Source organism: Henckelia pumila, chromosome 3, assembly GCF_033568475.1.
Source record: "Henckelia pumila isolate YLH828 chromosome 3, ASM3356847v2, whole genome shotgun sequence".
Classification (NCBI taxonomy): Eukaryota; Viridiplantae; Streptophyta; class Magnoliopsida; order Lamiales; family Gesneriaceae; genus Henckelia; species Henckelia pumila.
In genome coordinates, this window is record NC_133122.1 from 180,963,495 (window position 1) to 181,107,673 (window position 144,179).

Sequence of the window (144,179 nt, forward strand, 5' to 3'; positions counted from 1 at the left end):
TGGCAAGATTCAGTTCATATCCAACAAAGAGGCACTGGAACGGAATTAAACATATATTCCGTTATCTACGGGGAACGACAGATTTGGGACTTTTGTACTCAAAAGACACCAATCAAAGTATCATTGGTTATGCTGATGCTGGATATTTATCTGATCCACATAAGACACGTTCCCAAACCGGATATGTATTTACTCGTGGAGGCACCGCGATTTCTTGGTGTTCACAGAAACAAACACTCGTAACAACTTCATCAAATCACACCGAGATTATTGCGCTACATGAAGCAAGTCGTGAATGTGTTTGGCTAAAATCAATGACACAACATATCCAAACTTCTTGTGGATTATCAGTAGACAAGAATCCTGTGACGCTGTATGAAGATAATGCTGCATGTATTGCTCAAATGAAAGAAGGATACATCAAAAATGACAGAACCAAACATATCCCCCCAAAGTTCTTTGCCTACACTCAAGAGCTTGAGAAGAATAAAAATATTGATATCTGTTACATTCAATCAAGTGAGAACTCATCAGATCTCTTCACAAAGGCGCTTCCTACGGTAATATTCAGAAAGCATATATATAATATTGGGATGAGAAATCTACGGCGTATGTGAAGAATCGATCATATTAACTTGAGGGGGAGTTTACGTGGCTGCATTTTTTTTTTCCTTGCTATGGTTTTTATCCACTGGGTTTTTCCTAGTAAAGTTTTTAACGAGGCAGTATACAAACACGTAATATCACGATCATCATCACAAGAGGGAGTATTGGAAATTATATATTAAAATTAGATTGAAATTATTGTGACGGTGATGTGACGATATTTTAATTTTTTGATTATGTAATGGATGACATATTTATCTTTGGGCATTTTTCAATTGAGGATCTATAAATAGACCTCAACATTTGTGAAGAAATAACAATTGAGTTGAGAGAAAAATATTATAAAGTGTAGAGTTTGATAAATTTTGAGTTTTGAAGTTTTTACTTTTTACCATAAATTTTACTTTTTCACTGTATTTATATATAGTATATTTTTATTAATATTATTTGCTTCCTAGTCCTACAACTAGAAGATGACTAATTAAGAAAAAACCCCACATAATTTGGCTTCCTTAAAAAGTATATAACTTCAACTAACAATATAACATAAACTGAAATTATTCTTAACAAATAATTTACGTTATCTCTACAATATTAATTAAAGTAAATCTTGAGATTTAACGTGTGGTGAAAATTAAATCTTTGTCGTATGCTTATTCAATTTTGTATCCAAAATTAATAGTCACGCGTCTGTCAAATTTATGATTAAGTTTATATACGTAACACAATGTCTTTCGTCGTGGATTAAAAAAAAAAACTTATATGAAACAATTTTACAGTTTAATTTTATAAGAAATATGTCTTACTATTCGCTTTAAATATGTCAATCATTTAATTTAATATTTTTTTGTGACGTGGGAACCGCAGCCGCTACCTTACGGTGCGCTCGAGGTAACTCCGGACTAACGCAATAGCCTGCAAACTATGCAAGTTAGGTAAACCACATTAGACTTGCCTAGTTTGCTGTGTGACAGCTAGTTCAAGAAGATGTTGACAGGTAGAATCGAACTCCTGACCTATAGCCAAGAATTTACATACTTCACCAACTTGAACACCCTTAGGACCATTTAATTTAAAATTTACACTTAATTATCAAAGTTTTAAGCTATGGACGTAATTAAGCAAAAGTAAATATTGTGTTTTTAAATCGAAAAACAAGTCTGGGTCTGGTCTGGGAGCACATTAGAACGGTGGTTGTGAAATGGAAAGAAAATTGCCTAAAAAGACCATCATATCATAACTTCGATCGCCTTTTTGCACTCACCGTAAAACATTTCTGGTTTACTGAGTTCTTGGAAATATACGCCAACTATAACTTCGAAAACCTCTGAAATCAAGACTCTGAGATGATGATTACGGACGGAGTTGAAGATGAAGACAAATGGCTAACTGCTGGGATCGCCGGCATTCAGCAGAATGCTTTCTACATGCATCGCGCTCTTGTACGTATAACAGGGAAACATTTGTCTTCGACATGTATCGGCGTTCGTTTTTGTAGATTTTTTGCGGTTTTGATAAACCCTAATTCTATAATTTCATTTGGGTTTTTTTGAATTGTAGGATTCCAACAATCTGAAGGATGCTCTCAAGTATTCAGCTCAGATGCTGTCCGAGCTTCGCACTTCTAGGCTTTCCCCTCACAAGTACTATGAGCTTTGTATGTGAACGAAGCATAGACTTTCTAAATTCGTTTGGCTTTGCTTTGATTTTTTTTTTTTTTGTGTGTGATCTTAAAGATTTTGTTATTCAAAATTGTATCATGATTAGATATGAGGGCATTTGATGAGTTGAGGAAATTAGAGATCTTCTTCAAGGAGGAGACAAGTCGTGGCTGCTCAATGGTTGAGCTGTATGAGCTCGTCCAGCACGCCGGCAACATTTTGCCTAGACTGTAAGGGTTGTTTCCAGTGTTGTACATCTGCTGGGATCTTCGGTGGTGATGTTATTATTCTGTTCAGAATTTGCTTCTGGATGCGATGCAATTGCTTATTATTAGTTATTAATTAGAAGCTAAAACATGTTCATTGAGGAAGAGGAACAGATTGCATTTATTTTGCAAGTGATGTTCATTACTTTTGTTTCCATTTGTTGGTCTGTGTTTGTTCCTTACCTCTGAAGTTCCAAACAAGAGGCAATATCAATTGGTTTACTGTTGAAGATTTTCTCCTATTTTGTGCATGCGCTATGCATTCTATGTTTATAAATGTCAACCAGTTAATTGGTATATGTTTTTGCGACACATTTGCAAAATTGCTCACCCCATATACGAGTTTCCTGCCTTCTCAGGGCTTGTGAAGTTTGGTGTATGTTTCCTATATTTGAAAGTAGGTAGGATGTTTCTTCTACTTGAACTATTGATCACCTTGTCATAGTGAATCAGCATTTATGTCTCTCCAAGATCTGCCCTATAATGAAAAATATGTTGAGGTGATGCAATTCTTCTTGTACTTATCACCATTTCTGTTTCCTAGGTACTTGCTCTGTACTGTCGGTTCTGTTTACATAAAATCCAAAGAAGCTCCTGCTAAGGATATTCTCAAAGATCTCGTAGAAATGTGTCGCGGCATCCAGAACCCTGTTCGTGGGCTCTTTCTTAGGAGTTATCTCTCTCAAGTCAGTAAAGACAAATTACCTGATATTGGTTCTGAATATGAAGGGTAATAATGTGATGTTATCACTGCGCTTTTGCTTCTTCATGAGCATATGTTCAAGTATTAAAAAGTGTAAGAATCAATAAAGAAATGCATGACCTACACCGTGAACATCTAGATTCTATCCATGGATTTTTCGTCAACTGCTGTTGATTGCATTCTACCCCCACCCTGAGGTTTTCTCTGTTAGAATTTTTCATGTGTGGACATCTGGTCCGCTTTTTGTAGTTATTCTTCTTTTTTAATATAATATCTATTATCGTTTACTGTATAAAAAAAAGAGAAGTTAGAATGTTGGATGAATGTCAGACTAAGTTACTGAGCAAGATGCAAAAGTACTTACGATTGTGTTTGTAATTAAGATTTGCTTTCATCTAGGTTGATATCTTACTTGTTGATATGTGTAATTTTGCTGCAATTTTAGGTGCTAACATTTTCGCCAGTCAGGAAAGCTCAGTACTTTTTTTGTAACTTATTGTCAGTTGGCTTATATGTACAAAGTATTATTTATATCCCGTATACTTCTGAAACATGTGTTAGAACCGTGGTTTATTGGTATACATGCATGTATATAGATGCTATCTATCTCCCAGGTTTTATATTCACACCCATGCATAAGTATATGTGTTTGTATTATTTTCCAATATACATGCCACATGATGTGATCATTCTTATGGATTCCAAAAATGGCTACTGTCTTCGACAGAGATTCCGATACAGTTATTGATGCTGTCGAATTTGTTCTCCAAAATTTCACGGAAATGAACAAACTTTGGGTCCGAATGCAATATCAGGTAAAACAAGAAGTAGCAAACTGTAGTCTGAATCATGTAGCATGCTTTACGTACGTTCATGAGCAATTTTTGTGATGCATTTTCTATAATTTTCTAATTTGTCTTGCCATTGTCCCTTTCGATTTTCAGGGGCCAACTCGGGAAAGGGAGAAGCGGGAAAAAGAAAGGAGTGAGCTTCGTGATCTTGTAAAAACCAGCTGTCATTTGTTACGTTTCTTGAATCATTGTTTGGGTTTTACTTGTAGAATCTTGAATCTGTTTCTCTCATTTTGATTAGGTTGGTAAAAACCTTCATGTTCTCGGGCAGATTGAGGGTGTTGACCTTGAAATGTATAAAGAAACCGTGCTTCCCAGAGTTTTAGAACAAGTAACCTCTGACTTGGATTGAACATTTGTTTCCATTTCTTTGAAATTGATATAATGGATACACCTCTGTTGTGCGTTTAGGTTGTCAACTGTAAAGATGAGCTTGCCCAATACTACTTGATGGATTGCATAATTCAAGTCTTTCCCGACGAATACCATTTGCAGACCCTTGAAACATTATTGAATGCTTGCCCTCAGCTTCAGGTTGACGCATTCTTCTGCACTATCGAATGAACTTTATAATTCTTCAAGTTATGAATCCATGAACTAAGTCTTCTATTTCTGTTTTTTTGTGTAACAAGTCATGCTGAGTTTACGCTCCTTCTTGATTGCTTTTTCTCAGTCCTCTGTTGATGTAAAAACAGTTCTTGCTCGGCTAATGGAAAGACTTTCAAATTATGCTGCTTCCGGTGCTGAAGTAAGTCATTGAGGGCATTGCCATTTAATTCAGTGTAGCGTATGGTTCTCAGAAATTCTTGCTGCAGGTCTTGCCGGAACTTTTTCAAGTAGAAGCTTTTGCCAAGTTGAACAATGCTATAGACAAGGTATCTTGCTTGGCCTCCTTTCGAAATTCGATTTTAAGACCGATTAGAATATTTTTTTGAATATTATAAAAATTCTTAATTTGGTTGTGTTTGTGAGGATACAAGTATTGATCATGACTTAAAAAATTTAACTCACGAGATTTTTTTTGATAAGAAACAATATTATAGTATGGGATACATCTTACAGTTATTATTATGGGATACAGTGAGCTTTACCTCTGTCAGAAAACACATTGGCGAGAATAGCCCTTAATTATTACAGTGATTGATGTAGCTAATCATTTTCATTTGGCTCGATCCATTCTTGTCTTGCTTGCATGTAGTATTTTTATTAATTTAAACATTTAGCAGAAACTTTTCTTCTTGTGCTTGAACTTCTGCCTGGTTCAGCTTGATGCAACAATATAATGTTAAAAAATAGTATGTTGAGTACTTCTAATCTTGATACATCTCTTAGTTCATTATTGTTTTTTTCGTGGTAAGTTTTCTTTATTTCATGTTGCATTTGAACAAGCATTCCACTATTAATTGACTCACTAGGACAAAATTTTTGGCTGATTGTTTCCCTACACAAAAGTTTTTAAGTTGGTTCTCGAATGCAGGTGATAGCAGCGCAAGATAATATGCCTATTGTTGGAGTAGTAACTTTGTATGCCTCTCTATTGACATTTACTCTACAAGTACATCCTGATCGGCTTGATTATGTTGACCAAATTCTTGTAAGTTAATTTTAATCTTGCATTAGCGATCTCTTCTACAATTATTGTTACTGAGTTGTTTCTTTTTCTTTCTTGCCACTTACCTTTCCCTTTTTGTTTTTCCTATTGATGCGCCCCTTGTGATTGGCCTGATCATTTTGTTATCTAATTTAATTTTATTGAGTGATAATAGATAGCATTTGCATAAGCATTGTTTTTTTGTAGTTACATGCAGTGGATTTACAAGGAGTCATGTGCATCATGACATCTCTTATTTTTTATCATGCAATTTACCTATTCTCAGACACTTGCAAGGAAAAAAAATACAGCAGGAAACTGATTCTATCATATACATAGAAAAGAAAAAACATAAAAGAGAGAAACAAAGCAAACAGCTCAATGTGAATGGTGAATTAGGACCTGATATTCTGCTGATGTCCTTCTCCGTGAAAAACAATAATGCTTTTAATTTCTGCCCTACAGAATCCTTCATGAGTTTTCAGATGTTCAAATGTGAGACTTAGACTTACGCAGGAATTAGACATTTTGATTTGTTTGTATTTTAAGATTATGGACTGGATCCTTGCCATCTTCCTGCAGGGAGCATGTGTAAAGAAACTTTCAGGAAAAGAAAGGCTTGATGACAACAAAGCGACAAAACAAATCATTTCTCTTCTAAGTGCTCCACTTGAGAAATATAAAGATATTGATACTGTGTTGAAGCTGTCAAATTATCCTCTTGTCATAGAATTTCTAAATGGTCAAACAAATAAAGAGATGGCCAATGTAATCGTTCAAAACATAATGAAAAACAGGACCTGCATTTCAACTGCTGAGAAGGTTTGTATTTCCCTGATTAACTTTAAGTTAGCTGATGTGTGACTCACTTTTGACTTGGAGATATTGATCTTATAGGTAGATGCATTGTTTGAATTGATAAAGGGGCTCATTAGAGACTTGAATGATCTTCATGATGAGGTGATATGGAGTTCTCTATCATATCATGTGGCTTTTAATTGGATTTATTTTAGGTTTATTTATTTATTTCTACTCATTTTACCCTTGCCCTCACCATTGGTATCTCGAACCTTGGGACTAAGACCTAGGAAACCAATTACCCCACCACTGGTTGCATTATCTATTTTAGGTTGTTGAAACACAGTTTACACTTGGATGTTACCATCCTCTTATGTTCTGAAATTTTTTGTTTACCTTGATGTTCAGCTCGATGAGGAGGATTTCAAAGAGGAGCAGAGTTTTGTTGCGCGACTTATCCAAATGATGTACAGTGATGATCCAGAAGAGATGTTGAAGGTGATTTTAAATTTTATGCTTCAAATTGATGTTTGCTCCGATTTTATCTTTCCAATGGCAGCAAAACTTTGACTCTTTCCATCTACAAACCTTGTGAACCACCCAAGTTAAGGCAAGCCAAAACCCGAACAGTCCAGGTGACTCCCTGGTGGTTATAATGAGTGGAAAAAATTACCTCCACTACACTTGTACACCCGCAAAGTTCTCTACTGTAATCATTTTTGATAAATTAAAATAATTTATATGATGAGCAGATGAGGAAATAAGAATAAATATACATTTTTATTCGACGTGTGGACTATCTAAGCATTTTAATAATATAAACTTGTATGCCAAAGCACATAATAAATTATCATGTGTGGACTATCTAAGAATTTTAATGAATACTTATATACCAAAGCATGTAATAAATTACATGCATTATAAACTTTTTATGGTCATTTTTTTATTATTCATTTTTATTGTCTATTGTTTCACACAAGTCACATTTCATATGCTCCATACTTGTTATTTGGGGATGACCTGGCTACAATGTTGAACAGGTCATGTCCTTTGGATATATGACATTTCTCACCTGATGATTTGGTGTTCCTTCTCTTTGTTGTGTGACAAGAACTAGGGATGTAAATGAGCCGAGTCGAACAGTATCAGACTCGAGCTCAGCTCGTTTAATATATATAAAGGCTCGAGCTCGGTTTGAGCTTTTGTCATGAGTCTTGAGCTCGGCTCGTTTAATACATATAAAGGCTCAAGGTCGGTTAGTTAATAACTCATTTATCATATTTGGTTCGAGTTCGGCTTGTTAAGAGTGCTTGTTAAGCAATCTGGAAAACTCATTAAGTGGGCTCGTTAAACGAGCTCGTTTTCGAGCTCGTCTTGGAGCTCGTCGAGCATACAACTGAGTTCGAGTTTTGAGTTTTATTCTAGTTCGTTAAAGATAGAATTGAATTCGAGCATACAGTAGAATGTATCTCTATAAATTATTTCTAATCTCGGACAAAAAAGAGTAAATTCTTTCATAAATAACCTATACGACAAACCTAACTAACAAGTAAAAAAATATAAACTCAGCACATCACAAAATGCTACTTCCAAGTACCAAATAAAAATAATGCTGTAATAAAATCCGTTACTAAATATATCATAACATAACTACGGGCGAGCTCGCGAGTCACCTAAACGAGCTGAGATCGAGCTCGCGAGCCGAATATCCTTAAGCTCAAGCTCAAGCTCGGCTCGATAAAATTGTCGAGCTTGAAATCAAGCTCGGGCTTGGGTTGATAAGCTTAACGCACGAACTCGAACGAGATTTTTATTGAGCTGAACTCCAAATAGCTTATGTACAGTTCGGTTCGTGTACATTCCTAACAAGAACACTTCATTTGTAGATTACTTGATATGATGTAATTCGATAAGCTATGCGGTATTTTCAATTCTGTTGGATGCTCTACAGTTTTTTTACCACAACTTGAATGATGTCCCTCTTCTTCAAATGCAAAGTTGTTTCTTTTAACAACTTTTGTCGTTTCTGAAATGTTATTACCTTCATGAATTATCCTATCTAAAGGGGCCTACTCTACTGTATTTGCTTGCTTGCATTTGAGTTGCAGTTCAAGTATTTTATAGTTGGGAAAATGGTTTTATGTGTTTATGTAGTTAGGAAAATTGTTTATCTACTGGGTCTGCTTCATTTTGGTGATATTCACATGTTTATTGTTGTTTCCCAGATCATCTGTGCTGTGAAGAAGCATATTTTGACAGGAGGAGCAAAGAGACTGCCATTTACTATCCCTCCACTGATATTTAGTACCTTAAAGGTATAATTAAAGTTTCATGTTATGTAATCACTTCATACTTTACGCATGATCCTTCTAGCACAAATATTATTAGCAATTTGGAGGCTGTTGTGGATTATATGGTCTAGGATTGGTGTGTGCAAAGGTATAGCACACAGATTATGACTGCAGCTGTTTGACTTTCTTTACTCTCTATGTTATAACCAATTGGAGTGAGTGGGTTGGGGTGTGAAAACTCATAATGTTGATTCTTTTCTTTACATATTAAATACACTGTATTTTTGAAATTGTGTGTAGAAATTGGTGCATTCAACCTTGTGGAAGGTTACAATCTGGTGTAGAACAATAACCTCACAAAACTAAACTGCTGAACTAAATTTATATACTCCTGCATAAACAGTCATATTAAATTTTATGAAAAGGAGTGTAATTTAACCTATCGAAAGGCTCTACAAGATGAAGACTCTAAACCTAGGAATAATGATTATTATCAGATAAAAGATTAGCTATATCATGGATCCCCAAACTTTTTGCTGCTCCTGGTGCTTCATTTAGGTAATATATTGACAACATTAATTTATTGGAGTTGTTTATGATTGGAGATGTAGCACAGGAATGAGAAGTTGTAAACCATACTTGGTATATTTTACTTTCATAGGTGTTAGAATATTGGTGTGCATCTACAATGGTTTTTTGTGCAAACCTGAGGCTGCTTCTTTAGGGTAAGTGATGGTGTCCTATTTGTTTTAGTTATCTGATGTCTGCCTGAGTTACACTTGTTCACCTGCAGTTGATAAGGCGATTGGAAAGTCAAGATGATAGTGTATCCAAGGAAGATGACTCAGCTATGCCAAAAAAATTATTTCAGATAGTGACACAGGTATGTTAGTTGAATAAGGCTGTAGATTTAACCGCTGTTGGTTTGTTTAGCTATCAACAAATCTCTGTGCACTGTTTTTACTTTTATAGGCTCGAACATACTTTGTTTCGTGGTTATCGAGTTTTGTAGTTGACGATAACTAGACCTTCTGAGATAATTTACTTCAAAATCTTATAACCCCATGTATTTATTTTTTGTTCTTCTGCTACACTAGTTTGAAGAGATCTTCTTTGCATGCAAAGTGAAAATGTCCCTTCAGTTCTGCAGTTTCTATCCACTCAAAGCATTTCCTTATTCTTGGCAATGACAAACTCTTATTATAATTCTGTTATAGACGATTGAAGCTTTGTGCAGTGTTCCAGTTCCTGAACTGGCTCTAGGGCTGTATCTGCAGTGCGCTGAGGTAGTTCTTCACCTGGAGTCCTCAGTCCTGGATGGAGTTTGTTTAATTTATCTGACCTGTGTATATTATTTTTTTCCTGATTCTCAGGCTGCAAATGACTGTGATTTAGAACCTGTTGCGTATGAATTTTTCACCCAAGCTTATATTTTATATGAAGAAGAAATCACGGTGAACTTTCTATGTTCCTGTCTTATTCCTTTTGTTAGCTAGTAATTTGTTTGTTAGCAAATTGCCAGGTTAAGCATCCACGCTATGCTTATTTTGTTCCATTTGCCGGAATTATTTCCTCCACAGGATTCGAAAGCTCAAGTAACCACCATACACCTAATTATAGGGACACTTCAAAGAATGCACGTCTTTGGCGTTGAGAACAGGGATGCATTAACACACAAGGCGACAGGGGTAAATTATTCTGAGCCTATGCTGTCATATTATTAAGCAGATAAACACGGGATAAGGTTTTGTGTTTTTTTTTTTTTACTCTACGGTGTATATACATATATAGACACACACAACATACAGAGAGAGAGAGAGAGGAGAGAAGAAGAAACACTGCATTATTTGATACCATACGAATGAACTTATTTTTTTTCCCTTTTTGCTATTTCGCTCTAGTATTCTGCCAAGCTGTTGAAGAAGCCTGATCAATGCAGAGCTGTTTATGCATGTTCCCACCTTTTTTGGCTTGATGAAAATGACAGTATCCGGGATGGAGAGAGGTGGGTTAGCACAATCTTGGCATCTTTAGCAAGGAGACAATTTTCTAAATTTTTATTAGTTATTTTCTTAAAATTAATATGTTGCCAGTGCAGAAAAAGAATCTTTTTGTTTCATCACTAATGTTCCATGGCTTGAGACCTGGCCCTACTATTTTCAGTTGGGTCTCCTTTCTTATCATGGCTTCTCAATTTCGTGCAGGGTCTTGCTTTGCTTGAAACGTGCTCAGAGAATTGCCAATGCTGCACAGCAAATGTCCAATGCAACTCGAGGGAGCAGCGGATCAGTTTTACTCTACATAGAAATATTAAACAAGTAACGACTATTACTCATGCTATCCTTCTTTATATGCCGTTGGCCTTTATATTTATCAGAAATATTGATAGTTTTGTGTTTCCTTTTTCAGGTATCTCTACTTCTACGAGAAGGGTGTCCCGCAGATTACTGCTGATTTAATTCAGGGCTTGATCGAATTGATCACAAGTACAACAGGTGGCGAAAACACACCACCTGATCCAGCAGCAGATGCTTTTCTTGCCAGTACGGTAAGGTATATTCAATTTCAGAAGAACAAAGGCGGTGCAGTGGCAGAGAAATACGAGCATATCAAGGTCTAATCATCACATCTGACTTTTACCGATTGAGAATTGGAAGACTCTTGCCTGTTGATTTCGGTTTGTACCATTTCACTCCAAGAGTATGCTGTTTGATTCGGTTTTGGGGCGCCCCTATATGTTCTGATGTAGCTCGATATTGGAAGTGATTCTGCTATCAAATTTGTGGATAGGTGTATAACTCTATTCAGAATAATAAAAAAAATCACATGATGTATCTGTATTTGTATGACGGAAAGCATTGTTTCTTAGATGAAAAGTATTGAAGGACGGATACTGCGGAACGGCTTAAACTCACTGTTGATATTTGAGGGCTTCTTGTATTTATTTGCTTGATGTTTTAGATATTTTCTCTGCATCATCCCCTTCTGGAACTATGAAAAGGATATTATCTCCTTTTGCAAGATTTTATTTATTTAATTAAATCGAGATTGTAAAATATATTAGTGGGATGACACTGGTTATGGATTGTTAACCTCATGCTACTTATACAATACATCGGTTTCGCCCAATTTGAAGACTATAGAGGTTCATTTGGTGGATTATTTTTTTCTCAGTTTACTTACAGGGGTGTTCAAATTTCGGATAAAACCGAAAAAATCGTAAATCCAAACCGAAAAAATCAAACACCGAACCGAAATTTGAAATTTGGATATAAATGTTAAAATCAAATTTATTTGGTTTGATTTCAGATTATGTATCTTAAAATTGAACCGATCAAAAGAACATAAATTTTATTAAATTAATAATTTTATTTATATATTTATTTATATTATATATTTTATGAGATGATATCTAGTAAATAAAAAATTATTTTTAATAATTTTTAGTTGATTGTTGTTTATTTAAGTTGTTTAAACATTGAATTTAAAGGTTCTACAAAAAAATCATTTAAAAAATAACATATTATATTTTAAAATATATTTAAAATATTAATTAAATATTTATATCAAAACCAAAATAACCGAACCGATTTAATAGAAAATCGAACCGAAGGAAAACGGTTCGGATATCGGATTATATAATTTTAAAACCGAAAAATCGGAAAAAAATGAAATAAAAAACCGCAAACCAAACCGAACCGACTGATAAACATCCCTATTTGCGTGTACCTTTATTTGAAAATCTTTTACACGAATTGAATGATTCAATTATTGGAGCATCCTTTGTTCTTATAAATAATGCTCACTATCCGATAATTTGAAAGTGAACGATTGAGTATTATATTATTATTTTTAATTTTTTCTGAATAATTGTTTGAATATAACTTTATACATATTATTTCATGTCTCATTTGACTATTTTGTACAAACTTACTATTTTGAAAATTTATTTCAGCATGCCATAAAATCGAGGTCTAGAAGATCCCAGGGTCCTCTACTTACAAGCGACATATATCTCATCAATAGTTTCTTCTGAAACTGTTGATGATATTAGAGTTAAGCGGTTATACAATTCAATTTGGATGTTATATATTGAAAATTGTGAGAACCCGAATTTCAGTCAAAGAATAAATTCAGTTGAGGTTTGAATTTCAGTTGAAGATTGAAATTCAGTTGAAGTCCGAATTTCAGATGAGGACCAGATTCAGTTGCTGAAGTTCAGTTGAGCACAAATTCAGTTGAGCTAAGTTCAGCAGACATAACTCAGTCAAGCTACATTTGCAGCTTCAGATTTGTAACTGACACATTAACTCGAATTCATGACAAATAATGACATGAAATGAGGAGTCTAACAGTCAGATTTCTCCTTATAAATAACACTAAGATTTCTGATTAAGGGTTACACAATATTCTAAGCAAATACACACAAAAGTTCGAGTGAAATAATTCAGTTGAGCGTCAAGTCGAGCAAGAATAAGACAATGCACAACTGAAATCTATTTTAGCAATCTACTGTAAGTGAGCTTTCAGTTTTAAATCTTATAGTATGTTTTAAATCTGTTCCAGCATGTAGTTCTGTTTTAGAAAGCATTAAATTCCGAATTCTATAATTTTGATGCACTGATGCTTGTAAACTAGTGGTATGAATATATATTTTGAACATCCTGCTCTCTTTCTGCTCTGTTATGATCCATCACCATTTAGAGGATAAACATATAAGAAGCTGATATGATTTAGCCACAAAAATCACGAGTAAATTGGTGCATAAATTGATTATGTAATTCTGTTGAATATGTATGATTTCAGTTCTGCTTTGATTTTGTATGAATATGTATGATTTTTGATAAAATGATTTGAAAGCTGAAATATTTTCCCCATTTACTGATTGGCAACTGACAACCATATTACTCACTCACCCACCCAAAACAATCTCAGATAAGAACGAAGAAGAGCTAGAGGAAGATGAGCAAAATCAGTTCTGGGGCTGGTGAAGATTGAAGTGATGACTGATATTGTAACGCCCGAAAATTTGTTATGTAAACCCGCATGCATAACTAGGGGATTTAATGATTTAAAAATAAGTTGAAAAAGGGTTAAATGATTTTATGTGTGTATTATGTGATTTATTTGCATGTTTTAAATGTTATTATAGCATTTATTATCGAATTTATGAATTTATTCGAGAAAGATATTTTGCGATCACATAGACGGAACCGTGGACGAACAATTAGTGGATTTAAGTATTTTTAACTTAGTTTAATTTATTAGTTAAGCCTAACCCATTAAACATGCAAATATATATCAAATATTAATCCCCATTTTTCTCCATCATCATGTGAACACCTTCTCAGCTGCCTCCATCAGATTTCATAGCCTCCATAGACACACTCACACATACTTTCACGTAAAGTTTGAGAAATCTCGAAGGTTCGATGCCCCGTTCATCCCGGAAGGCGATCTATGCGACGGTAACGTAGTTTTGAGCGTATTTAATGCAAAAGCACGTTAGAATTCCTTATTGGCCACCATTTAAGTCATATTATTCTGATTTTCACATGAAAAGTCTGTTTATGCATTTTGCATGTGGTTTAATCAAAGAACAACCAAGAACACATAAGCAGTCCACGTTTTTTTTATGGCTTATGCATCAAATTTCTCATGTTTTTCTGCCATGACTTGTTCCAGCATGCTACACCACGTCATGGGGTCTGAGTTAAGGTCGAGTTGTATGGTGGCTTGAGTAGGTAAGGGCATGAAGCAAATCTGGTTCAGTAATGGTACCACAGGTCGTGCAGGTCTAGGGTTTCATGAAAGAGGGGCTCGTTCTCTAATCCTACAAACATAGGCCAAGGTTTGAGGTCAGGTTGATCAGGTTAGGACCGCCCAGATTTTGGATAAGTCTGGGTGGCGGGGCTCCGGCCAAGTGTGGCTGGAGCAGGCGGCACGAACATGATTTGGCAGACTGCTCAAAGCTACGCACGAGAAGAGGTTGAGCAGTTCTGGGGCAGAGGCTCGTACATGTTATAGGGCTTGAGTTAGGGGCTGGTTCTAGGTTGGTTAGAACCCCAAGACCTTGGGGAAGGTTGTGCAGGCGAGGCTCCGGTCGGTGGTGGCCGGAGCCAGGCGACCGAAGTCTCCAAAGGGAGGCTGGTCGCGGCAGAAAATCTGCGCAAGCTAGGTTCTGAATTTTTAGTTTTAGGCGGGCCGGGCTCGGGTCTTTGGGTCTGGGTCGGGTCTAAAAATATAGTGGGTCAAGTTAGTTGGGTCCGGGTCCGAGTTATATTAGTTGGGCTTGGGGATTTTTTTAAAGCTAATTAACCAAGAGCTTAAGTTAGGAATTTATGGGCTTAAGTTAGTTAAATTAATTGATTTGGGTTGGTTAATTTTATAACATGGGATTAATTAATTAATTAATTAATTAAGTGAGTCCGTTAGTTTTTATTGGCCCAGTGGTCCATGAGAATTATTGGGCCAAGACTTGTGGAGCTAAGAAAATTAATGGGCCAAACTAGATGTTAATGGGCTTGAATAATTTATTGGGCTAAATTTAAGTTAATGAGCCAGACTAAAAAGATATTGGGCTAATATGTTGGGCTAAGTATTAATGGGCTAAATGGAATTTATGGGCTAGTTAAGTAATGAGCCTAGATTGAGTTTGGGTCAGTCTATGAATGTATGAGCTTAAGTCTCAGGGGTCAGCAGTTTGAACAAGTCCATGAAAAATAAATAGTCCGTAAATATATATTTAATTCATGCATGTATCTTTTTAATGTATGAGTATGTTTTTATGAAAATAATTAAATATATATTTACAGGCAAAGTTTTATGAAATGATGAAATTATGATGATTTTATTTTAAGTTCATGCATCATGAAAGAAATATTTTATGAATGACTATGAGCATGTAAAAATAAGTTTTTAAGAAAGTTGAAGTGAAGGTAGAAAGTGATGTGGTTGGAGGCCGGGATACCGGGCCTGGTGACCTTCTTGTTAAAGTTAAGATGAGCTCATGGATCCAGCATCGAGTGTTGGTGAAGTAACATAAGAGGTGTAGATCCCATCGCCACATATGTTGGTTCTAGATTGATCAATCGAATATGTAACGGTCACACGACATTGATACAACCTATATGAAAGTTTAAGTTTATGACATGCCATATGATGTTATGTATAATGTTCAAGTTCAAGAAATGGTTATGTACTCGATGAAGTTTACTAAACAGTATGGGCCCGTTTGATAGACTTGATAACTCCAGGATTGATTTGCAAGCCCATGTTTGTCTCAATTTTTGAGCTTAGATAAACATATGGATTGATAAAAATATACTGTAGTAGTTGGACAATGGATCTAACACTTCTGTCATGAATTAATTTTGTCCATATGGATTACGCACCATCATTTACCATACTACCCCTTTAATATAATAATAAATAATAAAATCACAGCTTATTCATGAAGGGGTGGATGAGAGAATTGAGGGAAGTAAGGGTATTTTGTTCATGACATAAAATATATATTAATCAATCCCACTAATATATCACACATAAAACATAATATTAACTATCAAATACAAATATAATCTTCATTTATCAACCACTTATCAATCAATTTATTAATCATTTAGTTATCTCATCCTCTTACAAAACGGAGCCTATGATGATAATGATTATGCGAAGATATGATAATGATGATGTTTAAGATGCTGCATTATGAAATGTTTTTAAGATCATGCATGTATAAGTATATTCACGATATTTTATATGATGTGTGCATGCATGTGGTTTCACGTTGATATGTAAGGATAGAACGTATTGAGCCTCTAGGCTCACTAGACTTAAATGGTGTAGGTGAGCAAGAGTCTAATGAGGATGTTGTCCCAACTGGCGGTGAAGGCGTATGAGCGTCTGAGCAGCTAGTACCCATGACCATAGCTTATTTTAAGATATGGATGTTTTGAGTTTAAAACAGTATTTTCGCACATGTTTTAATATTTTCACAGTTTATTGGATGTGAAATTTGAGAGTAATGCATGGATTTTAGATTTAAAAAAAAAATTCAGTAGTAGTTTGAGTCGTTTCAATTGGTATCAGAGCCATGGTCCTTGGAGGGTGACTAGCCTGCTACGTGAACCTCAGAAGCTGCACTGCCAGTTTGTAAGTTTTAAATATTTTAAGTATGTTTTTATATATGTGACACATGATATATGTTTTTCAATGAGTTTATGTTATAAAAACTTATGTTATGAGAATTTAAAGTTATGAAAATTTTAAGATGAAAATACGAAGTTATGCATTGCGGTTACGTGAGGGATTTATGGGATTACAGTATGTCTTCGAAACACGTCACACACGAGGATGTCCAGAATGTTATTTGAGATAAAGATCAAGTTATCGGATCACTTAGAGCTTAATTGGATGTTGAGAAACGTGCGAAAGAGGAACTGATCGATAACATGAAGACGTTGCAGGCGAATAAAAGCGAGATAGAGGAACATATGAATCACCTCAAAGCTGACATAGAAAGATTTTCTTACTATCTTGACAAAGAGGAAGAGGAGCATGGGAAGACAAAAGAAAGCTAGAGTCGTTCCTAACTACCATTACTGAGTATGAGGAACGGGATAGTCTGATAGAGACTAAAATGAAGGAACTTCGAACCGTGGTCCAACAGGCTTCACACAATGAAGCACAGTGGCGCCACGAGTCGGATACATGCATACAAGAATTAGAAGGTCAAGTGCAAGCCCACAATACTCAAAACTTGCATGCACAGAACCAAGTGCAAGAGTTTCAAAACACGGTGCAAGGTCGTGATGAGTTGATTGCGATACTCTTTGCGCAACTTCAACAAGAAATCATGGAATTTAAAGAGGACCCCGAGGAAATCCCAGCGGAAGATGAAGCCTCGGGCGATGGAGAGATTATAGATTAGGTTTTCGTTTAGTATAGTCTATTTATTTTCAGCATTGCTTTGATACTCTTTATTAGGTCCGGTGGCTGAAATTTCAGATCTATTCGGTGCTTACTGCAATTTCGAGGACGAAATTTCGTTTAAAGGAGGGAGAATTGTAACGTCCAAAAATTCGTTACGTAAACCCGCATGCATAATTAGAAGATTTAATATTTAAAAATAAGTTAAAGGGGGTTAAATGATTTTATGTGTTATTATGTGTATTATGTGATTTATTTGCATGTTTTAAATGTTATTATAGCATTTAACCTGCTATTATGGAATTTATGACTTTATTCGAGAAAGATATTTTACAATCGCGTAGACGAGACCGTGGACGAACGATATAGAGATTTTTCATCTAGAATTTTTACTAAGGATTTCAAGAGACAAAATTTATTATTTTAAGATTTTATTTTTAGAAAATAAGAGTTTTAATATATATATATATATATATATGTATGTATAGAAGTTCATTTTTATCTAAAATAAGCCATTTTATGGACTTTTAAAGTATTTTCAAAAGTCCATAATTATATATTACAAAAATTATAAGTTTTTAATCTGATAATTAGTGAGTTTAAGTGATTTTAAATTAGTTTAATTTATTAGTTAAGCCCAACCCATTAAACATGCAAATATATATCAAATATTAATTCCCATTCTTTTCTATCATCACGTGAACACCTTCTCAGCTGCCTCCATCAGATTTCACGGCCTCCATACACACACTCACACATACTTTCACATAAAGTTTGAGAAATCTCGAAGGTTGTCCAGGAGAATTATTGGGCCAAGACTTGTGGAGCTAAGAAAATTAATAGGCCAGACTAGGTGTTAATGAGCTTGAATAATTTATTGGGCTAAATTTAAGTTAATGAGCCAGACTAAAAAGATATTGGGCTAATATGATGGGTTAAGTATTCATGGGCTAAATGGAATTTATGGGCTAGTTAAGTAATGGGCCTAGATTGAGTTTGGGCCAGTATATGAATGTATGAGCTTAAGTCTTAGGGGTCAGCAGCTTGAACAAGTCCATGAAAAATAAATAGTCCATAAATATATATTTAATTCATGCATGCATCTTTTTAATGAATGAGTATGTTTTTATGAAAATAATTAAATATATATTTACGGGCAAAATTTTATGAAATGATGAAATTATGATGATTTCATTTTAAGTTCATGCATCATGAAAGAAATATTTTATGAATGACTATGGAAATGTAAAAATAAGTTTTTAAGGAAGTTGAAGTGAAGGTAAAAAGTGATGTGGTTGGAGGCCGGGATATCGGGCCCGGTGACCTTCCTGTTAAAGTTAACATGAGCTCATGGATCTAACATCGAGTATTGGTGAAGTGACATAAGAGTTGGAGATCCCATCGCCACGTACGTTGGTTCTAAATTGATCAATTGAATATGTCACAGTCACAAGATATTGATACAACCTATATGAAAGTTTAAGTTTATGACATGCCATATGATGTTATGTGTAATTTTCAATTCAAGAAATGGTTATGCACTCGATGAAGTTTATTAAACAGTATGATGATAATGATTATGTGAAGATATGATAACGATGATGTTTAAGATGCTGCATTATGAAATGTATTTAAGATCATGCATGTATAAGTATATTCACGATATTTTATATGATGTGTGCATGCATGTGGTTTCACGTTGATATGCAAGGATAGAACGTGTTGAGCCTATAAGCTCACTAGACTTAAATGGTGCAGTTGAGCAAGAGTCTAATGAGGATGTTGTCCCAACTGGCGGTGAAAACCTATGAGCGTCCGAGCAGCGAGTACCCGTGACCATAGATTATTTTAAGATATGGATGTTTTGAGTTAAAACAGTATTTTCGCACATGTTTTAATATTTTCACAGTTTATTGGTTGTGAAATTTGAGAGTAATGCATGAATTTTAGATTTATGAATTTATGATTAAGTTTGCATGAGATTGATGAAGAAATACTATTTAAGTATTTAATTATGAGATTTTTATGCATGAAATTTTATAATAATTTAGTATTTAATTTTAAGTTATTTAATTACACGAAACACAATTATATGTTTATATAGTGTGTACACTTTATGTAAAATTATTTTAAGTATAGTATATATATGTATGTATGAGCATATATATATGGTATTATTATTTTAAAGTAAAGAAATAGTATGAAGTATATAAAAAAAATTAAGTAGTAATTTGGGCCGTTTCATATGTTTAGTTTCAGTTGTTATTACTTTTTAGCCGTTGCATTTAGACTCTGTAATTTTCGATTTGAACGGTAAAAGTAATTCGATTTCAGTTTATGAAAATACTTTGTAGTTTCAGTTTATGAATGACAAGACTAATTTCTGAAATTTTTGAAATTCGAGGCTTGTTATTTAATGTAAAAATATTAAATAACGTCGATGTCAAATAGACACAATTTTGGGATGCGACAGAAATTATTTACACAATCGTGTTCTTGCATACTTAAATCATATGGGGTTTTACAACGTGACATCGAGTATTTGAAAATCAACTCCAACAAAGTAAAAGATCGTAGTACTCGTATCGGTCTAATATAAGAGATATTATATTCAACCGATCCATTTTGACAACAACATGACCACCAAAATATAAGACACATCAATACTATCCATTTCGAAAAAAAATTTCTCACATAATAATTTGTAACAAAGAGATAGAAGAATTTTGGACTTCAGAAGTCTAAGAAAGAAAGAGATGCACAAGAAAAATTGCATTCGATAGTTGTGAGAAAAAATGAATAGTAGCTTCGAAGTTTTTAAAGATTTGAAAGTTAAAGTTGTGAGAAGAAATGCATCATAGTTGCGAAGTTTTTAAAGATTTTGAAAGTTTACGGAAAAATTTATTTTATGAATACTGAATAGTTGATAAGTACGAATCCTATAGCTTATTTGGCACTCTATTTTGTCGTATTCGTGCTTATCTGACGTTTTTGTTCCTAGTTTTGCGCATAAATCGTCACGCTTTCTTTGTTTGTAGGTTTGACTAAAATTGGAGAAAACTTGAATATTAAAGAAGAAGTCAAACATTACAATGCACGTTAGAGTTTGGCCGGAAGACAAGGAAAAATCATAAGCAAAGAAAATTGAAGAAATTCTAGTGCACGGACCCCAAATGGTCTAGGAGAGGGTCCGTGCATCATTGTATCAAGATCGACAATAGATTTTAATGAACAAACCTAAGCCCGAACCCATGTCCGGACCAGGCACGAACCACCCTCCAGAAGGTGTCCGGGGTCCGTGCATGTCGCAGAAAAAATATTCCAACGCCGTGCAGAATATGGAAATTTTGGATTTTATTTGTTTTGGGAAATCTTGGGCTCTAATTATGAAAGAAAATAGGGCTTTTGAAGGAAAAATATAAAAGAAAATGAGGGCCTAACTTGAAGGAACTTTTGTCAAATACGTGGCAATGATTGATGTTTTGTACCGTTGACGTTCCTGGTCATTTTTTTGAAATTTGAATTCATCTTGAATTTATTTTGCTCTTAAATTTAATTAAAATATTTGTCTTAGAATAATTTATTTATTTCAATTAGTTAAATAATTCATAAAAATCACTCATTTTGATTTGCTTAGATTAAATTGAATAATTTATAATATATTAGTAATTAAACAATAGTCTCTGTGAGATCGACTTGAATTCAATCAAATGTTATTATAATTTAGCTTAGTGCACTTGCTAGAATTCCAAAACAAAATATTCGATTAATAGTCAACGCGGGAATCACGCTGAATATAATGCAGAACCCGAGAATCGGGCTGAAAGTGAAAACTTAGGGAGGCTCAAGAAGGAAACAGCCTAATAGGTCCCCGTAGGTTAGAAGATGACTGACATTGCATGAATACTGAATACTCAACGCATAAATCATGCTGATATAATACAAAACCCGAGAATATGGTTGAAAAGTGAAAGCTTGTCGAGGCTCAAGAAGGTAATAGGTCCGCGTTAGCTTAGGAGATGACTAATGCATGCACGGGACACTCCGTTGCTTTTTTAAGCGGATGCTGCATATTGTTTTTAGCAGAGTTCGCCACTACTGATGACAACCATCATAGTTTTGAAATTAATTTTTTTTTTAAAATTTAAAAATTAAAAAACCCCAAAAACCTATCTAAAGTACCAAACCAAGCAGTCGTTTTGCGTTGATTTTTGCTCAATGATGGCGTGGATCGGATTTAATTTTACTCAATCAAGGCTTGGATCTGTTTTAAAATCAATCAATTCGAAAGAAATTGATTTGATTTGAACGATATACAGAAAAAAAAAATCAAACTTATTGTGAAAAAGTAAAAATTTATGGTAAAAAGTAAAAACTCAAAAACTCAAAATATATCAAACTTTACACTTTATAATATTTTTCTCTCAACTCAATTGTATTTTTCATCACAAATGAAGACCTATTTATAGATCCACATTTGAGATTAGTCCAAAAATTAATATATCATCATCTACATCATCACACACTAATTTTCAACATTTTACAACTCAATATTCAACATTCAATATTCAAAAATAATAAAATAATATATTTTCAAGACTCCCCCTTGTGATGATGATCGTCATATGATGATTGTCTTTATTACGTGTTTTATGCTACCTCGTTAAAAACCTTACTAGAAAAAACCCAGTGGGATAAAGACCATAGCAAGGAAAAAAGAGTGCAGCCACGTAAACTCCCCCTTATGTTAACATGAGTGAATCTTTACATATTCCTTAGATTGCGCATCCCAATGTTGTATATGTGATTTCTGAATATCGTCGTGGGAAGTACCTTTGTGAAGAGTTCTGATGAGTTCTCACTTGATTGAATATAACAGATATCAATATCTTTATTCTTCTCAAGCTCTTGAGTGTAGGCAAAGAACTTTGGGGGTATATGTTTGGTTCTGTCACTTTTGATGCATTTTTCTTTCATTTGAGCAACACATGCAGCATTATCTTCATATAGTGTCACAGGCTTCTTGTCTACTGTCAATCCACACGATGTTTGAATATGTTTGGTCATTGACTTTAACCATACACATTCACGACTTGCTTCTTGTAATGCAATAATCTCGGCGTGATTTGATGAAGTTGTTACGAGTGTTTGTTTCTGTGAACGCCAAGAAATTGCGGTGCCTCCACCAGTAAATATATATCCGGTTTGGGAACGTGCCTTATGTGGATCAGATAAATATCCAGCATCAGCATAACCAATGATACTTTGATTGGTGTCTTTTGAGTATAAAAGTCCCAAATCTGTCATTCCTCGTAGATAACGGAATATATGTTTAATTCCGTTCAAGTGCCTCTTTAATGTGAGACCCCGATTCTAATCTTCTAAACTCGAATAATTAAACAAAATCGAACATAATAAGCCGCGGAAAACGAATCAAAAATTTTTTTTTTAAAAAAAGCCTCGCGCCCGCGCGAGGTCATCACCTCGCGCGCGCGCAGGCTACGCGAACAGAGACTCACGGAGATGCTCGCCCCCGCGCGAGAAGGGAGCTCGTGCACGCGCGGGCAAAATCTCCCGAGCCTCTCAAACTCCTTGCGCGCGCGCGAGGTGTTGCCTCGCCCGCGCGCAGGCAAAATGGGCAGAGGGGTCGAGGAGCCTGCAAAACAACCAACAAGGCAATTCTAAACATTCCAAGTTCAAACATAATACAAATCAATATTTAGAACATGCCAAATCTAGGTTTTTCCCAAAATACAATAACCAATCGAGTTTAATAAATGAGTTCCACCGACTCAACAAACTAATACAATTCCAAATAGACTCGACCCTACGACCCGGAGTCTCACTTCTATCAATCTCACCCCCAAGCTAAATATCAAAACGATCCTCAATCACTAAAAACTCTGATTATCTCGATTAAACTGAATTATAATAAAATCGGGGCATTACAATTCTCCCCCTCTAAGATTCGATTTCGTCCTCGAAATCTGACAGATCACAGACTAAACAAAACGAAACAAACTGAAGACTAACTCACCTCAATCGAACAACTCTGGAAATCGCTGCCTCATATCGGATTCGGTCTCCCAAGTCGCTTCTTCAACTCCGTGACGACTCCACTGAATCTTTACCAATGGAATTGACTTGTTTCTGAGTTGTTTCTCTTTTCTGTCAAGAATCTGAATTGGTCGCTCTAAGTAACTCAGAGTCTCATCAAAGAACGTGAGACGGATCCGGATGATATTTCTGTAGCATCGAAACGTGAAACACATCGTGGATGCCTGAAAGAGACGGAGGAAGAGCAATCTTATAGGCAAGATCGCCTATCTTCTCCAGAATTTCGTACGGACCAAGGAATCTTGGCGACAATTTTCCTCTCTTTCCGAATCTGACAGTGCCCCTGAACGGAGAAATCTTCAGAAACACACGGTCTCCCTGCTCGAAACACAGTGGCCTGCATCTGACATTCGCATACTTGGCCTGTCGGTCTTGGGCTGTCTTCATTCTGAATTGGATTAACTTCACCTGCTCTGCCATATCGCGAATCATATCTGGACCCAACTCAGGTGATTCTGAAATCTCATCCCAAAATAACGGAGATCTGCACTTTTTTCCGTACAAAGCTTCAAAAGGTGTCATTCCAATACTCGCCTGGAAGCTATTATTGTACGAAAACTCCACTAGAGGCAAGGACTCCTGCCAACCTGATCCAAAATCAAGCACTACAGCGCGAAGCATATCCTCCAAAGTCTGGATCGTACGCTCGGACTGACCGTCGGTCTGAGGGTGATATGCTGTGCTCAAGTGCAAACGAGTACCCAAAGCCTCCTGAAGACTGTGCCAAAAGTGAGAAGTGAACCTCGGATCTCTATCTGATACTATCGACTTCGGCACGCCGTGCAATCTCACAACCTCTCTGACATACAACTCGGCCATCTGATCGTGACGGTATGTCATACGGTAAGGAATGAAGCAAGCAGATTTCGTCAACCGATCAATCACTGCCCATATCGCATCACAACCTCTGACTGAACGCGGTAGCTTCGTGACAAAATCCATAGAGATATGATCCCACTTCCATTCCGGAATAGGTAAACTGTGCAATAATCCTCGGGCTTCTTCCTCTCGGCTTTCACCTGTTGAAAATTCAGACAACGGGATACAAACCTCGTGACATCTCCTTTCAACTGTTTCCACCAGAATTGAGTCTTCAAGTCATTATACATCTTCCGGCCTCCAGGATGAACACTGAACCGACTGCAATGCGCCTCTCGTAGAATACGCTGTCTTAACTCAGAAACATCGGGCACAACAATACGTCTATTCACAAACAAAACGTCATCCCTGACCTGAAACTCTGACTGGTGACCTGATCGGACTCTCTCTATCGAACTCTGAATACTCGGATCTGATCTCTGAGCCTCTCTAATCGACTGAAACAACTCTGGCTCGGCCTGAATCGCAAAAACTCTGATGGATCTCCTATCGGTCTCAAACTCCAAACCAGAAGTACAACAGTCTTCAATCAATCGAGAGACACCAATCGTAGAAAGAGACAAAGAACAAAGCTTCCGACTAAGAGCGTCTGCAGCTGCATTCGACTTTCCAGGATAATACTTGATCTCGCAGTCGAAGTCCTTAAGCAAATCCATCCATCTCCTCTGCCTCATATTCAGCTCGGACTGAGAAAACAAGTATTTCAGGCTCTTGTGGTCGGAAAATATCTCAAACGACTCGCCATAAAGGTAATGGCGCCAAGTCTTCAAAGCAAAAACGATTGCAGCTAGCTCGAGATCATGGATCGGATAACGAGTCTCGTGAGGCTTCAGCTGCCTCGAAGCATAAGCTATGACATGCTTTCTCTGCATGAGAATGCATCCAAGACCACGATGAGAAGCATCGCAGTACACAGAAAAACCTCCAGTACCTGATGGAATAGACAAGATTGGAGCGCTGGTCAATCTCTTTTTCAAATCAAAGAAACTGGCCTCACACTGCTCGGACCAAACAAACGGTGCATTCTTCTGGGTTAACTAAGTAATCGGCTTTGCAATGGAAGAGAATCCCTCGATAAATCGGCGATAATACCCCGCTAAACCCATGAAGCTTCGGATTTCTGGCACTGATGTCGGTCTCTGCCAATTCATAACTGCTTCGATCTTACTGGGGTCCACAGATATTCCATCTCCCGATACAATGTGGCCTAAGAAAACCACTCGGTCCAACCAAAACTCGCACTTTGATAGCTTAGCATACAACTGTTCGGCTCACAAAGTCTGCAATACGATTCTCAAATGCTCGGCATGATCAGAACGGTTCTTCGAATAGATCAGAATGTCGTCGATGAAGATGATGACAAACTCATCTAGATACCGCTGAAAGATGCGATTCATCAGGTCCATAAAAACTGCTGGAGCATTGGTCAAACCAAACGGCATGACTATGAATTCGAAATGCCCATATCTGGTTCTAAAAGCTGTCTTAGGCACATCCTCGTTACGAACTCTCAGCTGATGATACCCTGATATCAGATCTATCTTCGAATACACTGAAGAACCTTGCAGTTGATCAAAAAGATCGTCGATTCTTGGTAGAGGATACTTATTCTTGACCGTCGCTTGATTCAACTGACGGTAGTCGATGCAAAGTCGCATAGAACCATCTTTCTTCCTCACAAAAAGCACTGGTGCACCCCAAGGCGATACGCTAGGTCGGATGTATCCCTTGGAAATCAAATCCTCTAACTGTTCCTTCAATTCTTTCAACTCTAACGGAGCCATACGATAAGGTGCTTTCGAAATAGGTTGAGTGTCTGGTGCAAGTTCAATGCTAAATTCGATGTCTCGAATAGGCGGTAAACCAGGAATCTCGTCTGGAAAAACATCTGGAAACTCGCTAACAACCGGTATCTCAGACAACTCAGGACTAGACCTCTGAACATCCATTGCATAAATCAAGAATCCCTCTGCTCCTTTCTGTAGCAAACGAGACATGGATAACACAGAAATCAACGGAATTTTGGATCGAGAACCCTTACCGAAAAACTTCCAATCGTCTGCCATCTCAGGTCTGAATCGAACCACATTCTGAAAGCAATCTACTGTCGCCCTATACTTGGTCAGAGCATCAATCCCGACAATACAGTCAAAATCAGATAATCCAAGTACGATGCAGTCAATCTCAATCGAATTCCCTTCGGATTCTATTACACAATTTCGGACCATTCTCACCGAAATAATTCCTCCACCCAAAGGTGAAGTAATAGAAACAACATCAGATAATGGCTCAGCAAATAAATCATGTATCACAACAAATCTTTCAGAGATGAAACAGTGAGAAGCACCCGTATCAATCAAAACAAACGCAGGATAACCAAAGATCGAACAGTTACCTGCTATCACGTCATTTGGGGCTGCATTGTCTTGATCCTCTGTCAAGGCAAACACCCTCGCTTGTTGTCGTGGAGGTTGGTTCTGGTTCTGATTACCTCCCTGAAGAGTCTGCTGTTGAGGTTGAAAGGAATGAACTGCAGAAGCTGATCTCTCGGGCTGAGCTGGCGGTCGTGAAGAACTGCCGCTCTGAGCTCTATCGGATCCTCCCTGAGGACAGACTCTAGCAAAGTGACCCGGCTGCTGGCAGATATTGCAACTACCAAACACGCCTCGACACTGATCACTGGGATGACGTCCTCCACACTTGCTGCACGAAGCTCCAGAAAACCCTGAACTCTGCCCAGAACTGAACTGTCTAGAGCCACTGGAACTCGATGAACTGTTACCAGACTTCTTGAAATTCTTCCCCTTTGGCCGATACTGATCTCGCCTGTTTCTGCCACTGTTGCCTCCCTCAAACCTCTGAGGCTGATTCTACTGCTGATACGGTTGGTACTGATACTGAGACTGTTGAGGTTGAAACTGAACAGGCTGGTTCTGAAAAGATCTCTGCTGCTGCTGAGGAGCTACCTGATTAACTCGTTGCATCAAGAATCCGGCTTCGGCTCCCTTCGCTTGATCCATAACATCTGCGAAGTTGTTGGGTCTTTCGGTATTGACCAAGGTAAATATCTCAGGGTTCAAGCCATTGACAAAATGGTCGGCCTTGGCTTCCTCGTTATCTGCAACGTGAGGTGCAAACCTCAAGAGACTATCAAATTTACTCACATAGTCCTCAATGCTCAAGTTCCCTTGTTTCAGATTCGCAAATTCGGCACCCTTTTCCTTTCGATACGAGACAGGAAAGAAACGCTTGAAGAACTCGGCCTTGAACAAACTCCAAGTGATAACGGTGCCTCGATTCTCATTGGCCCTCTTGGTCGTGGTCCACCAATTCTTGGCAACACCCTGCAACTGATGACTGACTAACCTGATTCTGCGGTCATCGGTATAGTCGAGGGAATCAAAGAGCTCATCCATTTCATCTAGCCAACTTTCACAAGCAACGGAGTTCTCGGTACCCGTTAAAGTAGGCGATCGGAAAGATCGAAACCTCTTCAGTAGAATCTCCATCGGGGTTGCAGTTGCATCAAACTGATCCATTCCAGTACTACCCTGATCATTCTGAGGAGTTATCACTGGCGGCGGATTCTCAGTAGAAGAAGGAGTCAAAGGTGGTTGATTCCTTCTCAAAGATCGTCGAGGTGCCATCTGATATCAAGGGGTTAGGATACAATATCTCAAACTCAATCTCAATACCTCGGTATCCAAAACTCCGCTCTGAGAACTCATGAATCTCAATGATATACAGTGACAAATATATATCACATAATTCATGCTTTATAAATTAAACCACAACTCATGTAATTCAATTAATCCAAGAATCAATAAAGCATGCTCGCACGTATATATAAAAAAAATATAGTCATTTAATTAAATCGATCACATGCGAGAATTCAATTCATGCGGACTCGATCTACCCCGCTCACTCTAATTCAAATCCAAGAATCTTATCTCTCTGATACCACTTAATGTCAGACCCCGATTCTAATCTTCTAAACTCGAATAATTAAACAAAATCGAACATAATAAGCCGCGGAAAACGAATCAAATTTTTTTTTTTTTAAAAGAAGCCTCGCGCCTGCGCGAGGTCATCACCTTGCGCGCGCGCAGGCTACGCGAACAGAGACTCGCGGAGATGCTCGCGCCCGCGCGAGAAGGGAGCTTGCGTGCGCGCGGGCAAAATCTCCCGAGCCTCTCAAACTCCTTGCGCGCGCGCGAGGTGTTGCCTCGCCCGCGCGCAGGCAAAATGGGCAAAGGAGTCGAGGAGCCTGCAAAACAACCAACAAGGCAATTCTAAACATTTCAAGTTCAAACATAATACAAATCAATATTTAGAACATGCCAAATCTAGGTTCTGCCCAAAATACAATAGCCAGTCGAGTTTAATAAATGAGTTCCACCGACTCAACAAAACTAATACAATTCCAAATAGACTCGACCCTACGACCCGGAGTCTCACTTCTATCAATCTCACCCCCAAGCTAAATATCAAAACGATCCTCAATCACTAAAAACTCTGATTATCTTGATTAAACTCAATTATAATAAAATCGGGGCATTACAATTGGATATGAAATGAATATTGCCAATAAATTTACAGCAAAATATATATCAGGTCTAGTGCAATTTGCAAGATACATAAGGGCACCAATGACACTTAGATATGGTACTTCTGGACCAAGAATAACTTCATCATCTTCACATGGATGGAATGGATCCTTTTCTATGTTTAATGATCTTACAACCATTGGAGTACTTAATGGATTTGATTTATCCATATTAAAACGTTTAAGGATCTTTTCTGTATAATTTTCCTGGTGAACAAAAATTTCACATTCTTTTTGTTCGATTTACAAACCCAAACAATACTTGGTTTTTCCAAGATCCTTCATTTCGAATTCTTCCTTCAAGTACATCATAACTTCTTGAATTTCTTTATTCGTTCCAATGATGTTTAAATCATCAACATATACAACAATAATTACACATCCGAATGTTGTTTTCTTGATGAAAACACAAGGGCATATTGGATCATTTACATATCCCTTTTTCAACAAGTGCTCACTTAGCCGATTATACCACATTCGGCCGGATTGCTTTAACCCATATAATGATCTTTGCAATTTTACAGAATAAAATTCTCTGGGTTTTGAACTTTGTGCTTCAGGCATCTTAAATCCTTCAGGAATTTTCATGTATATATCACTATCAAGTGATCCGTATAAGTAAGTTATAACAACATCCATAAGACACATTTCCAAATTTTCAGATACTGCCAGACTAATCAAATATCTAAACGTAATTGCATCCATAACAGGAGAATACGTTTCTTCATAATCAATTCCAGGCCTTTGAGAAAAACCTTGTGCAACAAGTCTAGCTTTATATCTGACTATTTCATTTTTCTCATTTCGCTTTCGAATAAAAACCATTTGTATCCAACAGGTTTTACACCTTCAGGTGTGAGGACTATAGGTCCAAAAATATTACGTTTATTTAGCGAATCCAATTCAACCTGGATGGCATCTTTCCATTTGGCCCAATCATGACGAGTTTTACATTCACCAAAAGATTTTGGTTCATGATCCTCATTTTCATTTATGATGTCACAAACCACATTATAATAAAATATCTCATCAATATCTTCTATATCTTTTCGGTTCCATATTTTTCCAGTATTAATATAATTGATAGAGATTTCACGATTCTCGTCAGTTTGTGGTTTTGACAGAACATTTTCATCATCAGGTGTTTCTTCTGGAACAACATTTTCTATTTTATGATCATCGTGTTTCTCTATGCCTTTTCTTTTCCGAGGATTTTTATCCTTGGAACCGACTGGCCTTCCACGCTTCAAGCGTTTTATGACATCATGAGTGTCTTCAATTTGTTTCTTTGGAATTTTAATTCGAGCAGGGGCATTTACAGCATGCATATATGATTTTGTTACCCCTTTTGTGTCTGCAAATTCATCTGGAATTTGATTTGCACTTCTTTGCAAGTGCACAATTTGCTGTATATCTTTCTCACATTGTTTGGTCATTGGATCCAAATGTAACAATGATGGTACATACCATGTGATTTATTTTTCGATGTGTTTCTTTTCTCCCTCTAACATTGGGAAGATTTCTTCATTAAAATGACAATCAGCAAAACGTGCTGTAAACACATCGCCTGTTTGAGGCTCAATATATCGAATGATTGATGGGCTATCATAACCGATATAAATACCGATTTTTCTTTGAGTACTTATTTTTGATCGTTGAGGTGGTGCAATAGGCACATACACCATACATCCAAAAATTCTCAGATGAGAAATATTTGGTTCTTTACCAAATGCAAGCTGCAATGGGGAGAATTTATGATGTGCACTTGGTCTGATGTGAATTAATGCCGCAACATGTAAAATTGCATGTCCCCATATAGAAATAGGGAGTTTTGTTCTCATAATAATTGGTCTAGCAATCAGTTGTAGACGTTTAATCAATGATTCAGCTAATCCATTCTGTGTATGAACATTAGTAACATGATGTTCAACAGTAATTCCCATTGACATACAATAGTTATTGAAAGTTTGGGAAGTAAATTCTCCAGCATTATCAAGTCTTATTTTCTTGATTGTATAATCGGAAAATTGATTCCGCAATTTTATTATTTGAGTCATTAATCTTGCAAATGCCACATTCCGAGTTGACAATAAGCATACATGTGACCATCTGCTGGAGGCATCGATCAATACCATAAAATATCGAAATGGTCCACATGATGGATGAATTGGCCCACAAATATCACCCTGAATACGTTCAAAAAATATGGGTGATTTTATTTGGATTTTAGCTGGCGATGGTCTTATGATAAGTTTTCCAAGAGAACATGCTTTACATTAAAATTATTATTTTGAAAGATCTTTTGGTCTTTCAATGGATGACCATGTGTATTTTCAATAATTCTTCGCATCATTATTGAACCAGGATATCCCAATCGATCATGCCAATTGATTAATATTGAAGAACTATTAACCACCATATTTGATTCGATTGGCCTTATATGTGTATAATGCAATCCAGTAGGGAGCATTGATAATTTTTCAACCACATATTTCTTTCCTGATTTATATGTGGTAAGACACATATATTTATGATTTCCATCAGTTATCGTCTCAGTATCATATCCATGAGAATATATGTCATTAAAACTCAACAAATTTCTTTTTGATCCTGGTGAATATAAAACATCATTTATCAAAACTTTTGTACCATTAGGTAACAAAAAATGTGCTTTTTCACAACCTTCAATCAAGTCTACAGGACCTGATATTGTATTCACCATTGTTTTTGTTGGTTTTAATTCCAAAAAATATCTTTTATCTCGGAGAATGGTGTGTGTTGTACCACTATCGGGTATGCAAACTTTCATGGGTTTATCTTTGCTCATAGCATTTTCCATACTTCAAAAAAAATGCAATAAAGAAAATCAAGGATAATATATATATGCAAAGTATAGCATGTTTCATAAGAATGCATGAAAAATATAGCATGTTACATTTCAGTCCCACCCAATATATTAATCAATATTCTCGAAATCATTTGAAAAAATCGGCAGCATTGAAATAAGTTGAACAACTTAAATGGTTACTGTTTTCAACAAAATTGGTCTCTTTTTCTTTCCCCTTTATCGATACTTTAAAGAGCTTACATAAGTGCTCAGGGGTACGTGACCAATGTCTTGGAGTGCCACATTTATAACAAACACTCTCATATCTTTTTGAGTGATTTTTATTTTCACTCATATTTTCATGCTGCCTTTTTGGGTGGTTCGTGACGTTCTTTTGAGATTAGTTATTGAAGTAACTATCTTGATTATTTTCATATCCACGGCCGTAACCACGACCGCGATCATTTCTACGTCCACGTTCATGACCACATCCTCGGCCTCGACCAAAATCTAGTTTATGCCTTTGATTTTGGTTTTCATTTTTACTTACGACATTTGCTTCTGAAAATGCCGTAGATACATTGGGTCGGGATTGATGATTTTTTATTAACAATTATTTGTTCTTTTCTAGTGATATCGAGAGCAACGAATTTAAGCTTTGTCAAATTTGACATGGCGGTACTAGAAAAATAACAATGCATTTTATAAGTTAATTTTCATTAATATGACAATACAAAATAATGGATAAATGACGAGTACAAGTATGTTTAAAAATAGATGAAAAGTGTGTGGTGGATAATCGCCGGTGAGTACAAGACTCGTGAACATGATGATCATAATCGTTATGAAAAATAGCCTTAGAATAGTCATCATCTTCATCTTCAAAAAAACCGAGGAGAAAATATTTTGAGAGAAAGAGTGAATTTTGTTGTGATTGAAAATGAGTTTGAGAGAACATATTTATAGGGCAAAAAATAGCCGTTTATGACCATTTGTGACCGTTGGGGGTAAAAAAAAATGATTGTGTTGAAAAAACAGTTGTGATAATCATGCGATGCATATAATGATAATCATAATTAAATAATTATGTATATCATATCACTTTATTATAAGGTCGGTGCCGTAGACATTTTTTTATATAATATTGTAAAATTATACAAATATAATTAGTATAAAGTCAGGTATAGTATATCATATCACATTATTATAAGATCGGTGTCACAGACAACTTTTTATATAATATTGTGAAATTATACAAATATAGTTAGTATAAAGTCAGGTATAGTATATCATATCACATTATTATAAGATCGGTGTCACAGACAGCCTTTTATATAATATTGTGAAATTATACAAATATGGTTAGTATATAATACACAATAATATATATCATATCACGTTATTATAAGATCAGTGTCATAGACAACCTTTTATATAATAACATGAAATTATATATTAATATAGTTAGTATATATATATATAATAAATATATTTCATATCACGTTATTATAAGATCGGTGTCATAGACAGCCTTTTATATAATAACATGAAATTATATATTAATATATATACATAAAAAAATATATAAACAATAAAATAAATATACTTACTTGTTGAATATTTTTGACTTCTTTTTGTGTTTTGGAGCGTCGGAAATTATAGAGAACTTTCGAGTGATCGTGCTGATAACGTGTTGTAAAAAAGTAAAAATTTATGGTAAAAAGTAAAAACTCCAAAACTCAAAATATATCAAACTCTACACTTTATAATATTTTTCTCTCAACTCAATTGTATTTTTCATCACAAATGAAGACCTATTTATAGATCCACATTTGAGATTAGTCCAAAAATTAATATATCATCATCTACATCATCACACACTAATTTTCAACATTTTACAACTCAATATTCAACAATAATAAAATAATATATTTTCAACAAAACTTTTATTTTATAAATCTTAAAATTACATTACACATTTTTTGTCAATTTATTTTATTTCATTCTTAAATATATTTATTTCTCATTATTATTTTTCAAATATATTTTTTGGTACAGGTGATAGCATGTGATTATGGAGACTTTTGATGTCAAAGTAATTCATTTGGGAAAATAGTTTTTCAATCCGTTAACTTGTCATTTTTTTGTTTTGGTTAATTAATTTTTCAGAGTTTGGTTTTGACACACTTACTTCTAATTTTCGATTATTTTGGTCTAACTATTGACGTGACAAACTGTCACGTCAGCAATTGAACTAAAATAACAGAAAATTAAAAGTTAGTATATCAAAACCAAAATTTAAAAATTTAATGGACCAAAACAAAAAAATGGACAAGATAATAAGAAAAAAATCATTTTCTCATTCATTTTACGGATTTTTATTTATTTTCTATGCTAAATTCGTGACATCATTGTCATACATTACATCATTAATTTCTTTAATTTAAAAAGAGTTGACCCTGAAGGGGACCCCATCTTACATGAGTCAGAGACACATTGGCTCATGCGGGGGTTAAATCGAGGGATGCGCACGAACGACAGAGACCTGAAGGAGGGAGCAACATGACCAACCCCCAGAGTATACCCCACAGTATTTCAGCAGGGAATATGCTCCACACGAAGATCGAACCCGCAACGCTGAGAAATTTTTTCCCACGTCACCTCAGGCCTTACCAATTCGTCTATGCCCCTGTGGGTATTAATTGCTTTAATTTTTGTGTGTAGATTCATTTTGATGCGTTAAAAAATTTAACATCAATTAAATTACCTCGAACCGATAATCAACAAATCAATTTCTTCAATAAACCGAGCCGAATGATCCCAAAATATTTCTGTGTATCAAAGAAACATGTGAGATGGCTCGCCCGAAGGTGAAGCCACTCCGACGCTCAAGTCAGTATAGGATTCAATAAAAATGGTATGGAAAGCGTATAGAAAAGATATCATACCATTATGGAGATATCCGGATTCCGTTGTTCCAACATATAAGTAAAGATATGATATGATTTTTCTCATATCATCCATACTACCTTCCGGAGAGAAGTGACGACGAGTGAAACGAGGAGGAACTTTGAAGTGATTGAATTTATATTTTAGAGCATAAAGACAACATTCTGGTTGTTTGCAATTTCCTTTGAGCATTCACGATGGAGTGAACTTATATGGTGCCGAGATGGTCGGGCTTGTGATTTTTGCCAAGTTAATGGACTTGTCTTCATTGTCAAGTTAATGAGTTTATAGTGCCGAGCTGGTCGGTCTTTTGGGAGAGGCCACGAGTGGTGTGGACTTACATGTTGTCGAACTGGTCGGGCTTTTGATGGAGGCCACGAGTGCCATGGGCATACACGTTGCCGAACTGGTCGGGCTTTTGAGGGAGGCCACGAGTTGCGTGGGATATGCCAAGCTGGTCGGGCTTTTGAGTTGACCACAAATTGCGTGGTATGTGCCGATCTTGGTCGGACTTTTGAGTTGACGACAAATTGCGTGGTATGTACCAAGTTTGGTCGAGCTTTTGAGTTGATCACAAAATGCATGATATGTGCCGAGCTTGGCCGGACTTATAAAGTGTCGAGACATAGATTGAGTCTTACTGCTAGATTGCATGTCCGATGTCATAGAATAGGGCCTTATTGCAAGATTGCACGCTCGATGTCGTAGAATAGGGCCTTATTGCAAGATTGCATGTCCGCTATAATAGAATTAGTTCTTACTGCAAGATTGGATGTCCGATGTCTGTAAAAAAACCCAAACAAAGGTACAAGGCAATAGAAATCAAATACGATATTGGGATAATTAAACGCATGACTTCACATAAAAAATTTATTGTGAGATATCTCCAGATTTGTCACAACAACAAGAATAGTTTTCTAAAAATAAAAACACTTAGAAAATTTATCGTTATTTCTCGAGTTACCGAGTAAGCTTGACTAGGTTGTCACAAGATGTCAAGATGCGGTGCACGGATTTTTGTTCAACACGGAGAAACGAATAGCCCTAATTTTTTTTCTTCGTTTTTCTTCAACCGTAGAGAGCACATGGGAATAGATTTCGTTCCCACAGACGGCGCCAATTGATGCGTTCAAAAATTTAACATCAAATAAATTATCTCGAACCAATAATCAACGAACCAATTTCTTCAATAAACCGAGCTGAATTATCCCAAAATATTTCTGTGTATCAAAAAAAACATGTGAGATGTCCGATGCTCAAATCAGTATAGGATTCAATAGAAAAGATATGAAAAGCGTATGGAAAAGTGTGTTAAAGCATATAAAAGAGTTGTAAAAAAATTATTAGTCAACTAGAATTATGAATTAGAGAGTGCCCCTCATTTATAGGAAGAGAGTGTCTCTCAATGTAGAATTTTAATGTATAAGTCAACTAGAATTATAAATATCTATGCAATATTATGATATATCTCTAAAATATAAATAAAGATATATCATCAGATTTATTGCTTTATCCTATAATACTATAGTTTAGAAATCTTGATTGTATTTAAAATAATAAAAATATTCATTAAAAAAACAAAATTTAAAATCAACCATCTAAATCATACCCAACCAAAAACACGGGTTTGGTTTTTAATTATTAATGGACTTGAATTGATTTCAATTTTTATCAAGCCGAATCAATCCGCACATGCTCACACCGGTATACTCTCACTATGCCAAATTTCACTGCAACAATTCAATACTTATAATTTCAAAATTAATATAAATTTATACTTTATTACCAAATTCTTGAAATCTATATGTACTATATTTGAAGTACAATCTTTATTGGTCAAACGTAAATCAAAATTACAATTGCATCCTCATTTATACGGACAATATATTAACGAATGTCTTTTGTGAGACGGTCTCACGAATCTTTATCTTTGAGACATGTCAACTAGGCGCATATTCAGAATAAAAAGTATCAACTTCGCCATAAAATGCAATATTTTTTCACAACTGACTGAATCAAGAGATCGTCTCACAATATTTACTCGTGAGACCGTCTCACAATAATTTTTCTGATATTAATAAGGTTAAGAGTTTAGATAATTTATTTATAATTAGCATATCTTGTCTTCTTTTTAAATTTTTTAAATTACTAAATATTATTTAATATTTATCTAAAATTTTGAATATTTAATTTATGATATCACCCTAAACGTAACACGAAAATTAATTAACACAATAAATTTATATATATACACGGTCACATATAAATAAGACTAATATATATATATATATATATATATATATATATATATATATATATATATATATAAGTTTTTTTATGGTGCCCAACACTATATGCCCACTTCATGCCCACCATGTACAATAGATGAGTTGACTTGTACATGGTGAGCATGAAGTGGGCATATAATGTTGGGCACCATAAAAGAACATTATATATATATATATATAAAGAATCTCCCCCTTAGACACCATCTTTTAAATTGCCAAAATTGCCCTTATGTAATATAAATATTACAATTTTATTTTTATTTGTTTTGTTTTTGAAATTTTGATATTTCAAATTTTCATATTTTTCTCAACTAAACATTGTAGATAAGATAAATTGATAAAAAAAAATTTAAATTTATTTTTATATTATTTTATAAATGTTAAAAAATAAATTTAAATATTATTGAAAAAATAATATTTATATATAACATACAATATTAAATATATTGTATGATTTTATACACACGCAACGCGTGTGCGATTATGCTAGTATATATAATAAGCATTTGAAGTTTACACCAAGTCGTGTAAATATCAATACGTTATTATACGTATAAAGCTAAAAATGCATTAGCATTATTATTATTATTATTATTATTATTATTATTATTATTATTATTATTATTATTATTTTTAAAAAAAACACCGCCTGTTATGACGGGGGTTTGACAGACCCCTACCCGTTCCATTAGCATCATTATTTGTGTGAACTTCTCAATCTATCCTTATTAACTGCCCTTTAATCCAAATATACCCTTATTAAATACCACTAAGATGATGTTTGGCTGAGTTTTATAAACTCTACAAAACAACTTATAAGCTGTTTTAGAGAAAAAATCTCGGTTCAGTCCTAAATATTTGGACACATTTTCGGTTCAGTCCTAAATATTTGGACGTTCCCGGTTTGGTCCTAAATGTTTCTCAAAAGTCCCGGTTCAGTCCTAGATGTTTATACGTTCCCGGCTTGGTCCTAAATGTTTCCCAAAAGTTCCCGGTTTAGTCCTAAATATTTTTACATTCGTGCCAAATATTTCTCAAAAGTTTCCGGTTTGATCCTTCCATCTACTCGTGTGTTAAAACTAACACCGCATAGTGTTATATCATTTATGATTGAGTTTTATATTATTTATTATATATTTAACATTAAACAAGTTGTAAATAAAACACAAATTTATTAGAGCTTTTATCCAAATTTAAATCAATTTTACACAATGTTCAAAATGAAAATATTAAATTCATGATGCTACAAAATAAAAACTTAAATAAAATAAACGAAACTTGAGGAATTAAAATTTAATGATGTTATTTCACATTTCTATTAATTTTGTTATATTTTCATTCACGATGCTTACACATTTAAGAAAAAATCTGGAGGTTGGAAAAAGATATATATCTTTTTAAAACTCTTTTTATAATTTAAAAAAATTAGTATTTGAGAAAAATTCACTATTAAATAAAACTTAATTTCATATCACTACTTCAACAGTGGTTAAATAATTCATTATATTTTCTCAATTGTTAACCATAAGTATTATTCTCTTGAAAAATTTGTTGAAAATTTCAAATATTTTGTAAAATAAGTAATGCTAGTTATTTGATAAAACATTTGTTTATTTGTTTGTGATTGATAATTTTTTTAACTATAAGATTGCACGGTTTAATTATTTTTTTATTCTATAATTTTATTTTGCATAATTTATATTATATTTTCATTTGAAAGAAATTCTTGTTCATTTATTATTATTATTATTATTATTTTATTTAACTTTGTCTTTTGTTTGTAAGTTTTTTTTTATCACACTTTGTTTGTAGATGGAAGGACCAAATCGATAACTTTTAGAAAATATTGAAGACGGAATCTGGAACCTAAAACATTTAGGGCTGAACTGGAAATTTTTAAAAATATTTGGGACCAAACCGGGAACATAAAAATATTTAGGACTGAATCGGGAATTTTTGGAAAATATTTGGGACCAACCGGGAACGTTCAAACATTTAGGACTGAACCGGGATTTTCCCCCTGTTTTAGAGCTTATAAACTCTTAAATTTTGTCCAAACAGCTTATAAGCTGTTTTTTAAAAAGTAAGAGATCTTTTTCTAACATTCTATCTTTCTAATATATCCTTGAATATTTTTATAAATTCTCATCATATCCTACATCCATTAAATATTAAATATTAATTTTTTTAAAAAAATCCAAATCACATAAATTTTTCTAAATTAAAATATTAAAATATTTTTATTTTTTAATATAAGTTTATTCTAAAACTATTTTCGTATATGAATAACTCGAAACCTTATTTCCATAACATTATATTTTTTTTTTTGGTAATTTTGACAATAATAAGATCTTATAATATCAAACATATCAACATCTTTAAATAAGTCTTAACAGCTTTTAAGCTCATAAAACAGCTTTTAAGCTCTTTTTAATAAACTTAGCCTAAATTAATTATATATAATCAATTAATTTTGTCATATTTTGGTGAGTTTTAATATTTGAAAATAATTTGTCACCATATAATTTTTAACAACTTGATTGATTTATTTTCTATTTTAAAATAAAAATAAAGTTTTTTCCAATCAATTTTTGCATCTCACAAACTATAATGTTTTAAAATACAAACAATATTATTTGAACGTATAATTTATAAGCACACACATTACGTGTGTGAAGACATTAGTTTAATTTAATTATACAATATCTTCCCAACTTGTAGGATATCATGAATCCAGCAAAACTTTCTACAATTGGCATTAAATAAACTCATGTGTTATTTGAAGGGCAAATTGAAACCATATAACTTCCAAGTAATGGAAGCAAAATCAGCGTTAGCCCATGGCGTATTTGTGAGTCCAATTGCGAGCCATGGAATCGTACTTTGCCTTGTCACTTTTGTACATGTTAGCGATTTCTGGTACCAATGGATCATCAGGATTTGGATCGGTGAGCAGCGAGCATATCGAAAGCAAAACCTAAACACGCAATAAACAAAATTATTATAAAAAAAGAATTACAAGTTTAATTTTCCCATTTTCGATAACAAAATACCTTGGATATGGTCAGAGCTGGACTCCATTGATCCTTGAGTATATCCAAGCAAATATTCCCATTGTTGTTAATATTTGGGTGGAAAACTTTGGTCCTAAAGGCAACCTGCACTTGAATTACAATTTAATAGATTTTCTGGGAAAACTAAATTTAATTTTTAAACTTTTGAAACTAAAATTTAAATCACCTTTGGAGGTTTAAAAGGGTAATCAGGGGGAAAATGGATAGTAACTTGGAAAACTCCACCGGCATAGGGGCTCTCATTTGGTCCTATAATTGTCGCTTGCCAATGGAACAGGTCTTGACCAACTGGACCTGATTCATTTCATTTATAAACAAAATAAATTCGATTTGTCGAGAATTATTTGACGACTGCTAAGAGTGAGACCTCAAAACGTACATGAACTTGTGAAGTAAATTCGACGTAAATTATGTTATAATATCACGAACCTGCACTGCATGAAGTAGGAGGGTCTCTTTGCAATTCTCTAAGTTCCTTGAGAATTCTTTTTGAAGCCATTGTTATAAGTTAAAATCTCACAATGTAGGAAAATCTCGACTTTGGGATATGAAACTTAGCATTAATGCCACAAGCTTATATAAAAGGGACGAGAGAGTGGAGAAAATGGCTTGTTCATGGTATAAATTCCTTATGGTAAAGTGACCATTACATTTTCTTCTTGAAAAAGAGGTTCCAGTTGACTTCTAGAAAATCTTCCCATTAAAAAATGTGATACCTTCTTTCGGCGCTGAAAAATATGGAAAAAGGAACTTCAGAAATTTTAATTCATCAACCTTATATTTAACATATTTGACACTCTCGTTCCTTATCATATTGAAAATTAATAATATATAGGATATGAGTTCAAAATACATTAAATACAGAAGAAGTGAATGCAAAGAACCAAAAAAAGTTTTATTATTTTGCAATATCTTAAAAGAAAAAGGACAAAATAAACTTTCATTTAAATTTCTCTATCACTATAAGTACCACTTGCGAAGTTGCGAAGAAGAGATTTCCAAGAAACACACTTGGAAATGCCCAAATCCAGCGGTTCAAATTCGATTCGTGTAGTACAAATTTGTAAAGGAGAGAATTGTCCACTTTTAAAGGTTCTCTTCAAGATTTATACGCAATACACATATTGTATTCATCAAGAGTGGATCGCCATTAACCACGGAATCTAATATTTAGCCTTTAATAAATTGACCAAAACTTTATTCCATTCTTGTCAAGGAGAAGAACAATCAGATGTATAAAATTAGAAAGAGTGTTGCTTAATATTTAGGCAATAGAAGTTCTAAGATTATCTTGGATTTGTTAAAGCCAAGGAATCCTACAAGTGCCAACATACATAATAATTCAATAATACATACAAAAAATTAGATGAAATAATACTGATAGATTTGGATCATATGAGGCAAAACTTCTCTCTCTCTCTCAAAAATGTCACAATAATTAAATTAAATAATTAAAAATTAAAAAAAATTAAAAGTACACGAAAGATTGTAAGTTTATGTATCCAAATTAAAAATAATAACGTGAATTCGAAAGCATGGAAAAGTGATTACATTGAAAATAGAATGTAACAAGACCTGTTATGTTAAACAGAATCACAACTGTTGGCCTAGTTCATACTTCATACATAAGAGAAAGCTAATTGAAGTAAATTTGAACAACGAAGTGGTCTAAAGGGCGACTTAGCAATCAAAGATCAAATTCACTAGCATAATCCAAGCCAAAGCTATCACAAGAGATCATGAACACAGAATCCAAGCCACCATTACTTTCACAGATCATTGGGATTGAGGTAGAAGCAAAAGAAAGGGGAATTGGGAGAAAATGGCATTTGACGAACAGTTATCCTTCTTCTAGTGCTGATCACAATATAGAACATGCCTTCTGGGCCTTGCTCTTCTTTTTCTTCTGCTTGGGTGGCTGGAGCACAACTTTAATGGCAGAATCAAAAACTGCCTTGACATTCTGTGGCAAACAAGTGATAAAATAGGACAATATGAGCTTCTAAGTATCTTGAAAGAAGTTTTCTACGAGACAAGAATTAGGAAAACAGGGTCCTGTACATACCTGTTGCGTTTTCGAACTACATTCGATGTAAGCAGGAGCTCCAATCATCTTACTCAGCTCCTCACCCTTCAATTATGAAAGAGAGTGACATAACGTTCAGAAATAGGTTTGCGTACAAATCAGAAGACACCAAGAGAAAAGTGATATTGGTCAGGCATAATAGGCTCACTTGTGCTGTAGTGATTGGTACAGCACCTGGATGGTCCACGAAGAACTGCTTGTCATCCCGAAGATCTAATCCCCAAAAATGTTAAAGAATCAATAAATAAAATATGTTTCCCAAATTATGCACAAAAATTTAGTTGCCTATCCACAAGAGATTTTTTTCCCCAACATGTAAAATATTTAAATTTAGGTCATTTATTTACTTTTGAACCCACTGGGATGTATAAACATAGAAAAGATATATCAAGAAATCAGACCCTAATGCCTTTCACATCTCATCAACATGCTAATGACTGTCCACAAAAGCTTCCTCAATGAACGAAGCTTTACAGACTTGTGTAGACAACAGACCCATAAAGGGTGCAAAAAGAAACATAGCAATCAAATTTCAAGAAGATGGTAGAATTCGTACCCAAGCACCAAAACCATTAACAGCAGAGGTAAACTAATTCCATTTGAGCTTCTTTTTTCTACAGTCCGCTTATCCAGAGAAGATGTTTTTCTAAATTAATATTTAATGGGGAAACATGGCAACATCAAATTAAAAACACCAGCAGTGTTACATCTTAGCCGGTCAAATGTCACAAACAACAGTGACAGCAATAAAATGACAGTAGCCTAAATCATACTTTCCGCCATATTTTTCATTGGATATAAATTGTATCAAATAAAACTACCTTAAAAACTACTGGCCAGATATTACTCGATACAGTTTTTGTTTGGATAGCTGGAGCACAGAAGTTAAGCATCGAAGATCATCAACACCTACGACTTTTAGCCGTGACTTACAAGGGCATCTTTCTCCATCTGTATTCACGTATAATACCTAATGTTGTTGCTTGTGTTGTTTACGGTGGCGTCAGTTTAGAGGGTGCATATGAATAAAAAATCTCACCAAGTTTTGTTCCAACAAGAACTATAGGGACCCCAGGGGCATAATGCTTCAGTTCAGGAATCCACTGGCAAAATTAGAAAATAAAATACTCCATCAAGAAAAAAGAGGCAGCTGCGAGTAGAAGGGAAAAGAAGGAAGTCGACAAAGTAAGAGAAAGCAAATGAACAGAGATCGAGTCATCACCTTCTTGGAGACATTTTCATAGCTGGCCTTGCTAATAAGAGAAAATGCCAAAATGAAAACATCAGCTCCACGATAACTCAAAGGTCTCAACCTATTATAATCCTCTTGTCCTGCTCAATAAAATGAAAATGCAAGTTCATTGAAGTACAACAAAAATACACATATGTTCATGGATTTCTAAGATTATAAAGACAATTAACAACATCAGAAAATGTATAAGAAGCTTTAGTAATTCATGAAAGATATGTCTAGTGCCGACCTGCAGTATCCCATAGGCCAAGATTAACGGTGCTTCCATTGACAACCACATTTGCACTGAAATTATCGAACACGGTTGGCACATAATCCTATTTCATTTCACAATGGGAATCAGGTGAAAAATGATGACAAATTTTCATGGGAAAACAACATAGCATCGAATTCAAATCCAATTTGAATAAAATATTCGCGGTATGATTGCACAATAATAGGAGAATCAAGTATCCTTGAAGACAACTATTGCAGTTACTACATGACATACACCAGTGAAGCATGAAGATACACATTCTTCCTCTTGATCTAACAAGGATATTCTTCAAAAAGATAGAGAATTGCACCTCAGGTCCTCCACCACAAAGAAAAATTAGAGAAAGACGGGATCTTCACAAAATCATTCGACTTCCCATCAATGATATCAACTCCGGATTCAAAATGTGCTCATTATTTAACTCCAAATCAAAATCATTAACACAGGACAGGGAAATGCAGGACCAACATAATATTTGTCATTTCAATTTATTTCTCAAGAACAAAGGAAATCACAAAGAAATCATAAATGCTTAAACAGATCACAGAACGAAAAATCATCCAGAAACAACAAATACAGAGAGTCCAATTCATATATATATATATATATATATATATATATATATATATAAATAAATATCAGACCGTGGGGAAGGTGTTGCTGGTGTAGGAAATCAAGAGACAGGTCTTGCCAACGGCACCATCACCTACTGTGACACACTTGATGAATCTCGAAGCGCTCATTCTGCGCAAATGAAAACTCCCCCTTTCGACGCACACAAAACACAACACACTCTCTCTCCGGGTCGATCTCTCTCCCACTCAGATCTTCTCCAGAAGACCTGACGCAATAGGAAGTAATGAAGAACACCCAATCACACATTCATCAATGCATCAATTTCATGCTCAAAAAAGCCTGACATAATCTCGATTTCCCCATCGATTCCACCCCTTCAATGGAAAAAAAAGTGTGGCAGATCATCAATTCCCAACCATAACCCTAATTGGCAAAGAAGGAGAGCAAGAGGAAAAAGGAGGACACGGGGGGTGGAGATCTAGAGAAAATATTTGATTGAAGAGAGGAAATTGTGCATAAAAAATAACTGCATTTACCCGCCAAACACTGCCATTGAATCGTTCTCCTCTTTCTTCTCGGGACACTCTTTCATATGGGCCTCTTAATGGGCCTCCACGTGTTATATCCATGGCTAAAGTTTTTGGGCCGTCATTGTTTGTTTTTGTCTTAGACATCACGACACCAAATATTCTATTCATGACACACTTTACGTGTTTATATTTATATTATATTATTATACTAGTGACGTAGTACATGCGTTGCATGTGCAATATAGTATATATATACATAAATTTTTTTTAAAGTGGTTGAGTTTTTTTAGTGTAGAAGTTTTGTATAAATTTACATGGGCAAAATAACAAAGAAATTTTGGTGTGTTCATGCCACACCAAAAAATAGTTTTTCTAATACCCTCAACTATTATAAAATATAGTAGAGATATATAGAGTTTTGATATATTGAACAACCATCATGTGTACTTATGTGTGAACCGACTGATGCGGTGTTTGTCTATTAAATGTAGATAATGTCACGCAGCGGTGCACACGTAAGTACACATAATGGTTGCTCACTAGGGGTGATCACATTTTTTCAAAAACCGCCCGAACCGACCACCCCGCACCGCCCCGCACCGTCGTATTTCATTTTTTGAAATAATCGCGGTTTTAAAAAAAAATAAAAACCGCCCCGCCGCTATGGTTCGGTTATAATTTTTGGCCCAAACCGCCCCGCCCCGCACCGCACCGCCGTGTATAGTGGTATTTAATTAGGGTTATATTTATAGAACATTGTATATACATTAAACACAATAGATTCGATCCTATGCCGCCTCCACTCTCTTCTCTCTCAACTCTTCTTCAAAAAATTTTCCCTTCTTTCTCTCTTCATAATCTATTTACTACTTCTCTATACAAATATTAATCATCAACTTGCCTAAACATACTATAGTTGATTAACTTTATTTTGTCGCTTGATTGTTATTTTATTTAGTTTTATTTTGTTTATTATAGTTTTCATTCATTATTCTAATAATTTGAATAGCTTTATTTTTTTTTTCATTTTACCTATCATTAAAAAAACCGCGAACCGACCGCAACCGCTTAAAACCGCCGAAAACCGCGAAAATGATTTTACATATAAAACCGCAACAAAAAAAATTATAATATAACCGAACCGCAATTGACAATTCGGTTTGAATTTCTTATGAAAAACCGCCAAACCCACCGTGATCACCCCTATTGCTCACAATATCAAAATTCTATATTATAGAGTTTTGATATGTTGAGCAACCATCATGTGTACTTATATGTACACCGACTGATGTAGTGTAAATATATATATATATATATATATATATATATATATATATATATTTTGCGAAAGTAAAAAAAAAGGTTAAAGAAATTTTGTAAATATATCAATTAATTTTATAAAAAATTATTATACATCAATGATAAAAAAAAAATTAAAGTGACAATTTGATGATTACATCTGATAAACATCAAAGGACAAACAATGAGAGTTGGTCATACTAGTACCAACCCTCAACTTTAATATATTATATAGAGATTACACCAAATAAAGTTTGTTTCTATGTATAATAATTTTATTTAATTCATGTGTCAACTGTTGATGAGATGATATTATAAGAGTAGTAACATTACACTACATCTAATAGTCTAATTTTAATTTCAACATATGAAGTCCACATATTTTCATGAAACTCGCATATCCAAATCAATTTTGAGTAATTGGATCTTACATTATCAAGGTACTACCCTTATGATTGCATGAACTTAACATATCTTTACTTAGATATACATTCACATTTGATGATTTGAAATTAGAACTTGCAATGATTCAAAAAAAAAAATAGAACTTACAATAAGTAAAACCAATATTATTAATTTTTCCATTCATTTAAGATGCAAGATATAAACTTCTTCTAATAAAAAAAATGCTCATGTTCAATCTGAAATAATAACGAAACAACCTTTGGCTTGTGAATCCAAAAAATCTGTGATACCTCACGAATGGGCCCATCACATGCTTGAATCCCAATGAAGGCCCATAACCAGAGACTAAAGTCTAAATCTCATTCTAAGAAGTAGGGTCGGCCCATGAGATAAGTGTTGAAGAAGAGGTATGTTGGCTCCCAAGGGATGAGAGAGAGCACTATCAAGTTGGACCCTAGCCATGAGATCTCTAGGGTAAGACAAAAGCCTATGGCAATATGAAATAGAGATGTGAAATTAGATGTGGAGGTGTAGAGAAAAGAAGTGGAGGAGGGGCTCGCCTAAGGTGGGTGAGTAGACGAGCCCTAAGGTGGTAAGCTTGACTTTGTATCTTGGGTTGTCTTTGGAGGGCGAGCCCTGAAGAAGAGACGCGTGAACTACATGCTCGTGGTCCCCTACAAAGTGTTTGTGGCCCCTACCTTACTTCTTATAAATACGGGTTTGCTCCATTCATTTGCATTCATCCACTTTCATTTTTGAGGGGCGCCCAAGATCCTCTTTCTCTTATTCGTTCACGTCTCTGACTTGAGAGTCGGAGGGGCTACGCCGGGACACCCTCCCGACCTCCTATAACATTATTTTCTTGATTTCAGGTTCATCTCTGGACTTGAATCTTTGGGCTCGAATTGGATCTGAACCATCAAATTTTAGTGATTATCACTTGACGTCGTATGTGGGAACATCGAGGTAAGAGATGGTTGGAAAGAGAGGAAGTAGAAGGTCTCACACTACCTTATCTCGCCTAGGACCGAGGATGGAGGAGCCTCCCCCTAGGAATATGGTGGGGAATATTACCTTAGAAGAGTTGGACCAATTTATCACTAAGGTTGTGGAAGAGGCCGTGAAAAAAAAAAGGAAGTCTCGCAAGGCCGAGGTCGTGAACAAGAGCAAGACCAAGAGCAAGTGCAAGTGTCAAGTAAGGATGAAGTAGGCCAGCAGAGTCAGGTAGGAGGAACCCTACCCCCTCCGAGCATGGATGATCAAGAGAAAGAGGAAATGTGGAAGAAGATAAAGATGTTGACACAACAACTTTGAGGCAAAGGTTCAACTCTTAAGAGGGAAAGTCCATTTTCCATGCGATTTTGGAGGAAGAACTTCCAGCTAGTTTCAAGAAGCCAAGTGTGGGAGAATATGATGGAAGTACGGACCCAGAGGAGCATATGGGAAGATTTGAGAACGCCGTCTTATTTTATCAATACTCCGACGATATAAAGTGTCGAGTATTCTTGAGCACGTTAGTAAAGTCCGCCCAGCAATGGTTCAACATGTTGAAGCCCGGTTCCATAAGGTATTTTGAGGATTTCAGTGTGGTTTTTATGCATCAGTTTGCTAGTAGCAAAAAGTATTAAAAGAACTACTTGAGTCTATTTGTGATGAAGCAACAAGATCAGGACGCTTTAATGGTGCGGCTTTGGAAGTGCCGCCTGCTACTTTCGATATACTGATAAGTGCCTTTACCCAAGGGTTGAAGGGAGGAGAATTCTTCAAGTCTCTGGTTAAGAAGCCTTCATCAAGCTACGATGATTTTTTGGCACGAGCGGAGAAGTACGTGAATTTAGAGAACGCTCAAAGACAGAGGAAAAATGAGCAAAGGCAAGGGGGTAGCAATGTGGAAGGGGTGGATAAGGGAGTAGGAAGCAGGGGCTGGGAGAGAGGGAAGATGATCGAGCTCGAGGTAAAAGACAGTTTTCACCTTATGTCCCCTTGGCTCCAAATCGGGACAAAGTGATGGGGGTGAATGAAAGAGGGAGTAGGCAAGGAAGTTTACAAAGGACTGAGGAAGGCCCTAAGTTTCCTTCACCTATTAGGAGGGCCATAACTCATCCGAGAGGCAATCGAGAGTTTCAATCACCCCCAAGGCGGGGTCGGGGTCTTCATTGGATAAATCCAAGAACGTAGGAGCCAAGAAGGGAGATGGAGGGTCAGGGTCCTCCTCAAGGGATTGACTAGATAAGAAGGAGGATATATGAGGCTAATAATCCTACGAGAGGTATGATCCATATGATTTCAGGAGGTGCCACCAACGGTGATTCCGGACGGGCACGTAAAGCACATGAAAGGAGGATGGAGAACTTTGAAATATCTAAGGAATTGAATCCACCACAAGATCCCATCATCAGTTTTGGACCCGAAGACTTTCGTGGTGTTGTGGCTCCGCATAATGATGCTTTGGTGGTGACGATCACAATTGAAAATTATGATGTAGCAAGGATATTTGTTGATAGTGGGAGTTCGGTTAATGTATTGTTCAAAGGGACGTTGGATCAAATGAAAATAGAAGGATTCGAATTGGAGCCCATTTCCACACCTTTGTATGAATTCAGGGGTCATGCTATTCTACCGTTGGGCCAGACTGACCTCTAGTTTCTATGTGAAACGATCCTAGATGGGTCACGAAGATGGTAAGATTTATGGTGGTTGATGCTCCTTTGTCATATAATGGGATTTTGGGCCAGCCAGCTATGAAGGATTTCAGAGCTGTAGCTTCCACGTATCATCAAAAGCTTAAGTTTGATGCAGGAATAGAAGTTGGAATTTTGCGTGGGGATCAGAGGATGGCACGCCAATGTTATGAGGGAGTGGTACGCGAAGAAGGAAAAAATACACGGGTGGAGGTTAGCATGATACGAGGGGGTGGAGCTATGTTAAGTGTTAACAGTGGCTAAGAGAGAGGTTCAAGTACTTGAGGAGGAGGAACTTGAAGCAGTGGAATTAGGGGGGCCAAAGGTGAAAAGCTTAATATAGATGGTGATTTGGAAACTGAGGTCAAGTAAAAGCTCATTATTTGCTTGAGAGCTAACCTTGATGTATTCGCTTGGTCAATTCAAGAGCTCAGTCAGAGGCATAGAACAAGCAGTTATGGAGAACAAGTTAAATCTCTTATCTGAAGTTTGCCCCGTAAAACAAAAGAAGAGGCACTTCGGTCCCAATAAGGATAAAGTGATAAAAGATGAAACAGAGGAGTTGCAGCTGGGCACATTCGAGAGGTGCAATTTCCTACTTGGCTCTCAAATGTTGTGTTAGTGCCCAATAGCTTGGGTAGGTGGAGGATGTGTGTTGATTTTAGGGACCTTAATAAAGCGTGTCCAAAATATTGTTATCCATTACCTCAAATAGATCAATTGGTGGATTCTACGGTCGGCCATCAATACTTATGTCTAATGAATGCTTATCAAAGGTACCATCAAATCCCTTTAGCTGTGGATGATCAAGATAAGGTAAGCTTTATCACTTCAAAAGGGACTTTTTGTTATATGGTCATGCCCTTTGGGCTTAATAATGCCGGAGCCACGTATCAGTGTTTGATGGATAAAGTGTTTGCCAAAAAAAGTAGAGAGAAACGTGTAGGTGTACGTCGTTGATATTATGGTAAAATCAAAGGACACTACTTGCCTCATCGATGAATTGGTGGAGACTTTTTCCACCTTAAGGTCTTATGCGTTGAAGTTGAACCCTGAAAAGTGTATGTTTGGAGTGAAGAGTGGAAAATTTTTGGGATATATGGTGACGGAGCGTGGGATTGAGGCTAATCCGAATAAAGTTCAAGCTATACAAAACATGACGTCTCCGAGGTCCGAAAGAGGTTTAACAATTGAAAAGGAGAATTGCAGCCTTGGCGCGATTCATTTCTCGGTCGGGTCATCATAGCCTGCCTTTTTTCCCAACCTTGCGGAAAGCCAAGAAGTTCGAATGGGGTGAGGGTTGTGAGAAAACTTTTGGATAATTGAAGAAGTATTTGGCTGAGTTACCCATGTTGGCTAAACCGGTGGCTGGAGAAGGATAATGGGTATATCTATCGGCCTTGGAGGGATCCATGAGTTTAGTTCACATTAAGAAAGAAAGTTCGACTCAAAAACCTATTTATTATGTGTCGCATGTGCTAAAGAGGCTGAGTTGAGGTATTCGGGTTTGGAGAAGTTGGTATTGGCATTGGTGCTGACGGCAAGATGCTTGAGACCATATTTCCTATCTCATCCCATTGTGGTGCTTACGATCAACCCTTTGGGAAGGATTTTAACTCAACCAGACATGTCGGGATGGTTGGTAAAATGGGTTACCGAGTTGGGAGAGTATGATATATAATACGAGCCAAGGACCGCTATAAAGGCGCAAGCTTTGGCTGACTTCTTAGCCGAAACTGTTCATTTGGAAAATGAGGATCCGTGGAAGGTGTATGTTGATGGTTCAACGTCTATTGAGGGTAGCGGAGTAGGGTGGTGCTAATTTCTCCTGTGGGTGAGGAAGTGAAATTGGCGGTGAAATTAGATTTTAAGGCATCTAACAACGAAGCCGAATACGAAGCCGCTTTATCTAGACTTCGAGCGGCTAAGAATGTGGGAGCTGTGCGGATCATGTTTTTTACGATTCACAATTTGGTGGCACAACAAATGAAATGGGTATATGATGTGAAAAACAAAATTCTTATTGAATATGCTCGAGAAATGGATAAGGTAAAATAACAATTTGCGGAGGTGGTTTTTGAGTAGATTCCTAGAAGGAGAATGAGAAAGCGGATGCTTTGGAAAAGATGGCTGGTTCTGTGGGAAGTTGGAAAACTAGGGAAGCAATATTCAAGTAGAGCTCACACCTCATATGAGCTCGACCATACCTGAACTCGAGGAAAAGGATTTGAGGGTGGTCATAATTAATTATTTGAAGGAAAGAAAGATGTCTGAAGACCCTAGGGAAGCTCGAAAGTTGAAGTTAAATAGTTCAAGGTATGTATTGGTTGATGAAGTTCTATATAAGAGGTCATTCGCGGGACCTCTCCTTCGATGTTTATGCTATCAAGAGGTTGATTACGTACTTCGATAAGTACATGAAGGGTGTTGTGGGAATCACTTGGGATCTCACATCTTGGCAAGAAAGGTCTTGTTGGGGGGATGTTGTTGGCCTAACGTCTTGGAAAGTGCCCAAGAGTTGGTCACATCATGTGATAGTTGTCAACGACATGCTCGATAGCAACATTGACCTGCGGAGCTGATGAAATCTATCATCTTTTCTTGTCTTTTTGATCAATGGGGTATGGATATTGTGGGTCATTTTCTCGTAGCCCGTGCTCAGAAGTAGTTTTTATTGATGGCTGCTGATTACTGCTCGAAGTGGGTAGAAGCTGAGCCTTTGGCTAGGATCACTGAAGGAGATGTGTTGAAATTTTTGTGGAAGAATTCAGTATGTCGGTGTGGGGTACCTAGGAGGCTGATATCCGATAATGGAAGACAGTTTCAAGGAGCTAAGATTCAAGCGTGGTGTAAGGAGATGAAAATTCAGCAATCTTTCACATCTGTGGCTTACCCTCAAAGTAATGGGCAAGTGAAAGTGACAAATAGATCATTGGTGCAAGTCTTGAAGGCTAGACTTTTGAAAGCAAAAGGGAATTGGGTAGATGAGTTGCCAAGTGTCCTGTGGACGTATCGAACTACACCTAGAGAAGGAACAAAAGAAACTCCCTTCAGCTTGGTTTATGGTAATGAAGCGATGTTTCCAGTAAAGATTGGGATGGATTCGGCTAGGGTTATGTTTTACGATGGAGATAATGAGGAAAAAAGGTTTACTGATTTGGATTTGGTCGAGGAGAAGATGGAAGCTACAGCAATTCGGTTGGAAGCTTAAAAAAGTCGCATAGCTCAAGCTTATAACCGTTGAGTTGTCCAGAGAAGCTTTCAAGTGGGTGATTTGGTCTTAAAGAAGGTGCAAGAGGATCAAAGAGGGAAATTGGACCCGAAGTGGGATGATCCTTTTAAAGTCATTGAGAAGCTTAGCTCGGGAGCCTACCACTTGGAGGATACCCGTGGTAAAGCTTTGAAGAGACCCTGGAATGCCTATCATCTTAGAAAATATTATCCTTAACTTACTGATGTATCTCATTTTCAATTATCGTTTTTTAATCATTTCAAGTTCAATGAAATCAATTTTTTTTATTTTGAAGTAATAAATGATGTTTTATTATAAAAATGAATGCTGCTTTGCATGAGTTCCTAGATTTTGTGAACTCTAAGAATATGTTATCCGGAGCATGAAATTCATGTTTTTCCTACTAAGGCTATAACCTAGTAGATGAGTTAGAGGGTTGGAGCATGAAATCATATTTTTCTTACTAAGGTTATAACCTAGTAGAGAAGTTAGAAGGTTGGAGTTTATGTTTTTCCTACTAAGGTTATAACCTAGTAGATGAGTTAGAGGGTTGGAGGTTGAAGTTTATGTTTTTTCTAATAAGGTTATAACCTAGTAGATGAGTTAGAAGGTTGAAGTTTATGTTTTCCTACTGAGGTTGTAACATAGTAGAGGAGTTACAGGGTTGGATGTTGGAGTTCATGTTTTTTCTACTAAGGCCATAACCTAGTAGAGGAGTTAGTGTGTTGGAATTTGGAGTTTATGTTTTTCCTACTAAGGTTATAACCTAGTAGAGGAGTTCGAGGGTTGGAGGTTGGAGTTTATTTTTTTCCTACTACAGGGTTATAACCTAGTAGAGGAGTTAGAAGGTTGAAGGTTGGAGTTTATGTTTTTCCTACTAAAGTTATAACCTAGTAGAAAAGTTAGAGGGTTGGAGGTTGAAGTTACCTGATTGGAGGTTGGAGTTCATGTTTTTCCTACTAAGGTCATAACCTAGTAGAGGAGTTAGTGAGTTGGAGGTTGGAGTTTATGTTTTTCCCACTAAAGTGATAACCTAGTAGAGGAGTTAGTGGGTTGGAGGTTGGAGTTTATGTTTTTTTCTACTAAGGTTATAACCTAGCAGAGGAGTTAAGGGGTTGGATATTGTATTTTATGTTTTTTCTACTAAGGTTATAACCTAGTAGAGGAGTTAGAGGGTTGGAGGTTGAAGTTTATTTTTTTCCTATTACGGGGTTATAACCTAGTAGAGGAGTTAGAGGGTTGAAGGTTGGAATTTATGTTTTTTCTACTAAGGTTATAACTAGGGGTGGAATCGGGTCGGGACCCGTCCCGTAACCCCTTTACCCGATTCCCGTCCCGATAGAAATTGCGATTTTTTTTCTCCCGATCCCGCACCCGAGAAGTGTCGGGACCCGAATGTTCGGGATCCCGAATATTTGGGATCCCGTCGGGTTGGGAAAGGGTAATCCCGAACAATATTTTTTTAAAAAAAAATTCTATGAAAATATTTTTTAAAAAAAATTATGAAGAAAATCAAACAATTTCTTAGTACATTACAAATAAATTAAAATATCTTTGTAAATAACCATTAAAAAACTAAAACATCTTCTTAGTACATTACAAATAAATTAAAACAACTACTTGATTAATACAAAAAAAACATATAATTATTCATAATAATAAAAAAACAAAATAAAAATTTATAACTCAATGTTAATATTAAAAAAGATAAATATAAAAAAATTATATGGTAGATAATTATAAAACATTAATATTAAAACATAAAATTATAAAAAAATTATTATTTTTAATTAAAAAATATTATTAAAAAAATATTATTTTTATATTCGGATCGGGTCGGAAATCCCGTCGGGAAGAGTTTCCTATCCCGATCCCGATCCCGAAATTGATCGGGTCGAGAAAAGTTCGGGACGGGAAAAATTTGGGATGCGAACGGGTTGAGAATCGAGAAGGGTCGGGATTTATGTAAAATTTGTCAGCCCTAGTTATAACCTAGTAGAGGAATTAGAGGGTTGGAGGTTGAAGTTTATGTTTTTCCTACTAAGCTTGTAACCTAGCAGAGGAGTTACAGGATTGGAGGTTGGAGTTCATGTTTTTCCTACTAAGGTCATAACCTAGTAGAGGAGTTAGTGGGTTGGAGGTTGAAATCATATTTTTCCAACTAAGGTCATAACCTAGTAAAGGAGTTAGTGGGCGGGAGGTTGAAATCATATTTTTCGTACTAAGGTCATAACTTAATAGAGGAGTTAGTGGGTTGGAGGTTGGAATATATGTTTTTTCTACTAAGGTTATAACCTAGTAGAGAAGTTAATGAGTTGGATGTTGAATTTTATGTTTTTTTCTACCAAGGTTATAACCTAATAGAGGAGTTAAGGGGTTGGATGTTGAATTTTATGTTTTTTCTACTAAGGTCATACCTAGTAGAGGATTTAGTGGGTTTGGAGGTTGGAGTTTATGTTTTTCATACTAAAGTCATAACCTAGTAGAGGAGTTAAGGGGTTGGAGCATAAAATCATAATTTTTCCTATTAAGGTGATAACCTAGTAGAAGAGTTAAGGGGTTGGATGTTGAATTAATGTTAGAGTATGTGGTGTGTCATGTGGAAATTAAAAATTGTAAATGAAAGAAAATTTATACATGCAAGAAAAGCAAGAAAAAAATTTCACACGTCCATGAATATAGCGGCGCAACATCATGAAACATAAAAGTCATTATGTGCATGTCAAAAGTAAAGATGGGAAATAAAATAGTATTCGCCGTGACAAAATAACTGCCTGAAAGCTGAACAGGCTTTCAAATATAAATATATATAAATATATAAAATTTATAAATTGATTTTTGAGATATTTGAATTGAGTGTGAAATACATAAAAAAAAATTGTTTGGGTTTTTTGTTATAGTGGAGAGTTGGATGAATTTTTTTTGTTTTTAATATGATGATGATGTGACAGGGTACGAAGCACGAATGTTGGATTTTTGTTGTTGTGGACGCCCTAAAAGATCTCTGTTTTTTATACTTTGCAAGAAAATCAGGTGCCAAATAATCAATTTCTTGTGACTTAAAAATTTCTAGCCAAATTGGGACCAAAATTAGAAAAATGCGGAAATGGATTAAAACTCATCTATAATAATTTAGTGGATTAAAACACACACACATAAATAATTGAGCATCTCTATGAGATCTATAATTAAAAAATAATATTGTTTTCTCATCACATACGTGACAAAATAATTTCGATTTGAAATTTGGAGTAAGACTATGCTCCAGCAGGTCTGGTGGAACACAACCCTTGGATCAAGGAGGCCCACATGAAATCATGTGGGTCCCACATGATTTTTGAAAAAGCATGAAAAACGAGGAGCTCGATAAATTAGATTTTCCCGGCAACACGTGAAGCATACCACACCAAAGCTGTGATCCAAACAGATATAGCATTTGCTTAATCTTGTTGTATAATTGATATATATTTCTTTTCATGATTAAAGTTGCATTTGTTTAATCTTGTTGTATACTTTATATATATTTCTTTTCATTAAAGTTGCATTTGTTTAATCTTGTTGTGTATAACCTCTTTCTATCAACTTTGACTATTGGAACTGGTTTTGCGATTTTGTGGCGATAATCGTTTGCGGAGGTAATTTTTTTTTCTCCTATTGCGATTGAATTCTCCGTATTTATGCTTTATGTGGTGGTTCCTGTTCAGGAATCTTGAAAAGTTGCGAAATTTTACTTTGCGTTTGGTTATTTTGCACCTTTTGTTTAAATAATTTTAACTTAGTTCGTTGCTTTGGTTTAACTTTGGAGCGGAGTGTAGAGTCGAAGAGATTTCCCAAAAATAATGTAGATGGTGTGTTTGGAGCGGAGGAACCCGTGATTCCGATTTCCGAATCCATCATGTTACATTGGATTTTTTTTTTCCCTTTTGAGTTTGTGGATGATTCTAATGGAAATCGAGCTCTAATTCGCTATTCAAATTTGAGACCTCTAAGTCAAACTGAATCTAAGAGTGTATTTGGATCTATGTATTTTTTTTTGAAGCTAAATATATTAGTAACACTCTTATGAGACGGTCTCATTCGTGAGACGGGTCAATCCTACCCATACTTATAATAATAAGTAATGCTTTAATATTTTTTAATTGATAACCCATATAAGAGACTCGTATCAAAAAATGACCTTTGAGACCGTCTAATAGAAGTTTTGTCAATATATTAACCATTAAAGGATAGACATATCCACCATTACAAACTCACCGAGCCCCCAGGCTATTGAATCAACAAATTCTATGTATTTTAAATTACTAGTAAAAATGAGTTATTAGTAACATTCTTGTGAGACGGTCTCATCCGTGAGACGGTCTTATCTGTGAGACGGGTCAATCCTACCCATATTTATAATAATAAGTAATACTTTTGACATAAAATGTAATACTTTTTAATAGATAACCCATATAAGAAACCTGTCTAAAAAAAATGACATTTGAGACCGTCGTATAGAAGCTTTTTTCAATATATTAACCATTAAAGGATAGACATATCCACCATTACAAACTCACCGAGCCCCCAGGGTATTGAATCAAACAAATTCTATGTATTTTAAATTACTAGTAAAAATGAGGTACATGGAAAATGTATTAGATATAACATAGAATCAAAAACAAATTTAAATTTATTCACATTTAAAATAAAAGTAAAATAAGTAATGATTAAAATTTTGAATAATCTTTTGTTTTATTTTTTTTAAGATATAGTAAATTTCTAATAATTGATAAAATCTTATATTTGAGTCTTAAATTTATTTAGATAAATGTGGATTACATTTTGACATTTATTTTTGGAAAAATTGCTTTTTTGATTTTATAAATTTCTCTATTTACAATTCCGATGTTCTATGTTATAAGATTTTAGTTTTAGTTAGATTTCAGTTTTAGTCTGTTGTATTTGTGTGTGTTTTTTTGACGATTTTAGTCTTTTTTTCAATGTGACGCTGATGTGACATTTTTGCAGCGCTGACGTGTATAGTGTTGCATCAGCATTTTCGATGAAAAATAACTAATATTGCCAAAAATCGAAACACACAAAGACTAAACTGAAACTGAAATTTCGATATCGCTGAAAACCCTCTATAACTTTTAAGTCAGTGTGTTTTCAAATTTGAACATAAACAACCATGAAAACACGTACAAATTAGGGGATGAATGTTCAAATTTTAAAACATGTGGATGTATGTGCTCAAGTTGAAAATGCAAGTAGTTAATAGGTAATTCGTTTTTCATAAGGGATTTTTAGTAATCTTCGGATTTCACAGGGGTATGTATGCAGTTATCACATATGAAAATATAGCGCCAAAATCATAACGTGCAAAAATTAACGGACCAAAATTGTAATTTTTCTTTATTTTTCCATAATTATCTTTGGCTTATTTATATTGATGAATATAATATTTAATTTTTTTTAATTCCATATTATCCATAAAATTTATATTATATTTTCCCTTAATTTTTTACACCTATTTTCCACCAAATGTCATGCAATAATTTATCGGCAAAAAGTTGCTTCTCTAATAACATTTTTTCTTTCTATTCACACTTTTAATGATATAATTAAATATACATGATTTTATTTTAATAATTTCAAGTGAAAATATTTTTTATTTTTCAAACATATATTCACTTTATATATCAAATTTTAGATTTTTAAAGCATTATGTAGAAAATCTCCATACAACTAATCGAAAGAATACACAATTTAAGGGCAAAATAAAAAATCCACAGTGAAAAGCGTAGTCATTTTATTTACACTTTTATAGTTATAATACAATAAATATATAATATCTTTAATAATTTTAATGAATACATATTTTTATTTTGCCAACATCTAATCATTTTTATGTTTATTGTTTTTAGATTATCCTAAGAATTATGTTTCAATAAAATGTTATATCTCTAATGTATTTTTATTATCAAATATCTATTCAATTTTGACGTATTCACATTTTCTTATAACTATGTGGTAACCAAATTTTATTTTTTATTAGATTTTTTTTAAAAAAACCACTTTGATACTCATGTGTTTTAAATTTTGTTTTCTTAAATTCATAGAAAAGAATTCAAACCAATTTAAGGTAAATTTTTATAATTAAATAAGAGGCGAATTGACACAATATATTTTTAATAACAAAAAAACTATATGAAAATAATAATTTATTACTTGATTGCACTTATATTGTAATAGTATATGATTAACTTTATAAATTCAATACTATATTTGAAAAACTAATTAAAATGATGTGTTAAATACTTCAAAAAATATTATATTATTTTTTATTTTCTTTATATTATAACATGCTTTTATTAGCATATGAAATTATGAAACTTATTCTTGATAATATTTATGTTCATGATGTTCTATATCCATATATTATATTAAACACAACTTTTGTAAAAGTGTAAATATTGATTAAAAATTTTAAATGATCAGTTATTTTTATTGTTATAGTGCAAAAAGTATGTGAATTCTTTCCGTTGCTATATTTGTTACAATCTACATGTAATTCGTCTTCGAATTCATTAGGTAGAAGTTATCATACTAAAAATAATTGTATTTTTATTAGTATCTTACTATTATATTATCATAATCACAACAGTTTTTTTTCTTTTACCTCATAATTCTTTATTTTTCAAGATAAAAATCTATTACTAACAATACCCATAAATATTAATATTAAAAATAAAAATGATTTACTTAGAACATAATCCACAAGAGTTTTTTTGCTTCTTAATTTACCTCTTGCTTTTACATTTTTCAAGACAAAAAATAATAATGATTCATTTGTAAAATTCAAAAATAGTTCATAAGAAAAAATAGATAGTAGAAATGCATTATTTTATAATTTTCTTCTCATTATTTTTTTTAAGAATGAATTTAAGAATATGATGACAACCAGTAAAATGTTGTATTCAATGTGTAAAATAAATAAATAAATGCACCAATAAAATGAATAAGCAACACATTGATTTCTACAAATTTCTTATCCCAAATTTGACCCTAACTAAATTTTACACCGTTTTTTCACTCATGCCCATACAATTAATATCAATCATTCATATTTTTTGGATAATGTAGTAAATACACAATGCAAAAACTTTGCACTCTAATCATACTTTTATAGTAGAAATAAAAATAAAAATAGATTTTATAGTAGAAATAGATTTAGCTTGCTTGGATTGAAAAAATTCAAGTGATTTTTAACCATTCCATATCAAGTTTTAAAAAAAAAAAATCATTCCATATTGTTATAATTCAAACACCAGAATAAAACCAATACCGTAAACAAGTTTCACAGCATCAATCAAGAACAAGAACATGAAAACAGGAAACGCAAAAGGATTTACTTGGTTCGGATTATCAACCAATCCTACATCCAAGGTTCTGGGATTCACCCATATGAATTCACTATGAATCAATCAATGTTCAATCGTTACAATCCCCTTTCAATCACAACACACGAATAATCAGAAAGAACGAAACAAAAACAAAGCTCAACACTACACTAGAATCAATTCTTGATACTCATAGCTCAGCTGATAGCTAACTCCAGAAATGATCCTTGAATCAAGGTGAGCGGCTGTTGTTTTTCTTGGGATACGATTGAGAGAGATGATGAAGAAATCTGCCGAGAATTGCTTCGTGTATCGTTGTGTCTGTTTATCTCAAAAAAAACCCTTTTAAACCAGCTTAACCGCCAAGCAACTAACTTAATGACCAATTATAACCATTTGGATCAATATTAGTCTTCAAGATACATCTTATCCGTTGATCACCAACTAATTCAAGTCAACTATAGTCTTCACAAATCTCCACCTTTGACTGAATTGATTGCACATAATAAATCCAGCTGAGATCCCATAAACATGAAGTTACTTTACTCCATCATGTTGAGCATACTCAATGCATGCTCAAATTTGCTCACTGCTACTACTTTTGTTAATATATCAGCAGGATTGATTATAGTATCTATCTTCTGGACTTTAACCAAACCCTTAGAAATAATGTCTCTTACAAAATGCAATCTCACATCTATGTGTTTTGTCCTTTCATGAAAAACTGAATTCTTGGACAAGTGTATTGCACTTTGTGAGTCACAGAAAATGGTGACACATTTCTGTTCCAAACCCATTTCAGTGACAAAGCCAGTAATCCACAAGCCTTCTTTTACTGCTTCAGTTAGGCTAATATACTCTGCTTCAGTGGTGGATAACGCAACCACACTTTGCAAGTTAGATTTCCAGCTTACAACATTACCTCCAAGAGTAAACACATAACCAGAAATTGACCTCCTTCTGTCTAGATCAGCTGCATAATCTGAGTCACAATACCCCATGACTTCACACGTGTTTGAGATTGATTTTGAGTATTTTAGCTTTAAATTCTTCGTCCCTTTTATGTATCTCAGCAGCCACTGTACAGCTTTCCAATGTTCCCTACTTGGTTTACTCATGAATCTGCTTACAAGACCCAAGGCATATGTAATATCTGGTCGAGTAGAAACCATCATATACATTATACTACCAACTGCATTAGAGTACGGAATATTCTTCATATGAATAGCTTCTAATTCTTCTTGATCTCCTGAAACTGCCTTCAATTTAAAATGAGCACCAATAGGTGTGCTCACTTCCTTTGCCACTGCCATATTGAATAGATTCAAAACTTTGTCTATGTACTTCTCTTGTGACAGAGTCAAAGTTCTATGCTTTCTATCTCTTCTTATTTCAACTCCTAAGATCTGTTTAGCAGCACCAAGATCTTTCATTTCAAACTCAGTGTTAAGTTGATACTTTAACTTCTGAATTTCCTTTAGATCTTTACATGCTATAAGCATGTCATCTACATAGATCAATAGGTATATGAAACACTGATCATATAGCTTCCTGTAGTACACACAACTATCAAATTTTGATCTAACATATTTTTGCTGTAGCATGAAATCATCAAAACGTTTATACCACTGCCTGGGTGACTGCTTCAAGCCATAAAGAGATTTTTTCAGCAGACACACTTTTCCAGCCTGAGGATCTATCTCAAAACCCTTTGGTTGAGTCATCAAAATCTCTTCTTCAAGATTTCCGTGTAAGAAAGCTGTTTTTACATCCAATTGTTCAAGTTCTAAGTCTTGAATTGCTGTTATGGCCAATAGGATTCGAATAGAGGAATGTTTAACTACTGGAGAAAAGACTTCATGGTAGTCAATTCCTTCTATTTGTGAGAATCCCTTAGCCACTAATCTTGCCTTGTACCTGGGTTCTTCAACTCCTGGAATTCCAGATTTCTTCTTAAATATCCATTTGCAACCTATCACTCTTTTATCCTTTGGCTTGTTTACTAATATCCAAGTGTTGTTCTTGATTAGTGATTGGAATTCATCTTTCATAGCTCTCAACCATTTTGCACTGTACTTGCTTCTCATTGCCTCTTCATAGGTTGATGGTTCTTGCTGATCCATTAATTCTGCTACATTGAGAGCAAAAGCTGTAAATTCGGATGATGCAAACCTTGATGGTAATCTGATATCCCTTCTGACCCTATCTCTTGTGAGCATATAATCCTCCAGATGCTGGTCCTTATCAAGGTCTTCACATTGTTCATCTCTGTTTGCATCTAGCATGTCAGTATCTCGATGGGTTAACTGAGTTCCAGAATGTTTAATATCAGAGAGATTTTCTGGCAGATTATAATCAGCTCCACCTTCTTCCTTATCCTCATTGCTGCAACTTTGAAGTTGTTCCGTGTCACTCAAAGTCTGCTCAGCTAGTTTAGAGCTGGCTGAGTCTAGCACATTTATATTAGTTTTGTAAAACTCAGTTTCATTAAAAACCACATCTCTACTGATAACACATTTAAGTTCATCTAAAAGCCAGACTTTGTAGCCCTTAATTCCAGTTGGATAACCAAGAAAAATTCCCTTCTTTGCTCTAGGATTTAGTTTACCTTGGTTAGCATGAATGTATACAACACAGCCAAAGATTCTTAGATGTTTATAATTTGGTTTTGAGCCTGACCACATAAATTCAGGAACCATAAGGTCAATGGCAGAAGAAGGTGATAGATTAATCAAGTAACAGGCTGTTGAAGCTGCCTCTGCCCAAAATTTTGGTGGCAGTCCACTCTCACTAAGCATACATCTCACCTTATTCATGATGGTCCTATTCATGCGTTCTGCAACTCCATTTTGTTGTGGTGTGTATGTACAAGTTTTATGTCTAGTAATGCCATACTTAGAACAAAACTCATCAAACTGATGGTTGCAAAACTCTAATCCATTATCTGTTCTAAATGTCTTAACTTTATTTCCAGATTGGTTCTCAACTAAGGTTTTCCATTCTACAAACTTACTAAACGCTTGATCCTTAGTTTTCAAGAAATAGATCCAAACCTTTCTAGAATAATCATCAATTAAAGAAAGAAAATATTGACATTTTGATAATGATTGAGGTACCTTAGGAGATCCCCAAAGGTCGGCATGAATGTAGTCCAACGGTGATTTAGTCTTGTGAGTTGCTGTGCTAAATCTTAGCTTATGAGATTTGCCAAGGACGCAATTCTCACAGAAATCCAGGTTACTGATTTGTTTGGACCCCAGTAGATTTTGTTTGCACAGTTCTTGCAGACCTTTTAGGCTCATATGACCGAGCCTTTGATGCCATAGAAGAGTATCATTCTTATCTGATATAGATACATTGATTTCAGAAGATAGGGTAGATCCTAGAAGAATATATAGACCTTGCTTCAGAGTTGCCTTCATAATAACCAGTGAACCCTTTATCACTTTGAGAGTACCTCCTTGTGCTTTATAGCTCAGTCCCTTTTGATCCAATGTACCTAAAGATATCAAATTCCTCTTTAGGTCAGGAATGTATCTTACCTCAGATAAGGCCTTTACAGAACCATCCCATATTTTTAGCTTGATTGATCCAACACCTTGGATTTTACAGGATTCATTATTTCCCAGTAACACATAACCAGTGTGTGACTCCTGAAAATCTGAGAACCAGTCTCTTCTTGGGGACATATGATAAGTACATCCCGAGTCTAGAATCCATTCTTCCTTGGGGTCATTTGTTGAGATGGTTAAAACTTCAGCATCCTCATATCCCTGTAGCACATTTGCAGTGTCAGTGGCTGTGGATGTTTCCTGTCCTTGATTTATTTTCCTTAGAGGGCAAAATCTTCTTATGTGTCCCTCTTTCTTGCAGGACCAACATGTCCTTTTTGGTCTTGATTTGGATCTTGACCTCGATCTCCATCTATTATTCGAGTCTTTCCTCTCAACTGATCTCCCTCTCACATTTAGACCTTCACCAATAGGCTTTTGGAGTCTACCATTTGCTCTCAAATCTAATTCTTTAGAATATGCTGCCCCTGTCACTTCTTCAAGTGTGAGTGTTTCCCTGCCATATTTCAATGTATCTCTTAGTTGATCATAGGCTTTTGGCAGAGAATTCAACAAGAAGATTGCTTGATCTTCTTCATCAATCTGTACATCCATGTTCTCAAGATCTGAAAGCAGCTTAGTAAACTCATCAATGTTTTCATCTATGGTCTTACTTTCATCCATCTTGTAGCTGTAGAATTTTTGTTTTAGATATATCCGATTGGGCAGTGCCTTTGTCATGTATAGTTGTTCAAGTTTCAGCCACATATCAGCGGCACTTTTCTCTCTTACAACCTTTCTTAGAATTTGATCACTTAAACTAAGAATGATTGTGTTCCTTGCTTTCTTCAGAATTTCTGCCTTGTTTTCTTTGGTGTCTGGAATCTTGGTTTCACCCAGTATAGCATCATCTAGACCTAGATTGCCAAGGTGAGCCAACATCTTCTCCCTCCACAGATTAAAATCATTCTTCCCATCAAATTTCTCCACCTCAAACCTTGATGTTGGCATTGCTAAAGAATGCCCTTGATTCGAAGACATCCTTCTCAAACGAATTCACAAAGAACAAAGTAAAGATCACCGGGATTCAACTGTAGAGTAGAAGACTGAACCACCCAATCACTTTTACGCCCCAAGATCTTAATCTTGAGGCTCTGATACCACTTGTTATAATTCAAACACCAGAATAAAACCAATACCATAAACAAGTTTCACAGCATCAATCAAGAACAAGAACATGAAAACAGGAAACGCAAAAGGATTTACTTGGTTCGGATTATCAACCAATCCTACATCCAAGGTTCTGGGATTCACCCATATGAATTCACTATGAATCAATCAACGTTCAATCGTTACAATCCCCTTTCAATCACAACACACGAATAATCAGAAAGAACGAAACAAAAACAAAGCTCAACACTACACTAGAATCAATTCTTGATACTCATAGCTCAGCTGATAGCTAACTCCAGAAATGATCCTTGAATCAAGGTGAGCGGCTGTTGTTTTTCTTGGGATACGATTGAGAGAGATGATGAAGAAATCTGCCGAGAGTTGCTTCGTGTATCGTTGTGTCTGTTTATCTCAAAAAAAACTCTATTAAACCAGCTTAACCGCCAAGCAACTAACTTAATGACCAATTATAACCATTTGGATCAATATTAGTCTTCAAGATACATCTTATTCGTTGATCACCAACTAATTCAAGTCAACTCTAGTCTTCACACATATCAAGTTCAATAATTTCCGTAAGTCGTTTGTTGGGGATTTCAAGTAAATCTAAAATGATTGTCATTTGAATCCATTTCTCAAATCCTTTCCTCCAAATCAACTCCAACAATCCAAGCTCAACTGAAAAGCCAAGTGGTATCACATGTACGTATTTTGATTTCATCGTGGTTATGACAAAAGTTGTTGCCTGGAATCTGCTATCCTCTGAAAAATTATCTGTTTCCATTCTCCGTTTCATTGGGGTTTCTTTTCTGTTTCTGTTTTTAATGGAGGGAGGCCAATAAATTTTATGAATTAGCATTCACGAGCCAGAATCAAGCTTTTGATTCAGGGGAGTAAACTTTTTGTATAATATTAATGTGAAATTGCCCAAAAAAAGTTAAGATTTGTGGATAATTACTTGAAGACTGTCCTTCTTTATGCTTGAGAAGAGGACGACACATTCCGCCTCTTTCGGTTCCTCGCAGAATTTGATATGAATTCTTTTCTCTCGATCATTTTATATCTCAGTATATCAGTGGATGAACTTTCCTGATAATTGTTGAGAATTATGCTTGGAACGGTATAATGTTTAAATTCCATTGGCAGGCAATATTTGCAGTTTCATAGGTTTGGCAAAAAATTGAAATGGAGAACGAGAAGGAAAGTCTTGTTGACAGATTGTTTGGCAGTTCTGTAGGCTACATGCGGAGATTTCTTTTTCGTGTGCTTTCTGTGGGTCCAATTCCAAATCACCTAGCCTTTATTTTAGATGGCAATCGAAGATATGCCAAGAAGTGGGATCTTGGAAAAGGAATGGGCCATAGAGCTGGCTTTCTGTCTCTCATGTCATTGATGAAGTACTGCTACGAATTGGGTGTGAAATACGTGACCATATACGCGTTTAGCATTGACAATTTCAGAAGAAGGCCTGACGAAGTTCAGGGTGTGATGGATTTGATGCTCGAGAAAATTGAAGGTTTGCTCAAGGAAGAAAGTATAGTGAACCAATATGGGGTGAGGGTATATTTTATTGGGGACTTGAACCTTTTAAGTGACACTGTAAGACTTGCTGCTGAAAAGGCCATGAAAGCCACTTCCAATAATGACAAAAGCATTCTCCTTATTTGTGTGGCCTATACTTCAACTGATGAAATTGTGCACGCCGCTCAAGAATCTTGCGAACATAAGTGGCATGAGATTCACTCTGTGATGAAACCGAATGATGCTCAAAATGGTGCAGTGGGTGAAGAAGAGCGTGGGGAAAACTATGATATAAAGCTTGCAGATATCGAAAGAAACATGTACATGGGAGTGGCACCTGATCCTGATATCTTGATCCGTTCCTCAGGCGAGACTCGATTGAGCAATTTTCTGCTTTGGCAGACTTCAAACTGCCTTTTGTATTCCCCCAAAGCATTATGGCCGGAGGTTGGCTTGTGGCATTTAGTGTGGGCTGTACTGAACTTCCAGAGAGTCCATACTGAACTGGAGAAGGGAATGAAGCAACTGTAATATTTCTCTGCACCTCAGTGCTCTTGTTGGAGAAACTGGCATATGATATACATGATGTACTTGATGCATAATTATCCTCATTGACTCTGCTGTATGGAAGAATGCTAAACCTTTCATTGATTGGCTCCAGAATGCTGACTCAGAAAGTGAGGAGGAATAAAATGTTTGTTTCTTTTATCAGGTAATCGTCATTGTTGGTTTCACTTCTGAACCTTGTCACATTTTGTTTGTCTCTCTGCCCATAATTATGTGGACTGTCATGTGTTTTGTGTTTTGTTCCATTTGGACAATCTTTATCCGAATTGTCATTTATATCAGTTGAGTTTTTATCACAGTAGCACGTTACAATGGAATTTACTTAAAAGGCACATTATGTAGTAGTAAGCACCACTTTCTTGGGAACAATTCTTCCCTCTTCACAAGACATTTGACCATAGCTTCGACAATGCTCCTTAGTGTTTAAGGGTGCCTCTGAAGTCATCTCATTTATACAACTATGGCTGAGTGACCAGAGACGGAGCTAGAGTGGGGGCGGTGGGGGCCGTCACCCTTGCCCCCCCTCAATTTTTCCAAATTTTGTGTGTGTATATATATATATATACTTATATAATTAAGTAAATAAAAAACAATTAAAAATGAGGTTTTTTTATATTTGTGAGATCAATGTATATTTTTCATTCATCCTGCAAGAACAAACTCTGATACAAAAATTCACATAATATGAATCACATTTAATTGCAAAAATTTTGAAACAAATGTATTCCACGATTTAACAAATAAAAAATAATTACCTTTAGATAAGTATTTATATTTTTTAATTTGATTTCTTGTACGATCATCAATTTTTGAATGTATCAAATTACTAAAATTATAATCACTATTCTAAAAAAATGAAACATAATATATATGTTAGTATGTCATAGATATATTAATAATTTAACTATTTCAATTTTAATTTCATAGAGCGTGGAGTTTTAGGTGTTAAATTTGTAATTAAATATGAAATATTAATGTTTTAATATTTATTCGTTGATATTACACTTATGCATATTTTGTTCAAAATTTCATAATAAATTTAATCACTATTTATTTTGAAATTATATAAAAAAATCGAGTATTGTAATTTATCTAAATATAATATACATGTAAATAAAAAAATTACATATTATTTTAATTTTTAATCTGCATGTTAAATATTTTCTTTGCAATGATTAAAGTTTTAATTTTAGCATTTAAATATTGAAAAACTTTGAAATAGTTGTTTTTAACTTTTACATAATTTAATATGAAACCACATGTTTACTTTTTATTTTAAATTTCATTATAATAAATTCAGTTTTTTTTCAAAATTTTAATAAACTTTTATCAATGATATGAACCAAAAAATTATTTTTTTATATTATTATGTATATATATATATTTAAAATTTTTTAATAATCAATAATTAAATGTACTAAGTTGGGCCCTCACATAAAAATCCTAGCTCCGTCTCATGTAATAACACTGCATAAGACGATTATGGAACGTGGATAAGATGCGACTCTGGTTGTATTCTAGGCTACTCATTCTCTTCCTCCGAATTCGCAGCCGGTATTGGGAGCCCCTGGCACGAACAAGGGAGAAAGTAACTTAGCATTATATGAAATCTAGAATGAAATCACGAAATAACATTTTATTTTTGTGTATTTTTTTTAAAAATAAATTAATAATTTAATTAATTCATATTTATAATTATCTAATTAGAACAAATATGTAGAACAAGACTCAAGAGATTAATTTGACAATCTATTTAACAAAATTTATTTAGTAATTGTATCTGAATATTTTGTTAATAATTATCCGATACATTTTTTATCTTAACAAAACCTTGAAACATTATCCAAAATATTTTAATATTATATGTTTTAAGTTAAATATTTATTTTTATTTATAAATATAAGTTTCTAAATAGTATATTTAATAAAATAATCACATTTTTTTTATAATTCCGGATTTTCTCTCCCTACCCGACAGGATCCCGAACATATAGTCGGGTCCCGAAATGTTTCGGGTACGGGGAATATAACATAATATTTATAGCCATCACAGGAAATAACCAAAGAAGTCCAGACAACATAAAAAATTAAATCAAGGAAAAATTGTGAAGTGAGCGAGGAATCATGAAAAGGAAGTTTGTGACTTTTATTGCATAAACACGGGTTACAATGAAAATTACGAACGAAAGAAGAACAGGACAATGACTTCGACGCAACTAAATGACGCAACACCCGAGTAGATGGATGACCCAAACGACTATGTCAGATAGGCAGAGACTCGACAAACGCAGAGAGTAGACACCGCTCTTAAGTGGTCCCTTATGAAGAGTAGCCCCCGTGCGGCGATCCTTCACTTGAAAGTCATGAGAGGAGAAAACAACAATGACATCATTAGTTGTGCACAATTGAGAGACAGATAGCAGATTTTTATTAATTGAGGGAACACAGAGAGCATGTGGGAATAAGAGGTCAGAAGAACGGAAGGGGGGTAAGAGACAACCTGTGTGAGTAATGGGAAGACCAGTTCCATCACCAACAACAATGCCATTGGAGCCAACATACGGAGCATGTAAGGATAAATTTGAAAGATCAGACGTCACATGATGAGTGGCGCCAGAGTCGAGAATCCAATCGGACGAAGCAAGAGACACATAGGTGTAGGCAGCAGGCAACGAACCAGGGAAGCCAGAGACTTTGCGAGACTGACCAGTAGGAGGAGCAGTAGTAGTAGTGGGCACACACTAAAAATCAGGACAACGTCGAGCAGAGTGTCCCTGGTGACTTCAAAGCTGGCAGCGGCCCAAATAAGGGCGCGAGGGACGCGAGCCTGGGGCCTAAGGGGACGACAAGTGCTGGGGGCGGGAAGTCCAGGCGTCGCCGTGACGTGAAGGGGTCGGCGAATGACCGGCGGTAGAAGCAGGCTGGGGCCGACGGTTGTGTGGGGCCGAGCGGTGCACGACATGAACAGTGGCCAGAAAAGCGATCTGAGACGCCGTTCGGGCAAGGAGATGAGCCTCATGGTTAAGAAGCTTTTCATATAGTTCCTCAAAGGAGATGGCAGAGTCCCGGGCTTGAATGGCATGGGCCAGTTCCTTGTAGTCATCATCAAGGTCATGGAGAACCTTGATAGTGAGATCCTCAATGTCAAGAGGAGCGTTCATGAGGGCCAGTTCATCAGCCTTTGATTTGATAAACTGCATGAACTCAGTGATAGATTGGGAGCATTTCACCGGATTGCGAAGCTGTGTTTTCAGTTGAGTGATGTGATCACGGGATGGTTTTCCATAGGTGTTAGCAAGCGTGGTCAATGCATCATTGGCAGTGCGTGCAGTGGCAATAAACGGGATCAGAGATGGAGACAACGATCCAATAATGATGTTCAGAATAAGTTGGTCCTGTCGTATCCAGGCATGATAGGCAGGATTGGCAACCTGAGCATTGGAGACTGTAATGATGCGATCAGGACATGGGTGGGAGCCATCAATGAAACCGAGCATATCATGACCAGTGAAAAGAGTCGTGAACTGGAGACACCAGGAAAGGTAATTAGAAGAGGTCAGCTTCAAGGGTGCATGAGCGGCAACATTGAAGGAGACTTGAGTGTTTGGGGCGGCGGCCGGATTGGTGTTTGTAGCCATAGATGTGGCCGTCGGAAAAAAAATGGTAAAGGTGGGGCAGCGGCGGCGACGGCTAGGAGCTAGGGTTAGTGGCGTAAGCCTTAGGATTTGATACCATGTAGAAGCGTATGAGAAAATATATTCTGATATATTTCACAAATAAATAATACACTGCATATTTTTACAATCTAAAGAGATAATGATTAAAGGAAACAAATATACAAAGATATGCACAAGATATATTCCAATATTGTGAATGCATGAACTTTGGGCACTTGAAAAGGCGAAGGTTTCATTCTTATGTTCGTGATGCGATGTTGGCCTTCACCCTCTGATGTAAGATTCTGAAAGTCTATATAATTTTGAGCTTATCCTAAAGCTCTTTTAATTTGGTTTATAATTAATTATTTTAATCATGTTTTAACTAAGATATCCAATGATACATTGATTTCTTGAAAAAACCTAATCTTGTGCAAAAATTCATCAAATGAGAGGTGAGATATCACCAACACTCGTTTAGATAGAGATGTGCTGAAATCTTCAACCATTCTTATTCTCTTATTGGGACTACTCTCTAATAATCTTTGATGATCTGCAAGGAACATTGTCGATGTCTATCAGTGTTCTACACTTGGCTACAGTCATCCTGATTTGCTAACATTTTGCATACTCAGCTGAAAATCTCAGTTAGTACTTACGTAACTCTAGTAGTAGATCAAGATTAGCAGAGTCTAGGTTCCAAGCCTACGGTCAAGATTTCATCGTATCACTTCACATGTTCTACAAACCTGAACTAAACTAACATATACTCCTATAATTTAAATAAGATTCTTGGAACATATTGTAACGTCCCAAAATTTATTACCGAATTAATTGACAATTAAAATAATTATTGAGTTGAAAAAAAATAATTATTACTGCCAAATGAGTTATAAAGTGTATTTACAAAATACACGTGACAATTAGTCAATGAGTTTGACTATTTCTGAATATCTGATAATATTGGCATTTTGAGATAATTATTGAGATAATGGAAATAAAAATAATTATTTATGCCAGATAATTTAATTTAGAAGAATATTTGACCTAGTTGACTGGTAAAAGTCTTTATTGACTGGTCATGGTCTAAGTGAGACTCAATAATTAATTTGAAACATTATAAGTCTAATTGACTGGTCAAAGTCAACAATTTCAAAAAAAAATAGTGTTAATAGTTATGGGGTGTGTGTACCAGAAAAATATCGGAATAGAGACTAATTTTACCAGTTGGATATCAAATAAATTAGTCCGGATCAGAAAATTATTGATTTGCTATAAATCGCAAAACATACACCGAAACACACTCAAGAAAACACAGATCAAAGATTTTCTCCCGATTTTTTTCCCCAATATTTCGAGTTTACTATAGCAGTCCTCACGTTTGCCGTCGCCGGCCGTTCGTCGGAGCTCCGATCAAAAATCCGACCCGTCACTTTGTAGCCAAGATTGAGACGAGTCTATTGGTGTAAATAAATCGAAAATCCAACGGTTGGATCGCCGGGAAATGGACGATGAACAGACGAGTTTGGCGAAGGTACTATTCATCGTCTTTTTCGTCTGAAAATGCGCTATTCGAGCTCATTTTTGTTGCTTTTAAAGCTGTTAAACAATTCTATGAGATGGGTAGAACATTTTCCTAGCTTTTAGTAGCTTATTTCGACGTAAATTGTGTAGATCAGAGCAAAACCAAGTCGCCGGAATCGGACTGTAAATCGCTGATCTACGGTGCGTCGGACCACCATTCCGTTCGTGGATTATACGGTTGGAATCGTCTCGTTGAGAGCTACAAGCCTGCCAAATTTCATAATTTTTGGAGCACGTTTGAATCGCCGCCGCCGCTTCAATTTTCCCGCGACCTCCGACGAGTTAACCATTTTGATCGTCTCGACGTGATAGATCCGAATATCCAAGTTTCGAGTCGTGATTCAAAATCGTTAAGCGGTGAGAGCGCAATTAAGTTCGATAATTTTTTGTCAAAGTTTGACCAGAGTTGACCAGGGTTGACTTTTGACCATTATATGATTTTTCGCAGATCGAAAGCCCGTTGAGGATAATTAGAGGCAGAAATCAGCAGATTAGGGATTTGATCTTCCAGAATTAGATAATTATGAGATTTCCGAGTCCCGATATGCGCAACCGCAACTGTATAGGTTTTTCGTGCATTTTAAACGCAAAGGCATGTTATACTCTTCCTTGCTCACAACGTTTAGATCAGTATATTCACTGTTTTGGTTATTAAATTGTGTTGTTGCATTTATATGTGGATATGACAGCTCAAATTTTAACTCATGCATTATTCACGTTTTTATGTATTGTGAATTATTTTTCTGCCATGGCTAGGTCTTAGTTGTTGTTCAATGGTTGATGGTTGGATTAGGTCCCTTTGGGTGTTGGTTTAAGATGTCTTGAACTAGTGTCGGCTAGGTGAACAGTTGGATGGTTGTAAGGGTGGTCTATCTAGTGGGCAGCTCAGACAGGGCTCGGACGAGTGGGTTGTCCGGTTCGGGTAAAGTGTATTAGGGTCATATGTTATGGTTTGGTTCCAGATTATTTTATTTTGGGCCGGGTAATTTATTTAGGAGTCCAAGTGTTTGGTTTATTCATTGGGTCAATTTTGTTATTGGGCCTAAGATATTTATTGGACTTAATTTATTTATTGGGTCTAAGATGTTTATTGGGGTTAGTTGTTTATTTGGGATAAAGTGTTATTTGGGCTTGAATGAATTGATTTAGTTATTGAGCCAAGCTTATTGGGCTTAAGATATTTATTGGAGGTTTAATTTAATAATAGAGCTAAATATGTTAACGAGCCTAAGTTGTTTAATTATTTGGTTGGGCTAAGTTCAAAGTTGGACTAAGTACTATTGTGCCAATCTAAGTCTGATTGGGTCATTTTAAGTGTGATTGAGCTAGTATAAGTATTTTTGGGCCAATATAAATGTTAATGAGCCAGTCTAAGTTTATGGGCTTTAGTTAAGGGGCAGCAACTCGAGCTAGCCAGTGACAAACAAAATAGTCCGTAAATATATATTTAATAGATGTATATGTATATTTTGATATAAGTATGATTTTTATTATGAAAAATGAATTAAATATATATTTACGGGCAAAATTTTAAGAAAATGATATTTCTAAGTTCATGCATGTATTTTATGATGAGATAACGGGCATGTAAAGAAAATATTTTTAAGAAGTTGAAGTGATTTGTGACAAACACGGGACTGGAGGTCGGGATACCGGGCCCGATGACCTTTTCACTTACGATTATGAGCCTATGGATCCCAAAGGTTGGGTGAAGTGGCATAGGGCATTAGGGGTACACCCCACAGGCCGCCACCACGTACGATGGATTTAGATTGATCAATCGAATTAGGTTACACTTCACTGATATGACCCACAGAAAATGATTTTTATGTTTATGACATGTCAATGCTTATGTTATGATATAGATTACGACGCAATTTTTGCATACAATTTTACGATCATGCATGCATTAGAATCCTTAGGTTATTTTTATATGCGTTATGTGCTTGCATGTGGTTTTATTTAGTAGTACTTGTTATTAAAGGTAGAGAATGCTGGGCCTTTAGGCTCACTAGATCTGAATGGTGTGCAGGTGAAATTTATGTTATTCAGGAGGTTGTGGTCCCGACTGGTGGTGAAGACCTCTGTGCATTCGTGGCAAGCTAGCACACCCGTGACCTTCGCGCTTTTATGTTTCAATGATTATGAGATTGTATCAAACTATTTTCCGCATCTTACGTTATTGATTATTTACGCATGGATTTATATTGTGTTCGAGTATTTAAGTATTGACATGAAATCGCTTTTTATTATGTATTAAATTTTATGAAAATATATTTTAAGTATAGATGCATATATGTAATATTTAAAAAAAAAATTCCTTCGAGTCTGGTTCGTTTCACATATCTTCGTCCGTCGTTAGGCCGCTGATATCGAAAACCTAGTTTCTACTCTCAACTGGATGCTATTCCAAAAGCACCTCATTTATATCGTCGGGCCCTCAATTATAGACTGATGGTTCGAAAATCACTCTGAATTTGTGCTTAAAACTCAGGTAAGGACCCTTATTTATAGGCCAGGGATCGGTAGTTTTGATCTGGGTTCGGAAGTTCCGATCTCTGCATGCAATCCACGTGTACTGAGCATTTTTGACACCTGGTTCCCGGTTGAGTTCGGTCCTTCCGAACTCGTTTGGCTGCTTCCAAACTGTCCGAGACCCCCGAGACCCTTCCTACCATTTTCGGATGTTCTGAAGCTGATTTTACAATTATTTTCATCAAATAATGACTTCTTAATCATGTTTTGCCACTTTCAAAATTATATATCATATTCTAACATGTAAAGTGGAACTCGGGTTACTACATAAAAATGTAGCGACTCGCCCGGTAATTCCAAAGTTCGGGATTCATATTTTAATCTCATTTAATCCTTTCATCATGTACTTATTAACCCTTAATCATGTTTAACATTTAATTAACTTAAAACATGGTACATGTTACTACATTTTTCTTGGTGCGCTTGCTCTACCTTAGCTTGGGAAGACTTCATCTCCTCCTTCAACTTCTGGATCTCCATCTCATGACCCCTCTTTAGCTGCTGGAGCTCCTCCTCCTTCTTCATCAGTAGCTCATCATATTGAGCCTTCAACTCTTGCAGCTCCTGAGCACGTACTTCTTGTAACTCCTCAATCTTGGTTGAAAGTTCGTCAATGATGGACTTGTTCTTCGAGTTTTCATGGATGGTCTTTTTGAAGAAGCCGACGCATGCAACCAACTCCCATAAATACATGGCAACCTGAAACAAAAGATCAAATATGAACATTGTGAGAATGAAGTTATAGCACTTGAGTATAAAGAATGAAACTGAATAAGGGAGAAAGAGAGCTTACACTTGAGATGATACTGCAAGTGCTATTGATGACATCGAGGTACTCGAGAGAGTTCAGGAACGGAACATCGGTAGTATAGAGAAGATTGTATAGCAACCCATACGCAATATGATTGGGATCACGTCCCACGATGGTCGACTTTGAGGTATACAAGTGGTATATGCTCGGACCCGAGTGATGGCCGCTTGGATGGCCGAACTCTGTTTCGTTTGAAGAGGAGAGGGATGCAATCGAAGTCGTAGAGAGCTTATGCTTTCTTTGGATTGGACTGATCGAAGGGCTTGGACTGGCAGGAATCTTCTCCTTACCATGAGTGCGAAAAGTCTTGACTTGTGGAGAAGTATGAGAGTTGAACTTCTTGGAGGGTTTCTTAGGTGGAACTTGCTTCTTTTTGGTAGGGGAGGAGGGACCTTCAAATTTCTTGACAGTGGCAGGGGCCTTCGCCTGTTTTTTCTTGGGCGGCTCAGCTTGGGAGTCTTTCTTGGGCTTAGAGGTGGTTGAAACCGGTTGTTTCTTGGGAATGGATGATGAACCACCAGCTTTCTCCTTCTTCTCAAGCTCGCGAAAGAATATGGGTAGATTAGTGTGGCATAAGAGATCTTCGGATAAAAGGTGAGGAATGCTAAATCACATATTTCCTAGTTTCTCTCGCATGCGAAGATACTCTTTGTTTTTGTTGAGGTTTTTGGGAGGCTCACGCTTAGTGAAGGTGGGATACCACTCAGTGGTGCACTTCCATTCTTCGGGGGGTTGGATGAAAACGAAACATTGTTTCCAACTTTTCACATGACTAGGAGCACCACCGAAAAGTTTGGGATTGGAACGAGATGCCACATAAATGGACCCCTCTTTCGATTGACCCAAGACCAAGAAAAAAGAAAAAGTGGTGCAATCCACTTGAAGGCCCAAAGAGTGGAATAACATTGCGAAACTACAAATAGTGCAGAATGCATTGTGTGAGAACTGGTCGAGGTGCACTTGATAGTAACTACTGAGATCCTTGAAGAAATCTGGCATAGGGAACCTAAGACCCGCCTTTAGATGGTGCTGGAAGAATGTATAATACCCAGGGGAGCTAGGTAGGGGCGATCTGAAACGCCCAAAAAAAAACTACTTTATCATTTACTTTAAAATATATATATATATATATATATATATATATATATATATATACACATATATATATGTCCATACATATATATATATATATATCATACTTAAAATAATTTTACATAACTTAATATACACTATAAAAATATATAAATATATTAAATGCAATTAAATAACATAAAATTAATTACTAAATCATGATAAAAACCTCATGCATAAAAATCCCATAACTAAATACTTTAAATAATACTTCTTCAACAAATCCATGCAAACTTGAAAATAAATACGTAAATCTAAAATCCATGCATACGTAAAAATATCTCATACTCATGCAAATCCATAAAATATTACTCATGTGCGGAAACTAAATACCTAAGTCCCTATCTGCTTGAACGCTCATACGCCTTCACCGTCAGTTGGGACAACATCCTCTCCATTAAACTCATGCTCATCTGCACCATTTAAATTTAGTGAGCCTAGAGTCTCAACACATTCTATCCTTATATAAAAACATGAAATTACATGAAAGCACACATCATATAAAATATCGTGAATATATATACTTATACGTGCATGATCTTAAAAACATATGCATATATACATATACTGCTTAATCATAAACATTGCCATCATACTTCATCATAAACATTACACTTGATACATCTCATAATATGGCATGTCTTAAATTCTTAAAACTCAACATGTTGTATCTATGTCGGTAGCCTCATACTTAACGATTGATCAATCATAAAAACCAACGTACGTGGCGGGAGGGGGTTTCCACCTCTATGATGCCACTTCACCAACACTCAATGTTGGATCCATAAGCTCATCTTATTCTTAAACAGGAAGGTCATCGAGCCCAGGTATCCCGGCCTCCAACCACCTCACTTTCCACCTTCACTTCAACTTCCTTAAAAAACTTTATTTTTCTTAACATGCCATTAAACTTCACATAAAAATTCTTACATGATGCATGAACTTAAAAATCATCATTATTTTTTTATTTCATGAAAATTTGCCCATAAATATATATTTAATTTATTTTCTTAAAAATAATACTTATATACTTAAAAATACATGCAACAATTAAATATACATTTACGAAATATTTATTTTTTCTAGGGACTTGTTCGAGCTGCTGACCACTATATTTAAACTCATAAATTCCTAGACTAGTCCAATAATTTAAAATTTTGTCCAACATGACTTGGCCCAATAGTTCTCATGGACCCCAGGCCCATGAAAAACCAATGGGCTCACTTAAAATATTATTTAAGCCCATTTAATTAATTAACTCAATCCAAGCTCATTAATTCATAAATTAGACTCTAAACTAATTAATTAAAATACCCGAACCCGAACTAACATAATCCGGACCCACTTACTTGACCCATGAAATATTCTGACCCAACCCGAGAAGACCCCTGCCCGAGCCCCTGAACGCTGCCAGAACCAAACCTTCATTTCCTAAGCCCAACTTGCGTGCAGCCCTGAGCAGTTGTAGCAAATCCGTTCATTTCGCCTGCTTCGGACACTTTTGGTCGTAAAACCACCGCCCAGACTTAGCCAACATCTAGTCGGTCCTAACCCAACAAACCTGACCCCAAACCGTGCCTTATAGAAGGAGAAAGAACAAAAACAACACAGCCCCTCTTCTGCTCATGCGCGCAGAACGCAACCCCAAACTTCAGGCCTTTCGGCCACCCAGATATGGCCACCACCGGCTATAGAACCACTGTGAGGACCTTCCCCAAGGTCTTGGGGTTCTAAGAAACCAAACACAAGACCCTAAATCGACCTACAGCCCTGGAACAAACCCCTACACTAAAACTGCTCAATCTGCGCGACCAGCTGCGTCCATGGAGTCTCCAGCCTAAACCAGCGACCAAGCAGCCTGAAACACCATCCAACCACGACCCTAGGGACCCTAACTCAGCCCTCAACCCCCCTCGAACAGTCTTAGATCAGTAGCTATGCAAAAAACATGACTATGTACCATAAAACGTGAATTTACATGAAAATGTGAAGAACTTCATTCAAAACTAAAAATCATGCATTATCATATCATTCATATTTAAAAAATGTAGTATGATCTAAATGGTGTCCAAGAATGGATTCGAGACGTGCCTTTGCGTTATTTGCGCTCGAATTTACGTTACCGTCGCGTAAATCGTAGTCTGGGACGAACGAGTCATCAATACTTCGAGTTTCTCTCAATATAGACGTGAAAGTGTGTGTGAAGGTGTTAATGGAGGATGCTGATCAGATGGGAGGCGGCTGGAGGGGGAAACATGAATGAAGGGAAGGTTTTTGGGGCTAAAATCTTGACATATATTTGTTGGTATAATGGGTTAGGCTTAATTAAATAATTAATCCAGGTTTAAAATATTAAAGCCCACTATTATATCAGATTTAAAACTTAAAATTTTCATAATAATAAATTAAGGCTTTTTGAAAGTGTCTTAAAAGCCCATAAAATGAGAGTGAAGAATGTTGGGCGAGGGTCGAGATGGAGGGGCGAGGGTGTAGGGGTTGAAAGGCGAGGGGCAAAGGGGCTAGGGTGTAGTGACCCTTACCCGGATCACCTACTAAACAGAACTTAGGCATGCAATTAACTTAATTAAACAGATATCAGAATAAAACTGCGGAATCCATAAACAAAATATACAATCCCAAATAAAGGAATCTGTAATTTATCCAATAATATACAACCAAATCGAATAGCTGTATAAACCCAAAACAACAGTAATAAAAACCTAAGCGAAGCTCCAGCTGGCCAACCACTGACTAGCCCCTCCTGGATCCACCCTCCTCGTCCAATCGCAAACCTGCCCCATGGAATAGGGTGTCCAGAAAATACAGAGTACGAGACGTGAGCATAAAACGCTCAGTGCGAGAGTATGAGTATACATGCATGCAAAGTGAACTTCCTATAGACTCGAGGTCAAGGATCAGATAACAGAGACAGACCGGGCCCTGGTATGTAGCACGCTGTGCCGTCGCTTCAGGAGGTGGCTCCCATACCGAGATAACCGTGGATACGCCGGACCCAAATCGATGGAAGTCCATCCACTAACAGGATAGGGTACAACCCTACTAACAGACATCTCGAAAGAGATACAACAAGATGCAAATGAATGCAGCATAATATCATGGCATATAAATCATGCAGTCACATAATACATGCATACTCAGTCAGGATATCTCGAACAGTACTTTCGTACCTCAAAACAGTGCAAGCTCTACCAACTCTAGGTCCACGCCTATAGTCTGCTCTACACTGCCAAATGATACTACTATCATTAAAGCGCTCTAACAGTCTTAACTAAGCTATTGCATACTCCTAAATATTTATAGGAAGCAAAAGCTATACCTTCGTCCGTCGTTAGCCCTTTGATGTCGATGCCTCCAGAACTTGGGCACAACTCCGCTACGACTACCGAATGCCTCGCCGACCTCCGGACCAAGCCTAAGAAGACTAGAACAGCTCCAAAAGGACTAGAAAGTAAAGGAGAACTCGGAATTGGTAAATGAAAGTGAAGCCTCGGCCTGCTATTTATAGACAACGATCGGAACTTCCGATCCTCGATCGGAACGTCCGAACCTCGATCGGAACGTCCGATCCTGCCATCGGAGCTTCCGAAGATCCTGATCTGCCACGTGTCAAAATATCACTTGTTGATTCCGGATAGGGGTGATCGGAGCTTTCGGTCCTGATCGGAGCTTCCGATCTTGCCACACGTCATACCTGACGTAATATCGATCGGAGCTTCCGATCCTGTTCGGAGCTTCCGATCCTGATCGGAGCTTCCGATCTCACCTTCGGAGCTTCCGAACTCTACCCAAGTAATTATGATTAATTCTTTTAATTACTCAATTAGGGTACGAGCTACTACATATGGTGTAGGAGTCGAGGGGCAAAGCGAGGGTGTAGGAGTCGAGAGGCGAGGGTTGAAGGGTGAAAGGTTTGCAGGGGCGGATCCAGGATGTAAGGTTTGGGGGGGCCGCATATAAAGTGACGACAATGTTTGGCGGTGTCGGAGCTACCAATTTCCAGCGAGGACTATTAGTTTCGCTCTTTTGACTGGCGTTATTTTCTTAAAACTTTATGTTTGAGTGTTTAATGTATAAAAAGGAAAAAAAATTATGAAACTTTCTGTTCGAGAGCCACAAGATTTGTCACTATTAGTGAAATCAAATTTGAACTTAATAAAAATCCTAATTTTTGTGTCATTTTATATTTTATTTTAAAATTTTAATTTAAAGTTCGAAAGTATTTTTTATTACTAATTTTTAGACCTTTTTCAATTCGAAAGAATTTAAAATAAAAATTTAAAAGTAAAGTTTTAATTTTATAGGAAATACCCAATTTTAACGTCAATACATAATAATAATAATAATAATAATAATAATAATAATAATAATAATAATAATAATAATAATAATAATAATAATAATAATAAATAATAATAATAGAAATAATTCAATTTAATAAAGGCTTAATAATAGACATTAAAATTGACACAATTAAAAAATATTGACGATGTGTCAATTAATACATGAGCCCAAGAAAAATAATAAAAAAATTGAAAAATTTTGAAAAGAGGAAAATTTTTTAAAAAAATTGAATAGAGGTCATCAAGAGATTTGAACCGTGAGCCTCCCTTTCTATTGCCTAAATAAAAATGACACTGTCATCTAGGCTAAAGGCCTAACTATTAACTGAGATAGCTTATAAATATATATATATATATATATATATATATACATATTTAATAAAAAGAATTCATATATAATGCTAAAAAAATTTAAAATTTCCGGGTGTGGGGGGGCCAATAGATCCTCCCCTGAAAGGGGGCGAGGGTGTCGGGGTTGAAGGGCGAGGGTGTCGGAGTCGATGGGCGAGGGTTGAAGGGAAAATGGGCGAGAGTGTAGGAGTCGAGGGGCGGGGGATGAGAGTGTAGGAGTCAAAAGGGGCGAGGGATGTAGGGGTTGAAGGTCAAGGTAAAAAGGGGCGAGGATTAAAGAGCGAGGAGCAAGGGCTGCAGGGGTTGAAGAACAAGGGGCGAGCCTAGGGTGGGACAAAATAAGAAAAATAAAAATGAAGTAGAAGGTGGGATATTTATAGAAGAAGTGTGGGTGAGATTTCACCATTCAAATTCAAAATTAAAAAATGGAGAGTGAGAGATGAAACTAGAGATGCGTGCAAGCTTCTACCTACCGGCCCGATCCCTCAACCAAAACAACTAATCCTGCGAAAGTCATCACTTTGTTGCACCGCGAAGATTTCGGGTTGGTCAGAGGAAATTTTGAATCACCGAGCCCAATGTCGAACTTAATGAAAATTAGAGAAGTGGTGGGTAGAAGATACATGATCCAATCTTTGCCTAAATTTTTAAATCAAGATACAATCGAGTTCTGAACCTATGATTCAACTCGACTTGGGAGGGAGAGACTGGTGATATCCCACGAGTGGGTCCATCACATGTTTGAAGCCCAATAAAGGCCCATAAGGCCATAAACAAAGACTAAAGTTCGAATCTCATTCTAAGGAATAGGGTCAACCCATAAAGGAAGTGTTGAAAAACAGGTATGTTGGATCTCAAGGGGTGAGGGAGAGCACTATCAAGTTGGACCCTAGCCATGAGATCTCTAGGGTAAGTCAAGAGCTTTTATGACAATATGAAATGGAGAGGTGAAATTAGATGTGGAAAGTGTAGATGAAAGAAGTGAAGTAGGCAGAGGCGGATCTAGTATAGGATCCGGGGAGCCACGCCACCCCCACCCCCCGGCGAAGATTTTTAAAAAAAATTAATACTATATATAGGATTTTTTTAGTTTATATATATATATATATATTGTTTGGCACCCTATAGTTCAATTGTTTGTCATTGGCCCAACAGTTGAACGTCTAGCTCTATGTTTTTGTACTTTGGCCCAAGTTCCATTATCCCTCCGCACATTTTTAATGATGGAGATGACTTTTTTTTTTTTTTTAATTTCTAAATTATTCTGGCCTTCACAAACAAAAGTAATTTTAAATAATTAATAGTGTTCGCCATCTGCATGTCTCCTTTCTTGGTTCTAACCACAAAGTTGGAACTTATAGATAAGAATGTGTAATTAAAGTTAAAATTTTTAATTGATCAAAATTGGGCGGGATATATTGTTTCAGGTTTTTGTTTTAAATTCGTGCCCATTTTGCTCGTTTTTATTTCTTCTTCAGGGTTTTTTTCGTTGAATCGCACATCAAGGTAATTGATTGCTTCAATGAAGTTCATTGTTCCTGACATTTCAAACTCATCATATTATTATTTGTTCATTGAAATTCATTGTTCCTGTTCAAGAAAACTGGTTATTGTATTTATCATGATTCTTTTTTATACGTAATTTGTTGTGTGATTGAATACATGGTCAGTTTTAATTTGTTTATTATTGTTTTTTCTTTATGTCAAGTTGGATTCCAAAAACAAAACATCAACATTAGGAAGAAAAACTTTAAATTGACACTTCATCTAGAATTGTGTTATATATATGTGAACAGCTAGCATATATATGTATATATATGTGCTATATATATATGTATGTATGTATATATATATATACATATATATATATATATATGTATAATTTCTTAATTTGTAAAAATTTATTGTCTTTTTCGTAATTTACTATGATTATCTCTGTGTATTTTATTTATTTTTAAAATTATTATATTCTTGTTATTGAAATTTATATACAAACATATAATGATATTTTCGTCATTTGTTTGGGGGATGACCTCCTCGAACATATCATCCTAGATCCGCCCCTGGGAGGAGGGGCTCGCCTAAGGTAGGCGTCGTCCCCTAAGGTATACAAGCCCTAAGGTGGTAAGCTTGGCTTTGTGTCTTGGGTTGTGACCGGCTAAATCGGTGTAATATGAATCTACTGGCAAGCGTACCAGGTCAAGTAATAATAAAGTGGACTGAGAGTCCAAGTATCGATCCCACAGGGACTGCAGTCAATTCTCAAGAATTAATTATTTAGCTTAATCTAGACAAAATCATAAAAAGCAATTTGATTTAAATAAAATAAGAATTTATAATGAAAACTTCTGAAGAAATAAGAATTAAAATAGTTGAAAAGAAAATTTAATTAAAACGAGACAACCAAGACACACGTAGGTACCGAACAACTCATGTAACATGTAGCCGATTCAGGACTCGGATTTAATCTTAGATTACGAGAATTCTCCTAACTTGTTCAAATGTCTATTTCTAGAACAATCAAACCTACTCAAATATTGACGGATTAATCCTTCGTAATCATAATCAAATTTAAATGCATTAAATATTTGTGAAAATTCAGTTTACACTCAAACCACACACTGAAACCGAATTCTATTTCTAGTCGGTTTTACCATGTGTTGATTATCAAAGTGATCGAAATCAATACATCCTCTGTCGACTTGGAATCGATTAACATGCAAGAAAACAGTCAGGCTATTCACAAGACAAATACAAATATGATAATCAATAAAACAAAATCAAGTCTGAAAAATCCCAAATAAACATCCAAGTTTTCTACATGAATTTGTTCAGCCCAATCACGCCGTCTTGGTTGAAAACAAACTACTCAATAATTTAAATTATAATTTAAAAATAAAAAGAAGAAGAAAAAAAAAATCTTTTATCCCAAGCCTTGTAGCCGCCTCTTTTCAAAAGAGTTGTGTAACCCCTATTCTGATAGATGGGTTCGTATTTATATGCCCAAGGGTCTTCAAAAGATGGTATCCTTCCCGAGCAAGAATTTTCAAATTTAAAAATTCTGCACGCTTTGCTCGCTCGAGCAAGCAACTTTCTGCTCCGAAGGAATTTTTGGCCCGTCTCGCTCGCTCGAGCGAGCTCAATTTTCTGCTGCGCGCAACGATTTTGAAAAATTCATATCTTGAGTTCTAGCCGTCGGATCGACCTAAAATTTGGACAGAAGCTTCAAAACATCTTGAATTCATTTTGAACGGTGAAGATTGGATTTGGATATCTCTAAAATAAAATATGATTTTTGAATCATGGGTGCTCCGTAATTCATTCTTCATAAATCTATTTTCCTACAAAATTAACCCGAAGAGTGAAATACATACACATGCACTAAAACACATAAAAATACATAAAAATAATATGAATGCACACAAAATAGACATAAAAATATCACGAAATAATTTATACAAAATGCACTCATCAGGTTGTCTTTGGAAGGCGAGCCCTCAAGGAAAGACGCGTGAACTACACGTTTGTGGTCCCCTACCTTGCTTCCTATAAATATGAGTTTGCTCCTTTCATTTGCATTTATTCACTTTCATTTTTGAGGAGCGTCCAAGCTCCTCTTTCTGTTATTCGTTCACGTCTCTGACTTGAGCGTTGGAGAGGCTACGCCGAGACACCCTCTCAGTCCCCTCTAACATTATTTGCTTGATTTCAGGTTCATCTCTGGAATTGAAACTTTAGACTCGAATTGGATCCGGACCATTTAATTTTAGTGAGTATCAATCTGTTTCAAGAGTATTTTAATATAAAATAAAATGAAAGTAATAATTTTTATTACATACCGCAATTTTTATTTTTGTGTTCCGAGAAGAAAGCCTCAGTAATTTTTTTGTAAAAAAAAAAAAAATGTAAAAAGCGAAAGACAAGAAGTGAAAATAAATAAAAACCTAGGGACGGGAAATGAAATAAATGGACAAAAACAATAAATAAACCAAACCCCATTATCGTACTCGTAGTTTGCCAGGTGAAATTCTCCTTCACGGGAGGTTTGAAACTCTTCGCGTTCATTTTATACAATTTTTTGTTCCATAGTGTGTGCGTATTTTATGTGCTCTGCGTGATTTTTACTCTGTGTTTGTTTGTTTTCTTCCCAAACACTTTTGATCGGTTTGAATTGTGTGTGTGTGTTTTTCGTTTTTGGGTTTTTAGTGAAGAACATGCTTAAAAATTTCATCTTTTGTTTTCGGATTGTGCACATTGTTAGTTTGAAGTAATTTGTTGAAATCTATATTGCAATCGCCAATCAGGTTAATTTTACATGCTAGCTTTGCTCTTGTTCTTTTTCAGATGTTCATATTTAAAACTTTTATTCGTAGCTGTTTATTTGAAATTTAAAATTTTTATTCGTAGCTGTTTATTTGAAATCGACTTTCCATGGATTTGTAATGAGGAAATGCAGAGAAAAATCTTTTAAGGATGTTCAATTGGTTGGATGATGGCTCGGTCTTGTTTTTTCTGTCATTTTTTGTTTGAATTCAATTGATTTAATGTTCATCATATTTTTAACATCTTACTATTACTATTATTGAAGTCCAAATAAGAGCATGTAATACGGTAATACACAGCTGATTAGAAGTTTCTGTTGCTTGGTCTTTTGGGATTTCTGCAGACTCTTTATAGTTATGTGCGTGGGGAATGTTAAAGTAGTTTGTTGACCGTGTATTTTCAGGCTGACATGAACCGAATTGTTTTCCTTTCCTTTTTTTTTTTTTGGTATAAATTGAACAATGTTTCTTGTGTGTATGCTCGCACTGTGTTTTTAGGTCAGGCAACACTGACATTGATTTGTATTGTTGTTTCCAAATAAGGTTTTCTAGTAATATTTTGGGATTTTTTTCTTTATTGTGTGGATATTTTTTTTTATAAATTTATTTATGACATTCCAAAGATAGGATCAAAAATTGGGGAAGTTTTTGAGTTTGTGCAAAAGAAGCCAAAGCTTTGTTTAGTTTCTTGTCAGTGTCATTTTGTCAGATATTGTTCTTTATTAAGATTCCACTCCGTTATCAGTCTGTTCTTACATTTCCCCCCTTAATTTCTCTATTCATTGTTTATTTGTTTTGATGGTGATCTGCTAGATGACAAGCCGCATAACTCGATCAAGGAAACCACAGCCTGTTCAGCAGCATGAAAATCAAGTACGGGCCAAGTGGACACCATCATTAACTAAGACATTGGTTGACTTGATGGTGGACCAGATTCAGAAGGGAAATAAATCAAATAAAAATTTTAGCAAGAAAGGGTGGAAATTCATTTGTGATAATTTCCGTATACAAACAGGTTATTGGTGGGATAACGAACAACTGAAGAGCCGTTATATTGCCTTGAGGAAGCAGTATATCAGTGTTAGGTTGCTACTCAATCATTGTGATTTCCAGTGGGATGAAACTTCTGGTAAAATTACGGCAACAGATGAAGCATGGGTCAGATACATCAAGGTAGTTGATTGCACCTCTAGTGTTTTCATTCCCCGGAACAAAATTTTACATGCTGCTATGAGGAATCATGGTGGTGAGCAGTGTTCTAAAAGGCGCTAGACAGTTGTCAACTGCCCCGATTTTTAGACAGTTGATGCCTCTATGTGTTATTATTTTAGTTGGCCACCTAATCGTCGCCTAGGCGGATCAAAATCCGCCTAGGCGGCCGCTTAGATTAATTTATAATATAACTTTTTTAATTTTTTTTGAACTTTGTTTTTTTTAAAAAAAAATAGATTATTTGACATATTTGTTTGTATTAGATGAAGATGAGAATTATGGAATGAATTTTGAGTATGAATTCGATAAAGAAGAATTATTGAAGAAATATTAAAATGAACCAGAAGAATTAGATATCCAGGCAAAAAAGAAAAAAAACGCCTACCCAAACATCTTTCATCTAGGCGCTAGACGGTGGGTGACTGCCCACCAGTACCGCTTTTTAGAACATTGGTGGCGAGTCACTCTTAATTGTGGCTAATCAGTGGCTTCAATCATCAATTTTCTTCCCATGTTATTCTATGTTGACATGTAGGTAGGCGTAATCACAATTATTATTAATATTCCAACTGCACATCTTAGAACACTATAAGGATTAAATTATGTGTCTTGATTTCAATGAATCGTGTGATTAAACTTGTTGCATAGATAATCAGCCAAATAACTAAATGGGCTACAACAAAACTTGTGAACATTTCTCCTGCTAGTTCATATTTGTGTAATGTTTTCAAGCGTTTCTGGGAAGGTGTTGTCATTGTTAACATTCCTCTGCTGTTGCCTTGCCAGCATCCCGTGCCATCACAAAAATTTGAGATAATAAATGGATTTCGAGTGTTGCATATTTTGGGGTTTTGTTCTGGAAATAATAGACTACAACGTCTCTGCTATCATGTTCTACTTTTATTTGATGATATATGGTAGTCATAATCATGATGTCTCTTTACTTTTCTTGTTTGTTTACGATCCTATACAATGTACTTTTAGGCGAAATCCCCTGAACAACTTGCTACGGAGTGATGAATTTTTTTGAATGAAGTATGTCTTTTTTATATCTTTTTGAATGAAGAATCATATATCCGTTTCAACAATTATCACATTTTTGTGAATGTTTATCGGGTTATCGTTTTTCTTCTTCCTCTAAGGAAATAGTGCAAGTCCAGCAATCCAAATGTATTCAAGTATGTTTATGTAGTACTGTCATGAAACCATTAATTTCGTTTTCCTCCCTTGACAAATATCACATAATTATATTTTTTCCTAAATGCTGCTAGTTATCTATCTGTTGGCCATTTTGATAAATGTTCCATTAATATTTAACACCATTGCAACAACATATTGACATCATAGAATCTCCAAGTGAAGAAAGCTTGTGATTATTTTCCATGAAAATTCCTAATAGAATATGCCAATCAGGAACATCCTGATGCCGAGGCTGTGCGGAGTATAGGCTGTCCCATGTACGATCAGCTGCATATAATATTCGTAGAACCAGAGGTTTCTGGAAAACACAACAGGTATACCAAAGAAGGTAAAGAAACTCCTGGTTCAGTTCCTCAACAACACATGAGTATTTCAGCAGAAGAGCTGTCACCATCGGGATCAGACAAATACACTGATTTACCAAATCGTAAGAGAGGTCGTGGAGGAATAGAAAATGGTATTGCAAAAGGTATATTAGAGATTGCCTCTGCTACAAAATTCAGAGCAGAAGCTATAAAGAGGCGAAATGAAGAATTTTCAATAACAGATTGCATCAAGGCACTGGATGAACTAATAGGTGTTATCAGTGATCAAGTTTATTTTGTTGCACTGGACTTATTCACCGACCGTAACGCAAGGGAGACTTTCCTAAGTCTCAAAGTGGAAAAGCGATCTACATGGTTGCAGGGAAAGTGTTTAGGCAATAATATTCCTTAGTATCTTTGGTGATGTTTCCTTGTACATAACTTATGCTAGACTTGGACGTATTTTCTTCTTCAGATTTAACCCAAGTTAGATGAAGGTTGAAATTCTTATTTCTGAGGAAGATTGAATTAGTACCCGAGGTTGCTAGTTTGCTATAATTTATGTGCGGTTTGAATACTGGTTGAAGTGGGCATGTTGAGATGAGCTTCGTTTTCTCTCTTTTGAGAAGCTAATTTTGTGCAATATAGAGTTGATGTAATTTAATTACATGCTGTTTCTTATTCTTACACGGTTGTATGCACAACTGCTACTAATTTACCTATGATTCATGATTGTCTATACATTTACAATTTCCTTATCATTTCTACAAAAATTAGGCACTCGATCGAGGTCCGTGGCATGGAAGTGTACAAGGGTAAGATTTTAGACCACTCTCTTGGTCAAAAAACGGATAGTGGAAACCATTAATTTGCAATCAATTGGCTTCGTTAGATAAGCATCCATTCCCACTTCCAAGCATTTAGCTTCATCCGAAGACATGGCATGAGCAGTCAATGCCACTATGGGGACGTGCCAACTGGTGCCGGATTCGAGTCTTCTGATAGCTTTTGTTGCTTCATACCCATCCATTTTCGGCATCTGTGTTTTCACACACAAATAAAATGAGATGTCAATTTCTTGGAAGATTATTTATAACCAAGATTTTGATTCTGTGAAAACCTATTTTCCGAAAATAATTTTTCGAAGATATAAATTTAAGGGGACTGACTCTTCTTCCCGACCTCTCCTTGGAATCAAGAAACTACCAGTAACTAGACTTACTTGACAATCCATCAAAATCAAGTCGTATGGCAACGATTCTGTATGACTAGTCGTGTAGTTTCCATGAAGTTCTCCATCTTCATGGGATTGGCTCGCGTTGTTAAGAGCATCAAGGACCTGTATTCCATCTCCTACAACGACTACTTTTGCTCCCATTTTTTCCAGCATTATCGTTGCGACCCTCTGAAGTACCAATGTATCTTCTGCAAGAAGTATGTGTAGACCATCGAGAGGATTTTTGTCGTTGTCAACCTTGTGGGAGCACGCGGAACTTGGATCTTCAAGATTTGGTTCATTCACATATTGTTCTTCTGCGCTTCTTTTCACTGAAGTAGTCCTTTTAAAACACTCATTTTCTGACTTCTCTGAATCATCAGAGCTGGTAGAACTCAAGTGAAGAGTATCGATTTCAAGAAATTCGTGAATCTGTGACGCATGTGATTTGTTTTCCCTTGTGACAGATTCAAAAATCTGGATCATTTTTGCTTTGTATAGAGGCCTGTTAATCATTAACAAGTACCCACGTTTCCGGAGTTCAGCCTTGATGGCATTGGAGGTGTCATGGTTCAAGATCCAAGCAAAACTGGCTAGTCCACGGTATTTGTCTAGAAAATCAAGCTGTTGCTTCCATATTTCTGTGCTTAAATCAAGAAATCCTATGTCGATTGTTATGATGAAAACCGAGCTGATACTTCCCTGGAAATTTGATCCGTGAGGATTCGAGTACTTAGCATGTAAACTTTCAATAATGCTTTTGCAGGGTTCTTGAAGATTGTGTGTAAGCTCATTCCAATCAGATGCTTCACGGGTTTGGACTCCATTTTCTTGTAACCATTGAGTCATAAGCAATCTAGTCGTTCTGCCACCGAGTGCAAGAAACACCTATATTTTTTCGGGTTATGCACTTGGTAGGTTTATGTGGGATGTATTCTGGGAAAATTTGTGACACTTACAGTCAAGTTGTGCTGTTTCAGGTTGAACTGGAACTGATTTTTCGATCTCTCCTCGGGCGTATTAAGAGACATATACAGCTGCATCAAGGTTCCTGGTCCGTTCTTCTTCACCACTTTGATTTCTCCATTCATCTTATTCACCTGTTAAGAATTCTCTTATCATTTTATGGACTCGAGAAAGTGACAACCTCATATCAATTCTATAAAAAAAATGATGATTAGTTAGACTAACTACTCTTTTAAGTTCCAATACTTTCTTGGCTTATAATCCAGGGAAGATTCTATGTTACACCGGGAGAAAAACTATGTGTGTTTTTTTTTCTTAAAAGGTCATCTCGCGTAAAAACAAACTTGTAGGGTCCATCAGTACTTTTTTTTTTTTGTTTAAAATGAGATGACCGGCTGATCATCTCGTGCAAACACACCAGGAGTGTTTCTCCTGGCCTAGCATAGAATTTCCCATGGTCCAGCACACAAAACCTGACATTTATAGTTGCGGATCTTATGGAGGCAAGAGTGATGGTCTCCCCAATTAGAATGAAAATTTTCAATATTTTATAAGAAATTATTTTGAAATGCGACTGCTTCCTCACAAACTGTATCAACTCACCAAAGTCCTTACAATGCAGAGGCCTAAACCAGTGCCACCATGCCTGAAATCAAACAAACGATTGATTAGATTCACTGGGAGGGAGCTTTTTTAATAGATACTTAGGATCGACTTCCTTGTATTTGATGGGCTTCTAATTTACTATTTTGTTTCATTAAATCTCACTTGTAAACCTTGAGTCCTTGAATAAGCTACTTACAATCGAGTTGTTGACGGATCAGCTTGCTCGAAACTCTCAAATACAGATTCCCACTTGCTTGGATCAATCCCTGAGAATCACAAGAAAGGCCAATCATCAGATTATAAGTGGAAAAAAAGCTTGTGCCTCAGCAACTATATATCCATCACTGTATGAATCACACACACACACATATATGTTGACAGGCAACAACTCTGTACAAGTGTATTATTCTTACCACAACCAGTGTCCTCAACTTCAAACCAAAGAATCATTTTATTTCCTTTCTTGGAGCATATTTGTCCATGGCTTGTTTCCCGCTTCCGTTTCATTTTATGTGCACACCATGACTCCTTTTGATTGAGTGATAACTTTCTTGTGCTATTATCAGTATCTACAGTCTCACACCATCCTCGCAGAATAATGTATCCCGCTGTCAAAAGCAAAGGGTAGTAAAATCAACTGGTCGGGGAAATCCCTTGGTTTTGCTTTAAATTTTGAGTTAAATTAACCATGACTTACAAGTCGTAAACTTAATGGAATTGCTAATAAGGTTGGCAAAAATTTGAAGAACTCTACCAGAGTCTCCGAAAACTACTTTCGGCATATCATCTGTAATAAACAAGCATCAGTAAAGATTTGCACAGAAATTAAAGGTGTGTCACAGACTTGTGACAAAAAGGGATCATACCCGAAATATCAAGAATTGTCTCTACGTTGTGGTTGATACACTGGACAGAGAACATGTCGATTAACCCTTCGAGTTCTCGGCTTAAATCAAACTCATTTTCTTCAAGTACCAGTTTCCCAGATTCAACCTGCAGTGTTTTCAGATGAGAGCTATTTATCGTTTCCTAAAATAATCGAAAAGTCACATCTGAAAAAAAAAAAAAAAATCAAGAAACATTCTCTATTTCTCTTATATCTCACCTTACTGAGATCTAAAATGTTGTTGAGAAGCCGGAGTAAAGCCGTGGAACATTTACGAATTTGAGAAATCATGGAATGTTGTTCATTTTTAAGACAGTCATCCGTCATAAGTATATCCAGCAACCCAATAACAGCTGCCATCGGGGTTCGAAGTTCATGGCTATGACAAAAGAAAAAAGTACTTATTGTAATCTCAAAGGAGTTGTTATTTTTCTTTCCGTTAAATGACCTAAATCTGGACAAAAAGGTCGTTTCCAAGGACACCCTACCTCATATTTGCTAAAAACTGGCTTTTGTAGTTGCTTGATGCTTCGGCCTTTCTTCTTGCATCCAACTGTTTTATTAGTTCTGCCCTCAGATTCATCTCTTTTGAAACACCATTTGTAAGTATAAAGATGCAGAAACATCCAACCACCAGGATGCATACTGAAGCTGATATTAATACCATCAGTGTTTTGAATGCTTTTTCATCAACTTTTCCCATTATATATTTTCTTGGAATGATTATAACCCCAACCTGTAACAAGTCGTTTGACACAAATAAGAACGGATAGGGAAACCCTTCAAGGATTAATAAAAATATAAATCAAAATTTACCATGGGAAGCCTTTTCAAGTTCAAGAAAAAGGAGTCTATGTAGTACAGTTGGTGCCCAAGCATTGCATTTTCTATATGAACTTCTTGACTAGGAGGTAACTTATCACCATAAGCTTTCTTTAAGTGCTCAGCTCCAGATCGTATCACGTTATCCTTAGAATCAACGGCCATAGTGAGCTTTGGCCCTGTCGTAGAATTCATAAGCAGAGGCGTATCAGTCGAAGTAGCAATAAGCCAACCTTCTTGAGAAGTCAAATATATGTGGCCACTATGGAATTCAACTAGATCTTTCATCAACTGTCCGACACTTGAAAGTGCTGTGGTAACTCCCACAACAGCAACTATACTGTCGTGGGATGGATCCCAAACCGGTAATGCAGCGGAAAGTAATGGCGAGTCTGCATATTTGCTAACAGCTATGTGCCAAGAAGCAGTACCATCAGGAACCTGTGAAATACCAGCGATATTTATCAACTGATCTGGTGGGATGGGTGTCGGTTTTCCGGTTTTTTCACCGGTAAAAGGATCCAGAGGCTCTCGGTACCAAATTGCAGAAACATTTCCTCGTATGGATTGGTCGTTCCATCCATGATGAGGCAACAGGGTATTAGTATCAGGCGAGCTGCTTATTGAGTAATTAACAAGATCAGAGAATATGTAGTATGTGCTATTACTCTTCCTATTTCTATGGAAAGCCTGGACAAAACCATTTCTATAACTCAAAGTGATGGAATTTAGAGCTGTGCTGCTCGCAAATAACGCCCACGTAACGTCCCTCATAACCTCGTAAAGCTGCTGCGAAATCAACATATTACAAAGAATGGTTAGTGAACACACCCGGAAGAAATCTCATTCAAATTAGACAATCATCAATCAAACTTCTCAAAGAAACAAGGCAGCTTATCAAGAACCTCGATTTGCTGTGCTTGATCAACAGGCTTGTTGTAGCGTCTGATGACGGACTCAGAGAGCTTCACCTGAGCAGTTGCAACTTCGACAGTAGAATTAAGAATGTTCCACATACGCAGAACAGGCCTCTGCAGAAGCTCGTGTCGAAGTCCATACGCCAAGGAGTTGAGTGATTTCGTGGTATAGACTCTTGTGATATGCCATGTTAGTAAAGTTAACAAGCCTATTAAAATTGCTAACATAACCTGCACAAGCACAGCAGCGAATTAATGAAACACAAGATATATATAGTACTAATAGCTCTCAGATGACAGTTTCAGAGGACCAAATTACATACCATGATTGCGAGACGAACGACGAAGACACTATAATATGATGTTGAAAGACAAAGGGTACTTTCATCTTGAATCTCTTCTTCTACGTCTCTGTGGTAAGATTTTCTACATCTAGAAGAAGTGATCAATCTTTTGAAATCAGTCAAGAAGTGACAGATTTTATTAAAGACTATTCCATGTAGGCACCCCATTAATGTGATAGTGTTATAGCCAAGGAAGAACAAGATTCAGCATGAAAATGGGAGATGGAATTTAATTTAGTGCCATTTTCGTTTCTTCAAGTGTTAATAGTGAGTTGAAAATTAAACTTGTTGAAGAAGTTGAGATGGAGATAAAAGAGAGGAAATTAGTACAAGAAAAGAGTGTAGAGAATAGAAACTTGGATTCCCACTTATTAAGGCAAAGGTGGCTATGCTTTGTGTGTTCAAACAAGTGGGATTTGTAGTGTTTTACACTTGTTCCTAATCCAAAATCTTTCCATCTTTTCAACTTTTTTATACCACTTTTAGGTTGCGTTACTTGAAAAATAATATTCAATTGTGTGAGTGTTTGCCATTGATTAGTCTATGGGTAACATGTTGCACGACGGTTATATTGCATTTAAACCTTTGGCAATGAAATGATCGTGGTAGTTGTTATCACACGACATGAAATATATTATTCTTTTTTTATACATATTGATCATAAGTTTAATCGAATGTAATATTTTTAAAATTTTATTATTCATAGTTAATCTACCGATTTATCTCCTGCTACTGTATATGCTAAATTATTTCTACATATAATGGGAAAAAACACATCAATTTGGAAGATATGAAATTCGGTGATATTTATTTCCGTACAGCCAGTTTTGGCCTGACCTAAATTAAGAAATTTGGTAAATGTTAATATTTAATTAATGATTGAACAGCACTAGGCGTGACTTCTCCACGTCACACGTGTTTATCCTACATATAAATAATCAAACATTTTCAAGAAACGACAAATGAAAATCTATCGTTGGCATTAGCAAAAAGCTTCTTTTTATGTACCAAACAATAATCACCGATTGTCCTAATTCGGTGAAAATAAGTTACTCACGCAGCCCGTGCGGGGTATATATACGAACAATTAAAATATACAACTACTATTTTACTAATTTAGCCACACATATTGTGTTCAAGTGTGGCATAATGGTGTGTTTTGTATATACTTAATGGAGTGTTTGAATTAATGGAGTAGGTAAATTATTGACGAATAAACAGGAGTTCGATTATCTCAATCAACACTTTCTCGAGCGAGCATGTCGTATAAAGCTTGCCTAGTGTAGTTCACTGACTAACGTAATTTGTAGGTTATTGCGTTAATCCAAAAGTTTACCGGTGTTCGAATTAACCCAGCGCGCAAGTGAAAATAACGACCGTGTATTCTCACATCATAAAAAAAATAAATAGTGTGTTTTATACATGCAAAGCATATAGCTAGCTTAAGGTAACAATCATGAACAATGTCCTTGATTTAGCTATGTTTCATCACATGATTAGTGGCTGGCGAGCCCACAATTTCTCTTGGCCAATCGAGCATCATCCACTCATATTTTTGAATCGGCACACTAGCAGAAAATTCAATCCACACCTACCCTAATCCATTAATTAAAAAAAATCATAAGACAACAAACTTTATTTGTCTCCAATACTGTAGTGTTCAGATATTTGTGTCCATTTCTGTCGAGGAACAAAAGATAATGCATGGATCATTTGGTGGATCCATACTCACTAGGTTCATGAATCATGATCATAGGAGTTGCATGTCATCTACTGTGTCCAAGAATACCTTAACTAGGAGAGATTCTATTTGTTTTTTTCATAGTCGGATCGCACAGCCTTTCCGATAAGTTGATACTGATGTAAGCCAAAATGACGCCACAATCAACATCAGCAGACTTTCAGATGTGGCTCACTGGTCGGTTTCCAGTGGGTCTATAAGTCAAAAAATAGAGATTTCATATAATCATTTGTAGCAGATTAATTAATGATTATAAAAGTATTGATGGCTACTTTAGTGATAACCATCGGCTCATACAATATTGTCAAGTTGAGAAATGCTGAGGATACCACGCCATTAAAGTCTATAATATACAACAGAATGTTGAATGGGCATTAAAGCAACAAGGCAAAACAATTTATATGCATTTTCTGGAAGAAGAATATACATAATTTACAACGATTTCTCATCCTGATCCGATAAAGTATATCTTTTGGTTCATGAATCAAGCTAAGATCTGCACTATCACTCGAAAGGGAAGATATGCCAAAAGTCTAAAATTTTTATACAAAGTTTATTAAAAATAGCTGGTACGACAAAAAGTTAGGGTGAGCATTTGTAAATAAAAATTCTGTACCTTAATTTGTATTAATTACTCTTGAACTTTAATACAAATCCACGTTATTTGACTCTGAGGTTGATAAGCACTTGAAAGTGCACATCAACTCTATGATTGGTTTTCTTGAAGAGTAGGATTCACTGAGTTACAGTTGGTGTTATGGGGCAGGTCAGTTTTATTGAATGAAACTGCATTAAATCCCAAAGTTTTAGGTTCTAATTATAGTTTTATATATTCATATATACATGTCAAGTATCCTTGGCCAAACGACAAAGGCGAGGCCCCAAAACCCACGAAGTCTTGAGTTCAAATCATACTTGTATGGGTAGAAAAGCGACATCCAACAAGTGGAATAGGTCCTAGTTAAACAAAGAATCCTTATTGTCTTTCTAATTATCACACGAGAAAAATCACTTTTTTTTTTAGAATAGAAAATTCACATCTAATGAAAGTTAAAAAATGTCAAAATGGATATGCGTAGGTGGTGAAGCATAAGATTGATATGAGTTGAAGAAAGCCAAAAAGTTACCTTTCGAGTCCTTGAGCCATAACTCGGGTAGCACATGACCAGACTTCCATGACTGACATGCATAATATTCTGAACTTCAAAGGCTTTCAGTGACTACTCCACCGGCAAGCCGCAGATGACTTCACTGACAAAAATCTCACTAATTCATGCATAAAAATGATAATCATCAAATAACATATTGCAACTAAAATTTGGATCTAAGAGGATCATCCTTTTATAAATGAAAAGCAATTTACAAGATCAATCAGGCACGCCACTTTCTGACAGCAGCTAATTCAAAATATGATGGTGATGAACAGATAGAAACTCTAAAAGAGAGAATTTATAAAAGAAAAAAGTATCCCTTCTTTTGGAGATTGTTTCTTAACATCAGAGAATCTAACAGCAAATCAAAATCAATTAAACAATACAATATCTTTTACTGGGAGCGCTTCCCCTTCCTTTCAGCTGCAGCAGATTCCGCAGCTGACTTGGCCAGGGCAGAGGGCTTTAGTACACTTTTCGGATTGAATGCCTTCCTAATCTTAAACACAGTCCATGCAGTTCCTATTGCATGCCCTGCAGCATCTAACCCCTCACTTGTCGCCTTACCCGCCTCTTCACCATACCTTCAGAAAGGGCAACAAATTTTTACCCAGTTGCCCAAGGGAATCAAGATCAAATATGGTGATGTTACCTGTGGGTGACAAGTCCTGTCGTCACAGTGGAAGAGGTTGACATCACATTCTTGCCAGCTACTTCAACAGCATCACAGATTTTGCCTGTCATAAAAAAAGGAAAAATACATCAGATCAGACAAACGTGAGCTGCAAGTTAGCGATTTTTGCTATTGATGATGCAACCAGAGAGCTAAAGTTAATCCAAGAGCAAAGGTTCACTCAGCAAGAGGTTTAGAGCAGGATTATCTGAAATAGCTTCTAGACGACACATATAATAGACCATCTGAATCTGTCCAAAGGAACCCAAAGGAGGGAAAATAGGGTAGATGTTCACCGAAAGTTATACCGTCATTAGAGATAGATCATTGCCTCGATAAATCCTTAAACTGGTTGCTTATCTACTTTCCCTTGTAAAAAAAAACTACTCAGTCTCTTGAAGTAAAGTGCAGCCCAATGCCAACTTTTTCAGTCCATCTTTTAGATGCTCCTTTAGTTTTTTTCTTGTCTTTCTTTGTCGCTAGATTGTAAATGGCCACAGGCATACCATGAAAAGCCCAATTACCAACTCACAGATTGAACACAGTGAAATCAGTTACGAGCTAATTCACCACGAACTCAAAGGTGGTACTGAACAGGAAATTCAACATTTAATAACAAAATTTTGGCAACAATTCTCCAGCTAGCAAATAAATAGAAAAACAATGCATGAATGATCCCCACTAACAAACTCTAGTCTCATATATCCTCCCCTCCAATTTTTCAATCCTTTCCCATTCTTCAATTCACTTTTCCTAGTGCATTCTTGATGATTAAGAGAATGGTCCTGACTCTACAGGCCCCATATATTTCAGTCCATGATAAAATCACTAAATCTCAAGTTCTAAAAGCGAAATGATGAATCATCAACATTCAGTGATTGATTGAAACTACGCTAACAAGTAACAACCCAACCCCAGAAGTAGAATGCATGGTGAATTATAGCAAGTAGGAAGTACAATGTAATGGATGGTTTACATACTAAATCCGTCTAGAGAAGCTAAGATAATTTCCCCCGGCAATAAACCAAAGAATTTTTTTCCTATTTTTGAATTTGCGACGGAGCCCGTGAAGAATCCTGTAACCTTCACAGCTCCTGAAAGGACCCCTGATGCAACCTTTTCCGTCATCTTTGTCACCCTCTTAACCCTGAAGAGGACAAGTCAATGGCAACAAATTATTTCCCATATGCATCCAAAGTTGAAACCATACACTGGATATTGTAATGTGAGACAAGAAAAACAAGCTAATAAGACAATATTGGGAGACCATACGGCTATTAACTAATGTGGTGAACCCAAAAAATCAAGAAACAATCCGAATGCCGATATCTAATCCCAGAAAATCCATGAATAAAAATCAAACCTTTTGATCCTCTTTAAAGTGTTAGGATCAATCTCAGCTTTACCCCCTGGAGCCATCCTCTTGATCATAATCTCGTTTCCCTTCTTAAGTCTATCTACGGTCACATCCCCACACCACAATACTCCCTTAATCAGCTGCCCTGACCCTGCGGCAATCAACCTTGCCGCTGTCCCACTATACTCCTCGACGTTTGGCGCCAAGGTCGTCCAGTATGCAGCACACTGCCCCTCTACTGCTTCCTTCTTCTTCCCGTCAGTCTTCAAATCTTTAACCGAGACATCCCCGGCCGCTAAACCCCCCTCCGCCAAAACACCTTTCTCGTCCACCTTATGCACCGAAAAAGTACAGTAAGTCTCCAAAATCACGTCCAACTCCTTCAGCAACCCTTTCTGCCCTTTAGAAACAACAGTCAGCCCATAACTCAACATTTCACACCCTGGGTTATTACTTTTGTTGAGGCTCTTCTTCTCCTCGTCATCGCTGGAGTCTGAGTCCTCCGCTTGCCGTGGGGGCTTAAAGGTGAAGAAATAATGCGAAGAGTCCAGCTTGACCGCGGCAAGGTCCTTGGTTAACGGCCATTGAATGTCGTCGGAGACAGCAGCGAAAGCAGCAACGGTGTTACTACCCTGGCGCAGACGGAGGATCCGGAGATCACCGGTGGCAAGCTCGACGGAGTATTGGCTATCTATCAAGTGAAGGATGGCCGCAGGGAAAGAAATGAGAGTTTCCTCGATGGTCTCGGGAGGAGCCGAAGCCGATGGCTGATAAGGATAGGTTTGGGGGTCATTTGCGTCAGGGAAAAGGTTCTCCGCGAGGTCTTTCATGTCGATGGTGGGGTAGAGGCCGCCGGAGGCAGAATTGCGGCGCGGCGGAGAAGTTCGGAGACTTGGATCGCTGATTCGAGGGTACATTGGTGTTGAATTCAGTGGGACGCGCCGTTGTTGAAGGGGAAAAGCTGGAAGATCAAATCACTGATTGTGATTGGTAAACAGCAAAGTACAAAGTACAGTGGCATTTCTCTTCCTTCGAATGTTTAATTTATTTTTCCATTATTATATATATTTTTAAATTTTATTTTTGTATTTTTTAAAAGGACAAATTATTTTAAACTCTCCACTACCAAACTTCTCTTTAACTTAACTCTCTACCCACCCTTTTCTTTATTTTCACTCCTTAGTGGTCCCCATATTTGAATTAAATTATAATTAAAACTAATCCTTTGTACGTGGCTTTGTTATACCTATCGAACCAGTCCCGGTCATGCAAGACTATTAGTTACGCAAAGTTTTCAACCGATATACTCCAGATTAGGGTCCAACATGCTTCCGTAAGATGAATTAAATTTAAATACCTCTTTGACCATAATGTCGTCGGGTCATACCTGCCGAATTTTACGAAGTGCTCCTCACACTCCAACCACGTAGTCGCAACAGATGGTTTCTGCACAAGCTCCTTCAACGACACCCAGCACAGCCTTAATTCATTTTCTACCTTAAGGCGTATGGTATATAAATTTAATTATAAAATATGAGCATGAAGAACGAGAGATTTAGGAAATTTATTCAGACATAATATTATTACATAAATCAACTCCTTTGAAGAGGAGAAGACAACTTGTTTAGCTACTCATAGTAGCCTTGTTTTTGAAATACATAAAAGAAAACTTAATACAATAGAAAGAAAAATATTACAACAATTTATTTGTAAGAAAACTGAAGGGAATGATCGATATCTTCAGCTTCCTCAAATGCCTGTATTTATAGCTGTAGTTCCACTCGTTTCATCGAGAAACTTCAGGGAATCTCACAGCTGTCTTGTATTTCTTTATGCCATTATTGATGGCATCTTTTACTAGTGGAGGAGGCAGCTGTCTGGAATTTTTTATGCCATTATTGATGGCATCTTTTACTAGTGGAGGAATCACATGTCTGCCACTTTCTTTTGGCTTTATTGTCCTCACATGCCTGCTTTATTGTTGTCGGGGCATCTTTTGCTTTTGAAGTAGGCCCCTGTGAAAACGCATCTTCGGTGGTCCTTGTCCACCTTTGCTTGTCTCGGAAAAATCCTTTCGATCCGTTCGGGGTCTAAAGGTTTTTCCAAATTCTGGATCCTTCTGATTTGGGCATTCTGGGCAGATATTCTCTGACCATCGTCCAATATGAGCCATGTTACAAAATTTTCGGCAAGTTTCTTTACTCCCCGGCAGCTTGCTGTTCCACAAAAGATTTCTCTTCTTTTCGAAGAGTTCTTTCGCAAATGCTGTAGTTTTTCCTGTCATTGTGTTCAACAGGAACGATCCATTCACAGAATTCTGATAAAATTTGAATGGAAACTTGACTTTGTCCATCTCAGTAAGACAGACCCAAATACCTCATGCCCTTCTGGTTGAGATCTCATTTTCCCCGAAAGTGGACACCAAGGGTATTTCTTCAGTTTTAGGATCCTTGATAAATTTATGACTGTTTATATCAGGTCTCCTCAGCTTGATGAAATGAAAGGGTTCGTGTGATCCTTTCACTGTTGGTTCTGGAGCTGCACTAAAAAAGTATAACTCAAGCACATCTCCTCTGGACAAATGATCATTATTTGCCCATGTTTCTTGGACTGCTTCCTGGATCCATTTTGGTAACTGTGATATCTCCGGGAAGCTTGGTGACGTTGTATAAACTGAGGTCAAAGCCCCAAATTCATACCAGAGTTTTACATCTTTAGGATTGACATTATTTTTTAGCCAAACCCTTGGATATATTCCTGCAACATCAACCCTGCAAGTGTTCGGGTTGATTTCACTCGTTGTATTCAATTTCTCCCACCTTTGTTGATAAACCTGGAATGGAGAAATAATTGATGGATTAGTATCAATCTTAGATTTGCCCTTGTTAGTGTTGGGCCTAAGATTGATCTCTTCCTCTTTTACCCCAGAGGCGGAGGGTTGAATTGATGAGTTATCCTCATCAATTGTTGCTTCATCCAGATCATCAAAGGCTGATGATAGATTAACACTTGTTTCTTGAGTTTTGGATTCCTCAACATCTTGTTTCACAACCGGTGGTTGTATTTCTTGTTCTTGTAAAACCAATGGTTTTAGCATATCTTGTTTATGAGAAACCAATGGTTTTTCTATAGCCTTCACAATTGGCCCTTGAATAGCAGCTCATAGTTGTGTTTGAGCTTGCATACATCCTGTAATTCGATTAGATACTTTGATCCGATCAGCTTGTTGTAACCTGCCGGCCATTTCAGCATTAATGGCTAACTGGTTGAACTCGTTTTGAAGCAACCCAAGGTGTTCCCTGAGATGCCTCTGCATTTTCATGATGGAATCCACGTCACTGCCTTCCATCTTTTGTTAAGAAATCTGCAAGAATATTTTCATGAGATTTAATAATAACAATATCAAAAATATAATTTTGACATAATGCTTGCCATCTTAATAACCTAGCTTTCTCAGGTTTAGATTCAATCTTATTTTTTAGGAAAGCTTTTACCTGGGTGTTATCAACCTTCAGAGTGAATTTTTTAGCAAGTAAAAATAATGGCCATTTTTCAAAAGCCCTTTTAACTGCATAAAATTCCTTCTCGTTAATATGTCATCTAATAGCCTCAGATTCTGAAAAAAGACCACTACAGTATCTGCATGGTATTTCCCCATCTGGAGTGATCTTGGTAAGGACTGCTGCCCACCAATCGTCGCTGGCATCCGTAAATAATACCAGATCATCTTCATCTACGGGTATAGCCATTTTTGGAAGATTCTTACATATCTCTTTTAATTGGTTTACCCCTTTAGTATGGTCCTCGGTCCATATAAACCTAGCATCCTTTTTAACAAAGGACTGAACACCTTTCTGTACATTGCTAGATTGTTAATGAACATCCCTGCAAAATTAACTACTCCAAGAAAACTCTGGAGTTGTTTTACATCTTTGAGTTTATCTGGAAAATTCTTTAACTTTTCCACAATATGGGGTTGTAGAATTATTCCAGTTTCATCAATCTCAATACCGAGGAATTCAATTTTACTCGTTGCTATGACTGCTTTCTTTTCAGATAAAACCAGTCCTTCTTGTTTACAAATTTTAGAGAAAATCTCTAAGTGTTTAACGTGTTCGTCTATATTTTTTGATGCTATAAGAATATCATCAATATAAACAAACATAAAGTTGAAATAATCTTTAAAAAGGTTATCCATCTTTCTTTGAAATATCTGGGGTGCATTAGCTAATCCCATAGGCATAACTTCCCAAATATAGTGTCCTTGTGGAGTAGAGAAGCCTGTGAATTTCTTACTTCCTTCTTCCATTCGAATCTGGTAAAATCCAGACTTACAATCAAATTTTGAGAATACTCTAGCATTTCGTACACAGCTAATTAGGTGTTCTCTACTCGGTATGAAGTACTCATCAAACTCCAGGATTTTATTAATACCTTGGTAGTTAATAACTATCCTGGGTTTCCCTCTTTTTATTTCACCATGATTTCTAACCAGAAAACCTGGGCTGCTATATGGTGAAACTCCTTCTTTGATTAAACCAAGGTCCAAATGTTCCTTGATAATCATTCTCATATCCCTTTGATCTGTTATGTTCATCGAGATAGACTTATATCTGACGAATTCATACTCTTTGCCTTCCTTTAGAGTAAGACTGGCTTTGAGTTGATTTCTATCCCACCATGCCAATGGATGCTCGTTGTAACTTTCTTTGAGCCTCTTTTTGACATCTTCAAGGGATACTTTATTCTCTAACTCTATATCTCTGTGATTTAGAGTTACCTTGAGAAGCTCCATATCCTCTGTTTGGAGTTCTTGTTCTGTTGTTATTTTCAACATGGTTTCTCCAAACCTTCTTGGATCTTTCATTTTTGGGTGAAAAAGTTGTCCTTTATCACCACGCTGGCTGCGAAATATTATCGGCAATTGTCGATAAAAAGCAACCTTGAGTCTTTGAACGATAATTTTATGCTCACAAATTGTAGTGAACATAAGTCTTCTTGACTCATTGTCTTGTGTGTACTTCTTAAACATTTGTAAGAAGTTATTTTCTAACAGGATATCAGCTCCTGTATCATGGAAATAGATTGGTAGTGTTTTTACCTTGTACCAAGGTGTTTGACCTGCACCTCCCATAAGGATCTCTGCTTGTTTTATTCCTTTGCAAAGAATTAAAATTCTTCGAGAGAAATCTCGTCCAGCAATTTTTGGCAATTCCTCTTCACATTCTTCAGGGAAGACTCCTCTTTTTGCTGTACAAATTCCTGCTCCCGAGTCAATATAAGCTGCAAAATACTCAGCCTTATATTGTTCATATAACATCCCTATCGGAATGTATATGGAGAAAGGACTTGTTGTCATTTTTTAAAGGGATTACTAAATGGCCCCGCCATTTTTAACAGACTGTGTTGTAACTCAGTAATCCGATTAAGACTATTTACCTTTAGTTTCCCTAAGGCCTCAGAAGGTAGAGTATGGTTACTCATTTCTACTTCTTCAATGCGTTCTAGTAAATCATGTTCATGACTTACTAATTTCAACTGTTGCTTCTTCCTCTGTCTGTGAACAGAGTTCTCGAATCTGATTAAGGGATTGTCCCTTATCCAATTCTCTTGGTTTTCCATTTCGTAGAATTCTTATTGAATTCTCTAAGTTTTTTCTTTTGCCATGAACTCTATTCCTTTTTCAAGGCGTTTCCATGGTTTATGGTCCTCCAGGAATTCTAGACCAAGAATGAGTTGATCTATTTCTTTTCCTGGAATTCCCCAGATTTGAACTTCCAATTCTCCAATATTTATCACTCCTTGGTAAGTTCCTTTTTCCTGTTGTTCCAAATAGTAAATCGAGTTACAAGGGAACAAGTTCCGATGACTTGTAATTTCGAATACTATTTTCACTTCTTTCCATCCTTCTGGAGATCTAAGTTTTCCTATTATAAAAAACTCTTTTTCTTCTGGTGGAATTTCTTGAATAGGAGATTTGTCCCATCTCCTGCTTGTCATTCTGTCTCCTTGGAAAGATAACCTTCGGGGTTCTATTTTAAGGTCTCTGTATAGAACCGGTATGTCTTGAATTTGAATGTCTGTTTCCTGAATTAAAGGAAACTCGATTCTTTCCGGATATATTGCTTGAGCAACTTTCCCAAAGATCTCTGAAATTTCAATGAACTCATTTCTAATAAATAATTCAGAATGGTGAGTATTAGAAAGAGCATATGAAATTTGATACGTAATAGAATATGGCCTATTACCTTCCTTCATTAGTCTTTTTTCCTTGAAGTTTTGATGCAAAGTCAAGGCTCGACTAAAATCTCTATCAGCTAAATTGTAGGCTATTCTTGGATAAATAACTCCCACAATTTTTCCTGCACATAAATTTCTCGAGATAGTTCCTAGAACCGCATCTTGTATATTCCCCATTCTTTTATCACATACTACGATATCTATGGGTAAATCTATTCCCTCTTTAAAAGTAGCCTTGATCATAATTTGGATTGCTCCAATATGAATCCAAGACATTGTCTTTGCTACTTATGCTTTTAATTTCTGTAATTCTTCTCGAATTTCTTCAAAGGGAATTAACTGCATTTCAATTTGATTACTGGTTAGTTCCATAGGGATTGCCATTTCCCTTCTGGATATCTTATAAATCAAATTATGTCTTCTTTGTCTTAGCCCTAGGTTTTCTAAGACTCTTTCAACTTGTCCTGCCAAAAATCCTTGGTACTTCTGTAATGTTGGATTTTCTCTCATAATCCTTTGGACCATATTATGAGATATCGTGGTTTGACTAAAGAACCTAGCCAAACTTTCATGTGTTTCATGGCGAAACACTTCCTCTTTACTCTGATTCTGATTCTGATTCATCTTCAGAAACTTCTCGACTAAACAATATCTCTTATTCGTATATGCTTTCATATGAGGGGATATCCTCAAATTGATATACTTGGACTAGATCTTGAAAGAAGACCGCATCATCCATATCTTGTGTTGCTTCAAAGAGTTTAACTCTTTTTTTCTCGTTTTCTGGACAATTTGTAGATATATGTCCTCTTGCTCCACATGTCCAGCAGTTGCAATCCTTGAAACTTTCACTTGCTCTTGTATGAGTTCTTCTGAAAGTTCTTCTTGATGGTGTTCTTCCCCTGCTTTGTGATGAGCCTGTTGCTGGGATGTTCTTGTAGGTCCACTTCTTCTACCTGATCTATAGGATCTGGCCTTTTGTTTGGACCAAAATTTTCTTGGTTTTCAAGAACTTTTCATTCTTTTATTATAGGGATTATTTCTGAATTTCTTCCTTTTAAATCCCTATGATCTATTTCCAATGATCGTTGGAAGATTATTTTCTTTACAACACAAAGGTGTACGTTTATCTATACCCCTTATTTTCTTGTAGTTTTCTGTAATGCTTCCATATGGCACCATTCTGCTAATTTTTCTTTCAAAAAGGAGGCACGTCTTGCCAATGTATCAAGATTGCCTGGAACATATTCTTTAATCAGCATTTCTCTCCAGGGACTTGACATTTTTGCAAAAAATAGCTGAATAGCTATATTTTCCTCGACTCCCGAATTCCATCTGTATTTAGTGAATAACATAATGTATTCATCAACTAAGCAGATATCATGTAACTCGAGGCTATAAAGAGCTTGGTATATCTTCTCTTTTTCTCTGTATCTTGATTATTGAAATAGTCTACCCCTATGAATTGTGCTTTAAATAGGGTGGCCATTCTTTCTCCAATCTCGCTGAGGGATTCTCCTACTAAGATTGATTCCTTAGTTTCTGGCATAGTCATCTCCCATGCGATCTTAACAGATCCCATTAGACTCATTTCTAGAAGTTTAATGAATCCTTCTTTATTGAGATCTAATGTCCCTGCTGCTATTCTCATAGCTGACGTCCAATCATCTATAAGATCTTCTCTGTTTTTGAAGTCCAAAACATCAAGGTTTAACATAACCCCGTAAGGATGTATTGGATCTAAAACAATTTTTCCGTAAGGAGTTTGATGGAGTGGGATTTTACTCCTTCTTGATCTGGTTCCTGCTGGATGTGAATTTTCTCCAACCTGAAACTCACTATGTGGTTCTTCTGTTTTAACCACATATCTTGGGGGATTTCCTATGGGTTGTTCACCATCAGGGGAATTCATTTTTAGATCTACTACTTTGAGATTCGCAAAAGAATCCGCAAGATCTTGTAGATCCTCGAGATTTAATCTTTCTAAAGTAGTCATCAGATAATGTTTTTTTTTATACTGCTTTTATAAGATTAATCATCATTTCATCATTGGTTAAAGGTTTTTGGACCATTTTGGTTTTACCTTTCTGATGTAACAAAGGTTCGGTACCAAATGAGAGTGGTAACCTTCCTCCTGTATTTCCTTTTTCTAGAACCCGAAGTGTGTTCTAGATTTATGATTTTATTTTGAAGATCTTTTAGGTTTTCAAGAATTTCTTCTTGTTTCTTAAGGATTTCTTCAATTTTCCGAGGTATTTCATACAACTGATTGCTGTAATATTGTACCGTCTTTTGAATTTCTCTAAGATCTCCGGAGAGTTTAGAGGAATCTGGGGTAATCTCTAAAAATTGAGAGTTAGAAATCATTTTTCTTTATCTCTTCAAAATTAAGATCATTAATCACAACCTGTTGTAAGTAATCTATTGTGAATAGATTAACTTGTTTATAGGATTTCATATGAATAAAATCCTCTTGATTCAAACCTTCGTTTGAAGTCATCTTTTTTTAAAAAAAAATCTTCTCCTCAACAAAGAAAAGCATGAATTATCGAATAATATTATGTCTGAATAATTAACCTAAGGCTCTGATACCATTTTTACGGATAATTCTTTGTACCATGAATAAACACAAAATCTTTAGATTTTAGCATAAAGTCTTTAGATTTTAAGCATAAAAAAGCATAAATCCAGTACAAGAATTAAACAATTAAATATTCAAGTTTTGTGGTCCTAGGGAGCTATTGCAAAGAATCTTATGGGTAGGGAGTTAGGGCAAAGTCAAGTTTGGGTTTGGGGATTTATCACCAATTTGCTCTTTTTAAAATAAGAAGTCATTTAAATCAAATACCTCTTTGAAATATTGAAAATATACATTTTTTCCTTATATAATTTTAATAAGCATCTTCAACCCTAACCTTTTATAAAATTAGCGCACTCGATCCTTCAAATGAGTCATTGTTGTGCACGCGTCCCTCATGCGACTGGACAAATATTTTGATATTTTTTTTGCATCAAATATCAGTGTGAAATATTAAAAATGCATATTTGACCCCTTGAAAGTATAATTTTTAAATCTATTCAACCAATAATACATAATTTTTATTAAAATCCAATTATAAAATATTTAGCAAACACTTTTCGTTTTATTAATTTTTATTTTATTTTAAATTTAAATTTATTATGATTAAGTAATTGTTTTTTTAAAAATATTATTAATTTATCTTGCTATCATTATTTTATTAAACTCACTTCGTGTTTTCAACTTTTCCATTAAATATGATTCATAAATGAGATTTAAATACCTAAAAGTACAAAAATATTAAACCAAAATAATAAGTTCATGCATATTACTTTTTAATTTAGGACTATATATTTTTGAACCAAAATCTAAATTTTTTAAAATTCATTGCAGAATTTGCATTAAATAATAATACACAATATTTTATTAAGATCCAATTATAAAATATTTTTCAAACATTTTTTAATTTATTTATTAATTATTTTTTATTTTAAATTTATAATTTTAATTAATTTGTTTCTAAAAAATATTATTACTTTATCTTGTTATCATTATTTTATCAAATCACTTCGTGTTTTCAATTTTTTCATTAAACATGATTCATAAATAAAGATTTAAATACTAAAAGTACCAAAATATTAAACCAAAATGATAAGTTTGTGAATATTATTTTTTCAATTTAGAATTATATAATCATGTTATTTTTTATTATTTATTACAAATTGTGCAATACATTTTCTTGAAAAATTTAAATTTTGGTTCAATAATATATAGTCCTAAATTGACAAAGCAATATGTTTGAACTTATCAGTTTAGTTCAATATTTTGGTACTTGAAATTATTTAAATCTTTATTTATGAATGCATGTTTAATGGAGAAAGTTGAAAATGCAAAGTAAGTTTAATAAAATAATGATAGAAAGATAAAGTAATAATATTTTTTAGAAAATCATTAATTAATGATAATACATTTAAAATAAAAAATATAAATTAATAAAACAAAAAATGGTTGCTAAATATTTATAATTGGATCTTAATAAAAATTATGTATTATGGTTTGAATAAATTTAAAAATTATATTCTAAACAAGGGTATTTGGTGCAAAAAAAATCAAAATATTTTTGCAGTCGCATGAGGGGCGCGTACGCAACAATCACTTATCTAAATGGGCGATTGTGCTAATTTTATAAAAGGTCAGAGTTGAAGATGCCTATTAAAATTTTACAGGGAAGAAATATGCATTTTCAATATTTCACGGGGGTGTTTAATGCAAATAACTCTAAAAATAAATAATATATGTTAAACAAATATTTAAAAAACTTATTTTTAAATCAGAAAATTTAAAATTTTATTTTAATTGGAGTATTAATTTTTTTTTAAAAAAACTACTAACATCCACGTCATAACGATACATTTTGTGCTCCCAACTACTGAAGTGGGCGGAAGCAATTTATTTGCTTGTAATGTCGACTGTCGTGTGCACACATGGATACTTAAACATTATAAAACAAAGGCAATTTGCTCAAAAATCCCCAAATGCAAACATGTTTTGCTTTGGGGTTCCTAGTCATAAAATGTGGTACAAAACCATACAAGATGTGGTACAAAACCATACAAGATGTGGTACAAATTAACAAAAAATGTGATACAAAAAAGTGGCTAAGGAGTGCAGAGCAAAACATGTTTGCATTGAGAATTTTTGAGCAATTTGCACATAGAACAATTATATTTATATATACTTTGAAATTGACTTCTGTTATTCCACAAATCTAGCAAGGGAAAAAGATAGGAGTTTGATCTTATGTAAAAACAAAAAAGAATATTTTTATCATATTCATCTTATCTCCAAATTCTCAATGTCGTGAGAAAAATTTAAATTCATCTCTCACATTTTATTTTTAAAAGGGTTGATCTTGAAGTAACCTCATCTTAAATGGGTAAGAGACTCATTGGCTTATACGAAAGTTAATTTTTTTTTTTTATGAAAATAAGTAAATTAAAATGTCCCCTTTCATATAATCGGTAGGTCCTTTGGGTTTTTTTAATATTAACCCGTGGCTTTTTTATTTTTATAATATTAACTTGTGATTTTTTTTGTATTTATAATACAATTATTTATATATGATTACTATGCATCACATTTTATTATTTCATTGTGTAATTATGTTGTCAATTTATAAAACAAAATGTAATTTTTTTGTACTTTATATACTCATATTACTAATGATAATACACTACTTAATATTTATATTAATAGTATGAACTTTTCTGCTCAAAGCATCTGCAACTTGATTCACATTTCCTGGCTGGTATTGAATATCACAGTCAAAATCCTTAAGCAGTTCCAACCATCGACGTTGTCTCATATTCAAATCAGACTGTGTGAATAAATATTTCAGACTCTTATGATCGGAATAAATCACAAACTGTTCACCGTACAGATAATGACGCCATATTTTCAATGCATGCACAATGACAGCCAATTCTAAATCATGAACTGGATAACGAGTCTCATGTGATTTCAATTGACGAGATGCATACGCAATCACGTGTTCATTTTGCATCAAAACACAACCCAGTCCATTCAAAGAAGCATCTGTACATACAACAAATCCACCTGAGCCTGAAGGTAATGCTAGTACTGGAGCCGTAGTCAATTTTTCTTTTAAAGTCTGAAAACTAGCTTCACATTCCTCAGTCCACACAAAACGTCGATCTTTTTGAGTCAATATCGTCATAGGTCTTGCTATGCCAGAAAATACCTTAATAAAACGCCTGTAATATCCAGCCAGACCCAAAAAGCTACGAATCTCAGAGACATTGGTTGGTGTATACCAATTAAGAACAGCTTCAACTTTACTAGGATCGACAGATACCCCTTGTGCTGATATCACATGTCCTAGAAATAATACTCTATCCAACCAAAACTCGCACTTAGAAAACTTAGCATATAATTCTGATGTTTTGAGTTTCTGAAGTACTACTATCAAATGTTCTTTATGCTCCTTCCTTGACTTAGAATAAATCAAAATGTCATCAATAAACACGATAACAAATCGATCTATAAACTCCCGAAACACACGATTCATTAAATCCATGAAAATCGCTGGAGCATTAGTCAACCCGAAAGACACAACTAAAAAATCATAATGTCCATAACGTGTTCGAAATGCTGTCTTGGGAACATCTTCCTCTCGAACTCGAAGTTGATGATATCCGGAACGAAGATCAATTTTAGAATACACAGATGTACCCTGCAACTGATCAAACAAGTCATCAATTCGTGGCAAAGGATACTTATTCTTCACAGTAGCCTGGTTCAATTGCCGATAATCGATGCACATTCTCATAGTTCAGTCTTTCTTCTTCACAAACAAGACTGGAGCACCCCAAGGCGACACACTTGGTCTAATATAACATTTTTCCAGCAAATTTTGCAATTGTGTCTTAAGTTCTTTCAATTCTGCTGGAGCTAATCGTTATGGGGCTCAAAAAATAGGACTTGTCCCTGGCATCAACTCAATGCTAAGATCTATTTCCCTCTGAGGTGGAAAACCCGGAATCTCATCAGGAAATACATCAGGAAAATCCTTGACGACAGGAATATCTGAAACTTTCAATTTCTCCTCCTTCGTCACATCAAGAGCATAAATCATAAATCCTTCATTTCCTATCGACAATAATCTAAACATTTCCATTGCCGATACTAATGGAATACGAGATTGTGAATCAGTACCGTAAAAATTTCATTTATTGCCATAATACGGTCTAAATCTCACAATTCCATGGAAACAATCAGCAGTAGCTCTATAATTCATAAGTGTATCCATACCCAGAATACAATCAAAATCAGACATAGCTAGTTTGATTAGATTGGTTATCATGATCTTATCCTCAAATCTAATCACACAATTCAAAACTATCTCATTAGACATCAAGAAAACACCAGCAGGAGTAGCTACAGACACAGTATCCAATAACGGAGTAAAAGCAATCTCATGCTCATCAGCAAATGTAACAGATAAAAATGAATGAGATGCTCCTGTGTCTATCAAGATACGTGCAGGATACTAAAAAATATAAAAAAATACCTGCAATAACTCCCCCAGGTGCATCTTGTGCCTGATCCTGAGTCATGGCATGCACTTGTGCCTGCTGTGGCCCTGGAAAACGCTGCTGACTCTGATGAGATGGATACCAAGGCTGATGCGTTGGCTGTACCGGAACATAAGGCTGTGTAGGAGCAAATTACGGTATAGGAGCATATGGCCTAAACGATGGTCTTCCAGGAAACTGACCAAACTGTTGTGGTTGAGACTGTTGTCTTCCCGCATTTGGACACGCTCTGGCCAAATGTCCAACCTGACCACAGATAAAACAAGTCCCTGAAAATCCTATACAATGTGCACTCAAATGGTTACCACCACATCTATCACAGTACACTCTACTAGTCGATCCAACTGAACTTCCACCACGACTACCACTGGAACTCGATGAACTGGACTGTTGTTTCTTTTTAAATTATTTTCCTCGCAGTTTACCAAGGCTTCTTCGCTTGCTGAGAAGACTGAGTAGGCTGATATGGAGGTAAACCCACCGGTGTTTGCGAAGTGCTTCCAGCTCCTTGAGGAACAGATGCTGGGATTGGTTGTGGTTCACTTCTGAGTAAACTCGCTTCAATCTTCTTTGCCTTTTCTACTTCTTTCATATAAGTCAATGGAGTTCCAGTAGTTACCAACGTGTGGATAGTTCGTGTAAGCCCCTTCAGAAAATGTGAAAGCTTTGACCGATCATTCTTTGCAACGTGTGGGACATAAGGCAGAAGAGCAGAAAACTGAGAAGCATATTCAGCAACAGATTTATTGCCTTGCACCAACAGATTAAATTCATCTTCTTTAGCAGAATAATAGGAAGGTGGTGCATATTCTTGTGCAAACTGATTACGAAATACTTCCCATGTGATCTTTTCACCAGAATCAAAAAGTGTTTCTGCTGTCGTTTCCCACCAAAGTTGCACTCGGTCTTTCAGTTGAAAAGGAACTAATTTCAGGCGAATTTCATCAGGATATTCTAGTCCATTAAACATATTGTTGAGACTTTTCAACCAACTAGCAGCTTTCTCACTCCCTTCCTTGCCAAAGAACTTTTGAGGACGCAACTCTTGAAATTGAGAAATTATTAATCGTATTCCTCCCATTTTCTCAGTCAATTGGGCTACTGGATCAGCCTCAGCCTGAATTGATTTTCCTTTGTCGGGATTTACCCGTGGCTGTTGTTCCACCTCTAATTCCACATCTCTCGGAGGCTGAACAGCTAGTCGACCACGTCTTCCCCTGACAATATCATCAAGATTTCTAATATTTTATGCTGCAGACTCTTCTACAACTTCCTTTCCTTTTCTACCTCTTTCTCCCGGTGCCATTCTACAAGACACAAGGATTTAAATACAGGCATAAATATCTTAACGAACAGAAAACTATGATAGGAACTCAGAGTTCTAATAAGAATTCATAAACTAAGTTCTAAAGCCAATAACTACTGGTTCTATCAGATAAGTTCAACTAATCAACACAACAAGTAAGTCACGTAAGAACAAGTAGTCACACCCATACGCAACCATTTTGTTAGTGTCTAAACTCGAGTGTCCTAGACTCTAATTCGAGCGTATCCCAGTTTATGCTCTGATACCAAATGAAAGGGTCCGTGTCTTGATTTAATATTTAATGATCAAACAACCAGGATTAACTAATGTAAACAGCGAAAACGAGTTAAAAATTTGCATTTTGGGCCTACAAAAAATTCGGCATGACCTATTTGTAAATAGGACATCCCAAAAACCTGTACAACACAACTAGAAATATATACTCAAAAATAGAGACACAACACCAATTTACAAACCTATAGCCGCACTGGACAGGACTAAACACATGCAGAGCCGGCAAGGCTCGATCACACAAGTAACAATCCAAAACAAAGTCCAAAACTATCGATACAGATACACAGGGCATCACCCCGGCAAATATAAAACTCGCTAAACTGATATATACATATATCTGGGAACTCGACTCCACGCTCGACTCACTGGGTACCACTAGATGATTCTCCACCAGATGCGTCAAATCCCCCTGGATAACCTGATATGGAATCACAAACAACCACAGCATAAAAAGAAAACAGGGATCGGACCCCAGTACTACGAACTAGAAAAATTACGACAAATATAACTGACATGAATAAAATCAAGTACAATGCAATGACATGCAATGCAATGCGTGACAGGTATCAATAGAATAAGAGATACCAAATGGAGTCCAAATAATCGTATCACAATAATCTCAGTGGTCACCCGTGCCAGGAACGCAGCAGACCTCGAATCATCACTGCTAATCCATACACGTAGAATCGGAGGGTGACAGGAGCTACCTGTCCGTGCCTCATGCTGTCATCAGGAGTGTCGTACGTAACATCGAGAGCACGGTTGCTATCCGCTCGGTCTCGTGCTAACTCAGGAGTGCACTAAATAATGTCACTCGCTCCATCGATGACTCAATACATCTCAAGAGATCAATATCAATAGCAATCAAAGGAGTCAAGGCTCAATGTGCTATGAAAATTTGTAAAATGAGTGAATGCAATCATATAATCCACATAAGCACATAAAACACGTTATCACTCATTACAAAATACTTAATATCATTACATGCCATTATAGGAGTCGTAATATAAACAGCTCATATGTACCTCAACCAACACTTAATTTACCACGGAAATATCTCAAGTATTTCTCGGATATTCCAATCCCAAATTTTTAGAATCTGTAATTCCAGAAAAATTGCTCATAAATCCTAAAATTCATATTTCATATTAAAACATCCTATCAATGACCAAATATCGAATATACGACTCTAAAACGTCGAAATACTGAAATTAAAACAATCTGAATTTTTTTGAAAATTCCTACAAATTTCAAAAATTCGCATTTATATTTTCTAGAGCATCTAAACACTCCAATAATAAATAATCAACACTAAAATTCGAAAATCCCCAATTATAATAATCTGAAAATTCAAAATATTGCCCCAATAATTTCTAAAAAATAGTCAATACCTTCAATCGACTCCGATATAATACTTACAACCAATAATAAATCAAATATCAATTATCGGAAGTCAATCGAATCGAAATTCCCAAAAGTTCAAAACCTAGCCTCGAATTTACCTCAATGAGTCGAAATAAAAAGTCCAAACAACTAGGACCACACTCCCCAACACTCCGGTGATGATCGGCGGCGGCGAGGGAGGGAAAACGGCGGCGGCTGTCGGGACGGGTTTTTGGGACGGCGACGAAACCTTACGAAATTGGTATCAAAAGAAAGCTTACGTCGTGAGGATTCCGAAACTATATTTACTTTTGAAAATCGATAACCGACGGAAAAGTTACGGCGATTTGAAGCGATGAAGAAATTTAAAACAAAAGAAACAGAAGGATACGCGAGAGAGACGGTGGAAAGAGAAAGATATTATGATATATATATTATATATGTATATATGGATATGTATTAGTTTAATGTGTGTCTTATTTATTCATTCGTGGTTCAAACTTGACCCGGTTCGAGTTATTTCAACTCCTGTGTACTCTATAATTAACATATTCATTTTAATATCGTCTATAAACCGATATTTATAAATACATATTTTTAACACATAAATTAATTAATATATTAATATCGGGTCCTTACATAAAAAATAAGAATTCAAATAGAAACAAAAAAAGATTGCTCATATTAATTTTTTACCATATTTTATGTAAGTAATGTATAAACATAAACCATATAAATTAAATAAATTAATTAGAAAGATTCAAAGAAACATCATTAATTAAATTCATTAAACAAACAAGAAGATGTTTGTAAATTCACAAGGGAACTTGCATATTTTTTCACTATGTTTATCCAAGTAATGTATAAATATAAACCATATAAATTAAACAATGGAACTTGTATATTTATGTATAATAATATAAATTAAATTAATTGTTGGAAAGTAATAAATAAACCTCATTAATTAAATTCACAATTCAAAATCTCATATTTATATATAGAAGATATGTTTATCCAAGTAAAGTATAAATATAAACCATATAAATTAAATAATGGAACTTGCATATTTATATATAATAATATAAATTAAATTAATTAAAAAGTAATAATATAAATTAAATTAATTGTTGGAAAGTAATAAATAAACCTCATTAATTAAATTCATAATTCAAAATCCCATATTTATATATAGAAGATATGTTTATCCAAGTAATGTATAAATATAAACCATATAAATTAAACAATGGAACTTGCATATTTATATATAATAATATAAATTAAATTAATTAAATAATAATAAAGAAATCTCATTAATTATTAAGTTATTAAACACACAAGGACATGCTTGTAAATTCACAATTCAAACTCCCATATTTATATATAGATAGATTAAATTAATTATTTGAAAGTAATAAATAAACCTCATTAATTAAATTCACAATTCAAAATCTCATATTTATATATAGAAGATATGTTTATCCAAGTAATGTATAAATATAAACCATATAAATTAAACAATGGAACTTGCATATTTATATATAATAATATAAATTAAATTAATTAAAAAGTAATAAAGAAACCTCATTAATTATTAAGCTATTAAACACACAAGGTCATGCTTGTAAATTCACAATTCAAACTCCCATATTTATATATAGATAGATAGATAGATTATATATAGATAGATAGATAGATTAAACAATGGAACTTGCATATTTATGTATAATAATATAAATTAAATTATTGGAAAGTAATAAATAAACCTCATTAATTAAATTCACAATTTAAAATCCCATATTTATATATAGAAGATATGTTTATCCAAGTAATGTATAAATATAAACCATATAAATTAAACAATGGAACTTGCATATTTATATATAATAATATAAATTAAATTAATTAAAAAGTAATAAAAAAACCTCGTTAATTATTAAGCTATTAAACACACAAGGGCATGCTTGTAAATTCACAATTCAAACTCCCATATTTATATATAGAAGAATAATATAAATTAAATTAATTAAAAAGTACTAAAAAAAACCTCATTATTAAGCTATTAAACACACAAGGACATGCTTGTAAATTCCCAATTCAAACTCCCATATTTATAGATAGAAATAATATAAATTAAATTAATTAACAAGTAATAAAAAAACCTCATTAATTATTAAGCTATTAAACACACAAGGGCATGCTTGTAAATTCACAATTCAAACTCCCATATAGAATATAGATATAAATAATATAAATTAAATTAATTAAAAATTAATAATATAAATTAAATTAATTGTTGGAAAGTAATAAATAAACCTCATTAATTAAATTCACAATTCAAAATCCCATATTTATATATAGAAGATATGTTTATCCAAGTAATGTATAAATATAAACCATATAAATTAAACAATGGAACTTGCATATTTATATATAATAATATAAATTAAATTAATTAAAAAGTAATAAAGAAACCTCATTAATTATTAAGTTATTAAATACACAAGGGCATGCTTGTAAATTCACAATTCAAACTCCCATATTTATATATAGATTAAATTAAATGTTGAAAAGTAATAAATAAACCTCATTAATTAAATTCACAATTCAAAATCCCATATTTATATATAGAAGATATGTTTATCCAAGTAATGTATAAATATAAAACATATAAATTAAACAATGGAACTTGCATATTTATATATAATAATATAAATTAAATTAATTAAAAAGTAATAAAGAAACCTCATTAATTATTAAGCTATTAAACACACAAGTGCATGCTTTTAAATTCACAATTAAAACTCCCATATTTATATATAGATAGATAGATAGATTAAACAATGGAACTTGCATATTTATGTATAATAATATAAATTAAATTAATTGGAAAGTAATAAATAAACCTCATTAATTAAATTCACAATTCAAAATCCCATATTTATATATAGAAGATATGTTTATCCAAGTAATGTATAAATATAAACCATATAAATTAAACAATGGAACTTGCATATTTATATATAATAATATAAATTAAATTAATTAAAAAATAATAAAGAAACCTCATTAATTATTAAGCTATTAAACACACAAGGGCATGCTTGTAAATTCACAATTCAAACTCCCATATTTATATATAGAAGAATTGTTGGGAAATTTAGTTTTGGTATTTATAAAAGAAAGCCAAACTATAAACTGATATTCAAGAAATGATGACGTCAGCACTAAACTGAAATGAAAAGAAAGATTCAGTCTACCTCGACTAAAACTCAGTTTACCTTGCTAAACTGAATTCATCAGTACATCTTTACTCAACTGATCATCTCAGAGAATAAAGCAGTTTACCCTACTAAACTGAATTTATCAGCAGTCATGTTCAGTGTACCATTGCTCAACTGATTGCGCAAATGTATTTATAGATAAAGATAGTCCGTACTCTGACACATCTGCAGAATGTAGTGCCGCGATACTAAGAGAATGTCAGCATCAGAGATCGTTGATGATAGTGACAAATCCAACGGGAATAATTTGAATCCTATCTGAAGAACATTTTGAAATTATGATCGTTGCAAACCAAAGCTTATAAATAGGGATCTTGATCAAAGTTCAAGAGTGCATACACTGCCACTGCAAGAATTTCAAAAACATCTTACGCTCAAGACTTGATCAAGAAACTCGAAAGCTCACACATTGATAAGAATCATTCTGACCATTGAAGGGTCGATCTTTGTGCTAAAAGATTTCGAGTTGTATTTACTCTACTGTAAAATCAGTCTAGTACTGAAACCAAGGTGATATACTAGGAGTTCTTATTTAGGCAGTGTTAAGTCCTAAATCGGATTGGGTTTGTGCAAATTGCTTGTATAAATCAAAGTCTTCTAGTGAATCCTTCCGAGGTGGAAGTAGGGGTGACGTAGGAGTATTTGAAATCTCCGAACATCCATAAACAATTTCTTGTGTTATTTCAGTTTATCATTCATACTCATACTTCATACTCCTAAACTGATTTACACCAAGTGTTTTAAATCTGTAGCTTGACATCTTTCCGCACACATTCTGTTTGCCAAACTACATTTGACACTAAGATAAACCTTGAACTCATTCTTAAATCGATCGAGTTCCATTGTACTTAGCTAAAAACTGCTTGAAAGTATATTCACCCCCCCCCCCCCCCCTCTAGACTTTCAACCGATCCTATCAAGTGGTATCAGAGACAGGTTATTATCTTATTCTTAAAACACTTGAACAAAATGACTTCATTCAGCAAAGTTCCTATGTTCTCAAAGGAAGATTTTGATGACTGGAAAATTCGCATGCAAGCACATCTATCAGCACTAGACGATGACATGTGGTTTGTTATCACTGATGGACCTCTTGAGATCACAAAGGTCAATACTGCTGTAGCCCTCTCTGGAGGTGCTCCATAATACATTGAGAAACCTAGAATCGAATGGACTGCGTAGGACAAAAAGAAGGCAAATCTGGACAATATGGCTAAGGATATCTTGTATAAGACTCTTGACAAGAATACCTTTAGCAAAATCAAGACATGCAAGACTGGAAAAGAGATTTGGGAAAAATTGATCCAACTTTGTGAAGGAAATGAACAAACAAAGGAAAACAAGCTATCTGTAGCTAATCAAAAATTTGACAACATCAAAATGAGACCAGGAGAATCAATGGCAGAGTTTGATGAAAGAGTAAGTAGCATTGTTATTGAGCTCAACGAATTGGGCAAAACATATCCGAACAGGGAAGTCATTCTCAAAGTAATTCGAGGCCTTCCTAAAGAATGGGATGTGAAGACAATGGCCATAAGAGAATCGAAGGACTTGAACAAATTAGAACTGTATGACCTGTTTGTAGATCTAAAAGCATATGAATTCGAGTTACAAACTCGAGAGGAAGATCAGTCTACCTCACAATTGACCAAGGCCTTGACTGCAGTAAAAATTGAGTCACCGGCCAAAACAGAAAAGTCAGCAGAACAACTGAGAAGTGATGCCATGTCCTTGTTTGTAAAGAAATTTGGAAAATTTATCAGAAAAAACCAAGAAGGATCACACAGAAGAAGTTTCCAAAAGAAGGATTCAGTTGAAGAACCAAGAAGTTGTTTCAACTGTGGAAAAACAGGACATTTCATTGCCGATTGACCCAAACCAAAGAACTTTGACAAAAGGAAAAGTTCAAGGAATGACAGACATATCTCAAGACAGAAGCATGAAGCATTGGTTGCAAATGATAGCAAGACCAAGTGGGCAGAAACAGACAGTGACTCAGAGGAATCAAATGGTTCCTCTAGATCAAGTGATGATGAAGAAGAAGTCAAATGTCTTATGGCAAATGATCATGAATCTCCATCCACCAGTGAACAGGTATTTGATTTTAGTCCTGAGGAATTTACCAAAGAAGAACTAATCAAAGCTCTTCATGATATGGTAAATGAATATCATCAACTGTCCTTAGCATTTAATGAAGTTAGAGCCAAGCAAAAGGATCTGCAAGACAACTCAAATGAACTCTCCTTTGAACAATCAGTTGAGATAAGCTGTCTTGAAACAGAGATTACTGAGCTCCAAACTGAGAATGAACAGCTCAAGATCGATATCAAGAATCTTACAATCGAAATACATAATATGGATGAAATAATAAAATCATGGAATAAATCTTCGAGACTGTTGACAGAAATGAATGATTCACAAAGACCAACCCATGACAAAACTGGTCTTGGATTTGGTAAGACAGTGGAAACTGGTGAATCAAGCACTCTACCTAAACTGAATATGTGCAAAGGTAAATACATAAACTTTGTACGAGCAGTTAGGGAACATGAAGATGAAAAACCTATTCTGATGACTTGGCAACAAATAGAGCAGATGAACAGAAGAAGATTTGGTATTGGCTTCAATCCTCATGAATCTAAGGCAGAGATTGCTAAAAGTCCTGAACAGACTAATGCATCTCAACCTAATCTCATGAGAGGAAATAGGGGTCAATACCATAATCAACATCCAGTTCAAAAGCGATATAGAAATATCAAGGATATTGGAAAAGGAAAACAACATACAGTTTCACAAGCACATTACACTCCACTATCTAGAGCATCTAACTTAGTGCATACATATAGGAACACACAAACTGGAAAACTGGTTAAAGTATTCCAGGTTTGGGTTCCTAAAGGATTAATCCCTCGTGGACCCAAATAGATATGGGTACCTAAAGTTATTCAACTTTGTGAATGCAGGAAGAAGGTATCAATAAAAGGGAAGAAGAATCATGGTATCTAGACAGTGGATGCTCGAGACACATTACTGGAAATGATGAGCTATTATCTGAGCTTGTTGAATTCAATGGTCCCATTATCACCTTTGGTGACAACTCAAAGGGTAAAACCGTGGGTAAGGGTAAGATTATCCACGACAACATTATCATTCAATATGTCCTATTGGTTGAAATTCTCAAATATAACTTACTCAGCATTAGTCAAATGTGTGACTATGGGCACTCTGTTGAATTTCAAAAGTTAAACTGCATTATTAAGGATGCCTCTGGTAACATTATTTTGACACGAAATCGATATGGAAATACTTATAAAGTATGCTGGAATATTCAGTCTAGCAAACCAGTTTGCCTAGTAGCCTCCAATTCTAAGCGCAACTGGATTTGGCACAAGCGACTGAATCATCTTAACTTCAAATCAATTACCAGTCTGAGTAAGCTCGAGCTAGTAACAGGACTGCCCAAAATTGATTTTTCAAAAGACAAAGTCTGCTCAGCTTGTCAATTTGGGAAGCAAGTTAGATCATCTTTTAAAAACAAGTGTTATAACTCATCTTCCCGATGCTTAGAACTGTTACATATGGACTTATTTGGTCCAATCCCAGTAACAAGCTTAGGGGGAATGAAGTATACACTTGTCATCATTGATGATTACTCACGTTTTACCTGGGTTATTTTCTTGAAATCTAAAGATCAAACTGCTTCTCAACTCATAAAAATCTTTAAAAGACTTTTTAACGAAAGATCAAGTAATATTGACAGAATCAGAAGTGATAGAGGAACTGAATTTGTCAATCATACTTTATCTTCATTTCTAGAGCATTATGGAATCAAACATGAATTCTCAGCAGCTAGAACACCACAACAAAATGGTGTTGCGGAAAGAAGAAATCGTACTCTTAAAGAAGCTGCGAGAACCATGTTAGTTGACTCCAAGATTTCTCAAAAATTTTGGGCAGAAGCTGTGAACACTGCTTGCTACACTCAGAACAGATCAATGATATGCAAGAAACTTTTTAAAACCCCATATGAGATCTGGAATGACAGACAACCAAATGTATCATACTTTAGGATCTTCGGGAGTAAATGCTTCATTCACAACAATGGTAAAAATCATCTGACCGCATTTGATGCAAAGTCAGATGAGGGTATTTTTCTAGGGTATTCCTCAATCAGTAAAGCTTACAGAGTCTTCAACAAAAGAACTCTAAATGTTGAGGAATCAATCCATGTTATTTTTGATGAAGATCTTACTATTGATGTTACAACTAATACTCATCAACTCTCAGATCTATTTCAAGAAATACATTTGGACAACGATAATCAGGATGAAAGTGAAGACGAAGCTTTACCACCCACAAGAACTCTTCAATCTCCTGAACCGGAACTAGTTGATCCAGTAGTTGAGGATCTTAACATTGATCAAATAGTTGATACTCACCAAAATCACACAATTGAGGATATTAGAGAACAACACCATGAGACCACAGAGCTTGACCAAACTAACATAACTAGTCAAGATCCAGAAGCTCAAGTAATCAGTGGAAATCAGTCTAATACTAGACTGAAATGGTCCAAAAAGCATCCACTCAATTCTGTTATTGGTAATCCTTTAGCACCTCTAAGGACTCGAGGATAAATTATTAAAGAACTTCTTCATGCAGCCTTCATATCTCAAGAAGAGCCAAAGAAAATTGAAGAAGCATTGGCTGACATCTGTTGGATAGATGCAATGCAAGAAGAGCTAAATCAGTTTACTAGAAATGCAGTCTGGGATCTCGTTCAAAGACCAACACATCAATCATTCATTGGCACTCGATGGGTCTTTAGAAACAAGCTAAATGAAGAAGGAACTGTGGTTAGAAATAAGGCAAGATTAGTAGCTCACGGATACAGACAAGAAGAAGGAATTGACTATGACGAAACTTATGCACCAGTAGCTAGACTGGAAGCAATAAGAATATTTCTTGCTTATGCTTCATTCAAGAACTTCAAGGTTTATCAAATGGACGTTAAAAGTGATTTCTTGAATGAAAACTCCAAGAAGAAGTGTTTGTTGAACAACCATCAGGATTCACAAATCATCAATTCCCAGATCATGTGTATCATTTAAATAAAGCTCTTTATGGACTGAAACAGGCTCCTAGAGCTTGGTATGACACTCTAACCAAATTTCTTCTTGAACACGAATTTACTATAGGCACAGTTGACAAAACATTGTTTAATTATGAAAGGTGATCACACTCTATTAGTTCAAATATATGTTGATGATATCATCTTTGGGTCAACTAACCCCAAATTATGCACTAGATTCTCAAAGCTAATGCAGGAAAAATTCGAGATGAGCATGATGGGTGAACTGAATTTCTTTATTGGATTACAAGTTCGACAAATGGACAGTGGAACATTTATAAGCCAAACTAAGTATACCAAGGAATTAATCAAAAAGTTTGGTATGGAAAATTGCACGGTTACAACAACTCCCATGGGTGCATCAATCAAACTTGACAAAGACAAAGAGGGAATATCAGTTGATGCTACAATGTATCGAGGTCTAATTGGGTCATTGCTTTATTTAACAGCCAGTAGACCTGACATTGTTTTTGCAGTATGTTTATGTGCAAGATTTCAATCAAATCCTAAGCAATCCCACTTCATAGCTGGAAAGAGGATACTGAGGTATCTAAAGGGAACTCAAAATGTTGGCCTATGGTATGCTAAGCACAACTCCTTCAATCTAGTTGGATACTCAGATGCTGATTATGCTGGATATAAACTGGATAGAAAAAGTACCAGTGGATCATGTCAATTCCTTGGGGATAGACTGATTTCATGGTTTAGCAAGAAACAGACATCCATTGCAACCTCCACGACGGAAGCTGAATACTTAGCTGCAGGAAGTTGCTGTGCTCAACTGCTCTAGATTCAACAATAGTTGAGGGACTATGGAATTGAAGAACAGGATTCACCAATCTTCTGTGATAACACCAGCACAATTGCAATTACTTACAACCCTATTCTTCACTCAAGAACGAAGCATATCGAAGTTAGGCATCATTTTATCCGAGATCATGCACTCAAGAAGAACATTCGACTGGAGTACATTTCAACAGAACAACAGACAGCAGACATCTTCACAAAACCTCTCCCAGAGTCTAAGTTTTTTTACTTTCGAAATATTTTAGGACTTATCAATTTAGAGTAAAATTAGTTTATCTATTTTGTCCAAACAGTTTAGTATGACCTAAACTGAATTATTTGCAGGGCTTTAAACTAACTTTCTAGTTGTTATTTTAAGTATTGATAAATTCTTCTCTATCTTAAAAGGTTTACGCATATTTTAAGGGGGAATTTCTTTTGCAGGACATCATATAGACTTGCATCAAACAAAAAAAAAAAAAAACAACACATTCAAAATAAAAACTCATTTTATTAATAAACTCTTTTTACAATATCTATTTCTATTTTCACAGCCATTTTCAACAGGAGAAGATGCTCCTCTAATGGGCCATCTTCCACCTCTTCCAGGCCATAGAAAAGGGTTACCACCCTTAACTCCTTCTTCAAGAGCAGGAGTCGTATGCCTTCCCGGCCAAGGACATACGCAGCATCATTTATTCCAAGCACTTTCTTGTATTTCTCCAGACGTAGCACCTCATCAGGATCGAGTGCATCTGGACCTCTGAACTGCATTTGGATCAGCTTTGCTCGCAGTCGAGCAACTTTTTCTTCGATAAAATCATCATGAGCAATTTTCCAGCTCTCCATTTCTTCTACTCTAGAAAGAATATCAATGGCTACCTCATTTGCAGTTTACATTCTCAATGCTCTCGCCGTTGATTTTGAATCCCTATACGGAATGGACAAACCAGAGATATCCAAGGTTTGCACTGCTTTGGAACAATCTGGACTTCGCAAATTTTTAGATATCAAAAAGTTGAGCATTTACCAAAACGATCTATTGTCACTATATCATCACTGTAAGCTCGGCAATGATGGAATTTTATTGGTTTCTCTCAGAGGACATTTTGTTCAGATCAGTAAGCATTCTTCGCCAGCACTTTCAGTTTACCTACCTCAGGTAACACTGATTTCAACATTATCTCAACTCCTGATATCACCGAGATGCAGCATTTATTTTTGGGCTTTAGTCAACCGATTTCTTTATCTGGACTCAAAAGAGATCTTAAACCTGAATATCAAATGTTAGCTGATATTGTTGCCAAAAGTATTTTGGCCAAAGGAGGATCCTTTGATAGGCTAACTGTTAGAAAGTTTAAAGTAATGACGGCTATCATGAAAGGTGTAAAGATCAATTGGAGTAACATTATGTTCAATATCTTTGTTCAAATGATGACACCTACAAAGCAATCCTCTGGTTATATTCTTCAAGCCAGTCAACTTCTCAAAGCCCTGGGAATTTCTCTCCAAGCTTCATCCCAACTGCACAAGTTCAGAATTTTGAATCATGAATATCTCACAAACTTTCCATCCAGAGAATCGGCTGACTCAACAATCGCAAAAGTGTAGAAAACACCAACGAAGAAGTCCACCAAAAAGAAAATAAATTTTGTCATTGATGATAGTGATGAGACTGACAGTGAAGAAGTGGTTAAATTGCCTCAAATCAAGTGAACAAGAACGTTACAAGCAAAGGCTGTGACTTCTCCTTCTAAACTGATCATTCTTATTATTCCTAAACCAACTAGTTTGGTCTCAACTGAAGATACTCATCTCACTGATAAAACAGCTGAGGAATTAACAACCAAAACTGATCCAAAGGGAAAGCAACCTTTGATGATTGAACCACTTCGGAGTCGTCAATCATCGCTAGAAATCCCAACATCCGAAGATTTGAGCACTATTGTTAAAACTCAGAAATCCACCCTGCAGTCTATCTCACCAATTATTGCTCTGCCTCCAGCAAGACCAATCAGTGGTCTATCCTCGAAACAAATCGTTGAATACACTCACTCTGGCTTGGAATTGGTAGCAGGAAGTTCACAAATCGCTTCATCCTCAGATCCTGACAGACCATCCAATGCCATTCAACTACAGATTGACTTGACCATGGATGAAGTAATTGAATATGCTGAGAAACGCACTGCTGAAATATTTGATACTTGGCATCAATACAGGACTTCTACCTTAGCCAGGAACTTCACCAAGAAAGCTGAGCTCTCTAAGTTTTTCAAAACTGAAGAGATTGTGCTAAGAGTAGTCAAGACTGCCAATATTCAAGAAGATTTGATGAGAAGATAGTATTTCTATGATCTTCTGCGGATAAAGAAGCTAGGAGAAATTGTTGATGAATTCCAACAAAATTATGATCCTCGGGCTAGAACTTCTTATGAAGACAGAGCTGTATTCACTCAACTACAGACTGATCTCATCAACATCCAAACAGAAGTCAAATTTTGGGAAACTGATCAAAAATTGGAGATTCCAGAAGAATTTGAATGGAAGAAACACAAAAATCATTCCTCATCAAAATCCAAACACAAGAAGAACAAGAAAAGTCATGCCTCAACTGAATCCTCCAATCAGTCTATTGATCAGGCATTTGATGAACTTCAAAAAGAAACTTCAATTGCTCCGGATACAACCATCGAGCAGCAACTACACCCTTCATATTTTGATAAAGCTCTACCTGAGCTTCAACTTATGAACGTTGATGAAATTATCTCTCACATTGAGGAAGAAAATAACTCAACTCTGATGATATCAGCGCTAGCTACAGAAGAATTTGTGTCTCCCGTTCTCCTTCAAAAAGAACTTGAAGAACCTCAACAACTCCTCTTGGAAGAACAATCTTCTCCAATTCATGATCAAACAGACGAGTCCTCACTTTAACTCAGATGGAAATCTCAGAACCACATCTGTCTCAAGTAGATGAGTTATCAATCCCCATCGAATCAGTTATGACAGAATCTAAGGAAGTCACTCAGCCCTTGGAAAATCCATCTCTACTCAAGGACACACCTACTCCAACCGAGTTTGCTGCAGAGGAAGCACCTTCTAAACTCACTTCAATTGATGATACTTTTTGTGAGACCTCGATTCTAAACATCTAATCTCGGGATAAACAATAATAAAGCATACAAGATCCAAGATTAGAAGCAATTTTTTTTTAAAAGGATGCTCGCTCGATCGGTAGAACTTTACCGATCGAGCGGGCCATAAATAATCCAGTCTCTGCCGAGGCTTACAAAAGCTCGCCGCTCGATCGGTCAAAACTTACCGATCGAGCGGCACAAAAACTTTAAACTTTCTGCCTCAGCTCAGGAGGTGCTCGCTCGATCGGTAAGATTCAACCGATCGAGCGGCATAATTCTGCAGAAAAGAAAACAAAGTTTTCTCAACTCTAATCAATTCTAAAACTTCCAAAACTAAATCCATTCTACATTCATAATCAATACAAGGTAGTTATAGAGTCATACAAACTCAAACTATTAGAACATGCATCAATCTTAGTTCCATAACTGATACAAAACGAGTTCGAATAAAATCTACGTTCGATTACATATTCGACTTCTAAAACCACAAGGCCTCACTCTATCAACTCGTCCACCTAGCCATGCGATCTCTGACTCGGTCCTGCCCCACCTGTTGCCAAGTACACATACAAACAAAGACAACAGCCGGATAATCCGATGAGAATTGATATTTCCAGTAAAAGAGACTATCATGCATATCAATCAAACATATAAATCATGATACACAACAAATCCATCTTATATATCAACTTCAGATATAAATCACGTCAAGACATGTATGAACTTCCAATTATCTATCACATCAAGATCAATTCAAGTAATTCATTCAAGTACTGAATTAAAATGATATGCATGTCTTTAAAACTTCTGGATTATCAGACTCAGATAATCAAATGGAATTCTTCTTTCTTTATTTCTTCGGTTTGGGATCCCAAGGTTAAAATATCCAACAATCACACCGAACTCCCCTCTCGAGGTGGACGAGGCATATTTTAATCCTCTAGACTCCAGAACATTATAGAGAGTTTATTTGACAAGGTATAAAATCTCCAACCAAGTCACTCAACTACAATCTCTAGATCGTCTAATCAAATTGAAATGAATCAAGGCTCAATATGAATGCATATGTCATCTCATGCATTCTAATATCATTTCAATCATCAGTTCATATAAGCATTCCATCATGCTTTCATTCATCAATTCAAATAATCATTCAAACATGATTTCATCAATATAAATGCATATATAATCTCATGCATTCAAATAAACATTCAATCAAGCAAGTATGTGATTTCTTCGGAACACTCGAATCAAGTCGGATTCGAGTTAATCGTTCCATTCAAGTCTAAGTCGTCTTTTACCTTCTTCGCTTCGAAGGTACTTCAATCTGAAATCAATAATAAGGATAATAATCAATATCCAATCAAATTCATTCAAAACACAATCACACTTCTTCGATTGATAAAATAAGAAATTCGATACTGTACCGACTTCAATCTTCCAAACTGACCAAAGCTACTATCTCGCAACTCTGTTGACTTCACTTCAATCTAACAGAAGAAGTCATAAGGATAAATATCGACATCCAAAAGCTCAATCAAACTCGATACGATCAAAATATTGAACGAAGTCCAAAACTCAAACTGACGGCATAACGGCTATCAACTGATCAAACCGGAAATGCAGACAGCAACATATCAATTCAATAAACTCATAATCATCTCAATATCATCAAAACAATTTAAATCCTTCAAATCTAAAATCTCCAATTTCGAAATAATCTTCCAAAAATGAAAACAATTCCGAACGACGCTCTATTTCAAAACCAACAGAGAATAACGATCAGAACTCTGCCAAGATCAACATACTCCAAACTCAATCGATTCTAACAACATCTGAAAATAGAATTCTAGTTGATCGAAGAAAAACTTACTATAGAACGAAGCTCTCGCAGTCGTGATCGCTAATCTACCTTCAGAAATAAATTCCAACGGACGGATCGAGCTAAAATGGAAATCCCAAAGCTTGAAATCACAAAGGGGCAGTTTCCATGGAGGATCACGTTGAAGGGGATGAAGATGGAGTGATTAGAAAGTCAACAACACTTATAAATATCTAATAAATCCAATAATTGCATTTTAGTCCCTGAAAATTCTGAAAATTGCATTCTAGTCCCTGATCAAAATCAAATCCGCCCTCGACTTCTAAAATCTCTGATTATCTCAAATAAAGTCCATTAAGATAATTTTGGGGCATTACAATTCTCCCCCTCTAAAAATCGATTTCGTCCTCGAAATCAATCAGTGTCTATCACAAGGTCGAGGATAGTCAAAGGACTGCAATAAGAATTTACATCTCGGAACTAAGTCCAGAATCTTCTTCCAATCAAACTCTGAATCGTTCATCTCAAATAGTTCGGCATCTCAATCAATCAGAGAAGTCAGAAACTCTAGTCGATTACTTCATCAATACTCCGTCCGTCTATCAAAAGTCAACTCATCGTCGTCAGAAAATTCTTCTAAACTCAGTCACAATTCGAATTATCTTACGTTCTAAACCAAGAGACAAAGGGAATTAATCTCAAAATTCAATTCGATCATCATCTACTCTCGCACAACTTCTATAATGTGCCTCCAAAAACTCGTCAAACTCTGTCGTTGCATGAAATTTCCACGAACATCAAGAATTCTGTCAACTAGTGCTAGATCGAGCACTACAACTCAATGAAATTCTTCTAAAGTTCAAATCATCTGATCTGGCTGTCCGTAGTTCTGAGGGTATCGAATCAAAAGTAGTTGAAATCAACAACAAAATTCTCTTCCAAGTCTATGCCGAAAGAACCATAACATCAAGGATCTATGTCTAGACCGACAGACTTCGGCAATTCATGACATCTGACAACCTCTGACAAGATATCAATTCTCTGTTCTTCATAAAAATCATTCTGTACAGAAAACTGTAGCGGATTCCATCAGTCAATCAATCAAAATCAGACAGTATGAAATAAGAATAAATTCTTTGGTTCGAAACATCAGTTGCTGCATTCACTCCTTCTGTTAAAAAGATTCAAATCAAAATCTCAATAAGAAGAAACCAAGTACTGCAAGATCGTCAGTACTGAAACTTAAAATACAAAAGAACTGATAATCAGAAATTTCATCAACAGATAATAAGATCAAAGAAATTCATTCGGTTCAATCAGAATTTCGAACATCGAGATTAGTCTACAACTGATCGGCGTACAATTCTGAAAATATTGTAGAAGGCTCTGAACGATCAGTTCAATTCTCATATCCAGAAAGCAAGAAATTCATCAATAAGAATTCCTAATTTCAACTAATACTTCTGAGAGATTCAGTCAACAGAAAATTCTTCAACAATACAGGAGTATTCGTCAAAACAAACGGCCTGTCAAAAGTTCAAAACAGCCGTACCTCAATTCGAAAACGATTCTGAGAAAAATTCTCTTCACGAACTTCCTGAAGATAAAATTCGGATCTCCATTCAGTGTCGAACTCGTTCTGACAATCGGGACCAAACTAGAAGTTCATTCTGAACAACTTCAGTCGTTCAATAACCACTGGCACATCAACCAGTTCAGGTTACAATTCAAAACATCAACTGTAAAGCTTCGAGAGTTCGTTCATACTATTTTGTAACATCAGTCAATCTACTAAATAAATCAAGAATTCTTAGAATCGAGAATTCTTAACGGAGTATTCCATCACTCGCTCAACGATACTCAGATAACATCTCATCTCGAACTCAACAAAGTAGTCTTACTACTAAAATCAATGAATTGTGATCCCAACTCCATTCTGAATCAGAATAGACTGTACAACAGAAAATTGGATCGTTCTCTTTCTGACTGCTGACAGTTCACAACATCAAAAACTATACTTCGAATCTCATACTTCATCATCCTCTATTCAATTTGATTCCTCAATTTATCAACAAAAATCTTCCGATCATCTGGAAGAACTCTAAATAAACTTCATAGTGCCAAACTCCTGATACTCTGTCTCAAACCGAAACATCTGGCACCACAAAAGTTATTCGCTAATAATGCATCAATAAAAACTTGAAACTCAGATTATACTCAGATCTGATCTATCTTCATCGGATTCTGAAAGGTCGAATCAGATTCCAAAGCGTTATCAATCTTCTCAATGAACTCTGGTTCGAAGTCGAATGAAGGAGTCAAGATAAATATTCCATATGTTCCAGTCTCTAACAGAAGTGCAGCAATCATCTGTCAAAGAGAACAACTGAAGTAGATAAAATAAGATCAGATCATACAGCTTAGGATCTTAGCGGTTACCATCAGTTCTCCAGATAACAATAAAAATTCGCAGTCAGATAAATCATCCTCTAAAACTCTCTCTCCCAAAACAAAATCAGTTCGGACTGCGACAATCAAAACTTCTATCTTCCTAGATCAGAATAGATTACTGAAATCTTTCAAGTAATAAGATCTCTGTGAGATTCAAATCGGAACTAACATTGCTTCTCGAGCGTCTTCAAATTCTTCGATGATCAAGATAATACAGATTTCTTCTGAACAAGAATAAATCTCGATACTCAATAAGAAGAAGTGCAAAGCACCAAAAGATCATCAAAGATACACTGAATAGAAGAGCATAATCTGCTGAGTATTCGTCTAATCAACAATAAGAATTCCTCAAAGGATTCGCGATAGAACTCGCTAAATCCAAGAATCTTCAATTTCAGATAAGGACGTCGATCCAAATCAATTCATAACAACTCTAGTCTTGAGGTATTCAATAAAATTCCATCTTCCCAGAGAAAAGATCGAGGAAAATACCACTCGGTCTCACGAGATTCAAACGTCAAAAGAATAACATAATTGATCGACATGCAAATCTGCGAACAATTCTTAAAGAATCTGAAAGATCAATATGGATCTTCGAAGGATAAAAGATTCATTGATAAGAATACTCAAGAACTCATCTACAAACCACTGGAAGATTCGGTTCAAAGGACTCATAAACATTGCAGATGCAATTCCAACTCAATCTGTACGATTAAAATTCAAATTGGTCATACCTCATTCCGAATTCAATCTCTAAAACTTCTTCCCTACAGATTATCTGTCGACGATGTCTAATCTAAAAAGCAATGCTGAACTCATCCTCTCGACTCGGAGGCAAATCTGGAATCTCAACTAGAACAACATCAGCAAACTTAACATCTCTTGTTAAAACAACCAACACGGGCTGATTGAAGACACCATCTACATACATCAAACATTCCTTCGCACCTTTCTGTAACCAACGGTAATCAACAAACAATAAGAAAGAAATTCTTAATTCAGGAATTCTTACCGGAGGAAATCCATTCATCTATCGTCTCGGATCTGAATCTGGCAACTGTCTGAAATCAACCTCGGTTGCCCTATACTCGATTAATAAACTACATCGATAATATAATCAAATCTGATAATCGAAGTATAGTACTGTTCAGTGCAATCAACTCCCATCGAATCAAAGTTCAAAAATTCGAACTAAACTCACCGCAACTAATTCAGATACTCAAATGTAGAGGAAGTATTAATCTAACTTCTCAATAAGAAGAAAAAGTTGCATCAATATCTAACAGCAAAAGAGTCGAAAGACTAGAATCGAACAGTTACCTGCTTCATCATCGTCAAGAGCAGTTAGAGTCTGTGAATCCTCGAGCAAGTACTAAAGCCTGTCGTAGAAACTCGGATTTAAACAACTCTACGAAACGACCAAATCTTGTTTCTTTAAGGCTTTCTTCTTCGATATCAACCAACTTTTCACAATACCTTGCAGTTGGTAACCAACTAACTGAATCCGTCGTTCATCAGTGTAGTTTAAAAGAATCAAACAACTGATCGATCTCTTCTAGTCCGCTTTCATACCTAAACTCATTCTTAGAACTCCTTAGAGTTGAAGGCTAAAAGACTGAAATCTCATCAGCAATGCTTCCATCAGTTTAGTCACAGAACAATTCTGTACAATCGAGTTCGCTACTAGTTTAATCCTGTTCAAAACTTTCCGAGTAGAAAAATATAATTCAAGAGGATTAGGACACAACATCTCAATACATCTATCCGGTGTCCAACAACCTCAGCTCGACATACTCATTCGATCTCTAGAGTATTCAATGCAACCAGTAACTCGAAACAGTTCGTATCTCAATTAATTCATGCTTTAAAATTTAAATCACATATCCAAGTAATTCAAATAATTCTCAATCATAAAGCATGCTCGCATTGAATTTAATAAATCAATTAAATAACTCAAACACATGCGAGAAGCCAATTCAAGCGGACTCGATCTACCCGCTCACTCTAGTTCAGTCCAAGAATCTTATCTCTCTGATACCACTTAATGTGAGACCTCGATTCTAAACATCTAATCTCGAGATAAACAATAATAAAGCATACAAGATCCAAGATTAGAAGCAATTTTTTTTTTAAAAGGATGCTCGCTCGATCGGTAGAACTTTACCGATCGAGCGGGCCATAAATAATCCAGTCTCTGCCGAGACTTACAAAAGCTCGCCGCTCGATCGGTCAAAACTTACCGATCGAGCGGCACAAAAACTTTAAACTTTCTGCCTCAGCTCAGGAGGTGCTCGCTCGATCGGTAAGATTCAACCGATCGAGCGGCATAATTCTGCAGAAAAGAAAACAAAGTTTTCTCAACTCTAATCAATTCTAAAACTTCCAAAACTAAATCCATTCTACATTCATAATCAATACAAGGTAGTTATAGAGTCATACAAACTCAAACTATTAGAACATGCATCAATCTTAGTTCCATAACTGATACAAAACGAGTTCGAATAAAATCTACGTTCGATTACATATTCGACTTCTAAAACCACAAGGCCTCACTCTATCAACTCGTCCACCTAGCCATGCGATCTCTGACTCGGTCCTGCCCCACCTGTTGCCAAGTACACATACAAACAAAGACAACAGCCGGATAATCCGATGAAAATTGATATTTCCAGTAAAAGAGACTATCATGCATATCAATCAAACATATAAATCATGATACACAACAAATCCATCTTATATATCAACTTCAGATATAAATCACGTCAAGACATGTATGAACTTCCAATTATCTATCACATCAAGATCAATTCAAGTAATTCATTCAAGTACTGAATTAAAATGATATGCATGTCTTTAAAACTTCTGGATTATCAGACTCAGATAATCAAATGGAATTCTTCTTTCTTTCTTTCTTCGGTTTGGGATCCCGAGGTTAAAATATCCAACAATCACACCGAACTCCCCTCTCGAGGTGGACGAGGCATATTTTAATCCTCTAGACTCCAGAACATTATAGAGAGTTTATTTGACAAGGTATAAAATCTCCAACCAAGTCACTCAACTACAATCTCTAGATCGTCTAATCAAATTGAAATGAATCAAGGCTCAATATGAATGCATATGTCATCTCATGCATTCTAATATCATTTCAATCATCAGTTCATATAAGCATTCCATCATGATTTCATTCATCAATTCAAATAATCATTCAAACATGATTTCATCAATATAAATGCATATATAATCTCATGCATTCAAATAAACATTCAATCAAGCAAGTATGTGATTTCTTCGGAACACTCGAATCAAGTCGGATTCGAGTTAATCGTTCCATTCAAGTCTAAGTCGTCTTTTACCTTCTTCGCTTCGAAGGTACTTCAATCTGAAATCAATAATAAGGATAATAATCAATATCCAATCAAATTCATTCAAAACACAATCACACTTCTTCGATTGATAAAATAAGAAATTCGATACTGTACCGACTTCAATCTTCCAAACTGACCAAAGCTACTATCTCGCAACTCTGTTGACTTCACTTCAATCTAACAGAAGAAGTCATAAGGATCAATATCGACATCCAAAATCTCAATCAAACTCGATACGATCAAAATATTGAACGAAGTCCAAAACTCAAACTGACGGCATAACGACTATCAACTGATCAAACCGAAAATGCAGACAGCAAGATATCAATTCAATAAACTCATAATCATCTCAATATCATCAAAACAATTCAAATCCTTCAAATCTAAAATCTCCAATTTCGAAATAATCTTCCAAAAATCAAAACAATTCCGAACGACGCTCTATTTCAAAACCAACAGAGAATAAACGATCAGAACTCTGCCAAGATCAACATACTCCAAACTCAATCGATTTTAACAACATTCGAAAATAGAAGTCTAGTTGATCGAAGAAAAACTTACTATAGAACGAAGCTCTCGCAGTCGTGATCGCTAATCTGCCTTCAGAAATAAATTCCAACAGACGGATCGAGCTAAAATGGAAATCCCAAAGCTTGAAATCAAAAAGGGGCGGTTTCCATGGAGGATCACGTTGCAGGGGATGAAGATGGAGTGATTAGAAAGTCAACAACACTTATAAATATCTAATAAATCCAATAATTGCGTTTTAGTCCCTGAAAATTCTGAAAATTGCATTCTAGTCCCTAATCAAAATCAAATCCGCCCTCGACTTCTAAAATCTCTGATTATCTCAAATAAAGTCCATTAAGATAATTTTGGGGCGTTACACTTTTATTTACTCAGTGCATCTTCAGGACAAGGAATTGCAAGAACCAATGAATGAATCTTTCCCACATGATCAAATTATCAAAGATTCATCTCCTCCTGCCAAAGCTATTGAGACAGAGACTTCATCTCAAACTCTAGCAATGGTTGTTCAAACAGCTTCTGAATCATCAACTCATCTGGATAAGGGCAAAGGAAAGATTGAAATGTTCGTAATTACTCCGTCCTCTCCTCCTAAAGGACAGAAACAAGATTTTTCCAAAGAATTCCTTTCAGTCACTGACAAAGGACTTCACTCTCCAACTTCCATACTGAAGATGATTGGTATCAAACACTTTCTCAAATTGAGAACTCAGTTTATGCCATGTCTAAGACTATCACAAGTCTTAAAGAAAATCAACAAACTACAGACAGCAACATCTCCTTTTTGAGACAAACAATGAATGCCGAGTTTGGAAAACTTCAGGAAAAACTTGTACTACTGGATAAGCTCCTAGTAGATACAACTCAATCAACTAGCTCATTGTCTCATCTGCAAAACTCTCATCAGTCTTTGGAGACAAAAGTTGACAACTTGAATAGCTTTGTTCAATCATTTCATAACTCAGTTTAGTCCAATTTCCAAGGGATCTCTCGGCAGCTGAACTCGTTAGCAGACTTATCTCAGAATATATTGCGAGCTCAACATGAATCTCAGGCTCTACAACGCTCTCATTCAGCGGCTCATCCACCAGCTCGTAGTTCAGCATTTCACAGACCATCCTTTGATCGGCGATAATTTTCTTTTCTTACATCAAGAAATTTATATTATCTACTCTTATATCTTTCAGTTTATCAAAAAGGGGGAAAGAGTTCTTACGAAGTGTTCTTACGAGTTCTAGTTCCTATTATTAAATCTGCATAACAAATGAATATCAGCTTATGATATGACAAATTGAAATGTTTTGATAAACACCAAAAAGGGGGAAATTGTTGGGAAATTTAGTTTTGGTATTTATAAAAGAAAGCCAAACTATAAACTGATATTCAAGAAATGATGACGTCAGCACTAAACTGAAATGCAAAGAAAGATTCAGTCTACCTCGACTAAAACTCAGTTTACCTTGCTAAACTGAATTCATCAGTACATCTTTACTCAACTGATCATCTCAGAGAATAAAGCAGTTTACCCTACTAAACTGAATCTATCAGCAGTCATGTTCAGTGTACCATTGCTCAACTGATTGCGCAAATGTATTTACAGATAAAGATAGTCCGTACTCTGACATATCTGCAGAATGTAGTGCCGCGATACTAAGAGAATGTCAGCATCAGAGATCGTTGATGATAGTGACAAATCCAACGGGAATAATTTGAATCCTATTTGAAGAACATTTTGAAATTATGACCGTTGCAAACCAAAGCTTATAAATAAGGATCTTGATCAAAGTTCAAGAGTGCATACACTGCCACTGCAAGAATTTCAAAAACATCTTACGCTCAAGACTTGATCAAGAAACTCGAAAGCTCACACATTGATAAGCATCATTCTGACCATTGAAGGGTCGATCTTTGTGCTAAAAGATTTCGAGTTTTATTTACTCTACTGTAAAATCAGTCTAGTACTGAAACCAAGGTGATATACTAGGAGTTCTTATTTAGGCAGTGTTAAGTCCTAAATCGGATTGGGTTTGTGCAAATTGCTTGTATAAATCAAAGTCTTCTAGTGAATCCTTTCGAGGTGGAAGTAGGGATGACGTAGGAGTATTTGAAATCTCCGAACATCCATAAACAATTTCTTGTGTCATTTTAGTTTACCATTCATCCTCATACTTCATACTCCTAAACTGATTTACACCAAGTGTTTTAAATCTGTAGTTTGACATCATTCCGCACACATTCTGTTTGTCAAACTACATTTGACACTAAGATAAACCTTGAACTCATTCTTAAATCGATCGAGTTCCATTGTACTTAGTTAAAAACTGCTTGAAAGTATATTCACCCCCTCTAGACTTTCAACCGATTATATCAAAGAATAATATAAATTAAATTAATTAAAAAGTACTAAAAAAACCTCATTAATTATTAAGCTATTAAACACACAAGGGCATGCTTGTAAATTCACAATTCAAACTCCCATATTTATAGATAGAAATAATATAAATTAAATTAATTAACAAGTAATAAAGAAACCTCATTAATTATTAAGCTATTAAACAGACAAGGGCATGCTTGTAAATTCACAATTCAAACTTCCATATTTATATATATATATATATATATATATATATATATATTTTCAAAGGCTATCCAAGTTGGTGGATTAGGTGAACTCTTGGTCAGAGGTTAGGTGAACTCTTGGTCAGAGGTCAGAAATTCGATTCACCCTGCCAACACCTTCTTGGACTAGTCTGTCGCACATGGTTTTTCCAGTGTGGTTTACCTTACTAACGTAGTTTGCAGGCTATTGCGTTAGTTTGGAATTTATTCAGAGCGCACCGAAAGATAACGGCTGCGGGTTCACACGTCACAAAAAAAAATATTTTTTTTAAAAAAGAAAAACCCGAAAGGAACTTGATAAAAAAAAAAATATATAATATATTTTACACTGAAAATGAGTCAACTTGGTTAGTTGGAGATTAGATGATATTTTGAAGAAGCTACACAGTTATATTGAAAAGAAATCGTTGGTTGGTGTTTAATGCATTAATGGAAGGGGAAGGGCTTCGGATATCTCGAAGTTGCCTCTTGGCGGCAATACGTACGTGCTTTGTTTTGCTGCTGAACTCAAGTTTTTGTTGGTCTCTCAATGATGAAGGTTACTTGGACTTTTCCATCTTTAATTTGTTTATAGCATAAATTAAGCTGATTGTTTTGTGTGTGTTTTTTTTTTTTTCTAATTTGTTTTGGTAAAATTAGGCGTGGCCTTGCTCAAGTTTAAAGAGAGAGTAGTGAGTGATCCATATGGGGCCTTGTGGAATTGGAGATATGAAAAAGGAGTGAACACCCCATGTTCTTGGCTTGGAGTTGGGTGTTCTGAAGGATATCATGTTGTTGTTCTGTAAGTATTATCACTTTAATTTATTCGAACAAAAAATATAATCTTTGATGAGATTAGATTTGAATGGATACATGTTGTTGTTCTGTAAGTATTATCACTTTAATTTATATTGTCTGCTGCAGGAACCTGAAAAATCTGTGCCTGAGTGGTACTCTATCTCCTGATATTGGGTACCTGGTTCATGCAAAATTCATGTAAGATAATAATAAATTTGTTCCTGGTACCGTATATATCAATGTTTTTTTTATAACTGCACATTAATTCTCGGCAGAATTTTGCGCAACAATTCTTTTTCGGGTGCCATTCCCAGAGAGATTGTGGATTTAAAAGATTTGGAGGTACTAGACTTGAGTTATAATAACTTCAGTGGACAGCTTCCATGCCACAATACTTTTACCGGAAAATTGTAAGAATTTTACAGATCATTTAACAATCTAGCTGTTTTTCATGTTACAATTTACTGGACAACAATGAGCTCCTTGACAGAACACAAGATGAAATTTACGGACCTAAAGTTCAAGCAGAGGATAGCCGCCTGTTCATCTCAAGGTAATTTTGTTCAGTGTTCATATTTTTAGATTCCTTCCAGAAGATTAATTTTTAAGGAATTACTTGCTTATTGAACTGTCGGGGATACTTTCCTTCACGATTTGATCACGTTGATTAATTTGCAAGGAATGTATTTTTTGGTACTATTTTTGTGACTTAAAACCATTTTTTAATACCTCCTCAACACGATCACATTGACTATTCGAATAATTTGGTTAATAATTTCCATAAAGACGCCGGACAGTAAACATTTTCAAGCCATTTTATAGAGTCGAGCTTGTCGCATTTCTTTTTAACAGCAAAATTAGCATTTATCCTTATAGGAACTCAAGGCAGATGGAGAATATGAAATGGCGAAAATTGCTACAGGAGTATCCTAAACAGAGGCTCGCATGGTTTCTTCCTTTTCCTGTGATAAGTCCGCCTCCTCCCCCTGATTTTTCTTCGTCCCCACCTTCTCTAAATCCAGTTTCGCCGCCATCCCCATTGCCTCCTCATGTTTCTCCGCCATCATTCTACGCCCCAGCAGAAAGGCCAAGTGCACAAAACACAAGTACTTCCAGGGAATATCGCCATCAACTACTTATAGTCACTTCAGCCATTGGAGGGTGTCTAGTGCTTGTAATTTTTGTCACTGGAATGCTGTTTTGCTATTGTGTTAAGATGACTCCCGTCAAGCCATGGGTTTCCGGAATAAGTGGTCAGCTGCAGAGAGCATTTGTCACCGGTACTTGTTATATATGTTTTACGAATGTCTCTTAACATTTCCTCTACGCATATATCAACTATCTCCGATCCTTTGGTGCTTCAGGGGTTCCAAAGCTTAAAAGATCGGAACTTGAGGCAGCTTGTGAAGATTTTAGCAATGTGATTGGTTCTTCATCAGTTTGTACATTGTATAAAGGTACATTATCGAGTGGAGTAGAAATCGCAGTTGCCTCTATTAATGCAGTGGCATCTGCGAAGGAGTGGACGAGTAGTCAGGAGTCCCAGTTCAGGAATAAGGTACCTTGATTTCTCCATTTTATGTTAACCGAGTTCAGGTGACTAATTTGAATATTTTGTATACTGCATAATCTTTGTTTTATCTTTTTCAGATTGACACCCTATCGAAAGTGAATCACAAAAACTTTGTTAACCTTCTTGGATATTGCATGGAAGATGAACCTTTCACCAGAATGTTGGTTTTTGAATATGCTCCCAATGGAACTCTTTTTGAACATCTGCATAGTAAGTCGTCAATATTTCTTCGTCAAATATTGATTCCGAAATTCTATTCTGTTGCAAACAAGAACAAAAAAAAAAAACAAATGAACATTATATTCTTCATGGCTGGGTTGTAAGTTGTAACAAATTATTTAATTTAATTGCTCTGTAGTAAAAGCTCATCTTGACAGATATTTGATTTTCTTATGGTACCTGAGACGGTGGATTCTAGATCGATCAATTTGTAATATGTGCACCGTTGGTTAGCTACTGGTGGGACGATAACTATTCATGAAGATCATATATTTAGTTTTTTGTAGCCCATTTCTTGATGAAGTACATACTATACTTCCTTAATATTCTGTAATATAATTTCTTCTGCAGTTAAAGAAGCTGAACACCTTGACTGGGAAACACGATTAAGAATCGCAATGGGCAGTGCATACTGTCTCGAGCACATGCACCAATTAACACCGGCATTAGTCCACAGGAACTTAACTTCCTCGACTGTATACCTAGCTGAAGATTATGCTGCTAAACTATCAGATTTTATCTACCAACACGACGACTGGAGTGCGGTTGACATTGAACCAACTAGACAGAACAATGTTTACAGCTTTGGTGTTTTGCTATTCGAGATGATAACCGGTAGGCTTCCCCAATCGGTTGGTGGTGATAATTCGCTTCAAAACTGGGCATCGGATTCTCTTAGAGTGCAAAATATAAGGGAAATCGTCGACCCCACATTAACAACCTATGATGAAGAACAACTTCAGAAGATTGGTGATGTGATCAGATTGTGTACTAACCCGGAGCAGAGGGGAAGACCGACTATGAAAGAAGTTTGTGCGATGATGCGAGAGGTAACGACGGTTGGACCAGACGGAGCGGTGCCGAAATTGTCACCTCTTTGGTGGGCAGAGCTTGAGGTTTTGTCAACTGAGGCTGACTGAGAATGTGAAGTTCAATTATGTTATTACATGTTTCTTGAATGTGCAGGGATAATAGGTGGTGGAAAGTGTATAGAGAAACTTTCTTTTTCTTTTTCTTTTTTTGGCTATAATTTATATATAGATGTAAATGAGAGAGAGAATGGATTTTCTAGATGGCCTCTCTTTTTGTTTGTGTCAAACATCTTTTTTTTTTATCATATACGAGGATGGATAATAGATATTAGTGTCACCGTGAGTGTATTGTCTGGGTATCATGTGTTTCTATAATTGGTGTTTTGTTGATAATATTTTTTAGAGTTCAATTAAATTTATATAAAACTATAAACAATTGTCTTGAAAAAATTTGTCAAAGATTACGTTTAATTTTTAAATATTGGAAATGGAATGAAATATGGTGGTTGTGAGCAATGGATTGGATCTCAACGACTAAATTAAGCACTTCTTCTGACATTGAGAAATGATGATTTTGATATTCTTTTTTCGTATGTCAAATAATTTTGCACAAGATTGGATGTTGACATATTAAATATGAGTGCGCATTATAAGTGTTCTAGTCGTTTATGCCAACAAAAGAATATCATCACATTTCAGCATTACTTTTATTATGATATATTTCATGCGGGAATAGATTTTCAGTTGAAGGAGTTGAGCTCTAGATTCAGTGATGAGACAGTAGAACTTCTTACACTTAGCTCTGTTTTGGATCCAAAAGATAATTTAAATAGTTTGACATCGACATGATTCTTATTCTTGCGGAGAAATATTATCCTGAGGTCCTGAGGACATCACTGAACAGGAAATGCATCATTTGAAGTGTCAGCTACAACATTATGAGCTCGATGTAGTTTGTCAAGATAATTTTCAGAAAATGTATTAACTATTTCAAAATTGTGCCGAGGGTTATTTGAAACAAAAAAGTTGCAACACTATAATCTGATTGACATGTTGATTCATCTAGTTTTAATTTTTTCTGTTTTCACGACAACTATAGAACGTGCATTTTTGGCTATGAAACATGTTAAAACAATTCTTCATAATAGAATAACGGAGAACTTTCTGACCGATTCTATGATCATTTATATTAAAAGAGAGTTTTCTTAAGCATAGACTCAGATTCTATAATTGATTAATATTATACATTAAAAAACCGTAGATCACAAATTCAATAAGACACGTGTATATCTATTCGGATAATTTTTATATTTTTTTAGTTATGATTGTTTAATTAATTAATCAACATTGAATTACTGGTTTTAGAGATATTCATTTTGTTTAAACTTGATTAGTTTCAATTGCAGGACGATGAATATACCAAATAATATTATATTGTCAAAATTTTTGTCAAAGATTTTCGAATATTATGAGCTTCATACAAAAGTAATTGAAGATCTTGTTTACGAGGAGATTTCTGAGATTACGATGAATAGTGTTACCCCGAGAAAATATTCAACCCGAGCCCGTTTATAATGGGTTTACCCGGTATAGCCCAAGGTGGTAAGGCCTAGTCCAGTCCAAAATTATGGACTTTGCCATGACCAGGGCTGGTTTTGTATGGGCCAACCTGGGCTGGTCATTATGGGCCGATCTAGGCTGTGTTTAATGGGCCGCAAGTATACATTTCTAGTTCAAGTAGGACTCGGATGCCTTGAAGATAAGCTTGATCATTTTACAGATATTCATGAGATAGGGGTAAACTCAAGGACGGTCCAATGAATGAAGAGTCCTACTACAGAACGTGTTATAATTCGACTAGGTAACTTACTCTATTTTTCCCTATAAATACAGGTACTGTTATGGTTGTGTTCATTCATTACTCACTATTCATTATTCATCAACACTCATTCTCACTTTTATATTCATGCACTTATATCTGTCAGTTTTCGCATTTATCATACTCTCTTCCTTCAAGACACTGACTTAGGCATCGGATGGGTCACGCCGAAAACACCTTCGGCGCCCCCTGACCTAGTTGTTGCTTGTGCAGAACTCGGTAGTACCCGACCCGACCCGACCTGCTTCATAGAGGATTTGGAGGATCCATTCTACCAGACCAAACCCGGGGTAAAATTCCGACATCATCAATTGGCGTCGTCTGTGGGAATTTGAAGAAAAAAA

At 35.6% G+C, this 144,179-nt stretch overlaps 11 protein-coding genes across 19 annotated transcripts; 7 read left to right on the forward strand and 4 right to left on the reverse strand.

Moving 5' to 3' along the window:
- The first annotated feature begins 1,769 nt into the window (after positions 1 to 1,769).
- Positions 1,770 to 11,711, forward strand: LOC140887223 (vacuolar protein sorting-associated protein 35A). Of its 2 annotated transcripts, XM_073294333.1 has the most exons (22): positions 1,770 to 2,048; positions 2,167 to 2,263; positions 2,374 to 2,497; positions 3,078 to 3,263; positions 3,964 to 4,051; positions 4,181 to 4,237; positions 4,329 to 4,418; positions 4,499 to 4,621; positions 4,761 to 4,835; positions 4,903 to 4,962; positions 5,565 to 5,681; positions 6,261 to 6,500; positions 6,576 to 6,638; positions 6,885 to 6,974; positions 8,702 to 8,791; positions 9,561 to 9,650; positions 9,985 to 10,053; positions 10,141 to 10,221; positions 10,348 to 10,455; positions 10,669 to 10,772; positions 10,972 to 11,085; positions 11,177 to 11,711. In XM_073294333.1, the coding sequence occupies exons 1-22, from the start codon at positions 1,953 to 1,955 to the stop codon at positions 11,385 to 11,387; spliced, it is 2,373 nt and encodes a 790-aa protein (XP_073150434.1). In that variant the 5' UTR covers positions 1,770 to 1,952; the 3' UTR covers positions 11,388 to 11,711. The 2 variants fall into 2 exon arrangements, with proteins under 2 accessions (XP_073150434.1, XP_073150435.1); XM_073294334.1 differs by lacking the exons at positions 1,770 to 2,048; positions 2,167 to 2,263; positions 2,374 to 2,497 and adding an exon at positions 2,527 to 2,934.
- Positions 11,712 to 39,975: 28,264 nt separating this feature from the next.
- LOC140887582 (ubiquitin-conjugating enzyme E2 10-like) lies at positions 39,976 to 41,015 on the reverse strand. The gene is made up of 4 exons (XM_073294918.1): positions 40,868 to 41,015; positions 40,605 to 40,732; positions 40,418 to 40,522; positions 39,976 to 40,341 (listed from the first exon to the last, which is right to left on the reverse strand). The coding sequence occupies exons 1-4, from the start codon at positions 40,935 to 40,937 to the stop codon at positions 40,198 to 40,200; spliced, it is 447 nt and encodes a 148-aa protein (XP_073151019.1). The 5' UTR covers positions 40,938 to 41,015; the 3' UTR covers positions 39,976 to 40,197.
- Positions 41,016 to 41,960: 945 nt separating this feature from the next.
- On the reverse strand, positions 41,961 to 45,140 carry LOC140893390 (rac-like GTP-binding protein RHO1). Its single transcript, XM_073302453.1, has 7 exons — positions 44,677 to 45,140; positions 44,006 to 44,093; positions 43,747 to 43,856; positions 43,564 to 43,627; positions 42,673 to 42,737; positions 42,504 to 42,569; positions 41,961 to 42,401 (listed from the first exon to the last, which is right to left on the reverse strand). The coding sequence occupies exons 1-7, from the start codon at positions 44,773 to 44,775 to the stop codon at positions 42,300 to 42,302; spliced, it is 594 nt and encodes a 197-aa protein (XP_073158554.1). The 5' UTR covers positions 44,776 to 45,140; the 3' UTR covers positions 41,961 to 42,299.
- Positions 45,141 to 48,849: 3,709 nt separating this feature from the next.
- On the forward strand, positions 48,850 to 49,485 carry LOC140890097 (uncharacterized). Its single transcript, XM_073297854.1, has 2 exons — positions 48,850 to 48,952; positions 49,133 to 49,485. The coding sequence occupies exons 1-2, from the start codon at positions 48,850 to 48,852 to the stop codon at positions 49,483 to 49,485; spliced, it is 456 nt and encodes a 151-aa protein (XP_073153955.1).
- A 6,855-nt stretch (positions 49,486 to 56,340) lies between these two features.
- On the forward strand, positions 56,341 to 67,244 carry LOC140891349 (dehydrodolichyl diphosphate synthase 6-like). 5 transcript variants are annotated; one of them, XM_073299802.1, is made up of 2 exons: positions 56,341 to 56,390; positions 66,008 to 67,244. In XM_073299802.1, the coding sequence occupies exon 2, from the start codon at positions 66,047 to 66,049 to the stop codon at positions 66,911 to 66,913; it is 867 nt and encodes a 288-aa protein (XP_073155903.1). In that variant the 5' UTR covers positions 56,341 to 56,390; positions 66,008 to 66,046; the 3' UTR covers positions 66,914 to 67,244. The 5 variants fall into 5 exon arrangements, with proteins under 5 accessions (XP_073155903.1, XP_073155904.1, XP_073155902.1 ...); XM_073299803.1 differs by having other exon boundaries at positions 56,352 to 56,390; positions 66,021 to 67,244; XM_073299801.1 differs by lacking the exon at positions 56,341 to 56,390 and adding an exon at positions 65,444 to 65,563.
- Positions 67,245 to 85,359: 18,115 nt separating this feature from the next.
- LOC140891260 (L10-interacting MYB domain-containing protein-like) lies at positions 85,360 to 89,080 on the forward strand. 2 transcript variants are annotated; one of them, XM_073299666.1, is made up of 3 exons: positions 85,360 to 85,420; positions 86,513 to 86,872; positions 88,325 to 89,079. In XM_073299666.1, exons 2-3 carry the CDS (start codon positions 86,513 to 86,515, stop codon positions 88,826 to 88,828), a joined length of 864 nt encoding a protein of 287 aa, XP_073155767.1. In that variant the 5' UTR covers positions 85,360 to 85,420; the 3' UTR covers positions 88,829 to 89,079. The 2 variants fall into 2 exon arrangements, with proteins under 2 accessions (XP_073155767.1, XP_073155768.1); XM_073299667.1 differs by lacking the exon at positions 85,360 to 85,420 and adding an exon at positions 85,445 to 85,681 and having other exon boundaries at positions 88,325 to 89,080.
- Positions 89,081 to 89,182: 102 nt separating this feature from the next.
- Positions 89,183 to 94,483, reverse strand: LOC140891259 (histidine kinase 1). 2 transcript variants are annotated; one of them, XM_073299665.1, is made up of 13 exons: positions 94,153 to 94,483; positions 93,818 to 94,060; positions 92,907 to 93,698; positions 92,579 to 92,826; positions 92,310 to 92,469; positions 92,071 to 92,197; positions 91,902 to 91,991; positions 91,618 to 91,812; positions 91,401 to 91,470; positions 91,202 to 91,244; positions 90,592 to 90,732; positions 89,639 to 90,520; positions 89,183 to 89,455 (listed from the first exon to the last, which is right to left on the reverse strand). In XM_073299665.1, exons 1-13 carry the CDS (start codon positions 94,339 to 94,341, stop codon positions 89,240 to 89,242), a joined length of 3,396 nt encoding a protein of 1,131 aa, XP_073155766.1. In that variant the 5' UTR covers positions 94,342 to 94,483; the 3' UTR covers positions 89,183 to 89,239. The 2 variants fall into 2 exon arrangements, with proteins under 2 accessions (XP_073155766.1, XP_073155765.1); XM_073299664.1 differs by having other exon boundaries at positions 92,907 to 93,701.
- Positions 94,484 to 95,709: 1,226 nt separating this feature from the next.
- Positions 95,710 to 100,096, reverse strand: LOC140889920 (protein EARLY-RESPONSIVE TO DEHYDRATION 7, chloroplastic-like). The gene is made up of 5 exons (XM_073297664.1): positions 99,102 to 100,096; positions 98,719 to 98,885; positions 97,718 to 97,802; positions 97,042 to 97,649; positions 95,710 to 96,108 (listed from the first exon to the last, which is right to left on the reverse strand). Exons 1-4 carry the CDS (start codon positions 100,010 to 100,012, stop codon positions 97,460 to 97,462), a joined length of 1,353 nt encoding a protein of 450 aa, XP_073153765.1. The 5' UTR covers positions 100,013 to 100,096; the 3' UTR covers positions 95,710 to 96,108; positions 97,042 to 97,459.
- Positions 100,097 to 119,702: 19,606 nt separating this feature from the next.
- LOC140890098 (uncharacterized) lies at positions 119,703 to 120,605 on the forward strand. The gene is made up of 2 exons (XM_073297855.1): positions 119,703 to 119,840; positions 119,916 to 120,605. The coding sequence occupies exons 1-2, from the start codon at positions 119,703 to 119,705 to the stop codon at positions 120,603 to 120,605; spliced, it is 828 nt and encodes a 275-aa protein (XP_073153956.1).
- Positions 120,606 to 120,788: 183 nt separating this feature from the next.
- Positions 120,789 to 124,654, forward strand: LOC140890099 (uncharacterized). Its single transcript, XM_073297856.1, has 5 exons — positions 120,789 to 121,616; positions 121,697 to 122,358; positions 122,803 to 123,335; positions 123,396 to 123,727; positions 124,061 to 124,654. The coding sequence occupies exons 1-5, from the start codon at positions 120,789 to 120,791 to the stop codon at positions 124,652 to 124,654; spliced, it is 2,949 nt and encodes a 982-aa protein (XP_073153957.1).
- A 14,286-nt stretch (positions 124,655 to 138,940) lies between these two features.
- Positions 138,941 to 142,304, forward strand: LOC140891471 (inactive receptor-like serine/threonine-protein kinase At2g40270). Of its 2 annotated transcripts, none has more exons than XM_073299971.1 (9): positions 138,941 to 139,056; positions 139,215 to 139,356; positions 139,479 to 139,550; positions 139,628 to 139,762; positions 139,843 to 139,905; positions 140,229 to 140,632; positions 140,717 to 140,910; positions 141,003 to 141,135; positions 141,496 to 142,304. In XM_073299971.1, exons 1-9 carry the CDS (start codon positions 139,005 to 139,007, stop codon positions 142,062 to 142,064), a joined length of 1,764 nt encoding a protein of 587 aa, XP_073156072.1. In that variant the 5' UTR covers positions 138,941 to 139,004; the 3' UTR covers positions 142,065 to 142,304. The 2 variants fall into 2 exon arrangements, with proteins under 2 accessions (XP_073156072.1, XP_073156071.1); XM_073299970.1 differs by having other exon boundaries at positions 138,947 to 139,113.
- Positions 142,305 to 144,179: the final 1,875 nt, after the last annotated feature.

Bases quoted from the DNA above. Each gene is read 5' to 3' on its own strand.
- LOC140887582 (XM_073294918.1), bottom strand. From the start codon at position 40,937: ATGGCTTCAAAAAGAATTCTCAAGGAACTTAGAGAATTGCAAAGAGAC. The intron at 40,733-40,867 runs GTTCGTGATATT...GAAATGAATCAG, and splicing joins TCCTACTTCATGCAGTGCAG to GTCCAGTTGGTCAAGACCTG. The intron at 40,342-40,417 runs GTATTTTGTTAT...TTGCGTGTTTAG, and splicing joins CAGCTCTGACCATATCCAAG to GTTTTGCTTTCGATATGCTC.
- LOC140890099 (XM_073297856.1), top strand. From the start codon at position 120,789: ATGGCAAATGATCATGAATCTCCATCCACCAGTGAACAGGTATTTGAT. The intron at 122,359-122,802 runs GTATACACTTGT...ATCATACTTTAG, and splicing joins ACAAGCTTAGGGGGAATGAA to GATCTTCGGGAGTAAATGCT. The intron at 123,336-123,395 runs GTAATCCTTTAG...TTCTTCATGCAG, and splicing joins TCCACTCAATTCTGTTATTG to CCTTCATATCTCAAGAAGAG.
- LOC140891471 (XM_073299970.1), top strand. From the start codon at position 139,005: ATGGAAGGGGAAGGGCTTCGGATATCTCGAAGTTGCCTCTTGGCGGCA. The intron at 139,114-139,214 runs GTTACTTGGACT...TGGTAAAATTAG, and splicing joins TTGGTCTCTCAATGATGAAG to GCGTGGCCTTGCTCAAGTTT. The intron at 139,763-139,842 runs GTAAGAATTTTA...GCTCCTTGACAG, and splicing joins AATACTTTTACCGGAAAATT to AACACAAGATGAAATTTACG.
- LOC140889920 (XM_073297664.1), bottom strand. From the start codon at position 100,012: ATGTACCCTCGAATCAGCGATCCAAGTCTCCGAACTTCTCCGCCGCGC. The intron at 97,803-98,718 runs GTATGTAAACCA...TTTTTATGACAG, and splicing joins AGCTTCTCTAGACGGATTTA to GCAAAATCTGTGATGCTGTT. The intron at 97,650-97,717 runs GTAACATCACCA...CCCTTTCTGAAG, and splicing joins ACAGGACTTGTCACCCACAG to GTATGGTGAAGAGGCGGGTA.
- LOC140891259 (XM_073299664.1), bottom strand. From the start codon at position 94,341: ATGGGGTGCCTACATGGAATAGTCTTTAATAAAATCTGTCACTTCTTG. The intron at 91,245-91,400 runs GTAAGTAGCTTA...GTTTGATTTCAG, and splicing joins GATCCGTCAACAACTCGATT to GCATGGTGGCACTGGTTTAG. The intron at 90,521-90,591 runs GTAAGTGTCACA...GAAAAAATATAG, and splicing joins TGAAACAGCACAACTTGACT to GTGTTTCTTGCACTCGGTGG.
- LOC140890098 (XM_073297855.1), top strand. From the start codon at position 119,703: ATGACTTCATTCAGCAAAGTTCCTATGTTCTCAAAGGAAGATTTTGAT. The intron at 119,841-119,915 runs GTCAATACTGCT...TGGACTGCGTAG, and splicing joins GACCTCTTGAGATCACAAAG to GACAAAAAGAAGGCAAATCT.
- LOC140891349 (XM_073299802.1), top strand. From the start codon at position 66,047: ATGGAGAACGAGAAGGAAAGTCTTGTTGACAGATTGTTTGGCAGTTCT.
- LOC140891260 (XM_073299666.1), top strand. From the start codon at position 86,513: ATGACAAGCCGCATAACTCGATCAAGGAAACCACAGCCTGTTCAGCAG. The intron at 86,873-88,324 runs GTAGTTGATTGC...TATGCCAATCAG, and splicing joins CATGGGTCAGATACATCAAG to GAACATCCTGATGCCGAGGC.
- LOC140890097 (XM_073297854.1), top strand. From the start codon at position 48,850: ATGGGGGTGAATGAAAGAGGGAGTAGGCAAGGAAGTTTACAAAGGACT. The intron at 48,953-49,132 runs GCAATCGAGAGT...ATATGATTTCAG, and splicing joins GGCCATAACTCATCCGAGAG to GAGGTGCCACCAACGGTGAT.
- LOC140887223 (XM_073294333.1), top strand. From the start codon at position 1,953: ATGATGATTACGGACGGAGTTGAAGATGAAGACAAATGGCTAACTGCT. The intron at 4,622-4,760 runs GTTGACGCATTC...GCTTTTTCTCAG, and splicing joins ATGCTTGCCCTCAGCTTCAG to TCCTCTGTTGATGTAAAAAC. The intron at 10,456-10,668 runs GTAAATTATTCT...ATTTCGCTCTAG, and splicing joins TAACACACAAGGCGACAGGG to TATTCTGCCAAGCTGTTGAA.
- LOC140893390 (XM_073302453.1), bottom strand. From the start codon at position 44,775: ATGAGCGCTTCGAGATTCATCAAGTGTGTCACAGTAGGTGATGGTGCC. The intron at 44,094-44,676 runs GTCTGATATTTA...GAAATGAAATAG, and splicing joins CCAGCAACACCTTCCCCACG to GATTATGTGCCAACCGTGTT. The intron at 42,738-43,563 runs GTGAGATTTTTT...TTTGGGGATTAG, and splicing joins TCTTGTTGGAACAAAACTTG to ATCTTCGGGATGACAAGCAG.